The following is a 144179-nucleotide window of genomic DNA, read 5'->3' on the forward strand; positions in this document are numbered from 1 at the left end:
TTCTGACTTCTCTTGACTCCAACATGGCAGATATATTGTATGGCATGTTTTTGTGTCGGAGCGCCGTACTCAGATTATTGCATGGTGTGCTTTTTCGGTAAAGCTTTTTTGAGATCTGACACAGCGGTTGCATTAAGGATAAGTTTATCTAAAGTTCCATGCATAACACCTTTATTTTCATCAACATTTATGATGAGTATTTCTGTAAATTGATGTGGCTATCTGCAAAATCACCGGCTGTTTGGAGGCAAAACATTACTGAACATAACGCGCCAATGTAAACTGAGATTTTTGGATATAAATATGAACTTTATCGAACAAAACATACATGTATTGTGTAACATGAAGTCCTACGAGTGTCATCTGATGAAGATCATCAAAGGTTAGTGATTAATTTTATCTCTATTTCTGCTTTTTGTTACTCCTCTCTTTGGCTGGAAAATGGCTGTGTTTTTTTGTGTATAGGCGCTGACCGAACATAATCATACGGTATGCTTTCGCCGTAAAGCCTTTTTGAAATCAGACACTGTGGCTGGATTAACAAGAAGTAAAGCTTTAAAATAATAATACTTGTATGTCTGAGGAATTTTAATTATGAGATTTTTGTTGTTTTGAATTTGGCACCCTGCACTTTCACTGGCTGTTGTCATATCGATCCCGCTAATGGGATTCCAGCCATAAGAAGTTTTAAGTATATTTTAGCAATTACATTTACTTTTGATACTTAAGTATATTTACATGTAACCCCAAATATTTTTTTTACTTTTACTCAAGTAGGATTTTACTGGGTGACTTGGGTACTTTTTCCACCACTGGCATCAACAAAGTGTATTACAATAAAATGAAGGAGCTGCCTGCCATAGAGACTAAGTGTAATCAGAGACTTGAAGCCTGAGTGCTGTGATCAAACATGAAGGGAATATCAAACGAGCAGCAGGTCTCTACACGCCAGACAATATATTTTCTGGTACTATAAGTCTGTATTGTACTGCTCTCACAAAACATGGGACAGGAAAATACTTTTAAACACACACAGAATGAACGAGTTAATCTCTGGCACCTATCCATTAACTGTAATATAAGGGAAATTCAGAGTGAAAAGATGGAAAGCCTTTATCTTTATTTTGGTCACATTCTACCTTCAACAACTGATGGTTGGCCAGTCTTCCAGTCACACTGGTTGAAACGTTTGAACATGTCAAAATGTAGGGATGCTGCTGTTATTGTAGTCTTGTTTTGTACGTTAGAACTATGTTGAGTGTTGCATGAGTTACTCTATGCAGACAAAAAATCTGTTTGAATGGGTCTGATTTGGTATGGGAGGGAGAGGTTGGTGTAGCAGGGCAGGTGGTGATCGTGTGTGTGTGTGTGTGTGTGTGTGTGTGTGTGTGTGTGTGTGTGTGTGTGTGGAGTCCTCCCATTCTGCGTTCTGATTGATGGGAGAAAGTAGAGTATGAGTATGCTTGCACTTAGATGGCCAATAGAGTCAGATAGACCCAAACATACCTTGAAGGAGTGTGTGTACGTGGCCTGTCTGCCATTACAGTGTTGGTACAATAAACTGTCATCTTTGTTGTTATACAGTAATTACTATCTCATTCACAAGTCATATTTTTAAAGTCCCTTTAAACATATGCCAGGATAGTGTCACATTGAATCCTATAGACAGATACAGCTGATCTAGGGACATTTTATCTTTAGCAAAGCAGAGGCTGATTCACACTCACCACTTTGCTACCTCCTCTGTCAGCAAGAAACCAATCTGTGGTTCCTCAATCAATGGAAATAATATGTCAGACATATGAGACGTGTGAGAGAGGCAAAGGTGACAGAGGATTATTCTGAGAGAGTTTGCTGAATGTTCTGTGATCTTGTCAGGGTTAGTAGGCTAAGTAAAGAAATCAGTAAAAGTACTGGTTTTAAACGATTAAGTTGTTACTCCATCTTCTGACACATAAGATGAAAGAGAGGAGAGCTGTGAAGTAAATATCTAACACATGTCCTATACAGCACATCTGATACCTTCACTATCTCCGACACCCTCACTATCTGCCCTTCATATGGAGACAGAGTGATAGAGGTGTTTTGTCTATGGCTCTACATCAGCCTGCTATCAAAGCAAGGTGTGGTTCAATGGATAAGAAGGGGGGAGACTGAGAGATAAAAAGAGAGAGAGTTCATGTTCCTGGCATTAGATATTATACACCAGAGGAATGGAGTGCACTATATAGAGAATATGGTGCCATTTGGGACATATAGTCTGTGCTCGAGGACTCCTACTAACCGCACAAACCGGGCTCCAGAGTGGCGCAGCGGGCTAAGGCACTGCATCTCAGTGCTAGAGGCGTCACTACAGACCCTGGTTTGATTCCAGGCTGTATCTGATAAGGGAATAAAATGTTTAAAGGTGAATGATTAAAGAATCCAACCCTGAAACGTAACTAATTAGTAGTTATGTAGCATGTATAATGAATAATTAAAGTACTAAACGTCAGTCCCATAAGGTCTAGTAGAGACCCGGGAGGAACAGAAATGTGTGTGTGTATTAGTGTGCCTAAGAAAATAGCGAGAACAATTAGACTGTGTTTGACCCGACCTAGCGAGGAACTTTGAGAAACTTATGAGGAGAAAGGGAGTAACTCTCAAGGTTTCTCTAATCTCGGGGGAAAGGAACAGACAGCGCTGGGTAGTGATTAACAGTGGTGAGAACTCCAGAGAGGGATACAACTCACCTACTGTTCGTGTGTATGTATGTGTGTAGGGCATCTACTGTTGGTGTGGAGGTATGTGCGTAAGTGGGGAGTGAGCATAAAATGAATGTCTTTGTGTAATGTACTTCAGAACGTTCTCTGAATAAACTGTACAAACCTTTTGCATAAGCTGAGTCTTTGCCTAATTATTATTAACCCAGTGTCTTACAAACCTTGGGGATTGGTCAAAGCTTATTGATTGTTAATTATTATCATTGGGATACAAAATTCTCATGACAGTATCACAACTGGCTGTAATTGGGAGTTCCATAGGGTGGCGCACAATTGGCCCTGCGTCATCCGGGTTAGGGCTTGGTCAGAGTAGGCCATCATTGTAAATAAGAATTTGTTCTTAACTGACTTGTCTAGTTAAATGAAGGTTAATAAAAATAAATGAATAAAACTGTACAATTTGTGATGTAAATTGAGTATATAGTATGCTTATTGGTCATAGTATGGATATAGTTAGTATGTCAAAATGTCCCGGAGGTCGTACTACATTTGCCAAAATAGGAAGTATACAAGCAGTGGACACTATTTCCGTGCTTTTAGGGCCCATAATGCAATTCTTCCGAAAATAGGCGTGGCTTCACATTGTTTACAGATTTCAAGAAAATGGAGGAAAATATGCAGAGCGGATACAAATTAATTGCTTTAACTAATTATGACAAATGTTATGAAAATGCTGAGCAATGTAATAAAGTAATAACTTTTCAAATAAGTTACCTTACACATTATGTTGGCTGACAATTTGTTAGCTATGCTATCCTTACGAACAACATCATTACAGCAGTATGTACCGGTATGCTAGCTAGGTATTTTAGCTAAAATGTTAGATTAAATGGCGCTGAAGGATAGGGCTGCCGTGCTTCTAGCTCTTAGGAAACTTTGCAATATTTTGTTTTTTTATGTGTTATTTCTTACATTATTAGCCCAGGAAATGTTTTGTGTTATTACATTCAGCCGGGAAGAACTTTTGGATATCAGAGCGGTGGTAACTCACTAGCATTACCAGCATTATGACCAGGAATATGACTTTCCCGAATCGGCTCCTTTGTTTGTACCCCCCAGGGCAATTGAACTGATTCCAGAGGCTGTTCCAAAACACCGCCGGCGGAAAAGAGGTACTCCGAGTGGACTTTTAGTCTGACTCAGGATGCGTGCACACCACCCACTGCTTCCAAGTATATTACTCGCTAATGTTCAGTCTCTGGATAATAAAGTTGACGAGCTCAGGGAGAGGATTTCCTTCCAGAGAGACATCATGGATTGTAACATACTCTGTTTCTGTCACGATTCTCTAAGACAGAACCCAGAAGCAGACCAGGACAAGGTGAGTAAAATGAAGGTGAGTATTTATTGGTAGTCTTGATGTGTAAATTGAATAATCCAGGAGACGGAACGGCAGCGGAGGTGAGTTGATGAGAGTGAATGGGTTGATCCAATGAAGTCACTGAATCCACCGACAGCCAGGCAAGGGAGTTGAATGTTCCGGGAGAATGACTGTAGACAGAGTAAACGGGAGTGAGTAACCGGCAAAGAGTACAGAATAACAAAACAAACTCAGGAAACATGAGTCTGATACGCTGGCACAACATACTGTTCGTTGCTAACGATCCGGCAGGGAATGGATGTCAGGTCAGGGCTTATGAAGAGGTGATGATCAGGACCAGGTGTGCAGATGGTTGATGAGATGCAGGTGCGGGTAATCAAAAGTTATCCCGCCTAGCTTCGTCGCCTGGCAACCAGACAGGGTGCGTTCAGGAACCTCAGACAAAAGACTCCAAAACAAAAAACAGTCAGCTCAGGCAGAAAACAGACTCAGGAAGCGGGATTCCTGACAGTTTCACAGAAACATGGATCTCTCGGGATATACTGTCTGTGTGTACAGCCAGTTGAGACCTCAGTTCATTGCGCAGACAGGAATAAATGTCTCTTCAGGAAGAAGATGGGCGGGTGTAATGACTTCCGCCAAAGTCGGCCCCTCTCCTTGTTCGGGCGGCGTTCGGCGGTCGACCTCACCGGCCTTCTAGCCATCGCCGATCCACCTTTCATTTTCCATTTGTTTTGTCTTGTCTTCCCACACACACCTGGTTTCAATTCCATCATTACATTGTTGTGTATTTAACCCTCTGTTCCCCCCACGCCTTGTCCGGAATTGTTTATTGTAATGCTTGTGCACGTTATGCTGGTGTGTGACAGGTTTTACCCATTGATTTAGTGTACTGTTAACGGTGGTTTTATTTATTGAACTGCGCCATTGTAAATCAGTTTTGCTCTCCTGCGCCTGACTTCTCTGCCACCAGTACGCTCCCCTTACAGAATTCCGGACCCAAACGTATGGAGTCAGCAGGAGCAGGTACCCCAGGTTGGAGGAGCGCGTCCGGGAGCACGCAGCAATGCTCCACCATCTTGGCACCGCCATGGACCGCGTTGTCCAGACAATGGACCGCTGGGAGAGACAGGGAGTTCTCCCAGCGCCTCCACCAGCACAATCGGGGTCGCCACTACACGCCCCTCCTTCTCCTGGTCCCAGTGGGATTCGTCTCTCCCTTCTCCAGGAATACGATGGGCCGGCTGCGAACTGCCAGGGGTTGCTGTTGCAGCTGGACATATACCTGGCAACCGTCCACCCGGCTCCTTCGGGCCGTGAGAGGGTGTCTGCCCTCGTCTCGTGCCTCACCGGGAAAGCCCTGGAGTGGGCCAATGCCGTATGGGGAGAGGGAGACGCGGCGTTGGACCAGTTTGAGGAGTTCACCCGCCACTTCCGGGCAGTCTTCGACCACCCACCCGAGGGTAGATCGGCGGGTGAGCTCCTCTTCCATTTGAGGCAGGTGATGAGGAGCGCCCAGGAGTTCGCCCTGGAGTTTCGGACCATGGCTTCCGGCGCGGGATGGAACGACAGGGCCCTGATCGACCATTATCGCTGCAGTCTGCGCGAGGACCTCTGTAGGGAGTTGGCCTGCAGAGACACCACCCTCACGTTCGACCAGCTGGTGGACCTGTCCATCCGGCTGGATAACCTGCAGGCTACCTGTGGACGTTCAGATCGGGGTCTGGTGGTTCCATCCCCCCGCACCCCCTCTCCGATACCCATGGAGCTGGGAGGGGCGGTGCGCAAGGAGACCAGAGGGGGTTCCAGCTCGTGCATCATCTGTGGCCGCAGAGGTCACACTGCTGGTCGGTGCCGGGTTGGTTCCTCTGGGTATTGAGGCAGCAGGCAGGGCACTTTGGCGTCACCCCAGGTGAGCCAGCACCATTCTCACCCAGAGCCCAATGTTGCACATATGTTTGTGTATGTCACTTTTCCTGAGTTTTCCCCGCAATCCCAGCATAAGGTGCTCGTCGATTCAGGCGCGGCTGGGAATTTTATAGATAGATCGTTCGCCCGTAGTTTAGGGATCCCCATTGTTCCCGTGGCTGTGCCCTTCCCCGTTCATGCCTTAGATAGTAGACCATTAGGGTCAGGGTTGATTAGGTAGGCCACTGCTCCTCTGGGCATGGTGACGCAGGGGGGTCACAAGGAAAGAATTAGTCTCTTCCTTATTGACTCTCCTGTGTTTCCCATGGTGCTAGGCCTACCCTGGTTAGCTTGTCATGACCCCACTGTTTTGTGGCCACAGAGGGCTGTCACGGGGTGGTCGCAAGAGAGCTCGGGGAGGTGTTTAGGGGTTTTCGTTGGTGCTACTACGGTGGAAAGTCCAGATCGGCATTCCCCCTGAATATGCCGATTTGGCTCTCGCCCTCTCCAAAAAGAAGGTGACTCAATTACCACCTCATCAACGGGGCGATTGTGCAATAAATCTCCCGGTAGACGCTGCACTTCCCAGGAGCCACGTGTATCCCCTCTCACAGGCAGAGACGGAGGCTATGGAAACATATGTCTCCGAATCCCTGCGTCAGGGATACATTCGGTCCTCCACTTCACCCGCCTCCTCGAGTTTCTTTTTTGTAAAGAAGGAGGGAGGTCTGCGTCCGTGTATTGACTATCGGGGTCTGAACCAGATCACTGTGAGGTATAGTTACCCGCTACCGCTCATAGCCACAGTGATTGAGTCAATGCACGGGGCGCGCTTCTTCACCAAACTAGATCTCAGGAGCGCTTACAACCTGGTGCGTATCCGGGAGGGAGACGAGTGGAAGACGGCTTTCAGTACCACCTCAGGGCACTGTGAGTACCTCGTCATGCCGTACGGGTTGATGAATGCGCCATCAGTCTTCCAAGCCTTTGTAGATAAGATTTTCAGGGACCTGCATGGGCAGGGTGTAGTGGTGTATATTGATGACATTCTGATTTACTCCGCTACAAACGCTGAGCAGGTGTTCCTGGTGCGCAGGGTGCTTGGTCGCCTCTTGGAGCATGACCTGTACGTCAAGGCTGAGAAAAAGCTGAGAAATGCCTGTTCTTCCAGCAGTCCGTCTCCTTCCTAGGGTATCGCATTTCCACCTCAGGGGTGGAGATGGAGAGTGACCGCATTTCAGCCGTGCGTAATTGGCCGACTCCCATCACGGTAAAGGAGGTGCAGCGGTTCTTAGGGTTTGCCAACTACTACCGGAGGTTTATCCGGGGTTTTGGTCAGGTAACGGCTCCCATTACCTCACTGCTGAAGGGGGGCCCGGTTCGTTTGCAGTGGTCAGCTGAGGCGGAAAGGGCTTTTAGTCACCTGAGGGCTCTGTTTACCTCAGCACCCGTGCTGGCCCATCCGGATCCCTCTTTGGCGTTCATAGTGGAGGTGGACGCGTCCGAGGCTGGGATAGGAGCTGTGCTTTCTCAGCGCTCGGGCACGCCACCGAAACTACGCCCCTGTGCCTTCTTCTCGAAGAAGCTCAGTCCGGCGGAGCGAAACTATGATGTGGGGGACCGGGAGCTGTTGGCTGTCATCAAAGCCTTGAAGGCGTGGAGACATTGGCTTGAGGGGGCTAAACACCCTTTCTCATCTGGACTGACCACCGCAATCTGGAGTACATCCGGACGGCGAGGAGACTGAACCCTTGCCAGGCAAGGTGGGCCATGTTTTTCACCCATTTTGTGTTCACCCTTTCCTACAGACCAGGCTCCCAGAACGTGAAAGCAGATGCATTGTCCCGGCTGTATGACACAGAGGAGCGGCCCATGGATCCCACTCCCATACTCCCCGCCTCCTGCCTGGTGGCGCCGGTAGTGTGAGAGCTGGACACGGACATTGAGCAGGGGTTACGTGCAGAGCCCGATCCCGTCCTGTGTCCCGCTGGGCATCTGTATGTCCCGTCTGCTGTTGGTGACCGGTTGATCTATTGGGCCCACACGTCACCCTCCTCTGGTCATCCTGGGATCGGTCGGACAGTGCGCTGTTTGAGCGGGAGGTACTGGTGGCCTACCTTTGGCTAAGGACGTGAGGGTTTATGTTTCCTCCTGCTCGATGTGCGCCCAGTGTAAGGCTCCTAGCCACCTGCCCAGAGGGAAGCTACATCCCTTACTCGTTCCACAACGGCCTTGGTCGCACCTGTCGGTGGATTTTCTTACCGATCTTCCCCCCTCACAGGGTAACTCCTGGTCGTTGTGGATCGGTTCTCTAAGTCCTGTCGTCTCCTCCCTCTGCCCGGTCTCCCTATGGCCCTACAGACTGCGGAGGCCTTGTTTACGCACGTCTTTCGGCACTACGCGGTGCCTGAGGATATAGTGTCTGATCGAGGTCCCCAGTTCACGTTGTCGTGTCTTTGGCTATGCCGGATTAAGTGATATGACATGCTAACTTATAAAATGATTTCTCTGTAATTAATATTACCTGATTAAGCTAATCATGTAAATGTAATTAACTAGAAAGTCGGGGCACCACGGAAGAACGTTTATAGAGCTGTTATCTTCCGAATAAACTCTTAAAATACTTAGTAATATTTTACCTCGATAGCAGTCAATATTAATCCTTGTCTTATTTTCAGTCTCATAATGAAAGTTGTAAATTCTTGGCTATCTTCATGAACCCTGGCTAACAAGTTGAATCAGCAATACAAAATTGGGTTTAATTATTTATTTACTAAATACCTAACTAATCACACAGAATTACAAATACACAGAATACAATGATGTCATACAGAAAACGTCCTGGTGGACGGAACCTGTATGAAAGCTAGTTACACAAAGGAAAGGGGGTTGGGCTTGAATGAAAGAGCGGGAAGATTTAGGAACACAGAAACAGCAACTATGCTATCGTAAATACATTATCTTATGCATTCTAAATTACCGCCCATTTGGAAAAGGAAAATGCAATAAATATTTACTCTGAGCTGCGCTTCGGTAGATTGGTCGTAGATGCTGGCCGGGTTGGCCAACAGATCTCCCTGTTTTCGGAAGAATGTCAATGGTGGTCCATTGGATACGTGGTGGTATCTTCGTCTGGTTGTTAGACTGGATCCGTCGTCCGTCCTTTCCTAACCCACGTTAGCAGCGGCCGCTGCTAACTCAATGGCTAGGAAGTAGCACTTCTGTAGTGAATAAGCTTAAAGTTCATACCAGTTCATACCAGAGCTCACGCCGAGGTTGCCTTAGTTCTGTACTTGACATGTGTGTCCTTCTAACGTAGAGGCTGCAGGCCTCCCGTACTGGAACAACCTGGTTATCTTTTCATCAAAGGATTATATAGTGGGGAGGGGGAGGGAGGTGTTTCATCGTTTATAACCCCTGTCTCTTCACAGGGTTGGGTTACTGATCGAGCAGGGCACTTTCCTTATGAAAACCCAAATCTCTCATTCGGAAGCAAAAATTACATTTCATCTCCTAACAAACATTTTCAATATCAAACATTTCAATTGCATAACAATTCCATGTGACTCTGATAACTAGAGGGTGTATACTTTCTCAGATACAGTTTATGTCGTCCTGTCATCAGTCATAATGTCTCAGATGACAACCGAACTGACATACATACTCATTACGTTCCCAAGCACATTTCCAACTGGTTTTATTAACAAAATATGTGGTACCTTTCTCCATTTGTTTGATGTTCCCAGACTCTCTATATTTAACGGAACAGCAGTCCTTCAGTAGGGTCAGTAAGAGAGGGGAAGGGGGAAAGGTATTTATGGGGGGGGTCATAAACCTTACCCACAGGCCAACGTCATGACAACGTCTAGGGTCTGGAAGGCGTTCATGGAACGTCTGGGGGTCTCAATCAACCTTACTTCAGGGTTTCACCCCGAGAGTAATGGGCAGGTTGAGAGAGTAAACCAGGATGTGGGCAGGTTTCTGTGGTCCTATTGCCAGGACCAGCCGGGGGAGTGGGCGGCGTTCGTGCCCTGGGCCAAGATGGCACAGAATTCGCTTCGCCACTCCTCCACTAACCTCTCTCCCTTCCAGTGCGTACTGGGGTACCAGCCGGTTCTGGCGCCTTGGCATCAGAGTCAGACCGAGGCTCCTGCGGTGGATGACTGGTTCAGGCGTGCGGAAGGAACAGCCGTGTATATTCCTCCTCAAGCCGATACCACGACGGCCCTCAAAGAACTTCACTGGACTTTATGCAACCTGGAAACCACATATTTTGAGGCAGCATTTATTGTAGTTGGGGATTTTAACAAAGCAAATTTGAGGAAAACGTTACTGAAGTTCCATCAACACATTGACTGTAGTACATGCGCTGCTAAAACACTTGACCACTGCTATTCCAACTACTGGGATGCCCACAAAACCCTTCCCCGCCAACCCTTTGGCAAATCAAATCACTACTCCATTTTGCTCCTCCCTTCCTATAGGCAGAAACTCAAACAGGAAGTACCCGCACTAAGGACTATTCAACGCTGGTTTGACCAATCAGAATCCATGCATCAAGACTGTTTCGATCACACAGACTGGGATATGTTCCGGGTAGCCTGCGAGAACAGCATAGACAAATACACTGATACGGTGACTGAGTTTATCAGGAAGTGCATAGGAGATGTTGTACCCTCTATGACTATTAAAACCTACCCTGACCAGAAACGATGGATAGATGGCAGCATCACATTTAACCATGGCAAGGTGACTGGGAATATGGCCGAATTCAAATAGTGTAGTTATTCCCTCTGTAAGGCAATCAAACAGGCAAAACGTCAGTATAGATTCAAAGTGGAGTCGCAATTCAACAGCTCAGACATGAGATGTATGTGGCAGGGTCTACAGACAATCACAGACTACAAAGGGAAACCAGCCATGTCCGGACAAGCTAAACACCTTCTTCGCCTGCTTTGAGGAGAACACAGTGCTACCGACGCGGCCCACTACCAAGGACTGTGGGCTCTCCTTCTCCGTGGCTGACGTGAGTAAGACATTTAAGCGTGTTAACCCTTGCAAGGCTGCCCGCCCAGACAGCATCCCTAGCCGTGACCAGCTGGCTGGAGTGTTTCCTTACCTGACACCCTAGACCAACTTAAATTTGTTTACCGCCCCAATAGATCCACAGACGATGCAATCACCATCGCACTGCACACTGCCCTATCCCATCTGGACAAGAGGAAAACCTATGTTAGAATGCTGTTAATTGACTATAGATCAGCATTCAACACCATAGTACCCTCCAAAGTCATCATTGAGCTCAAAGCCCTGGGTCTGAACCTTGCCCTTTACAACTGGGTCTTGGACTTCCTGATGGGTCGACCCCAGGTGGTGAAGGTAAGAAACAACAACTCCACTTCGCTGATCCTCAACACTGGGGGCCCACAAGGAAGCATGCTCAGCCCCCTCCTGTACTCCCTGTTCACCCACGACTGTGTGGCCACACACGCCTCCAATGCAGTCATCAAGTTTGCAGATGACACAACAGTAGTACGCCTGATTACCAACAATGATGAGACGGCCTACAGGGAGGAAGTGAGGGCCCTGGGAGTGTAGCACCAGGAAAATAACCTCTCACCCAGCACATTAGAGGCTGATACCCTATATACATGGACTTGAAATAACTGGCCACTTTAATAATTGGATCACTAGTCACTTTAAAAATGTTCACATATTTTGCATATACTGTATTCTATCCTATTCTACTGTATCTTAGTCTATGCCGCACTGACATTGCTCATCCAAATATTTATATATTATTAATTCCACTCCTTTACTTTAGATTGTGTGTATTGTTAGATACTACTTGTTAGATATTACTGCACTGTTGGAGCTAGAAACACAAGCATTTCGCTACACCCGCAATAACATCTGCTAAACACGTGTATGAGACAAATACAATTTGATATGAGCTACCTAATGTTAGTTGGCTATTTATACATCAAACTTGCCCGTATATTAACTATATGCTATCTAACTAACTACCCAACATTTATTGACTTGATTATTCCCATCGTGCTTAGCTAAGTGGTATAGTCATCGTGCGTTCTCAATGGACATTCGGGTGCTTTCGTAAATTCGCTCTGGTTATCTACTCCGATTTCAGAGCACTCTTGCCTGAGTGAACCAGAGCGCAGAATAACTGATGAATTTACCAACGCTCAACACCAGTTGAATATGGCCGGTTTAGCGTAATTAAATTGTTGCCAGTAGCACATTTACAGTCACCAAAGCTCTGGATAACCAGATCTGCCAGGGCAAATAAAATGGTCAGAGTGAGGTATTCTCTCATTTGTGTCTGGAAGTAGTTAGCAAGCTAGCTAACGTTAACCAGTTAACTTGGGTGCTTGACTGCTGTTGTGAGGTCAGAACGCTCGGATCAACCCTAAGCCTCGGCCACTGTGTCTGAGAGCTAAACGCTCTGAATTTACTAATTTACAATCTGACAACACTCTGAATTTACAAACGCCCACAGGGCAATCTGAGTGCACTTTGGCACTCCAGATTGAATTTACTAATGCACCCTACTCCTCGGCCAGAGCGTCCAGTGTGCGCTCTGAATGCTCCGAGAGCGCTGAATTTACAAACGGACAATCTGACAATGCTCTGAATTTATAAACTCTCAGAGCACACTCTGGCACTCCAGATTGAATTTAAGAACACACCCGAAGTCATAAAAGTTCTAGCTACTAAAAGTTATGCTAATAAGCAAGGAAGAGGTTACAGTCAACTTCTGATAGACAGGCCAAGCGCTAGTTCGCGCCACTGAAAGGATACCATTCGTTTACAGTATACTAAAATGATCTAATAGTATGTAGTACATACTCATTAAGTATACAGTATGTTATTATGGGTATTCGAACACAGATATTGTGTCCATTCACTACTCTGGGAGAAGAACATACTTCTAGACTGACACAACAGTCTCCATCTGGGATTTCCGATCTTGGTGCGTCGAGGCCTGGGAGGTTTACCGTTGTTGGGAGCCGCTCCTGTCCCGGGGGGAGAAATACAAGGATTGTTTTTGTTCAGTTGGAGTGTTGTGTTGTGTTGAGTTGTGTTCAGACTCAGAGTGACGACGGCCCACGCCGGTTCCCGTCAACTTGGATCTTCCAGTCAGATCCATATGCTGCCAGTAGATAAACAATGGAGCATACTATCTCTCTCTGTGTGTGTGTGTGTGTGTGTGTGTCTGTGCAGTGTATACAGTATGTATAGACCCTCTATTGTTGCCATGGCTCTAGTGGCCATGGTTCCACTTTACTTCTGCTCCTGAGGAGAACGGACCGTCTAATGTTGAGCATCTGGAGGGCCTGGCTCAGACCTGAGTCATTATAGAACAGGCCCAGCCTCTCACACACACACACAAATGAAAGTCTTGTGAAACATATAGCTCCCTCTTTCACAACTTGTCTTGTTTGTACATTCAGTGATTCCTCCTCGGTTCCTCTGCTGACGCATATTTTGTGAATCCCACCAGTCGTGTGACTTCCTCCTCTGATTCAGGGGCCTAATTTGGGTGAGGTTATCGGAGGCCCCTTGGGACACACCCGGCCCTCACATGTGGCTACAATCACTCTCCTTTACTGAAAGAATGTCACTACTGTATTGTACTACATTGATGACTCACTGCGACCCCATATTATAGAGAAATGCATAAGTGTGACTGGGTATGAATCAGTGTTCACTGGAAACCAAACTCGTGATATATGGATAATTTACTAGACCCCTGATGACTGACACATTAAACAGGTTGAAAATGTGACATTTAACATAGATGACTTGCGCCAGACATTGCGTTTTCCTTGATGGCCAAAAAGCTCAATTTTAGTCTCATCTGACCAGAGTACCATCTTCCACGTTTGGGGAATCTCCCACATGCCTTTTGGCGAACACCAAACGTGTTTGCTTATTTTTTTCTCTAAGCAATGGCTTTTTTTTGGCCATTCTTCCATAAAGCCCAGCTCTGTGGAGTGTACGGCTTAAAGTGGTCCTATGGACAGATACTCCAATCTCCGCTGTGGAGCTTTGCAGCTCCTTCAGGGTTATCTTTGGTCTATTTGTTGCCTCTCTGATTAATGCCCTCCTTGCTTGGTCTGTGAGTTTTGGTGGGTGACCCTCTCTTGGCAGGTTTGTTGTGGTGCCATATTCTTTCAATTTTTTTTATAATGAATTTAATTGTGCTCTGTGGGATGTTCAAAGTTTCGGATATTTTTTTATAACCCAACCCTGATCTGTATTTCTCCACAACTTTATCCCGGACCTGTTTGGAGAGCTCCTTGGTCTTCATGGTGCTGCTTGCTTGGTGGTGCCCCTTGCTTAGTGGTTTTGCAGACTCTAGGGCCTTTCAGAACAGGTGTATATATACTGAGATCATGTGACAGATCATGTGACACTTAGATTGCACACAGGTGGACTTTATTTAACTAATTATGTGACTTCTGAAGGTAATTAGTTGCACCAGATCTTATTTAGGGGCTTCATAGCAAAGGGGGTGAATACATATGCACACATCACTTTTCCATTTATATTTAATTTTGCATTTTTTGAAACAAGTTATTTTTGTCATTTCACTTCACCAATTTGGACTATTTTGTGTATGTCCATTACATGAAATCCAAATAATAAAATAATTTAAATTACAGGTTGTAATGCAACAAAATAGGAAAAACGCCAAGGGGAATGAATACTTTTGCAAGGCACTGTATCTAGTAGTGTACTGTTTATTTAGAAAAGTGGGTTGGGACATTCCTTGTGTGTTGAAATTGCAGTTTCAACATAAAAGTTTTCGTGGCACTGCCTCTAACTTGTGTTAGCATGTGTGAATGCACTCTATCAGGGATGACTCTCTCCCCTCGATTGTGTCTTAAACAATACTTATTGGTTACACTAGGCGGCAACTACGGAAACATCTCTCTCTCTCTCTCTCTCTCTCTCTCTCTCTCTCTCTCTCTCTGTGTCTCTCTCTCTCTCTGTGTCTCTCTCTGTCTCTCTCTCTCTCTCTGTCTCTCTGTCTCTGTCTCTCTCTGTCTCTCTGTCTCTGTCTCTGTCATATCCTTTGTCACCTCCAATATACCGTCTTCACTGACAGACCTCTGCTCCACCCATCTCAAGCTGGGGACAGATTTTTGGATCAGTGATGTTTTGGGGTGACGAAGCTACCTAGGAACTACTATAGAGAAGAGATGAAAAGTAAACCATTTAGAGAGTGGACATATTGTAAAGGTGTGTTCATTTTGCCTGGCTACCCAGACTCCTTGCTCTGACCAAACGCTACACCATGCCAACGGACGTTAGTTTAGCGAACGACAGAGCAGCGGAATCATTTTGTGTGAGTTGTCAGGCTAGTGTTAATTGTCCTTCCTTTGTCATTTCTGCCATAATGCTACTGTTTTTACGGCAGCTGTGCTAACCTTGGTACAGGTGAGTCTTTTCAAACCACCCTTTGTCAAGTTTTTCTAGTGTACACCAGGGGGTAGCGAGGTGGTCACTGTGCCAAAGGGAAACAAGTGGATGACCCTGTGGTGATGTCACAAAGTAAAAAAAGCTAAATCACAGGGACAAAATAGAAAGAAAGAGCTAAATGGCAGTTGCTTTTGAAAATAACTGTTTTAGGTTTATTCAAGAGAGAGAGAGAGATAGAAAATAAGGATTAGGCTAGGAGTCAGGGCGATAGGGCAGAGAGAGAGAGAGAGAGAGAAAATAAGGATTAGGCTAGGAGTCAGGGGGATAGGGCAGAGAGAGAGAGATAGAAAATAAGGATTAGGCTAGGAGTCAGGGGGATAGGGCAGAGAGAGTGATAGAAAATAAGGATTAGGCTAGGAGTCAGGGGGATTGGGCAGAGAGAGAGAGATAGAAAATAAGGATTAGGCTAGGAGTCAGGGGGATAGGGCAGAGAGAGAGAGATAGAAAATAAGGATTAGGCTAGGAGTCAGGGGAATAGGGCAGAGAGAGAGAGTGTGTGAAGGAGGGGGTGGGAGGAGTGGTTTGTTCATACTTAGTGGCTGTACAGTATATATAACTCAGTGGTTTAGCATGACAGTGCAGTGAATGAGAAGAGCGTGAGCAAGAAAGGGAGACAGACTTTCTCTCTGTGTATGAATTACCGAGAAAGCAGCAGAAAATAATATAATCTTTTACAGGACTCGGTTTTTCTATTGGATTACAAACAAGAAGAGAGATTTTCACAGAACACACATACAAGGTAAAATGTATTACCTCTTTCACTCTCTCTGAGCCAGATCAGACAGGTGCAGGATTCACATGTTATCAATTTTTTTAACAAACATTTTGGAAGTAGTTTTGATGGTAAACAACTAAATAAATAAAGCTAGTTAGATTTCCTTGGCTATGCTAGTTTTGTTATAATGTGATTGTAATAAGCATTTACTGTGACTAGTTTCAGTTATGTTCAGGCTTCCTAATCAGATTCTTAGGAAAGTTTGTTTTCAGAGTTTGACTAGTTGCCTAGTTAAATAAAGGTTTAATAAAAAAACAATTAAAAAAACGATGATTTAACCCACATATAATACTACGAAATTAGACTTGATATGTGGAACAAGTGACATAAGAATGTCTGAAAGTGTAGTGTACATCTTATGTATTCTAGATACTAAGATTATTGCTCATTTTGTCTTTGGACTGTGTCTCCTGGTTTGTGTGACACCTGTAAAATAAATGGTTGCTTTGTTTAGTGTATCCTTGAATTGAGAATAAAAGTAAACAGAACTCAAGGACTCCATGACACACTCTTAGAACTCTCTAGAAATACCTCACTCCATTGAAATGCTTTTAGACTGATACTGACTGTGAGTGATTGAGTTATCTAGTGGGTTGTGAAGCAATGTTTCAAAGTTCAGCTGATCCTATTTGTCTGTATGTGAAGAGAGGCGAGAGAGTTGGTGTGTGTGTGTCTATGCGTGTGTTTGCTTGCGTGCAGGTGTTTGTTTGTCTGGCTGTCTCAGCACAGGTGAATGATACTGCCCAGGTGAGATGAAATCAGGGTGTGTTGTGCTTGTTCAGTGTTCTACCCTCATGACTCCATACAATATGAGGCAGACAGGCAGCCAGCAATGGACTCTGGAAGTTGTTGAGCAGCTGGTTCTAGGGCACTGCATCCCTCTGATTTGCAGTCGTTATGGGTTATAATAACTGTGGAATGTCTATAAGTTGGTTGTGTGTGCGATGAGGCTATGGTGGCTTGCATATGCCTGTTTTACTGTGCTGGAGGGATCAACAGCAAGGCTACAGCTTACAACAGTACTGTGCCATTCTGAATGTCTGAGGTGCTACTGTGGAACCAAAACAGCACTGTGCCATTCTGTATGTCTGAAGCGCTACCGTGGAACAAAATGGGACCGAGACTGGACCCAGCAGGCCATATCATATTCACAGGGATTATAATTTTTTAAAATTTAACCTTTATTTAACTAGGCAAGTTAGTTAAGAACAAATTCTTATTTGGGTTAACTGCCTTGTTCAGGGGCAGAGCAACAGATTTTTACCTTGTCAGCTCGGGGATTCGATCTAGCAACCTTTCGATTACTGGCCCAACACGCTAACCACTAGGCTACCGGCCACCCCACATACACTAGACAAAGCTGTCGTCTACAAAGGAAAGTTTGATTACAGGTAAGCTCTCAGAGGACATACATGTACTTGGCTTGATCAATGATGGCCGGTATTTGCTATATTTGCACCATAGAGGAAGTTTTCCTTTAAGCTATTTGTGGTTTTTGCTTTTTGCCTATCATTGACTCACAGAGTTGGCAGGGGTGTACTTAAATAAAAATAGTTTAAAGTACTACTTAAGTAATTTTTGGGGTATCTGTACTATACTTTACTATTTATATTTTGACATTTTTTTTTACTTTATATTTGTAACGTTTACTACATTCCTAAAGAAAATAATGTACTTTTTACTCCATACATTTTCTCTGACACCCAAAAGCAGTTGTTACATTTTGAATATTTAACAGGACAGAAAGTTGTCAAATTCACACACTTATCAAGAGAACATCCCTGGTCATCTCTACTGCCTCTCATCTGGCGGACTCACTAAACACATATGCTTCGTTTGTAAATGATGTCTGAGTGTTGCAGTGTGCCCCTGGCTATCTGTAAATGAAAAAAAACAAGGAAATTGTGCCGTCTGGTTTGCTTAATTTAAGGAATTTAAAATTATTCATACATTTACTTTTTGATACTTAAGTATAATTTAGCAATTACATTTAGTTTTGATACTTAAGTATATTTAAAACCAAATACTTTTAGACTTTTACTCAAGTAGTATTTTACTGGCTGACTTTCGTTACTTGAGTCATTTTCTATTAAGGTATCTTTACTTTTACTCAAGTCTGACAATTGGGTACTTTTTCCACCACTCAGGGTTGGTCATTGTCATTCCGAAGCATATTGTATGTACAGTATATTGTAAGTCCTGTATGTGACATGACACAATTTGCCCTTAATAAGGTAATTCTGGTCACATGTCCATTTACAGTACATAGAGTTGACCTGTGATTTGGTGATGGTGTTGATAGTGTTAATGATGATGGTTTTGATGGTGTGGATGGTGTTTGGTAATGGTGTTGATGGTGGTGTTAATGGTAGTTGGTGACGGTGTTTGGTCATGGTGTTGATGGTGGTGTTAATGGTAGTTGGTGACGGTGTTTGGTCATGGTGTTGATGGTGGTGTTAATGGTAGTTGGTGATGGTGTTTGGTCATGGTGTTGATGGTGGTGTTAATGGTAGTTGGTGACGGTGTTTGGTCATGGTGTTGATGGTGGTGTTAATGGTAGTTGGTGACGGTGTTTGGTCATGGTGTTGATGGTGGTGTTAATGGTAGTTGGTGATGGTGTTTGGTCATGGTGTTGATGGTGGTGTTAATGGTAGTTGGTGATGGTGTTTGGTCATGGTGTTGATGGTGGTGTTAATGGTAGTTGGTGACGGTGTTTGGTCATGGTGTTGATGGTGGTGTTAATGGTAGTTGGTGACGGTGTTTGGTCATGGTGTTGATGGTGGTGTTAATGGTAGTTGGTGACGGTGTTTGGTCATGGTGTTGATGGTGGTGTTAATGGTAGTTGGTGACGGTGTTTGGTCATGGTGTTGATGGTGGTGTTAATGGTAGTTGGTGACGGTGTTTGGTCATGGTGTTGATGGTGGTGTTAATGGTAGTTGGTGATGGTGCTTGGTCATGGTGGTGGTTGGTAATGGTGTTAATGGCATTTGGTGATGGTGTTAATGATAGTTGGTGATGGTGTTTGGGGATGGTGTTGATGGTGGTGTTAATGGTATTTGGTGATGGTGTTGATGGTGGTGTTAATGGTAGTTGGTGATGGTGCTTGGTCATGGTGGTGGTTGGTAATGGTGTTAATGGTATTTGGTAATGGTGTTGATGGTGGTTAGTCATGATGGTGTTGGTGTTGGTGATGGTGGTTGTTGATGGTGGTGATGATATTTGGTGCTGATGGTGGTTAGTGGTTGGTGCTGATGGTGGTTGGTAATGGTGTTTGTAATGGTAGTGTTGATGACACACACACACACACACACACACACACACACACACACACACACACACACACACACACACACACACACACACATACACTGCTGGGTTAAGGTGTGGTCAAGATTCCATGTCGGAGTGGCACTGACTAAAATACAATAAAATAGAATACAGTATAAACATATGAAATGAGTAAAGCAGTATATTCATAAGCATTATTAAAGTGACCAGGGATTCTATGTCTATGTACAGTGCCTTTGGAAAGTATTCAGACTCCTTGACTTTTTTCACATTTTGTTACGTTAGAGCATTATTCTAAAATTGGTTAATTAAATAAAAATCCTTAGCAATCTACACACAATACCCCATAATGACATAGTAAAAACATATCTATATTTTTTTTGATATGTTTTGCAAATGTATTGAAAATACAAAACAGAAATACCTTATTAACATAAGTATTCAGACCCTTTGTTAATAAACTCGAAATTGAGCTCTTTAGCTGACTAAAGAGGACAGCCAGCTGGATGTGTAACAACCACACTCTATCCTTGATTGATTTTAGAGCTGTAATTTAATGTATTTTTCACAACAATTTGTTGACTGTTTCCATTGATCATCATTGAGATGTTTCTACAACTTGATTGGAGTCTACCTGTGCGAAATTCAGTTGATTGGACATGATTTGGAAAGGCACTGAACAGACTATATATGGTCCCACGGTTGACAGTGCATGTCAGAGCAAAAACCAAGCCATGAGGTCGAAGGAATTGTCTGTGGACAATTCTGTTTTGTTAGCGCGTTTTGTTCAATAATCCACTGTCTCAAACAACATCCGGTGAAATTGCTGAGCGTGAAACTCAACAAAACAGAAATTCTCATAATAAACATACATAAAATATAGAAATGTTATACACCAGCTTAAATAAACTTTTTGTTAATCCAGGTTTTCACCTGCCATATGAGTTCTGTTATACTCACAGACATTATTTTAACAGTTTTGGAAACGTTAGAGTGTTTTCTATCCAAATCTACAAATCTATGCATATCCTAGCTTCTGGGCCTGAGTAGCAGGCAGTTTACTATGGGCACGCTTTTCATCCAAAATTCCAAATGCTGCCCCCTACCCTAGTGAAGTATTAAAAGTAAATAGAATTGATAAAATGTACTTAAATATCACAAGTAAAAGTATAAACCATTTGAAATTCCTTATATTAAGCAAACCAGAAGGTATGATTATTATATATTTTTTTATTGACGGATAGCCAGGGGCACACTGCAACACTCAGACATAATTTCCAAATGAAGCATGTGTGTTTAGTGAGTCCGCCAGATGAGAGGAGGTAGGGATGACCAGAGATGTTCTCTTGATAAGTGTGTGAATTGTATCATTTTCCTGTCAAAATGTAATGAGTACTTTTGGGTGTTAGAGAAGTAAAAGTTGGCAAAAATATAAATAGTAAAGTACAGATACCCCAAAAACTACTTAAGTAGTATTTGAAAGTATTTTTACTTAAGTACTTTACACCACTGCTCATTAGTTAAACCGGTGAAGACAGTTGTGCCTGGATTCATGTTGGCTCTAATATCCCTGTTTGTGAGCATTTCTCCTTTGCCAAGATAATCCATCCACCTGACAGGTGTGGCATATCAAGAAGCTGATTAAACAACATGATCAATCTCCAGGTGCACCTTGTGCTGCGGACAACAAAAGGCCACTCTAAAATGTGCAGTTATGTCACAAAACACAATGCCACAGATGTTTGACGTTTTGAGGGAGTGTGCAATTGGCATGCTGACTGCAGGAATGTCCACCAGAGCTGTTGCCAGAGAATTGAATGTTCATTTCTCTACCATAAGCCACCTCCAATGTCATTTTAAAGAATTTGGCAGTATGTCCAACCGGACTAATAACCACAGACCACGTGTAACCGCGCCAGCCCAGGATCTCCACATCTGGATTCTTTACCTATGGGATCGTCTGAGACCAGCCAGCCGGACAGCTGATGAGACTGAGGAGTATTTCTGTCTGTAATAAAATCCTTTTGTGGGAAAAAACGAATTCTGATTGGCTGGGACTGGCTCCCAAGTGGCTGGGCCTAACTCCCAAGTGGGTGGGCCTATGCCCTCCAAGGCCCACCCATGGCTGCACCCCTGCCCAGTCATGTGAAATCCATAGATTAGGACCTAATGAATTTATTTCAATTGACTGATTTCCTTCTGTGAACTGTAACTCAGTAAAATCTTGAAATTGTTGCATGTGGCGTTTTATATTTTTGTTCAGTATATATAATTATATAATTATAACTCATTTTTCAAACACTCCACAAATTTCTTGTTAACTTCTATGGGCTACGTGGGACGCTAGCGTCCCACCTGCGGGACACAGCCAGTGAAATATCAGGGCGGCAAATTCAAAACAACAAAATGTCATAATTCAACTTTCTCAAACATACAACTATTTTACACCATTTTAAAGATACGCTTCTCCTTGATGTAACCACATTGTCCAATTTCAAAATGGCTTTACAGCGAAAGCAAAACATTAGATTAAGTTAGGAGAGTACATAGACAAAAATAATCACACAGCCATTTTCCAAGCAAGGACATGTGTCAATAAAACCCAAAACACAGCTAAATTATGCACTAACCTTTGACGATCTTCATCAGATGACACTCCTAGGACATTATGTTACAAAATACATGTATGTTTTGTTTGATAAAGTTCATCCAAAAACAGCATTTTACTTTGGCGCGTGATGTTCAGAAAAAGTATTCCCACCAAAACTTCTGGTGAATGTGCACATCAATTTACAAAAATAATCATCATAAATGTTGACAAAATATATAACAATTATTTAAAGAATTATAGATAGACTACTCCTGGATGCAACCGCTGTGTCAGATTTTAAAATAGCTTTACGGAGAAAGCACATTTTACATTATTCTGAGTACATAGCTTGCCATCACAGCAAGCTATACAGACACCCGCCAAGTTCGGGGTCACCTAAACTCAGAATTAGTATTATAAATATTCTCTTACCTTTGCTGATCTTCGTCAGAATGCACTCCCAGGACTGCTACTTCCACAAGAAATGTTGTTTTTGTTCAAAATAATCCATATTTATGTCCAAATACCTCCGTTTTGTTCGTGCATACAGAGCACTATCCAAAGGCATAACGCGCGAGCGCGGTACCAGAGACGAAAAGTCAAAATGTTCCATTACCGTACTTAGAAGCATGTCAAACGCAGTTTAAAATCAATCTTTATGGTATTTTTAACGTAAAATTACGATAATATTCCAACCGGACAATAGCATATTCATTCAAGAAGAAAACGAAGGAGGGGCGCGCTCACGGGACCGAGCAAATCCAATCCCTTTGTCCCCAGGCAGTCCACTGATTGACTGAGCTCCTATTATCTGCCCAGTGACAGGAGAATGCTGAAAGAACTTTCTGAAGGCTGTTGACAGCCAATGGAAGCCTTAGGAAGTGCAACATGACCCCACAGAAACTGTAGAACTACAATTCACAGATTTTCCACTTCCTGGTTGGATTTTTCTCAGGTTTTTACCTACCGTATAAGTTCTGTTATACTCACAGACACCATTCAAACAGTTTTAGACACTTCAGAGTGTTGTCTATCCAAATCTACTAATAATATGTCTATTCTAGTGTCTGGGCCAGAGTAGTAACCAGTTTAATTTGGGTACGTTTTTCATCCGGCCGTGAAAATACTGCCCCCTACACCTCAACAGGTTTTAACAAACTATAGTTTTGGCAAGTCGGTTAGGACATCTACTTTGTGTATGACACAAGTAATTTTTCCAACAATTGTTTACAGACAAATTATTTCACTTATAATTCACTGTATCACAATTCCAGTGGGTCAGAAGTTTACATACACTAAGTTGACTGTGCCTTTAAACAGCTTGGAAAATTCCAGAAAATTATGTTATGGCTTTAGAAGCATCTGATAGGCTAATTGACATCATTTGAGTCAATTGGAGGTGTACCTGTGGATGTATTTCAAGGCCTACCTTCAAACTCAGTGCCTCTTTGCTTGACATCATGGGAAAATCAAAAGAAATCAGCCAAGACCTCAGAAAGCAATTGTAGACCTCCACAAGTCTGGTTCATCCTTGGGAGCAATTTCCAAACGCCTGAAGGTACCATGTTCATCTGTACAAACAATAGTACGCAAGTATAAACACCATGTCACCACGCAGCCGCCATACCGCTCAGGAAGGAGACGTGTTCTGTCTCCTAGAGATGAACGTACTTTGGTGTGAAAAGTGCAAGTCAATTCCAGAACAACAGCAAAAATATGTTGTGAAGATGCTGGAGGAAACCAGTACAAAAGTATCTATATCCACAGTAAAACGAGTCCTATATCAACATAACCTGAAAGGCCGCTCAGCAAGGAAGAAGCCACTGCTCCAAAACCGCCATAAAAAAGCCAGACTACGGTTTGCAACTGCACATGGGGACAAAGATCGTGCTTTTTTGATAAATGTCCTCTGGTCTGATAAAACAAAAATAGAACTGTTTGGCCATAATGACCATCGTTATGTTTGGAGGAAAAAGGGGGAGGCTTGCAAGCCGAAGAACATCATCCCAACCGTAAATCACGGGGGTGGCAGCATCATGTTGTGGGGGTGCTTTGCTGCAGGAGGGACTGGTGCACTTCACAAAATAGATTGCTACATGAGGAAGGAAAATTATTTTGATATATTGAAGCAACATCTCAAGACATCAGTCAGGAAGTTAAAGCTTGGTCACAAATGGGTCTTCCAAATGGACAATGACCCTATATATACTTCCAAAGTTGTGGCAAAATGGCTTAAGGACAACAAAGTCAAGGTATTGGAGTGGCCATCACAAAGCCCTGACCTCAATCCCATAGAAAATGTGTGGGCCTAACTGAAAAAGCGTGTGCGAGCAAGGAGGCCTACAAACCTGACTCAGTTACACCAGCTCTGTCAGGAGGAATGGGCCAAAGTTCACCCAACTTATTGTGGGAAGCTTGTGGAAGGCTACCGAAAAAGTTTGACCCAAGTTAAACAATTTAAAGGCAATGCTACCAAATACTAATTGAGTGTATGTGAACGTTTGACCCACTGGGAATGTGATGAAAGAAATAAAAGCTGAAATAAATAATTCTCTCTACTATTATTCTGACATTTCACATTCTTAAAATAAAGTGGTGATCCTAATTGACCTAAGACAGGGAATTTTTACAAGAATATTCCATTCTTGTAAAAAGTCAGGAATTGTGACAACTGAGTTTAAATGTATTTGGCTAAGGTTGTATGCAAACTTCCAACTTCAACTGTATATATAGTACATGTGCTCTGTAGGACAGGACAGAGAGAGGCATGGTCTGTAGGACAGGATAGAGAGAGGTGTGGTTTGTAGGACAGTCTAGAAAGAGACATGGTCTGTAGGACAGGATGGAGGCGTGGTTTGTAGAACATGATAGAGAGAGGCCTGGTCTGTAGGACAGGATAGAGAGAGATGCGCGGTTTGTAGGACAGGATAGAGAGAGAGGCGTGGTCTGTAGAACAGGATAGAGAGAGAGGCGTGGCCTGTATGACAGGATAGAGAGAGAGGCGCGGTTTGTAGGACATGATAGAGAGAGGCCTGGTCTGTAGGACAGGATAGAGAGAGAGGCGTGGTGTGTAGGACAGGATAGAGAGAGAGGCGTGGCCTGTAGGACAGGATAGAGAGAGAGGCGCGGTTTGTAGGACATGATAGAGAGAGGCCTGGTCTGTAGGACAGGATAGAGATAGAGGCGTGGTTTGTAGGACAGGATAGAGAGAGGCATGGTCTGTAGGACAGCATAGGGAGAGGCGTGGTCTGTAGGACAGGATAGAGAGAGGCTTGGTTTGTAGGACAGGATAAAGGCGTGGTTTATAGAGGCGTGGTTTATAGGACAGGATAGAGAGAGAGGTGTGGTTTGTAGGACAGGATAGAGAGAGAGGCGTGGTTTGTTGGACAGGATAGAGAGAGGCGTGGTTTATAGGACAGGATGGAGAGAGGCGTGGTCTGTAGGACAGGATAGAGAGAGAGGCATGGTTTGTAGGACAGGATACAGAGAGGCGTGGTCTTCATAGGACAGGATAGAGAGAGAGAGAGAGAGAGAGAGAGAGAGAGGCATGCTCTTTGGGACATTTCCTGAAGCGTGACAGATTAGCTGTGACAGACAGCAGGAAGTCTGTTTCCATGATGACGTGATAGCCTTATACTCTCATGTTGATGATAATAATGTCACAACCCCCGTTTTTGACTGAGCGGTGGTGGAATGTCCCTTTTTTAATAAACAGTGAAGTATTGCATTGAGTGCTATTTTAGTGTGGCCGCATCGATCAACGTATTGTGCAAAGAGACCCCAGAGAGCCATATTTATCGCACTCACAGTCTTTGTCCCAAATGGAACCCTATTCTCTACACAGTGCACTACTTTTGACCAGGGCTGCACCCTATTCCCTATAAAGTGCACTACTTTTGACCAGATGGTACCTGGTCAAAAGTAGTGCACTTTATAGGGAAAAGGGTGTCATTTGGGTCATTGACACAATCTAGTAATGTCTCAGACCTGAAACCATTGAAATACAGTAACAGTATTGGGCAGTTCAATCTTTGCAGCTTTACCTTTCTCTTCATCATAGTGAAGTATAGATTTGCACTGTTCAAATTAAAATACAGTAGAACATTCTGTGAATGCTATAGAGTTCTTTGAAGAGTAGTGTAAGGCTTTGTGGAGAGGTCCCTTAAAATCTTGACCTAACCTGTTAGATGTAAACACCTCAACAATTTATAGCTATTTTTTACCAGAAAGGTGAGATTTTCATCTCTTTTGGAGTATGTAGCATTCCTAGTTATTGTTGATGGGCCTCTCATTACCTTTGGGTATGTCTATTTAGGCGAAAATCTATATTTTGCCATCATCATCCAAGGTATGTCAAAGCTACATAATATACAAAGTGTTATGTTCCATACTTGTTGATTATAAACGCTTATTACATAAAAAGATGCTATGTTACTATTCTTACTAGTTATGTTGAAATAATCTAAACCCAAATAACAGGCCTTATTTAAAAAGTTGTGAAACAAGAGGTATTCTGTTTTCTTGAGACCTCTCATAGGAAGCGGTTTAAAGAAATACAGTACTTTAGTCATCAGTTGCTTACACTAGGTTCACCCTTTAAATCAAATCAAATGTAGGTTTGTATGTTATTACAGTTAGTTGATGCTTTTGATACACTGTATGACCCTGTTGAAGGTTGTGAGTGGATTGTTTCATAAAGGAACCAGATGAACGTTGGTGTTATCACGGGTTGATAATTCAGTCAGAGTCCACTGTGAAGGGAAACCTTGCAGAGTAGGCATGCAGCTCAGGCCTCCTCCTCCTTCTCCTCATCCTCCTCCTTCTCCAGATTCTTCTCCAGCTCCTCCTCCTTCCATCTTCCTAAGAACTCTCTCCAGCTGTTAAATGACCCACTGAGTGTGACTTTTGGGCTTGCTGTTAGATTTAGAATATATTCTCCTACTGTTAGACCTACATATCTCACTTGTTGATCTCTAAGCAGGACTAGGCCTGTCATCTTATTCCAAAATAATCTATTAGGATTTTGACAAATGTCTGACCTGACACTCTATCAGTGTCTACATAACAACTTCTGACCTGCTCACAGCATCCTAACACATGTTCTTCTTTGTCCCTTCTGTCAGGGTAGAAATGAAGCTTCTAGCGGCCATAGCAGTGGTGCTCCTCCTAGTGGTGGCGGAGAGTATGGCGGCCAGAGGCGCATCCAGGAGGACCAAGAGGGAGCTGATGAGCCCGCTGCACATGGGGGGAATCAGGGACCCGTTTGGGTCGTACTGCGAGCGGAGAGGGGGCTGCTGCCCGGGCCGGGACGACCAGTGTACGGTGCCCTACCTGGACACCATCTGTTACTGTGACCTGTTCTGTAACCGAACCATCTCAGACTGCTGCCCTGACTTCTGGGGCCACTGTCTGGGCATCTCACCCCCTTTCATTGGTAAGTGAGAGGGTGTGTGTGGGGAGGAGGGTGTGAGGCGGCGGGGGGGGTCATATGGTGAGTGCGTGTGTATGGGCCTGCCACTTAGGATTCAAACAGAAAGGCCCAATACAGTGGCAGACCTGTACAGTAGCCAAAGTATATAGGTAGGTCCCACACTGAGTGGCTTGTATGGGACTACTGAATGAATGGCAACTATCAACTGCTAATCCTACGCACAGGCAAAGTTATGTGTTCAACTGTCACAGTACATTAGGTAGGAGGTCCCATTAGCCTGTGAAACCTTAGCACACTGTGGTAAAATAAAATGTTATTTGTCATATGCTTCACAAACAACAGGTGTAGACTAACAGGGAAGTGCTTACGGACGCTTCCCAAAAAGGCAGAAAGAAAAAAAGAGAAATAATATAAAAATAATAACTCAAAGAATAAATACACAATGAGTAACGATAACTTGGCTATATACACAGTACCGAGTCGATGTGCAGGGGTACGAGGTAATTAAGGTAGATGTGTACATATAGGTAGGGATAAAGTGACTAGTTAACAGGATAGACAATAGACAGTAGCAGCAATGTATGTGATGAGTCAAAAGAGATTAGTGCAACAAGGGTTCACTTTCATTGCTTTCACAGTATAAACATGCTTCACATACACTATAACTCTGCTAGTCGTTGTGGAGGTGTAAAATGTTCTGCTGGCAGCAGGGCCCAACCTGAGAAGAGACCAGGGACAGTAGTCTTCTTATTAGTCTGAGACAGAGGGAGGGGGAGGTCGGAGGGAGGGATGAGTGGACGTCAGGAGAAAGAATGCACACCATGCAGAGAGAGGGAGAGATAGGCGACGGGAACGGGACAGGAGGTAGAGAGAGGTCGAGGTAGGTATGTGCTCGCTAGATGACAGGGAGGTTGCATTTCCCAAAAGAGGGACATAAACACACCTTAGCCTATGGGAAACGGGGGAAAGAGAAAGGAATGACACCTTAATTTCTCACTCTCTCTACCTCACTTGCTCTTTCCCATCTCCCAGCTCACCTTATCAGAGAGCAGCTCAGACAAACTGTAGGATAAATTCCAAAACCCTTTCATTCAAATCAAGACAAATCATTCTTGGAAACAGTAAATGCATCCCTTCCTCCAAACAGTTTCCGGCATGTCAGCTCAAGTTAAGGGTTAGGGTTAGGTTTAGGTTTAGGTTCACCTCTCCTAGTTCCCACTCCACAGAACCATTAGCTCAAGGATTAGGGTTAGGTTTAGGTTCACCTCTCCTAGGTCCAACTCCACAGAACCATTAGCTCAAGTTAAGGGTTAGGTTTAGGTTCACTTCTCCTAGTTCCCACTCCACAGAACCATTATGGAGTAGTGATGGAGTTAAGAAGAGTCTATCGATACATTCGTGAGTTAATATACTGTAAGAAACATAATTAAAAAATCCCCATCAAAATCCATTCAGTTTAAGTTAGAGATATCTTTTTTTTGCATGGGCTGCGTCTCAATCCACCACATCTGCCGATGTCGGCCCACCGTATCTGTAGCTACGGCTGTGTTTGTCAGACTATGAGACATCCCAAAAATCGTTCTTCTCACGAAAACATCTGCAGTGTCATGGGACTCGTCTGAAGTCGGTAACGCTGATGTGCCAACTGTCTGTACTGTAGCGTCTGAAACCGTGTAGGCTACAAACCAATGTTTGGCTCTATGTGCCATGGGACTCGTCTGAAGGTAACCCACACAAATCAATGGAAGTATAGAGGTTGTTTTGTGCCAACAAAAAAAAGGGTTAAATGTGTCCAAAAAAAATATACAATATTTTCTGAGCTTTCTTATGTCTCCTAGATATAGGACAGACACTTCAAAACCTTTTGTTAACTCTCTCACTACACACCTCACAGCCAGGGGGTTACTGTTAACTCTCTCACTACACACCTCACAGCCAGGGTGTTACTGTTAACTCTCTCACTACACACCTCACAGCCAGGGGGTTACTGTTAACTCTCTCACTACACACCTCACAGCCAGGGTGTTACTGTTAACTCTCTCACTACACACCTCACAGCCAGGGTGTTACTGTTAACTCTTTCACTACACACCTCACAGCCAGGGGGTTACTGTTAACTCTCTCACTACACACCTCACAGCCAGGGTGTTACTGTTAACTCTCTCACTACACACCTCACAGCCAGGGTGTTACTGTTAACTTTATCACTACACACCTCACAGCCAGGGGGTTACTGTTAACTCTCTCACTACACACCTCACAGCCAGGGGGTTACTGTTAACTCTCTCACTACACACCTCACAGCCAGGGGGTTACTGTTAACTCTCTCACTACACACCTCACAGCCAGGGGGTTACTGTTAACTCTCTCACTACACACCTCACAGCCAGGGTGTTACTGTTAACTCTCTCACTACACACCTCACAGCCAGGGGGTTACTGTTAACTCTCTCACTACACACCTCACAGCCAGGGTGTTACTGTTAACTCTTTCACTACACACCTCACAGCCAGGGTGTTACTGTTAACTCTCTCACTACACACCTCACAGCCAGGGGGTTACTGTTAACTCTCTCACTACACACCTCACAGCCAGGGTGTTACTGTTAACTCTCTCACTACACACCTCACAGCCAGGGTGTTACTGTTAACTCTCTCACTACACACCTCACAGCCAGGGTGTTACTGTTAACTCTTTCACTACACACCTCACAGCCAGGGGGTTACTGTTAACTCTCTCACTACACACCTCACAGACAGGGGGTTACTGTTAACTCTCTCACTACACACCTCACAGCCAGGGTGTTACTGTTAACTCTTTCACTACACACCTCACAGCCAGGGGGTTACTGTTAACTCTCTCACTACACACCTCACAGCCAGGGTGTTACTGTTAACTCTCTCACTACACACCTCACAGCCAGGGGGTTACTGTTAACTCTCTCACTACACACCTCACAGCCAGGGGGTTACTGTTAACTCTCTCACTACACACCTCACAGCCAGGGTGTTACTGTTAACTCTCTCACTACACACCTCACAGCCAGGGTGTTACTGTTAACTCTCTCACTACACACCTCACAGCCAGGGTGTTACTGTTAACTCTCTCACTACACACCTCACAGCCAGGGTGTTAATGTTAACTCTCTCACTACACACCTCACAGCCAGGGTGTTACTGTTAACTCTCTCACTACACACCTCACAGCCAGGGTGTTACTGTTAACTCTCTCACTACACACCTCACAGCCAGGGTGTTACTTTTAACTCTCTACACCTCACAGCCAGGGGGTTACTGTTAACTCTCTCACTACACCTCACAGCTAGGGTGTTACTGTTAACTCTCTCACTACACACCTCACAGCCAGGGTGTTACTGTTAACTCTCTTACTACACACTCTGTGTGTGGGTGTGTGTTTGTGGACACGAGGGTGCCTACATGGCTGGTAGCTTGGGTGCTTTCCCTCTCCCGCTGGCGTTTGAGCACGCCCGTGTGTGCCCCTCATGCCTTCGTGCCTTTGTGTGTCTGGTGTCTGGAGTGTGTAGTGTAAATGATCCATGGTATCACCATCTCTAAACAATTCCATATGTTAGCCCCCCCCCCCCCCCCCCCAACGGCTTAGACTTTTAGAGGTAATGAGACAGACAGACAGACAGACAGACAGACAGACAGACAGACAGACAGACAGACAGACAGACAGACAGACAGACAGACAGACAGACAGACAGACAGACAGACAGACAGACAGACAGACAGACAGACAGACAGACAGACAGAGAGGAGCTGCTGGAGTGTTACTGTGTTACTACCATAAAACACACAGCAGTCTCCTGCAGGGCACGGCCCAACACAGCGTTAGCATCTGACCTTCCTCCTACACAAGGGGAGTGTTACTGTGTTACTACCATAAAACACACAGCAGTCTCCTGCAGGGCACGGCCCAACACAGCATCAGCATCTGACCTTCCTCCTACACAAGGGGAGTGTTACTGTGTTACTACCATAAATCACACAGCAGTCTCCTGCAGGGCACGGCCCAACACAGCATCAGCATCTGACCTTCCTCCTACACAAGGGGAGTGTTAGAGGGAAGAGGTCAACAGAGATGGTGTAGACATCTGTCCCAGTCAGTCCAGGACTTCAACTGAACATTTGAATGACCCTGTAAACCTTTGAAAATGACAAAAGACATTGGAAAGGAAATAGTGCTGAAAAAACTTAGAAAAAAGGACCATGAGGATAATACATGGATTATACGTTTTTGATTCAAACTCCATGGAATGTCTAATCCTATACTGATGAGGTCTCGATGGGATTTAAATTGACCCCACCTCCGGAGGCCACACGGGTGTGTGTGGTTTTGTCTTTGCCCAGTGAGGGGTGGGATGTGTGAGGTAGAGTGGCGCCCCTGTACCCTGGAACCCCCTGGAGGTGGCAGGGTTTTCATTAAGTGTGTGTGTGTGTAATTAAGCTTGTTAAGGCATGATGAGGACCTGTTAGCCCTGGGAAACAGAGGACAGAAGCCAACAGGACATTCCAACACAAGATTACTGCAGCTCAGGGTTCCCCAGACCCCACACACTACTACACACCTCACAGCCAGGGTGTTACTGTTAACTCTCTCACTACACACCTCACAGCCAGGGTGTTACTGTTAACTCTCTCACTACACACCTCACAGCCAGGGTGTTACTGTTAACTCTCTCACTACACACCTCACAGCTAGGGTGTTACTGTTAACTCTCTCACTACACACCTCACAGCCAGGGTGTTACTGTTAACTCTCTTACTACACACCTCACAGCTAGGGTGTTACTGTTAACTCTCTCACTACACACCTCACAGCCAGGGTGTTACTGTTAACTCTCTCACTACACACTCTGTGTGTGGGTGTGTGTTTGTGGACACGTGGGTGCCTACATGGCTGGTAGCTTGGGTGCTTTCCCTCTCCCGCTGGCGTTTGAGCACGCCCGTGTGTGCCCCTCATGCCTTCGTGCCTTTGTGTGTCTGGAGTGTAGAGTGTGTGTCTGTGTCTGGAGTGTGGAGTGTGTCTGTAGTGTAGAGTGTGTGGAGTGTGTGTTTGTAGTGTGGAGTGTGTGTGTGTGTAGTGTAGAGTGTGTCTGTATTGTAAAGTGTGTGTGTGTGTGTAGTGTAGAGTGTGTCTGTATTGTAAAGTGTGTGTCTGTAGTGTAGAGTGTGTCTGTATTGTAAAGTGTGTGTCTGTAGTGTAGAGTGTGTGTGTAGTGTAGAGTGTGTGGAGTGTGTGTTTGTAGTGTGGAGTGTGTGTGTGTGGTGTAGAGTGTGTCTATATTGTAAAGTGTGTGTCTGTAGTGTAGAGTGTGTGTGTAGTGTAGAGTGTGTGGAGTGTGTGTTTGTAGTGTGGAGTGTGTGTGTGTAGCGTAGAGTGTGTGTGGAGTGTGTGTTTGCAGTGTGGAGTGTGTGTGTGTGTAGTGTAGAGTGTGTAGTGTAGAGTGTGTGGAGTATGTATTGTAGAGTGTGTTATGTAGAGTGTGTGTGTAGTGTAGAGTGTGTGTAGTGTAGAGTGTGTTTGTAGTGTAGAGTGTGTGTGTGTAGTGTAGTGTGTGTGTAGTGTAGAGTGTGTGTGTGTGTATACATGGGAGTGTTGTGAGAAGATATAGTGGAGGAATCTGTATGAGTCAGCCTCTCAGATCTTCCGCCACAACTGGACCAAAAAGTTATCATTAATGTGATCCTATCGGCTGTCTGCGTCTTTTTGAATTTCCTCCCTTTGTTTCCTTCCAGGCACTTGTGAAAGAAACAGCCACAAATTCCTCTCAGGACAAACATACAAAGAGAACTGCAACTTATGGTACGTGTCTCTAACCTCTTCCTCTCTTTTCTCCCTGTACAGTGTATTCAGAAAGTATTCAGACCCCTTGACTTTTTCCACATTCTGTTAGGTTACAGCCTTATTCTAAAATGGATGCCATTTTTTTAAATCCTCAGAAATCTACATACAATACCCCATAATGACGAAGCAAAAACAGTTATTTTGTGAAATTTTACCAAATGTATGAAAAATAAAAAACAGAAATACCTTGTTACATAAGTATTCAGACCCTTTGCTATGAGACTCGAAATTGAGCTCAGGTGCATCCTGTTTCCAGTGATCATCCTTGAGATGTTTCTACAACTTGATTGGAGTCCACCTGTGGTAAATTAAATTGATTGGACATGATTTGTAAAGGCACACACCTGTCTATATAAGGTCCCACAGTTGATAGTGCATGTCAGAGCAAAAACCAAGCCATGAGGTTAAAGTAATTGTCCGTAGAGCTCCGAGACAGGATTATGTCAAAGCACAGATCTGGGGAAGGGTACCAAAAAAAAATCGGCAGCATTGAATGTCCCCAAGAACACGGTGGACTCCATCATTCTTAAATGGAAGAAGTTTGGAACCACCAAGACTCTTCCTAGAGCTGGCCGCCCTGACAAACTGAGCAATCAGGGGAGAAGGGCCTTGGTCAGGGAGGTGACCAAGAACTCGATGGTCACTCTGACAGAGCTGTAGAGTTCCTCTGTGGAGATGGGAGAAACTTCCAGAAGGACAACCATCTCTGCAGCACTCCACCAATCAGGCCTTTATGGTACAGTGACCAGACGGAAGCCACTCCTCAGTAAAAGGCACATGACAGCCCGCTTGGAGTTTGCCAAAAGGCATCTAAAGACTCTCAGACCACGAGAAACAAGATTCTCTGGTCTGATGAAACCAAGAATGCCAAGCGTCACGTCTAGAGGAAACCTGGCACCATCCCTACGGGGAAGCATGGTGGTAGCAGCATCATGCTGTGGGGATGTTTTTCAGCAGCAGTCAGGATGGATGAAAAGATGAACGGATCAAAGTACAGAGAGATTCTTGATGAAAACCAGCTGCAGAGCGCTCAAGACCTCAGACTGGGGCGATGGTTCACCTTCCAACAGGACAACGATCCTAAGCACACAGCCAAGACAATGCACGAGTGGCTTTGGGACAAGTCTCTGAATGTCTTACAGTGGCCCAGCCAGACCCCGGACTTGAACCCGGTCGAACATCCCTGGAGAGACCTGAAAAAAGCTGTGCAGCAACGCTCCCCATCCAACCTGACAGAGCTTGAGAGGATCTGCAGAGAAGAATGGGAGAAACTCCCCAAATACATTTATGGCAAGCTTGTAGCGACATACCCAAGAAGACTCAATGCTGTAATCGCTGCTAATGGTGCTTCAACAAAGTACTGGGTAAAGGGTCTGAATACTTATGTGATATTTAAGTTTTTTATTTGTTATAAATTAGCAACAATTTCTAAAAACCTGTTTTTGCTTTGTCATTATGGAGAATTGTGTGTAGAATAAGGAAATAAAAAATAAAAAACATTTCAGAATAAGTCTGTAATATAACAAAATGTGGAAAAAGTCAAGGGGTCTGAGTCCTTTCCTAAGGCACTGTATATCTCTGTCTTTACCTCTCCCCTCTCACTCCCTTTCTTTACATCTCTCTGTCCAAACAGTGATCACTCCTTCAAACACTTTGATTTGATGACGTGACCTTTCTGGTTGTACCACAGACAGACGCACATTATCCATGGAGAGTTTTGGGACCCCTGTCCATTCATTTGGTTTAATGTAGCTATCGCCTTCATGAAATGAAAGAGTCTTGCATCTTATCAAACAAGCAGCGGAGGAAAAGCAACAGCTAGATATGGTTGCATATCACCCTGCAAAACAACACTGAGCATTTGGCAACGTTAGGAAACATTGCGCAACGTTGGGTAACAGTGGGCCTTTTGGGGCTAGAGACAGGGGTAGGATGGGCTACCTCTACAAGGGCTAGATGGGAACAACACATTCTTCAAATCCCCAGTGTCTGGCAACTCTCCTCCTCTTCTCCTCCCTTCCTCCATCTGTTCCTCTCCTTCTGCTCTCCCAGTGTTGGGGAGTAGTGAACTACATGTAGTAGTTCAGAAGCTTGGTGATTAGTTATACAGATAATAATGCCAGTTTAACTACAGTAACACCCCAGCTAGGATTTAGCTCATTAATACAGGCTAAACTACAGTAACATCCCAGCTAGGATTTAGTTAACCAGTACAGGCTAAACTACAGTAACATCCCAGTTATGGTTTAGTTAACCAGTACAGGCTAAACTACAGTAACATCCCAGTTAGGGTTTAGTTAACTAATACAGGCTAAACTACAGTAACATCCCAGTTAGGGTTTAGTTAACTAATACAGGCTAAACTACAGTAACATCCAAGTTATGGTTTAGTTAACTAATACAGGCTAAACTACAGTAACATCCCAGTTATGGTTTAGTTAACTAATACAGGCTAAACTACAGTAACATCCCAGTTATGGTTTAGTTAACTAATACAGGCTAAACTACAGTAACATCCCAGTTATGGTTTAGTTAACTAATACAGGCTAAACTACAGTAACATCCCAGTTATGGTTTAGTTAACTAATACAGGATAAACTACAGTAACATCCCAGTTATGGTTTAGTTAACTAATACAGGCTAAACTACAGTAACATCCCAGTTATGGTTTAGTTAACTAATACAGGCTAAACTACAGTAACATCCCAGTTATGGTTTAGTTAACTAATACAGGCTAAACTACAGTAACATCCCAGTTATGGTTTAGTTAACTAATACAGGCTAAACTACAGTAACATCCCAGTTATGGTTTAGTTAACTAATACAGGCTAAACTACAGTAACATCCCAGCTAGGATTTAGTTAACCAATATACTGCACAGGCCAAGCCGAGTATGTTCATTCAGACTGGGGCTTATGTGTTTGATAGGCATTAGAGACCCAATGCTGTATAAACCTTACAGAAGATAATCACCGTTCAGCTGTGCATTACTCTAACCTAATGCTATAGCAGCACTGGTTATGCCCTGTTTATCAAAAGTGTTGGAAAAACGTCAATAATCAACTGACTGGTTTTCTTGATGCCTATAGTATTCTCTCTGGTATGCAATGTGGTTTTCACTCAGGTTATGGATGTGTCACAGGAACCTTAAAGGGCCTCAATGATGTCATTATTGCCCTTGATTCTAAGCAATATTGTGTTGCTATTTTTATAGACTTGGCCAAAGATTTTGATATGGTAGACCATTCCATTCTAAGGAGTATCGGTGTCTCTGAGGGGTCTTTGGCCTGGTTTGCTAACTACCGTTCTCAAAGAGTGCAGTGTATAAAGTCAGAAAATCTGCTGTCTCAGCCACTGCCTGTCACCAAGGGAGTACCCCAAGGCTTGATCCTAGGCCCCACGCTCTTCTCAATTTATATCAACAACATAGCTCAGGCAGTACGAAGCTCTCTCATCCGATTATATGCAGATGATACAGTCTTATACTCAGCTGGCCCCTCCCTAGATTTTGTGCTAAATGCTATACAACAAAGCTTTCTTAGTGTCCAACAAGCTTTCTCTACCCTTAACCTTGTTCTGAACACCTCCAAAACAAAGGTCATGTGGTTTGGTAAGAAGAATGTCCCTCTTCCCACAGGTGTTACTATGAATCAATCAATCAATCAATCAAATGTATTTATAAAGCCCTTCTTACATCAGCTGATGTCACAAAGTGCTGTACAGAAACCCAGCCTAAAACCCCAAACAGCAAGCAATGCAGGTGTAGAAGCATGGTGGCTAGGAAAAACTCCCTAGAAAGGCCAGAACCTAGGAAGAAACCTAGAGAGGAACCAGGCTATGAGGGGTGGCCAGTCCTCTTCTGGCTGTGCCGGGTAGAGATTATAACAGAACATGGCCAAGATGTTCAAATGTTCATAGATGACCAGCAGGGTCAAATAATAATAATCACAGTGGTTGTCGAGGGTGCAACAGGTCAGCACCTCAGGAGTAAATGTCAGTTGGCTTTTCATAGCCGATCATTCAGAGTATCTCTTCCGCTCCTGCTACTACCTCTGAGGGTTTAGAGTTTGAGGTAGTCACCTCATACAAGTACTTGGGAGTATGGCTAGACGGTGCACTGTCCTTCTCTCAGCACATATCAAAGCTGCAGGCTAAAGTTAAATCTAGACTTGGTTTCCTCTATCGAAATCTCTCCTCTTTCACCCCAGCTGCCAAACTAACCCTGATTCAGATGACCATCCTACCCATGCTAGATTACGGAGACATAATATATAGATCGGCAGGTAAGGGTGCTCTCGAGCGGCTAGACGTTCTTTACCATTCGGTCATCAGATTTGCCACCAATGCTCCTTATAGGACACATCACTGCACTCTATACTCACCTGTAAACTGGGCATCTCTGTATACCTGTCGCAAGACCCACTGGTTGATACTTATTTATAAAACCCTCATAGGCCTCACTCCCCCCTATCTGAGATATCTACTGCAGCCCTCATCCTCCACATACAACACCCGTTCTGCCAGTTACATTCTGTTAAAGGTCCCCAAAGCACACACATCCCTGGGTCGCTCCTCTTTTCAGTTCGCTGCAGCTAGCGACTGGAACGAGCTGCAACAAACACTCAACCTGGAATAAAACTAATAGAACAGGAGAACGCATATTATGAGGAAGTCTAATCTCAATCTCTTCATTCAAAGACTCCATCATGGACACTCTTACTGACAGTTGTGACTGCTTTGTGTGATGTATTGTTGTCTCTACCTTCTTGACCTTTGTGCTGTTGACTGTGCCCAATAATGTTTGTACCATGTTTTGTGCTGCTACCATGTTGTTGTTATGTTGTGTTGCTACCATGCTGTGTTGTCATGTGTTGCTGCCTTGTTATGTTGGAAGTGGTCTGAATGGAAAGTACAATGTTTCTCCCTGACACCATTTTTTTGGGTTTCACTATTTTTTTGGGTTTCAGATTTTGGGTTTCAGATTTTGGGTTTCAGATTTTGTTCTTAACTTTTGTCTTTGGTCTCTCTTTATGTAGTGTTGTGTTGTCTCTCTTGTTGTGATGTGTGTTTTGTCCTATATTTATATTGTATTTATTCATTTTAATCCCAGGCACCTTCTCCGCAGGAGGCCTTTTGCCTTTTGGTAGGCCGTCATTGTAAATAAGAATTTGTTCTTATCTGAAGGTTAAAAAAAAAGTACAATTATGACTTATTCAGGGTTTTGTGCTTGTTTCTAGAAAATATATTTCTATATGCCAGAGCAGAAATATAGTTTACCTATACCTATACCAGAATGAGATATTCCACTAGGTTATATCTAGAGCATAGACCTAGTGACCTAGTGGAATATCTCATTCTAGTCTTTTTGGTTCTGTTTTAGTACCCCTATACTAGTACTATACTACTACTACTATACTCTGTTCTATTGATAGCAGAATACCTGTAGGTTGGTCTGTAATACAGATTAAGACTGAAGACAATTTGGCTCTTGAATAGCAGCATGACATACAGTTGAAAGTTTATTTGGCCCAGGCCCCATATAGTGTGTGTGTGTGTGGTGTGTTTGTGTGTGTGTGTGTGGGTGTGTGTGTGTGTGTGTGTGTGTGTGTGTGTATGTGTGTGTGTGTGTGTGTGTGTGCGTGTGCGTGCGTGTGTTGGTGTTTTGTGTTGGTGTCTGTGCCAAGCTCTCCAACAGTGTCTCCACACCACCCACTGAGTAAGATGCTGAAATAAAAGATAATTGGGACAGAAATTCCTCTAACTGCCCAAGTGTGCAGGAACTTTGATCTACAAAATCATGTCTAGTACACGAATACACCTGATAACCTCTTTCTAACACCAGAATATGTAGAAAGACAATGCCAGGCTATCTCATAGACCCCTAACTCTTTGATTTGACTTATACATTGACTTCTTCTCACCTGTAGCTTTTCAATTGGACTAAATAATTGCATTGAGCGACCTTCACTATTAGCGTTGGGCTTTTTGTGTTACGAGATGGACTATTCAAGTCCTGATCACTTTTGTATGTATGGTATGGATGGTTTTCCTGTGGGGGATGTACAGTAGCTGAAAATAACAGAGGAAGTAGTGGGTTGGGAGTGAAGGCTCGAGGACAGTTTCCATGATGAGGGGAGGTAGAATTCCTCAGCTATCTGCCAGAACGGTTTCTCACATCCCCGCCATGGACTGTTTCTCAGAGAGGGTGTGTGCTTCTGTGCTTAGTCTGTGTGTGTGTGTGTGTGTGTGTGTGTGTGTGTGTGTGTGTGTGTGTGTGTGTGTGTGTGTGTGTGTGTGTGTGTGTGTGTGTGTGTGTGTGTGTGTGTGTGTGTGTGTGTGTGTGTGTGTGTGTGTGTGTGTGCGTATGCATGCGTGTGTACTGGCGATGCAAAGGCGAGTGTCTGGTTGGCGTCTGCCACCATTCATGTATCAATATTATATTTATTTTCACACTCATGCAAAGTATCCTGTAGCTCTTTCTCTAATCCAGTCTATTCCTACTGACCCCTGATCTGGTCCCTCCTGTAGGCTAAATAGCACACCTGGGCTCAAATACTATTACACATCTTTCAAAGACTTTGAGTGTTTGCTTTAGCCTGCCTGGAGTGGTAGATGGGTGTGGTGGAGACCTATGGGTCAGATAGGAGCAGAGTTAGTAAAGGGGAGACTGTAGACGTCCAGTCTAACCTAATGTGTCTCCCACTCTCTTCCTCTCCTTTGAGAGAGACATTTGGAAGTTAAATAAACACAGCCATGGTAAAAATAGACCCTGCTTTCAGTACAGCATGGTGCAGCATTTAAAGGAAGAGTTTTCTTTCTTTTTTACAAATAAATATACATTTTGGGGGAAAGTGTATGAGATGTTATAGAAGGGTCCTGATGTCTTTTTGTGATTTCACTTATTTTTGAGAAACTTACCCCAAACAGCAAATCACTTCTTCATCCTCGTTATGTATAATGAGGGCCCTGAAAAAACATGAACAAAGGCTCCACAAACACCCAGATACGTCATTTTAAATGACAAAGCTCCCAGTATAGTAATGCAGGGCTTTAGATGTTGTACACCTAAATTGTGTCATTCCGAACTTTATCCGCAACGTTATATTCCATTTAGTTGTGGCTCGAGCCACTGTTCTACAGTTAACTGCCAAAATAAAGGAAACATTTGAGTAAATGAGGAAGTGATTTGCTGTTTGGGGTAAGTTTCTGTAAAACAAAGGAAATCCCCAAAAAGGTGTCTGGACCCTTCTATATCATGCCATTTACATCAAAAATAGAGATTTGTTTGTAAAAATGTAAACTTCTCCTTTTAAGTATAAACTCCCCTTTAACTGTTAAGTTCAAACAAATGGTCCCACGCAATAAACACCAATCATGTACTCGCACGCAAGCATGAAATCACACGCACACTCCACTACTCTCCCCTCATTTCCCATGCTTGCATATTGTCCTTAACACTCCTACCAGTGGTGGTCGGTGCCGTTTAAGATGAGGGAGACAATAAAGAAATGTATGACCTTATTTCTATTACAGCAAATTAGATGACTGTCATTCATATTCAATTCACCCAGCTCAATGTAACATCGATAGGTTTAGGCTACTACATGATACTCATGTTTTCCCTATCATGAGGTTGCTACAACCTAGCCTATGAATGAAGGTTTACAATGTAGGTGCACAGGTCGAGAGACATTTTTGTAATCTAGGTGACAGACATTGACTCATTCAATACCACCTTGGACACTCTTGCCTGCATCTAGCTGATCTAGGGTGTAATCATTATTCCAACAGTTGCAAACGAGAGTTTCTTTTGGATTTATTCAGATATGCATATCCCTGTTTTGTTCCGTTTGCTTCCGTTTATTAAACGTTTTTCATCAGAATCGGTGGAATGAATACACCCCTGATCTCATGCAAACACAGTTCACTTTCAAAGCAGACACATACAAACTGCATGATCCCTTTGATTGTTGTATAACTTCTTCTCGCATCTACGCTCACTCCTCCTCTCAGAATTTCCCTTCACTTGTTGACTTCAATGCACAACACATCTGATGTGTAAAGGAAGATGATGCAAAACCTTCATATCATGACCACTAACCGCTACACACAGCCTACATCGTTGTCACCATATTAGCTAACGATGTTAGTAACGTTATAGTGAACATAGCTACTAGAAGTAACGCATTAGTAAACCGGCTACAATCATGCAGTATTTTGTATAGTCAGCAAGTAGTTTAGCAGTTACACCGGCGGGCCTCGTGGCAATAAATTAATAAAACCAAAAGCTTATGTTGACATGGAAGAGTTCCAGTGTTGGACAGCCATAGCCAGCTAGCTAACATAACATCCCTCTCTGAGGCTAAACTAGCTAGCTGCATTCACTAGCTAAGTGAGTGAAAGTGAGAAGAAAAAAAAAATATATAGCTTGTGTTCGCTCTCTCTCTCTTTCTCTCTCGCTTCTTCATTTTTGAAAAAATGAATTTGTTCAAAACTGTTCAACTATTGTCTTTCTCTCTCTTTGAGTCAACTACTCTCCACATTTTATGCACTACAGTTCTAACACGCATTCATTTTCATCAAGCCCGTCTTAAACATTTGGCTGTAAATTCTCATCCACATCAAAGTGAATGTCCTCATTGTTCATCCACCACAGAAAAACCTTCTGGCATGGCGAATCCAAGCTTGACAATGGTCTGCATTGATGTCGTCGCATGCCTCATCCATGGTCAGAAGGAGGGTGACACGCTCATGGGGATGGCGATCGTACACCTTCCACCTCCATGCTGAATAGGTATAGGGTCACAAATCGGGGATGGGTCCGAAACCATGCCTGAACCACCTCTGCATGGTGGAACCTGACATTGTCCCACACAATTACATACTATAGGTGACCCCTTCACTTTGACATGTCTGCTCAATTTCATTGAGAACACAATGAGGTGTGCAGCGTTGTAGGATCCAAGTAATGGCCTACATCCTACCATACCATACTATTCAGAGATAACTGTGCACATGAAGATGTTTCCCCCCGTTGTCCAGGCGCTTGGATGGTCGCCCGTTGGCCGGTGAGGTTCTACCCATGGTGCCGAGTTTTGGCCTGATTGAAGCCTGTTTCATCAACGAAGATATACTTGTGATGGTTCACAGCAACATCAAGCACCATCACCCTCTAAAAATATATTTTGGTTAGTTATTTTTGCAGTATAGTTCCAATATGATATTGTGAAGTAGCATGTGCATTAATAGTAACAGTAATACAGTATATAGTGCTGTAACTGAACATACTCGGCCTGCAATTGTTTCACCCAGTCACCCGTTCCATGATCTCGCCATCACGGTTGACAACTCCCTTGTGTCCTCCTCCCAGAGTGCTAAGAACCTTGGCGTGATCCTGGACAACACCCTGTCGTTCTCCACTAACATCAAGGCGGTGACCCGATCCTGTAGGTTCATGCTCTACAACATTCGCAGAGTACGACCCTGCCTCACACAGGAAGCGGCGCAGGTCCTAATCCAGGCACTTGTCATCTCCCGTCTGGATTACTGCAACTCGCTGTTGGCTGGGCTCCCTGCCTGTGCCATTAAATCCCTACAACTCATCCAGAACGCCGCAGCCCGTCTGGTGTTCAACCTTCCCAAGTTCTCTCACGTCACCCCGCTCCTCCGCTCTCTCCACTGGCTTCCAGTTGAAGCTCGCATCCGCTACAAGACCATGGTGATTGCCTACGGAGCTGTGAAGGGAACGGCACCTCCATACCTTCAGGCTCTGATCAGGCCCTACACCCAAACAAGGGCACTGCGTTCATCCACCACTGGCCTGCTGGCCCCCCTACCTCTGAGGAAGCACAGTTCCCGCTCAGCCCAGTCAAAACTGTTAGCTGCTCTGGCACCCCAATGGTGGAACAAGCTCCCTCACGACGCCAGGACAGCGGAGTCAATCACCACCTTCCGGAGACACCTGAAACCCCACCTCTTTAAGGAATACCTAGGATAGGATAAAGTAATCCTTCTAACCCCCCCCCCCCCCCCCCCCCCCCCCCCCCTTAAAATATTTAGATGCACTATTGTAAAGTGGTTGTTCCACTGGATATCATAAGGTGAATGCACCATTTTGTAAGTCGCTCTGGATAAGAGCGTCTGCTAAATGACTTAAATGTAAATGTAAATTGTTTCTCTCAAAAGGCACCAGGTAAATGTGTTTCATAGATACCTGGATGCCTCTTCAAAAGTTGGGCGATTGTTGGCAGGCTGATGGATGCCACATTGGCAAAGGTGTCATCGTTCTCCTCAATGGCCTGCTTTATTTCAGACAGACGTATGTCATTCCTGGCCCTCACCATTTCCACCACTCCCCACTCCTGCTGATCGGTCAGCACACGGCCACCACCATGGGGTCTTCTGAGGGTAGAACACAGTATACTGTCAATAGATCATAGTGTAACATGTTTTGTGAATTTACATGCATTACAAAATGTAATTTACTGTAGATGTAATGGTAAAGCATAGTCCATATCCTGCAGACTTAACGGTTTTCTTGGCGAAATGTTCTCATGATCGGGATTTTCAGATTGTGGTGAACTAATCTGGCTGCCTCTGCCATGGTAAGGCCTCTGTTAACCACATGGTCACCGATGATGGCCCGGACTTCATTAGACACAACAGTTCCCTGCTGTCTGCCTCCCTCTCTCTGATGTCCACCTCTAACGGGGCCCATGCCCACCTCTTTGACCTCTTTGATGGGGGCCATGCCCACCTCTCTGACGGGCCCCTTGTCCACGAGCTCTTTGATTTCTTTTTCTCCCTTGGTGTCTATCCTGCTCCATGTTGAAAGAAATTACAAGTGTTCACCCCAATTGTGGTTACCACTATGTGAAATCCATTAGCAATAACCAGTAGTCATTATGTATGGTTATCATGTACCATACATGTCATTTAGATGTTTATAATTTACAGTAGTCATTATGTATGGTTATCATGTATCATACATGTCATTTAGATGTTTATAATTTACAGTAGTCATTATGTATGGTTATCATGTACCATACATGTCATTTAGATGTTTATAATTTACAGTAGTCATTATGTATGGTTATCATGTATCATACATATCATTTAGATGTTTATAATTTACAGTAGTCATTATGTATGGTATCATGTATCATACATGTCATTTAGATGTTTATAATTTACAGTAGTCATTATGTATGGTTATCTTGTATCATACATGTCATTTAGATGTTTATAATTTACAGTAGTCATTATGTATGGTTATCATGTATCATACATGTCATTTAGATGTTTATAATTTACAGTAGTCATTATGTATGGTTATCTTGTATCATACATGTCATTTAGATGTTTATAATTTACAGTAGTCATTATGTATGGTTATCATGTATCATACATGTCATTTAGATGTTTATAATTTACAGTAGTCATTATGTATGGTTATCATGTATCATACATGTCATTTAGATGTTTATAATTTACAGTAGTCATTATGTATGGTTATCATGTATCATACATGTCATTTAGATGTTTATAATTTACAGTAGTCATTATGTATGGTTATCTTGTATCATACATGTCATTTAGATGTTTATAATTTACAGTAGTCATTATGTATGGTTATCATGTACCATACATGTCATTTAGATGTTTATAATTTACAGTAGTCATTATGTATGGTTATCTTGTACCATACATGTCATTTAGATGTTTATAATTTACAGTAGTCATTATGTATGGTTATCATGTATCATACATGTCATTTAGATGTTTATAATTTACAGTAGTCATTATGTATGGTTATCATGTATCATACATGTCATTTAGATGTTTATAATTTACAGTAGTCATTATGTATGGTTATCTTGTATCATACATGTCATTTAGATGTTTATAATTTACAGTAGTCATTATGTATGGTTATCATGTATCATACATGTCATTTAGATGTTTATAATTTACAGTAGTCATTATGTATGGTTATCTTGTACCATACATGTCATTTAGATGTTTATAATTTACAGTAGTCATTATGTATGGTTATCATGTATCATACATGTCATTTAGATGTTTATAATTTACAGTAGTCATTATGTATGGTTATCTTGTACCATACATGTCATTTAGATGTTTATAATTTACAGTAGTCATTATGTATGGTTATCATGTATCATACATGTCATTTAGATGTTTATAATTTACAGTAGTCATTATGTATGGTTATCATGTATCATACATGTCATTTAGATGTTTATAATTTACAGTAGTCATTATGTATGGTTATCATGTATCATACATGTCATTTAGATGTTTATAATTTACAGTAGTCATTATGTATGGTTATCATGTATCATACATGTCATTTAGATGTTTATAATTTACAGTAGTCATTATGTATGGTTATCTTGTACCATACATGTCATTTAGATGTTTATAATTTACAGTAGTCATTATGTATGGTTATCTTGTATCATACATGTCATTTAGATGTTTATAATTTACAAACACATATTTTATTTATGTAGTTCTCTATATCCATATATAGTAGACAAACCAGTTTAAAACCTATAAGTTTACCAAACGGTTTAGTAAGTAAATGTTAAGCGCAGTTGGATTATTTGATTGTCAAATAAATGAGAAGAGATGTCATGACTTCCGCTGAAGTCGGTCCCTCTCCTTGTTCGGGCGGCGTTCGGCAGTCGGTACCTCTCCTTGTTCGGGCGGCGTTCGGCAGTCGGTCCCTCTCCTTGTTCGGGCGGCGTTCGGCGGTCGACATCACCGGCCTTCTAGCCATCGCCGATCCACTTTTCATTTTCCATTTGTTTTGTCTTTGTCTTACGCACCTGGTTTCAATCCCCCAATTACTTGTTCATTATTTAACCCTCTGTTCCCACATGTTTGTTCGTGAGTGATTGTATGTAAGACGGTCCGTTATGTGGGCTCGTTTTATTGAATTATATTTGTCTATTTTGAGTAAATTACGTTTATTTACTCATATCTGCTGTCCTGCGCCTGACTCCTCTACACAAGCTACACACAGACCACATTACAAGAGAATTATATGAAAAGTATTGTGAGCATTGCATTGTGAAAGGCAATGACTTTATGTGGAAGGTATTTATAGATGAAACAATGATCAGGTTTGGTGAAAATGTTACTGAGGGATTTTAATTGTTGAAAATGTGCTTAAAGTAAAAAAAAAAAAACATTTTTTCATGATCTGTTTTCTGGTTTGTACTAAGATATTTTACCACATACTTGTGAAAATAGTACCAAAGTGATTAAAAAAACAGTAACACACAGGGTTTTGGGTGGAGGACAGTACTTCTGTTCCTAGATAACCAAACACTCTCCTTGTCCTTCTCCCTCAGTGTGCCCCCCTCTCCCCTCTCTGCTCTGGTCATCCCCAACTGTCCTTATCTCTTCCTCCTCCCCATTGTGATCTCCTTACAACAGTAGGCTACTATATCATAGCAGTCATGGCCAACACCACACTACTAACATGCAGTTCAACATCTGCTTGAGTAATCTGCGAAAGCTTTGTCCGTGTGTAACAGTATAGCTTCCGTCCCACTTCTCGCCCCGAACCAGGGACCCTCTGCACACATCAATAACTGCCTCCCACGAAGCATAGTTACCCATCGCTCCACAAAAGCCACGGCTCTTGCAGAGCAAGGGGAACAACTACTTCAAGGTCTCAGAGCGAGTGACGTCACCAATTGAAATGCTGTTAGCGCGCACCCCGCTAACTAGCTAGCCATTTCACATCGGTTACACGTGCATCCATTTGTTTTTCAATGTGTAAGTGTGTGTGTGAAGTGTCTGTGGCACAGGTGGCTAGTGGCACCTTAACTGGGTGAATGGAATGAATGGAATGGTAAAACCATGTGTTTGATACCGCTCTATTTCAGCCTCCTGCGGTCTGTGAATATCTGCATGTGTGTTTGTTAATGTTTATTTATCTATCACCATGTGTGTGAGAAGCGTTTGTGTCTGATAAGTCCAGGCTTTAGTGGTCATGATAGGATCTGCTGCGGAGTCTTCGAGTAATTAAGCAGTTGGCCGTGATAACAACTCCTGATAACTCTTTGCCTAATCGAGGCCATGTCTGTTGCTGACACCTCACGCTTTCAGTAGCTATCTCATTTATTTGGCTCTGGGGACGTCTTCCTATTGATCTGGCTGGGGACGTCTTCCTATTGATCTGGCTGGAGTTGTCTTCTTATTGACCTGGCTGGGGTCATCTTCTTATTGATCTGGCTGGGGTCGTCTTCCTATTGATCTGGCTGGGGTCATCTTCTTATTGATCTGGCTGGGGTCGTCTTCCTATTGATCTGGCTGGGGTCATCTTCTTATTGATCTGGCTGGGGACGTCTTCCTATTGATCTGGCTGGGGTCGTCTTCCTATTGATCTGGCTGGGGTCGTCTTCCTATCGATCTGGCTGGGGTCGTCTTCCTATTGATCTGGCTGGGGTCGTCTTCCTATTGATCTGGCTGGGGTCATCTTCCCTTTGATCTGGCTGGGGTCATCTTGCCTTTGATCTGGCTGGGGTTGTCTTCCTATCGATCTGGCTGGGGTCGTCTTCCTATCGATCTGGCTGGGGTCGTCTTCCTATCGATCTGGCTGGGGTCGTCTACCCTTTGATCTGGCTGGGGTCGTCTTCCTAATGATCTGGCTGGGGTAGTCTTCCTATCGATCTGGCTGGGGTCGTCTTCCTTTCGATCTGGCTGGGGTCGTCTTCCTATCGATCTGGCTGGGGTCGTCTTCCTATCGATCTGGCTGGGGTCGTCTTCCTTTCGATCTGGCTGGGGTCATCTTCTTATTGACCTGGCTGGGGACGTCTTCCTATCGATCTGGCTGGGGTCGTCTTCCTATCGATCTGGCTGGGGTCGTCTTCCTATCGATCTGGCTGGGGTCGTCTTCCTATCGATCTGGCTGGGGTCGTCTTCCTATCGATCTGGCTGTGGTCGTCTTCCTATCGATCTGGCTGGGGTCGTCTTCCTATCGATCTGGCTGGGGTCGTCTTCCTATCGATCTGGCTGGGGTCGTCTTCCTATCGATCTGGCTGGGGTCGTCTACCCTTTGATCTGGCTGGGGTCGTCTTCCTAATGATCTGGCTGGGGTAGTCTTCCTATCGATCTGGCTGGGGTCGTCTTCCTTTCGATCTGGCTGGGGTCGTCTTCCTATCGATCTGGCTGGGGTCGTCTTCTTATTGACCTGGCTGGGGACGTCTTCCTATCGATCTGGCTGGGGTCGTCTTCCTATCGATCTGGCTGGGGTCGTCTTCCTATCGATCTGGCTGGGGTCGTCTTCCTATCGATCTGGCTGGGGTCGTCTTCCTATCGATCTGGCTGGGGTCGTCTTCCTATCGATCTGGCTGGGGTCGTCTTCCTATCGATCTGGCTGGGGACGTCTTCTTATCGACCTGGCTGGGGTCGTCTTCCTATTGATCTGGCTGGGGTCGTCTTCCTATTGATCTGGCTGGGGTCGTCTTCCTATTGATCTGGCTGGGGTCGTCTTCCTATTGATCTGGCTGGGGTCGTCTTCCTATTGATCTGGCTGGGGACGTCTTCCTATCAATCTGGCTGTGGTCGTCTTCCTATCGATCTGGCTGGGGTCGTCTTCCTATCGATCTGGCTGGGGTCGTCTTCCTATCGATCTGGCTGGGGTCGTCTTCCTATCGATCTGGCTGGGGTCGTCTACCCTTTGATCTGGCTGGGGTCGTCTTCCTATTGATCTGGCTGGGGACGTCTTCCTATCAATCTGGCTGGGGTCGTCCCATCGCTCTGCGTGTTTTGGTGGTTTTAGGGAGTCCTTAAAACAGGACCACAGATACAGCAGACTCTAGTCTGACGTTTATAGGTAGAGCTGTGTGAGAGAGACCAGTCATTAGGGTTCATAATGTATAAGGTTGAGGATAAGAAGTTAAGTCATCATCGTCCTTTAGATAGCAATGTATGTGACCCACCTGTGTGATTATGTCACTCATTATGAATGCATAGATTGCTATAATGAATGTTTACAGCAAGTCTTCTATTGAACTATGGCTGGCAGGCCCTAAACATATTATACACAGTTGGCTTAAAGAGGTGTTCCCATGGCAATGTATAGCTACATCACACACTCTTCCATACAGTATGTTGTACAGTAGGCCTATCAGACCTGTGGCCCAAATGGCACCCTATTCCCTACATAGTGCACTACTTTTGACCAGAACTCTATGGACCTATATTGAACTATATAGGGAATAGTGTGCCATTTGGGGCACAGCGTATTACTGTACTGTACTCTGTGTGTCCCTGGCTGCTAGTTCTTTCCGGGGGTCTTGGCACACACATACATCCCCACAGCACAACACAGACAGTAAGAATCCGCTATATCAGTGGATCTCAAACATTTTAATGTCGTCATGTTTTAATATCCACTTAACGAGTCCATTCAGACTGGTTAGTATTCACTCCCCCCTGGTTCCTCCTGACTAAAAATGGATATGTTTCAGTGCTCTATAGCCTTAAAAGGTCTCTTGTTCCTCCCCTTCATTCCCTCTCTCTCACTCCTTCCGCCCCCCTCTCTCTCTCCTTCTGCCCCCCCCCTCTCTCTCTTCTTCTGCCCTCCCATCTCTCTCTCTCCTTCTGCCCCGCTCTCTCTCTCCTTCTGCCCCCCCCTCTCTCTCTCTCCTTCTGCCCCCCCCCTCTCTCTCTTCTTCTGCCCTCCCATCTCTCTCTCTCCTTCTGCCCCGCTCTCTCTCTCCTTCTGCCCCCCCCTCTCTCTCTCTCCTTCTGCCCCCCTCTCTCTCTCCTTCTGCCCCCCCCTCTCTCTCTTCTTCTGCCCTCCCATCTCTCTCTCTCCTTCTGCCCCCCTCTCTCCCTCCTTCTGCCCCGCTCTCTCTCTCTTTCTGCCCCCCCCCCCTCTCTCCTTCTGCCCCGCTCTCTCTCTCTTTCTTTTCCCTTTCTCTTTGCCAAGTCTCTTGTTCCACTTGTTCAGTCTCTCCCGGGGAATTAGAGTATACAGTATAGCTTCTTATTTATTTGTTATTCTTCAAACGTTCTCTGTTGGCTTCCTTGTCCCTTTTGTAATTTAGAAACATTTCTTCACAACAGTGGACAACAATCAGTAAATTACATTGATCACTTGAACTTCAGTGTGTGCAGTACATTAATACACTTCCAATTATTATAATTATTAGTGTCACCATTAGTCATGAATCTAAAGCAATGTTCTCAGTTCTGACCTCTGTCCATTCTAACGTTGTATCTCCTGTACCCTCCCTCTGCTGACTTCTTCATTTATCTGCCCCCTCTTTATCTGCCCCCTCTTTATCTGCCCCTTTCTCTTTTTACTTCTCACTCTCTCTGTGTTTCTCTCTGTCTCTCTCTGTGTCTCTCTCTGTCTCTTTCTCTGTGTCTCTCTCTGTCTCTCTCTCTCTCTCTCTCTCTCTCTCTCTCTCTCTGTGTCTCTCTCTCTGTGTCTTTCTCTCTGTGTCTCTCTCTCTGTGTCTCTCTGTCTCTCTGTGTCTCTCTTTGTCTCTCTGTGTGTCTCTCTCTGTGTCTCTTTGTGTGTCTCTCTGTGTCTCTCTGTCTCTGTCTCTCTGTCTCTCTCTGTCTCTGTGTCTGTCTCTGTGTCTCTCTCTCTCTGTCTCTCTGTGTCTCTCTGTGTCTCTCTCCGTGTCTCTCTCTGTCTCGCTCTCACTCTGTCTGTTTCTCTCGCTGTCTCTGTCACACTCTTTCTTCTTTCTATCTATTCCATTCCCATCTTTCCTCTCTCTCCCCCTCAACTCCTCTACCTCTCTGCTCTCTCTCCCCCCCTCCTTTCCCCTCCTCTACTGCTCTGCTCTCTCTCCCCCTCCTCTCCCCTCCTCTACTGCTCTGCTCTCTCTCCCCCTCCTCTCCCCTCCTCTACTGCTCTGCTCTCTCTCCCCCTCCTCTCCCCTCCTCTACTGCTCTGCTCTCTCTCCCCCTCAACTCCTCTACCTCTCTGCTCTCTCTCCCCCCCTCCTTTCCCCTCCTCTACTGCTCTGCTCTCTCTCCCCCTCCTCTCCCCTCCTCTACTGCTCTGCTCTCTCTCCCCCTCCTCTCCCCTCCTCTACTGCTCTGCTCTCTCTCCCCCTCCTCTCCCCTCCTCTACCGCTCTGCTCTTTCTCTCCCTCCTCTCCCTTCCTCTACCTCTCTGCTCTCTCTCCCCCTCCCCTCCTCTACCTCTCTGCTTTCTTTCCCCCTCCCTCCTCTAACTCTCTGCTCTTCTCCCCCTCTTTCCTCTACCTCCTACAGTACGTGTGGAACAACTGGGCGTTGGGAGTGTGAGCAGCATGCCTGTCTGATAGAGAATGACATGATCCAGGCTGTCAACAGAGGAAATTATGGGTAAGAGCACTTAAACACACACGCATGCACACACACACAAACATACGCATGCACACTAGTAATGCACGGGTTGACTCATAACCTGCGGGCGTGTTTATGGTCATGAAATATTGTGTGGATCAAGGGCGGGTGGTTGGGGGCGGGTTGAATAAAGAAGTAACTCTTGTGCAATTTATATCTATTGTCTACGTTGATGTTTTTATTTCATTATCTGGCATTAATGCGTAAGCCTAAACATCAGGGCCTAACTGTACGCGTGTCAAATAGCCCACACGCCAATCGCCAAATGCTTTTGGGAACAGGCAGAAAAACTTACAAAGGACAATGTCAGAGTTGAATTCAATAAGGGAGAAGCTGCTAATTCGACTCTTGAACATGAATATAAGGAAGGCCAGAAAAGTACATTTTATACATTTGGAAGATGCTCTTCTCCAGAGAGACTTACTAGAGCATTTAGGGTTAAGTGCCTTGCTCAAAGACACATCGACAGATTGTTCACCTAGTCGGCTCGGGGATTCGAACCAGCGACCTTTCAGTTACTGGCCCAATGCTCCTAACCGCTCGGCTACCTGCCACCCGTGAGTGGTAGTAGAGGATGATAGCAGTGCCGGTTGTGTTATATGTGATCAAAATCAAACGTTAATGGTCACATACACATGATTAGTTAATGCAAGTGTAGTGAAATGCTTGTGCTTCTAGTTCCAACTGTACAGTAATATCTAGCAAATGATGATTGTGAAGAGCCGTACAAGACGGGGACTTCAAATAGGCCTATGGCACATGAAGGGAACTGTAGCCTACAGTTCAGATGGGTTAAACGGAAACTGAAATCTGGACACTGACTGTAGGTCTATAACCTCTCACACAACCTTAATATTAACTCTTGCAGTAAAATGATACATCTTGAGAGAATGTGAATGTGCAGTTAGATACCATCTGTAGAGGTGCTGTCTTTATCAGCATCATAAAAGCTGATAGTATTTCAACCACATAAAATATGTATCCAAGCAGAACTGAAATCTATCAGAAACATGTTGGGTCGTTTTCACAGCTTTCTATTTCTTTACAACCGGTCAAACTGATGTCATTTGGACATTTTGCACAGGAAATCTTTCCCTTAGTATTATTTGTTGTTGCTATATTCTCTCCCCGGTCGCTAAACTTCTTTGCTCCCTGAAAGAAGCAGAGATGACAGAGAAAACTTTGCTGATGTCAACTAGATTGAAGCATTAATTTGATCAATTTATTACATTATTCTAGTGAGCAAGGGTTTATTTCGGTCTTTTAAGGCAGCATACTGTATAATGACAGAAGAGAAGCTGCATGGATCTAATTATAGACAAGTTGACTAACAAACAGCCTCTCAAAAAATCGTTCTGCTGTCTGACTGTAGACTACTGTGCATTTTCTATATTAGGGTTGGGTGTGGGCCTCAGATTGTCACTTCATCACATATATCACAGTCTTCCCTGTGGCTCAGTTGGTAGAGCATGGTGTTTGCAACGCCAGCATGGTGTGTGCAATGCCAGGGTTGTGGGTTCGATTCCCACAGGGGCCAGAACAAAGAAAATATATTTAAAACAAAAAATGCATGAAATGTATGCATTCACTACTGTAAGTTGCTCTGGATAAGAGCGTCTGCTAAATGACTAAAACGTAATGTAAAAAATATAGTCGGGTGGTTGCGGATGGGTTATTAGCAATTGCGGGTGGGTGCAGGTAAACAAACAGCTGACCCGTTCACCACTTCCTCAATACTGCCCCTCAAGTCTGCGCAAGGAACTATACGTGGCGTTCCCAATTTCATGGGGCGTTCTTGTTTGTAATACGTAAAAGGACACTGCAATACCCCGTTGGCTCTGTTTACGTAAACTGTGTGGCTGCCTTAATGCACACACTCACTGTTTGGACTTTCCTCTCCTCTGTGTCCCTAGCTGGCGGGCAGCAAACTACAGCCAGTTCTATGGCATGTCTCTGGATGAAGGCCTGAGGTATCGCCTGGGGACACAGAGGCCCTCCAGGACTATCATGAGCATGAACGAGATGCAGGTGAGAAGACCTGTCTGCTTGGTAGGGAAAGGGTTGGGCTGGGTGATTCATCTCGAATGGCACACTATTTCCTATATAGTGCACTACTTTTACCGGAACCCATACATGGGATGCAGATATGCTGACCTTGAGAGTGAGGGACAGTCCAGTCTGCTTTTTAAATTGTGTGTGCATCAAGGGGGACCCATGACATAACATTTTATATAAAGATTCTGCTGGCCTGGCCTGTATCATTACCAGCTATGGCTACCAGGTGAAGCCTGTTATTGGTCTGTTGATAATTCTTTGTCTGTCTGGATCTTGGAATCCTACTCTCTGCTATGTGCCATCTTTAGCTTTGTTTACATCTAACCAGACAGATTATGTAAGAGCCAATCAGAGACAGGTTAAGGAGAGAGGGGATGGGGGATAGGATAGGGGTAGAGGATGAGGTAGAGGATAGAGGTGGAGGGGGATAGGAGTGGAGGGGATAGGATAGGGGTAGAGGAAGAGGTAGAGGATAGAGGTGGAGGGGGATAGGAGTGGAGGGGATAGGATAGGGGTAGAGGAAGAGGTAGAGGATAGAGGTGGAGGGGGATAGGAGTGGAGGGGATAGGATAGGGGTAGAGGATGAGGTAGAGGATAGAGGTGGAGGGGGATAGGAGTGGAGGGGATAGGATAGGGGTAGAGGAAGAGGTAGAGGATAGAGGTGGAGGGGGATAGGAGTGGAGGGGATAGGATAGGGGTAGAGGATGAGGTAGAGGATAGAGGTGGAGGGGAGGATGGGGTGGAGGGTAGGGGAGCATGGGGTCTAGCCATCTCCATTTCAGACAACATGACTGACTGGCCTTCCTCTCTCCCCCCTACCCTTCCCAGCCACCATCCCCACCTCTCCCCCTACATCCTCCAGACCTAACTCCCCCACTCCTCCTCCCTTCAACTTGCTTCTCTCCAATCCCCCACTCCCCCAGCCCGACATGCCCCTACCTGTACCAGGAGCCAGATCTAAGCAGGAGAGCTTATTCATAGATCTCTCTGTCTGTTGTCTGTCTCCCAGCTCAGTCCCCACACGTCTAACAGTCATACTGGGTAATGGATTGGCCCAGTCCCCTCCTAAACCCTGGGGGTTGGAGCCACACACACACATAGATATTAGCAGGAGGAATGTGAGGAGGACGTATCAGCCGCTGCGCTCTGTCTAAACAAAGATAGAGTTACATGCTAATGCTACACAACGGCAGGGTTAAGCATGCCTCCCACTTCCAGACCTGGCCTGTCTACGTCCCAAATTACACCTTATTCCCTATATACTGTAGTGCTCTGGTGAAAAGTATTGCACTATGTAGGGAATAGGGTTCAATTTGGGATGCAACCCTTTTGGTTAGATGACTCATGACACATATAGCAGAACCTCTTGGACTGGTGAGGAATATGTGAGGCAGCATAGACATTCCCCGTCATGACTTAATGTGATAAGCATTATGATAAGCTTGCTATACCAGGTATTTGTCTGAGGTATTATCATAGTGATTTAATTCTGGAGTTGGAGGCTTCTCCAGTGAGTCCATATTAGGCGTTTAAAGCTGGATCAGGCTCCCCTTTCAATCTCAGGTGTTTGTAGATGAATCACATAGTTGCATATTATTTCCAGTGAGAGCAGTTATTTTTCCTTCCCCGCTTTCAATGTCTTTGTTACCCTGAGGCTGTCTATTAGTGTAGCTTCCCTCAGTCAGTTCAATCAGTTCTATGGTCTGGAGACAGATCAAAGTTTCTGTTTCCATTCTAACTCATTAGGATAAATGGTACTAATCGTCTGTGAATAAGTCCTCTACAATAGAATAACTTAACAGACATCTCACTGTATTAAATTCATGAATGTTCTATTGTGGATAAATAATCAACGTTGCACATTCCGTATAAAAGTATCATTAGGAACTTGTTGTTGTTGGTTTGTCAGTCTCCTCTTGCTGTTGGTTTGTCAGTCTACTCTTGCTGTTGGTTTGTCAGTCTCCTCTTGCTGTTGGTTTGTCAGTCTCCTCTTGCTGTTGGTTTGTCAGTCTCCTCTTGCTGTTGGTTTGTCAGTCACCTCTTGCTGTTGGTTTGTCAGTCACCTCTTGCTGTTGGTTTGTCAGTCACCTCTTGCTGTTGGTTTGTCAGTCTCCTCTTGCTGTTGGTTTGTCAGTCTCCTCTTGCTGTTGGTTTGTCAGTCACCTCTTGCTGTTGGTTTGTCAGTCTCCTCTTGCTGTTTGTTTGTCAGTCTCCTCTTGCTGTTGGTTTGTCAGTCTCCTCTTGCTGTTGGTTTGTCAGTCACCTCTTGCTGTTGGTTTGTCAGTCACCTCTTGCTGTTGGTTTGTCAGTCTCCTCTTGCTGTTGGTTTGTCAGTCTCCTCTTGCTGTTTGTTTGTCAGTCACCTCTTGCTGTTGGTTTGTCAGTCTCCTCTTGCTGTTGGTTTGTCAGTCTACTCTTGCTGTTGGTTTGTCAGTCTCCTCTTGCTGTTGGTTTGTCAGTCTCCTCTTGCTGTTGGTTTGTCAGTCACCTCTTGCTGTTGGTTTGTCAGTCTACTCTTGCTGTTGGTTTGTCAGTCTACTCTTGCTGTTGGTTTGTCAGTCTCCTCTTGCTGTTGGTTTGTCAGTCACCTCTTGCTGTTGGTTTGTCAGTCTCCTCTTGCTGTTGGTTTGTCAGTCTCCTCTTGCTGTTGGTTTGTCAGTCTCCTCTTGCTGTTGGTTTGTCAGTCTCCTCTTGCTGTTTGTTTGTCAGTCTACTCTTGCTGTTGGTTTGTCAGTCTCCTCTTGCTGTTGGTTTGTCAGTCTCCTCTTGCTGTTGGTTTGTCAGTCTCCTCTTGCTGTTGGTTTGTCAGTCTCCTCTTGCTGTTGGTTTGTCAGTCTCCTCTTGCTGTTGGTTTGTCAGTCTCCTCTTGCTGTTGGTTTGTCAGTCTCCTCTTGCTGTTGGTTTGTCAGTCTCCTCTTGCTGTTGGTTTGTCAGTCTCCTCTTGCTGTTGGTTTGTCAGTCTCCTCTTGCTGTTGGTTTGTCAGTCTCCTCTTGCTGTTGGTTTGTCAGCCACCTCTTGCTGTTGGTTTGTCAGTCTCCTCTTGCTGTTGGTTTGTCAGTCTCCTCTTGCTGTTGGTTTGTCAGTCACCTCTTGCTGTTGGTTTGTCAGTCTACTCTTGCTGTTGGTTTGTCAGTCTCCTCTTGCTGTTGGTTTGTCAGTCTCCTCTTGCTGTTTGTTTGTCAGTCTACTCTTGCTGTTGGTTTGTCAGTCACCTCTTGCTGTTTGTTTGTCAGTCTACTCTTGCTGTTGGTTTGTCAGTCACCTCTTGCTGTTGGTTTGTCAGTCACCTCTTGCTGTTGGTTTGTCAGTCTCCTCTTGCTGTTGGTTTGTCAGTCACCTCTTGCTGTTGGTTTGTCAGTCTCCTCTTGCTGTTGGTTTGTCAGTCTACTCTTGCTGTTGGTTTGTCAGTCTCCTCTTGCTGTTGGTTTGTCAGTCTACTCTTGCTGTTGGTTTGTCAGTCTCCTCTTGCTGTTGGTTTGTCAGTCTCCTCTTGCTGTTGGTTTGTCAGTCTCCTCTTGCTGTTGGTTTGTCAGTCACCTCTTGCTGTTTGTTTGTCAGTCTACTCTTGCTGTTGGTTTGTCAGTCTCCTCTTGCTGTTGGTTTGTCAGCCACCTCTTGCTGTTGGTTTGTCAGTCTCCTCTTGCTGTTGGTTTGTCAGTCTACTCTTGCTGTTGGTTTGTCAGCCACCTCTTGCTGTTGGTTTGTCAGTCTACTCTTGCTGTTGGTTTGTCAGTCTCCTCTTGCTGTTGGTTTGTCAGCCACCTCTTGCTGTTGGTTTGTCAGTCTCCTCTTGCTGTTGGTTTGTCAGTCTCCTCTTGCTGTTGGTTTGTCAGTCTCCTCTTGCTGTTGGTTTGTCAGTCTCCTCTTGCTGTTGGTTTGTCAGTCACCTCTTGCTGTTGGTTTGTCAGTCTCCTCTTGCTGTTGGTTTGTCAGTCTACTCTTGCTGTTGGTTTGTCAGTCTCCTCTTGCTGTTGGTTTGTCAGTCTACTCTTGCTGTTGGTTTGTCAGTCTCCTCTTCCTGTCTGGCCGTTGGAACACCTACTGTTTTTGGGAGTAATAATAAATTGTATTTGTATACTTCCAAATAAAATATCAAGGTGGTCAAGTACATTAAAACAGGATTGAAATTGTACAGTAGCTAATTCCTGTTGTCCTCCTTCTCTCTATCCCCCTGCTCAGCTGAATATGGACCCTCAGAATGATCGTCTGCCTCAGTACTTCAACGCAGCAGAGAAGTGGCCTGGAAAGATCCACGAACCTCTGGACCAGGGCAATTGCGCTGCCTCCTGGGCCTTCTCCACTGCAGGTGAGACACTACATGGTAGAAAAATACAATCAAAATACTGGTAAAATACAGGTATTTTGATAAAGTACTGGCATTTTGTTAAAATACTGGTAAATGTGGGTTACATTTTTTTCGCAATATTGCAAATACTGGGAAAATTGTAAAATGCTTTCAAAATGACATTTAAGTACCAGAACGTCCCCTTATCATTTACATACCAGAATGTCCACTTATCATGTAAGTACCAGGATGTCCCTTTATCATTTACGTACCAGAACGTCCCCTTATCATTTCTTTATCTCTTAGAACATTTCCCAGAATTTCACTCTTTCCCTCCATCTCTCTTTCTCTCCATCTGTCTTTCTCTCCATCTGTCTTTTCCTCCATCTCTCTTTCTCTCCATCTCTCTTTCCTTCCATCTCTTTCTCTCCATCTCTCTTTCTCTCCATCTCTCTTTCCCTCCACCTCTCTTTCTCTCCATCTCTCTTTCCCTTGCTCAGCGGTGGCATCGGATCGGATCTCCATCCAGTCGATGGGTCACATGACCCCTCAACTGTCGCCACAGAACCTAATTTCCTGTGATACACGCAACCAAGGGGGCTGTGCTGGAGGACGTATCGACGGAGCCTGGTGGTACATGAGACGCATAGGGTAGGACATATTTTATTGCGACACCAGGCACAATATTAGGAGCTTTTTAAGTGATCAAATGAAGAGTGAATTTCTGGTTCTTTAGCTGTGAATTGATGATTCTCTTTACTCTCGCTCTCTCTCTCCACTCTCCATCTCTCTCTCTCTTTCTGCCTTTCTCTCAGTGTGGTGACAGAAGAGTGCTACCCGTTCTCTGCCCCCCAGCAGACACCAGCAGAGGTGGGCCGCTGTATGATGCAGAGTCGCTCTGTGGGCCGTGGGAAGAGACAGGCTACTGCACGCTGCCCCAGCACACACACCTACCACAATGACATCTACCAGTCTACACCTCCCTACAGGCTCTCATCAAACGTATGTACACACACATACACACTCACACACTCACACACTCACACACACACACACACACACACACAGACACACACACACACACACACACACACACACACACACACACACACACACACACACACACACACACACACACACACACACACACACACACACACACACACACATAACACACACACACACATACAGTTTTTTATCACTTTGTTACTATTTTCCCAAGTAGGTGGTGAATTTGAAAAACTCTTAGTACAAAACTCCAAACTGGTAACAATTGTAACGCAGCCAGTCTTACATTCAAAACCTTTCACTGTGCATTCATTTTGTTTGTAGACATTCTTCACCACACAATCATTGATCCAAAATATAACTTTGCTGTGAAATATAATGAGTACATTGATTTAATCACCAAAACCCAACATAATGATGTGCTCTCAATTTACTAATTTTAACAACCAGTCAATCCAATATCTACATTTTTTATATACATGTTTCAAAATGTAGTATGCTACAGTACTGAAAATTACAGTACATTACACTGTTTTCACATTAGGCAATGCACTTGCACTACCCCCATTAAAATGTACTGATCATAAAATGTACATAATTTATATCCTATGTCTGATCAAAGGTGTGATAACTGAAGACATCTTTTACAATGTAATCAAATGAAAGAAATGAAAGAAACATAACGTTTAGCCGGCACTAGTTTGCATCAAGCCGGTCTTGAGCATTTGGCCATAGGTTCTCATCGAAGTCGCAGTAAATATCCTCATTGTTCGTCCACCTGGGGAAAAACCTTTTGACATGGTGAATCCCAGCCTAACATACAGTACCAGTCAAAAGTTTGGGCACACCTACTCATTCAAGGGTTTTTCTTTATTTTTACTATTTTCTACATTGTAGAATAATACTGAAGACATCAACACCGTGAAATAACACATATGGACTCATGTAGTAACCGAAAAAGTGTTAAACAAATCAAAATATATTTTATATTTGAGATTCTTCAAAGTAGCCACCCTTTACCTTGATGACAGCTTTGCATCAAGGCAAAGAGGGCACGACAAAGCCTATTCCCCCTCAGGAGAAAAAATACTGCCTGGCAAGTTCGATGTATTAGTAGCCAACTAACGTTAGCTAACATACCAGTACATACTGCTGTAATGCTATGCGGTTCGTAAGGATAGCATAGCTAACAAACTTTTGCCAACATAATGTGTAACGTAACTTATTTGAAAAGGTATTACTTTATTACATTTTTCAACATTATTCTTAACATTTGTCATAATTAGTTAAAGCAATGAATTTGTATCCGCTCTCGTCGGACTTTGGCTGCATATTTTCTGGCATTTTCATCAAATCTGAAAAGTTATGAAGCCACGCCCATTTTCTGAAGAATTGCATTATGGGGCCTAAAAGCATGGAAATATTGTCCACTGCTTGCATACATCGAATTTTGACGAATTTAGTACGTCATCCGGGAACTTTTGGCATACTAACTATATCCATACTATAAACTTGGTCCTGGGGCCCCCCCTGGGTGCACATTTTGGTTTATGTCCTAGCACTACACCGCTGATTCAAATGACCAACTAGTCATCAAGCTAGGGAGGAAACAAAACGTGTACCCAGGGGCGGTCCCAGGACAGAGTTTGGGAAACCCTGATCTAAGACACAAGAGGGGGTAGCAGTAGAGAATGTTATAACTCCTTCTCTGAAGTAAGCTACAGTAGATCAACTTGAAAGTCTGTAGCTATTACATTAAGTCTGTGTCCCAAATGGCACCCTATTCCCTACAAATTACACTACTTTTGACCAGAGCCCTATGGGCCCTAGTCAAAGTAGTGCACTATATAGGGAATAGGGGACCATTTGGGACTCCGCCTAACTATTTCCAGAGGCCATGAGCAGTAAGAGAATCCACATGCATCCACTTGTTTTATATCCTAATCAAAGGATACCCACTGAGTTACAGCGTAGGCTTTATTACCTCTTATTATCAAGCATTCTAAATGATGCTTAATGTTGGAAATCATTACAGCGTGTTTATCTTCCTCTATAACCTCTCAAGTCACCAAGCCATGTATTTAGAGATGTAGAGCTGTTCTACAACATGGTCAAACTATTTATGTTGCTATCCCCTCCACTTTGTCTCTTTCCTTTATTTAATTACAGATCTGTCCATCTATTTCCTTTCATCTCATTACTGTTCTGTACATCTCTTTCCTTTCATCTAATCACAGTTCTGTCCATCTCTTTCCTTTCATCTCATTACTGTTCTGTACATCTCTTTCCTTTCATCTAATCACAGTTCTGTCCATCTCTTTCCTTTCATCTAATCACAGTTCTGTACATCTCTTTCCTTTCATCTAATCACAGTTCTGTCCATCTCTTTCCTTTCATCTAATCACAGTTCTGTCCATCTCTTTCCTTTCATCTCATTACTGTTCTGTCCATCTCTTTCCTTTCATCTAATCACAGTTCTGTCCATCTCTTTCCTTTCATCTAATCACAGTTCTGTCCATCTCTTTCCTTTCATCTAATCACAGTTCTGTCCATCTCTTTCCTTTCATCTAATCACAGTTCTGTCCATCTCTTTCCTTTCATCTAATCACAGTTCTGTCCATCTCTTTCCTTTCATCTAATCACAGTTCTGTCCATCTCTTTCCTTTCATCTAATCACAGTTCTGTCCATCTCTTTCCTTTCATCTAATCACAGTTCTGTCCATCTCTTTCCTTTCATCTAATCACAGTTCTGTCCATCTCTTTCCTTTCATCTAATCACAGTTCTGTCCATCTCTTTCCTTTCATCTAATCACAGTTCTGTCCATCTCTTTCCTTTCATCTAATCACAGTTCTGTCCATCTCTTTCCTTTCATCTAATCACAGTTCTGTCCATCTCTTTCCTTTCATCTAATCACAGTTCTGTCCATCTCTTTCCTTTCATCTAATCACAGTTCTGTCCATCTCTTTCCTTTCATCTAATCACAGTTCTGTACATTTTGTTTCTTCACAGGAGAAGGAGATCATGAAGGAGATTATGGATAACGGCCCAGTGCAAGGTAGGATGATTTAGATGATGACTGTTTGTGTGTGTGTGTTTGTGTGTGTGTGATGTTTGTGTAGGTGTGTTATTGCCATCAGCAGCTGTAAAAGAATGAGCTTCTGGAACCATATGTGTTTCCTGTAGAGTTCAGAGCAATCTCTTGGTTTTAGGAATGAATTCAGAAGGGCAACAAAGCCTTGGGTTTTGCTTAAAGAGCAGGATTGGGTATGAGAGATCCTTTGCCTGTGATTGGGCGGAGGCTTGGAGTCAGGCTATTATCACCAGGTTGGATATAGAACGTGTTTGATTTTATAATATAGTGGAATTTAATTAAGCAATAATGCCCGAGGAGGTATGGTATGGCCATTAAACCACGGCTAAGGGCTATGCACAACGCAACGCGGAGTGACTGGATATTCGCCTTGGTATATCCATGGCCTTCCCTGTGGCTCAGTTGGTAGAGCATGGTGTTTGCAACGCCAGGGTTGTGGGTTCGATTCCCACGGGGGACCAGTACGGGGGGAAAAAAATGTATGAAATGTATGCATTCAGTACTGTAAGTCGCTCTGGATAAGAGCGTCTGCTAAATGACTAAAATGTAAATGTAAATACCACAAACCCAGAGCTGTCTTATGGCTATTATAAACTGTCTACCAACTTAATTAGAGCAGTACAAAGCAATGTTTTGTCATATACTGTCAGCCAGCCAGTCAGCATTCAGGTCTCAAACCACCCAGTTTGTAATATTATATATAGTATGATATATTAAATGTATTATATTTAGTATTGCACTGTGGTCAGTGTTGGGGAGTAGTGAACTACATGTAGTTCAACTAGCAAAGGCCAGCATTCCGTAGTAGCCTCTTTACTGTCGATGTTGAGACTGGTGTTTTGAGGGTACTATTTAGGGTACAGTTGAGGACTTGTGAGGCGTCTGTTTCTCAAACTAGACACACTAATGTACTTGTCCTCTTGCTCAGTTGTGCACCGGGACCTCCCACTCCTCTTTCTTTTCTGGTTAGAGCCAGTTTGCGCTGTTCTGTGAAGGGAGTAGCACACAGTGTTGTACGAGATCTTCAGTTTCTTGGCAATTTCTTGCATGGAATAGACTTCCTTTCTCAGAACAAGAATATACAGACGAGTTTCAGAAAAAAGTTATTTGTTTCTGGCCATTTTGAGCCTGTAATCAAACCCACAAATGCTGATGCTTCTAGATACTCAACTAGTCTAAAGAAGGCCAGTTTTATTGCTTATATAATCAGACAACAGTTTTCAGCTGTGCTAACATAATTTGAAAAGGGTTTTCTAATGATAAATTAGCCTTTTAAAATTATAAACTTGGATTAGCTAACACAACGTGCCATTGGGACACAGGAGTGATGGTTGCTGTTAATAGGCCTCTGTACGCCTATGTAGATATTCCATAAAGAAATCTGCAGTTTCCAGCTACAATAGTAATTTACAACATTAACAATGTCTACACTGTATTTCTGATCAATTTGATGTTATTTTAATGGACAAAAAATGAGCTTTTCTTTAAAAAACAAGGACATTTCTAAGTGACGGCAAACTTTTGAACGGTAGTGTACGTTTGGATATTTCACGTCTTAATAATTACATTTCAAGGTACAACTTTATAACAAACTAAAACTGTTTAGGAAATTGTACAACTACTGCTGTAATCCTGTAAAGAGCCCGTCTGACGCTTTTGTGTCAGCAAATCCAATAAAATACATATCATATATAAAATAAAATAACTGGGATTGAGAGATGTTTGGGCTATAACTGGTCCTCATGCCTCATCATGCCATTCTTGGACTGGTACTCAGGAGCAAGAGTATATTTGTATAGGGTATGTATACATGTAAGCTACAGTGTATCACAACCGGCCATGATTGGGAGTCCCATAGGTCGGCGCACAATTGGCACAGCATCATCTGGGTTTGACCGGGGTAGGCCGTCATTGGAAATAAGAATTTGTTCTTAACTGACTTGCCTAGTTTAAATAAAGGTTAAAAAGTAATGCTAGAGACCTAAAAACCATTGTCAGCGCCCAGAGCCTTTAGCTTAGAGGGTGATTGATTTACCTATATTTCTATGATTCTATGGATTTACCTATGACTCTAAGGATTTACCTATGAGACTAATGATTTACCTATGATTCTAATGATTTATCTATGACTCTAAGGATTTACCTATGACTCTAATGATTTACCTATGAGACTAATGATTTACCTATGACTAATGATTTACCTATGACTCTAAGGATTTACCTATGAGACTAATAATTTACCTATGAGACTAATGATTTACCTATGACTCTAATGATTTACCTATGAGACTAATGATTTATCTATGACTCTAATGATTTACCTATGAGACTAATGATTTACCTATGAGACTAATGATTTACCTATGACTAAGGATTTACCTATGAGACTAATGATTTACCTATGAGACTAATGATTTACCTATGAGACTAATGATTTACCTATGAGACTAATGATTTACCTATGAGACTAATGATTTACCTATGAGACTAATGATTTACCTATGACTCTAAGGATTTACCTATGAGACTAATGATTTACCTATGACTAATGATTTACCTATGACTCTAATGATTTACCTATGACTGTCATGCCCTGACCTTAGAGACGTTTATTTTCTTCTAGTTTGGTTAGGTTAGGGTGTGATGTGGGGTGGGCAATCTAGTTTTTCTAGAGTGTTTTTTCCAATCAGAGGCAGCTGTCCTTCGTTGTCTCTGATTGGGAACCATACTTAGGCAGCCCTTTTTCCCTCCTTGAGTTGTGGGATCTTGTTTATGTGTAGGTGCAGGTTATGCACGCCATGACTTCACGTTTAGTTTGTTCTGTATTGTTTTGGTGAGTTTCCTTTATTAAGCATGTGAAACTCTACGCACGCTGCGCCTTGGTCTCGTCATTCTTACGACGAGCATGACAATGACTCTAATGATTTGCCTATGATTCTAATGATTTGCCTATGATTCTAATGATTTGCCTATGATTCAAATGATTTATCTATGACTAATGATTTACCTATGATTCTAATAATTTACCTATGACTCTAATGATTTACCTATGACTCTAATGATTTGCCTATGACTCTAATGATTTGCCTATGATTCAAATGATTTATCTATGACTCTAATGATTTACCTATGATTCTAATAATTTACCTATGATTCTAATGATTTACCTATGACTCTAATGATTTACCTATGATTCTAATGATTTACCTATGATTCTAATAATTTACCTATGACACTAATGATTTACCTATGGCTCTAATGATTTACCTATGATTCTAATGATTTACCTATGATTCTAATAATTTACCTATGACTCTAATGATTTACCTATGACTCTAATGATTTACCTATGATTCTAATAATTTACCTATGATTCTAATGATTTACCTATGGCTCTAATGATTTACCTATGATTCTAATGATTTACCTATGATTCTAATAATTTACCTATGACTCTAATGATTTACCTATGGCTCTAATGATTTACCTATGATTCAAATGATTTACTTATGACTTGCCAAGAATGTTGACAATGTCCTAAGATCTTGACCATTCCTCACACAATAATTTTTTTTACCAAATGTGTCACCTGGAAAACACCTGTCTAAAGAAAGGTTAACGTCAGCAAGTATCTGCTCTTATGTCAGGGCTAGTATTAAAAAACAAAAACAAATCTGAACTACCTCTCCCTTTCTAGAATGAAAAGCAGTTCTAAAGACGGGCTTCACGTTGTCTTCTAAACACGGGCTTCACGTTGTCTTCTAAACACGGGCTTCACGTTGTCTTCTAAACACGGGCTTCACGTTGTCTTCTAAACATGGGCTTCACGTTGTCTTCCAAACACGGGCTTCACGTTGTCTTCTAAACACGGGCTTCACGTTGTCTTCTAAACACGGGCTTCACGTTGTCTTCTAAACACGGGCTTCACGTTGTCTTCTAAACACGGGCTTCACGTTGTCTTCTAAACACGGGCTTCACGTTGTCTTCTAAACACGGGCTTCACGTTGTCTTCTAAACACGGGCTTCACGTTGTCTTCTAAACACGGGCTTCACGTTGTCTTCTAAACACGGGCTTCACGTTGTCTTCTAAACACGGGCTTCACGTTGTCTTCTAAACACGGGCTTCACGTTGTCTTCTAAACACGGGCTTCACGCTGTCTTCTAAACACGGGCTTCACGCTGTCTTCTAAACACGGGCTTCACGTTGTCTTCTAAACACGGGCTTCACGTTGTCTTCTAAACACGGGCTTCACGTTGTCTTCTAAACACCGGCTTCACGTTGTCTTCTAAACACGGGCTTCACGTTGTCTTCTAAACACGGGCTTCACGTTGTCTTCTAAACACGGGCTTCACGTTGTCTTCTAAACACGGGCTTCACCCTGTCTTCTAAACACGGACTTCACGTTGTCTTCTAAACACGGCTTCACGTTGTCTTCTAAACACGGGCATCACGTTGTCTTCGAAACACGGGCTTCACGTTGTCTTCGAAACACGGGCTTCACATTGTCTTCCAAACACGGGCTTCACATTGTCTTCTAAACACGGGCTACACAGTTGTCTTTACAATGGCAAAGTTTCCTCAGATGTTGGGATGGAGAGAGCTCAGAAAAGAAAGGGAGACCAAAAGGAGGACAGAAATAGAGAATGAGAAATAGAGAAATGTAAAGATTGTGTATTTGTGTTAGTACACTCACTGTATATTTCAACATTTCGCTCCCTGCTTATACATGACCACCAATTCTGTTATGGATTTTAGCGATTTTATTACCTTTCTGATAAGCGATTGTATCACCATCATGTTTTTTTTTTTATACCAACGGTTATTTTACCATCTACTGTTGCCCTGGATGTCTGCCTGGTTGAGGGCCTCTCTTTGGCCTCCTCCTGTTACTGCTGCAATGCTCCCCACCTGCCCTGGTCTCTCTCTCCCAATGTGGTACAGGTGCCTCCGGCACACTCTCTCTCTCCCTCTCTCTCCCAGTCTGGTACAGGTGCCCAGCCCCTCACTCTCTCTCTTTCTCTTTCTCTCCTCGGAGATTTGCTGGCTTACATCATAGGCACACACCACAGATGTTTTACTGATCTGCTGTTGGACTATTTGAATAGTCATTCTTGCTATGTTTGTAATATTATTTAGCAAGCTTTTATATTAAGTCGTAGCTCATTTAATATTATTGTTAAGCGTTCTGTTGGCTACATATCTTAGATTGTTCTGTTAACTTTGCATGTGCTTAGCACTGTGTTTTCTCTCATGTTAGGGACAGACGTTCCGCTAGCGGAACGCCTCACCAATATCCAATAGTATAGCGTGGCGCGAAATACAAACACCTAAAAAATGCTATAACTTCAATTTCTCAAACATATGACTATTTTACACCATTTTAAAGATAAGACTCTCGTTAATCTAACCACACTGTCCGATTTCAAAAAGGCTTTACAGCGAAAGCAAAACATTACATTATGTCAGGAGAGTACCCTCACAAAAATAATCACACAGCCGTTTTCAAAGCAAGCATATATGTCACAAAAACCAAAACCACAGCTAAATGGAGCACTAACCATTGATGATCTTCATCAGATGACACTCCTAGGACATATATTATACAATACATGCATGTTTTGTCCAATCAAGTTCATATTTATATCAAAAACCAGCTTTTTACATTAGCATGTGATGCTCAGAACTAGCATACCCACCGCAAACTTCCGGTGAATTTACTAAATTACTCACGATTAACGTTCACAAAATACATAACAATTATTTTAAGAATTATAGATACAGAACTCCTTTATGCAATCGCGGTGTCCGATTTTAAAATAGCTTTTCGGTGAAAGCACATTTTTTCAATATTCTGAGTACATAGCCCGGCCATCACGGCTAGCTATTTTGACACCCACCAAGTTTGGCACTCACCAAACTCAGATTTACTATAAGAAAAATTGGATTACGTTTGCTGTTCTTCATCAGAATGCACTCCCAGGACTTCTACTTCAACAACAAATGTTGTTTTGGTTCGAAATAATCCATAGTTATATTCAAATAGCTCCGTTTTGTTCATACATTCAGGTAACTATGCGAAGGGTGACGCGCCAGCGCGTTTCGTGACAAAAAATTAAAAATATTCCATTACCGTACTTTGAAGCATGTCAAACGCTGTTTAAAATACATTTTTACGCGATTTTTCTCATAAAATAGCAATAATATTCCAACCGGGAGATGTTGTATTCGTTCAAACACTGAAAGTAAAACATGGAGTCGTCTCGTGCACGCGCGCTCCAGTGTCATTGTTCTCAGAAGGTTCACTCACAAAAACCCCTGCTGTTTTTCGCCCAGAGACTGGAGAGCTCTCATTCCACTTTCTGGCGCCTTCCTAGAGCCAATGGAAACCTTAGAAAATGTCACGTTACAGCAGAGATGCTGTCTTTTTGATAGAGATGCCCTAGTAGGAGAACAAATTGTCAGACACTTCCTGTATAGAATCTTCTCAGGTTTTGGCCTGCCATATGAGTTCTGTTATACTCACAGACACCATTCAAACAGTTTTAGAAACTTTAGAGTGTTTATATCCAAATCTAGTAATTATATGCATATTCTAGTTTCCGGGCAGGAGTAGTAACCAGATTAAATCGGGTACGTTTTTTATCCGGCCGTGAAAATACTGCCCCCTATCCCTAACAGGTTTTAATCGATAGGGCAATAAACGAACATGCTGCTGTTGCTCATTTTGCTGTTGTCTACCCTTGGCTTTTACATTGTTGGCGATACTTTTAGAGCCCGTTGATCTATGAAGGAGGAAAAAAACTCAGCAAAAAAAGAAACGCCCTCTCACTGTCAACTGTGTTTATTTTCAGCAAACTTAACATGTGTAAATATTTGTATGAACATAAGATTCAACAACTGAGACATAAACTGAACAAGTTCCACAGAAATGTGACCAACAGAAATGGAATATTGTGTCCCTGAACAAAGGGGGGGTCAAAATCAAAAGTAACAGTCAGTATCTGGTGTGGCCTCCAGCTGCATTAAGTACTGCAGTGCATCTCCTCCTCATGGACTGCACCAGATTTGCCAGTTCTTGCTGTGAGATGTTACCCCACTCTTCCACCAAGGCACCTGCAAGTTCCCAGACATTTCTGGGGGGAATGGCCCTAGCCCTCACCCTCTGATCCAACAGGTCCCAGACGTGCTCAATGGGATTGAGATCTGGGCTCTTCGCTGGCCATGGCAGAACACTGACATTCCTGTCTTGCAGGAAATCAGGCACAGAACGGGCAGTATGGCTGTTGGCATTGTCATGCTGGAGGGTCATGTCAGGATGAGCCTGCAGGAAGGGTACCACATGAGGGAGGAGAATGTCTTCCCTGTAACGCACAGCGTTGAGATTGTCTGCAATGACAACAAGCTCAGTCCGATGATGCTGTGACACACCGCCCCAGACCATGACGGACCCTCCACCTCCAAATCGATCCCTCCACCTCCAGAGTACAGGCCTCGGTGTAAGGCTCATTCCTTCGAAGATAAACGCGAATCTGACCATCACCCCTGGTGAGACAAAACCGCGACTCGTAAGTGAAGATCACTTTTTGCCAGTCCTGTCTGGTCCAGCAACGATGGGTTTGTGCCCATTGGTGACGTTGTTGCCGGTGAGGTCTGGTGAGGACCTACCTTACAATAGGCCTACAAGCCCTCAGTCCAGCCTCTCTCAGCCTATTGCGGACAGTCTGAGCATTGATGGAGGGATTGTGCATTCCTGCTGTAACTCGGGCAGTTGTTGTTGCCATCCTGTACCTGTCCCGCAAGTGTGATATTCGGATGTACCGATGCTTTGCAGGTGTTGTTACACGTGGTCTGCCACTGCGAGGACAATCGGCTGTCCGTCCTGTCTCCCTGTAGCGCTGTCTTAGGCGTCTCACTGTATGGACATTGCAATTTATTGCCTTGGCCATATCTGCAGTCCTCATGCCTCCTTGCAGCATGCCTAAGGCACATTCACGCAGATGAGCAGGGAACATGGGCATCTTTCTTTTGGTGTTTTTCCAAGTCAGTAGAAAGGCCTCTTTAGTGTCCTAAGTTTTCATAACTGTGACCTTAATTGCCTACTGTCTGTAAGATGTTAGTGTCTTAACGACCGTTCCACAGGTGCATGTTCATTAATTGTTTATGGTTCATTGAACAAGCATGGGAAACCGTGTTTAAACCCTTTACAATTAAGTTATTTGGATTTTTACGAATTATCTTTGAAAGACAGGGTCCTGAAAAGGGGACGTTTCTTTTTTTGCTGAGTTTATGACTGTTTCTCCCTTGTGCCTTGGGAGAAACCACACGGTTGCTCTGTAAATTCACGTGAGAACTTTGCACATTTCTCCCAAACAACATGGGAGAAATCGGACTCTTCAGGACCGTTCTCTTGGTACTTAACCATGTCTCTGGACTTTACACATCTCCTGAAATATGTGGCGTTAAAGACTCTGGTGACTGTGGATTGTCCTTCAAGTGCTGTCTGTAAATCCAGATGTTGTAACCCCCGATATAGACTTGCCATTATTTTGCTGCTTCAACTGTTTGGAAATGTGCAATAAAACCAAGGTCCTGTCATTTTTACCCCAGCCCAATTAAGTAGTCAGAGCGGCCTGAAGTTTCTGCATATGAATGTAAGAAGTCTTCTGCTGAAGCTTGATTTTGTGAATATATGGATAAAAACTGCCGACCCTGACATATTTATGCTTTTTGAAACCTGGCTCGTGAAATAGATTACAGACAAAAATATTGGCATAAATGGTTACATTGTTTTTTGTGCAAATGGTAAATCTAAGGGTGGTGGTGTTGCTGTATACTTAAAAGACAAATTCTCGGTTTTATGTATTTTTGTCTTTGAACTTAAACCTCATCTTTAAATGTTGTTGTATCTTGTTGTTTATAGACCTCAATCTGCTAATGCTGGCTCCTTGGGTTGTATTTTCGAATTGTCATCACAGCATGACAACTCTGAGTTTGTCCTGATGGGTGATCTGAATCATCTAGCTCTGATCAACTCTAAATTCTATTCAATACCTATAATCTCACTCAGATTGTCAACAGTGTAACTAGGTTGAATATAAAGTATCTTCTGAAATCCTCTTTGATTGATTCGATCTTAACCAATACTCCACATTGTTTGAATGCTTCTGGTATTTTTGTAAATGACATAAGTGATCACTATGCTATTGCCTGTGTGAGAGATGGTAAAATTCCTATGCGATCTCCACGTGTCATTACGAAAAGAAACTGGAAGCAGTTTGATAGTAAAGGTTTTTTACATTATGTATTTAGCATCAAATGGAATAGAATTGAATTCATCCCTGATGTTGAATTAGCCTTTTCTTACTTCCACAACACATTCTAGGCAGAGAGAACCCTTGGTTTACTGATGAACTTACTAAAATCATAAAGGAACAAAATATGCTATGTGGGCTAAAGCAAGAGGGTCTGGTTCGGCGGATGATTGGATGGCTTTTAAATCTGGGTGTGGCTATGACCCGAAAACTGAAAGCAGACCACTACCTTAAATCTACTTTGGAACATTTAAATAATCCCTCCAAATTTTGGCTAGTGAAAGCTTTGGAGTGCCAAAAAGATACACAGCTTCCCAAACAATTGTTGGTAGACACACAGATTGTAGCTGAGAGAACCTCTATTCTGAAAGCCTTAAATGATAATTTTCTAGATGCAGGCAGTTTATTTGAAAAGGTTAAAGGTATAAATGAGCCCCCTGTGAATTTACCTGAATTTATCCTTCGCCAGGTTCTCCTTCTCATCCTTCTCTGTTTCAGAAGTGCGCAAAGCCCTGAAAGAAATTGATAGAAAGGAAATCTGCTGGTCCTGATGATCTAGACCTCCGCCTCCTACACCTAGCTGCAGACATCATTGCTCCCCCTTAACATGTATTTTTAACCTCACACTTGACGTTAAGGAGATCCCTGAAGTTATGGAAATCTGCTTTTGTACTGCCTCTCCTGGAAGGTGGAGATCCTTCGCTACTTGACAACTATCGACCCATATCAAAATTGTCTATACTGTCGAAAGGTACTGGAGTCCTTAGTTAGTAGGCAGCTAAAGGCCTACCTCCAAGAAAACAACATCTTAAATGGAATGCAATCAGGTTTTAGGTCTGGCTATGCCACTGTTTCAGCAACATTGAAGGTTTTAAATGACATCCACTGTGCTCTTGACAAGAAGTTACATTGTGTGTCTGTCTTTGTTGATTTGTCAAAGGCATTTGACCATGCTGTGTTGGTGCAGAGGTTAAAATGTTGTGGAATTATTGGTCATGCTCTAGATTGGTTTATAAGTTACCTTTCAAATCGTACACAATGTGTAATGGCAGATGGTTGTAAATCTGAGTCCATAGAGTGGTGCTCAGGTGTTCCGCAAGGTTTGATTTTGGGCCCAATGTTGTTCATTTTGTATATCAACAACATTGGGGATCTTATTTAAACAGCGAATGTTCATTTTTATGCAGATGATACTGTTCTTTCTTCAAGTGGTAACAGTTTCTTTATCTTTTGAAAATGCCCAAGAGCTTTTAACACCATACAACAGAATCTGTATTATTTGAAGCTGGTTCTGAATTCAGGTAAAACAAAATGCAGGTAAATGCAGGTATTTTCAAATGCCAGGCATGTTACTAATCATGTCATTGCTATATTGGATGGACATACTATAGAGCAAGTCAAAGTGTACAAATATTTGGGAGTGTGGGTGGATGACGAGCTGAGCTTCACTGTTCATATGGAGAGCTCAAGCTGAGAATAGGTTTTTACTACCGGCATAAGGCTTGTTTTTCTCTGGAGGCCAGGAAGGAGCTGGTACGATGTACATTACTGGCGGCTTGAGATTTTAGTGATGTTATATATATGCAGGCCTCAACCACCACCCCGAGAGCACTTAATTCAGTATCTCATGTGGCCCTCAGGTTGTGATCTCTACAGCGCCGTTGGCTGGTCGTCATTGACCTTGCATAGGCTTAAACACTGGTATACACTGATTTATAAGGCCATACTGGGTAAAATGCCACTATCTCTGTTCTTCTTTAATCATGTCAGTAAATAAATATCATTTACGGTCCCATTCTCATTTGCTTTTAACAGTCCCAAGAATTAGAACAGGTCATGGTAGAAATAGTTTTAGTTACTCAGCGCCGTGGTCCTGGAATTCTCTCCTGAACATTTTAAAATTGTATGATCTAATCACGTTGGTGGAGTTTAAACACTTGGTCGATGTAACTATCATAGAACAGTGTAATAGTCTTTAGGACAGCTGTTTTAGTTATGACATTTGTGTTTCTTTACGTAATATATAATTGTACTGTATGTGTGTTTATAGTTTTGTTCAATGTTGTGTATGTAAGTTGTTTTGTCTCAATGAGAAAAACCTTTATAAATAAAGGTTAAATCAAATCAAAAATATATTTGTATGTGTGTGTACGTGTGGTTGTGCAGAGATAGTCTGTGAGCCTGTGCCAGCCTTGTTGTATTGTTCCAAACAGCAGGACTGAAACATTGGCCTCGCGTCAAGTTTTCCTCTTTTCTTCTCCCTTGAATTTCTGTCGTTACCTTTGCCAGAGAGCAGCGTGTGTCCTTGTTTGTCAGTAGGAGACAAAGAGAACGGTAGCCCAATAAGAACAGGTAGTCCTTCCAAATGTGGAAATTACTCAGTGAGCGTTCCAGATTGTTTATCCCAGTTGGGTTTCTAATGAGAAAGTCACAGGGAGTTCAGGGTTTATAATGCACTGGTTCAAAGTGGCCCAACACCAAAGCTGCACTCTGATTTTTGGGTGTGTTCTTCTCAGGGGGAAATGGGAAACTGTGCTCGGAAGAAGTAAAGAAATTAGGAAATTGAATTAGCTTTTGAGTTTGTTTTTTCCTTGTGGTGTATTAATTTCAGTTTAGTGCAAGAAGGAAATGATATGGTTGAGCTCCCTTTGCGATCAGTCAAGCATAGAAACTCTTTGCCTGATGTACAAGGTTGGAGTCTAAATTGGTTACCTTCAAACTACAGCTATGCTTTATGGACCCTATTCAGACATGAGATAAGTAGACTTAACATGGACTTAAGTAAAACATGTTTTACTTAAGTACATGTTGAGTCTTCTTATCTCAAGTCTGAATTAGGCCCTACCTGACTAGGATTAATGGTCAAGTTGATTCTATGTTTTTCAACAATATTGAGGCATGACACTGCCTTTGGTTGGTCCTTTTATAACCATCTGCAAAGCTATAGATTGGTTTGGCTGTAAAAAGTGTGTGTTTCTGTGTGTCCAGTTAATCTATAATCAGTTTTTGTTCTTGTGTATCCAGTCCATCGATAATGTGTTTTTGTTCTTGTGTATCCAGTCCATTGATAATGTGTTTTTTTCCTGTGTATCCAGTCCATTGATAATGTTTTTTTTCCTGTGTATCCTGCAGCCATCCTGGAGGTCCATGAGGACTTCTTCGTCTATAAGAGTGGAATCTACAAACACACAGATGTCAGCTTCACCAAACCACCACAGTACCGCAAACACAACACACACTCCGTCAGAATCACAGGGTAAGGCTGTCAATCATCTCCCATCTGATAGAGCTTTGTAATGTCTTTTATCCATTGTACAGTATGGAAGAGGCAGCACTTATAGGAAAATGAATGTATTACTTTTGATCTCATGGATTCAGTGTTAACCTTTCTAAATTCTGGAATAAATCAATGCATTCATATTTTATTATATTTTAACATTTTTAGATGATCAATATCTAAGTCTAGCATTTGTTTACGTATACCAAATGATCAAATAAAAAAAACATCAACCAGTAAACATTCCCAGACCTGCATACTACCACAGGTGTGTTGTGTTCAGTGTGAGTAAGATATTCCCTCTCTGTCGGTCTGTCGGTCGCTCTGAGACTCTGAGACACACCTTGGCTCAGACCGCGGGGACCACGAAAATGTAGGCTGGCAGACACTACATACCTGGATTACTTAGCTAACAACCCCTGTCCTGCCCTATCTCCCCACCCCAATTCTTCTGGCTCCCCATCCCCACCCCCAATCCTTCTATTTCCTCACCCCCACCCTAATTCTTCTGGCTCCCCACCCCCAATCTTTCTATCTCCCCACCCCCACCCCAAATCTTCTGTCTCCCTAGGAGAATGAGGTTGTCCCTAGACGCTGATGAAAGGTCAGTTTAGATGTTTAGAGGTCAATAGATGTGAGGGTAGGTTTTGGGGAGGGTAAGCTGATCCTAGATCTGTGCCAAAGGGCAATTTCTACGAGGAGCGCCCACTTCCTCACAGTGTTCTCTCCATCTTCATTCATCACTTTTCCCTCTTCCCAGCTCCTGCTGCCTCGCCCCCATCTCTGACTCCCAACCCCCTTCCCTCTCTGTCTCCCAACCCCCAACACTCCTTCCCTCTCTGACTCCCAACCCCCAACACCCCGTCCCTCTCTGACTCCCAACCCCAAACACCCCGTCCCTCTCTGACTCCCAACCCCCAACACCCCGTCCCTCTCTGACTCCCAACCCCCAACACCCCGTCCCTCTCTGACTCCCAACACCAAACACCCCGTCCCTCTCTGACTCCCAACCCCCAACACCCCGTCCCTCTCTGACTCCCAACACCCCATCCCTCTCTAACTCCCAACCCTCAACCCCCAACACCCTATCCCTCTCTAACTCCCAACCCTCAACCCCCAACACCCCATCCCTCTCTAACTCCCAACCCTCAACCTCCAACACCCCATCCCTCTCTAACTCCCAACCCTCAACCCCCAACACCCCATCCCTCTCTAACTCCCAACCCTCATACTCCAACACCCTATCCCTCTCTAACTCCCAACCCTCAACCCCCAACACCCCATCCCTCTCTAACTCCCAACCCTCATACTCCAACACCCCATCCCTCTCTAACTCCCAACCCTCAACCCCCAACACCCCATCCCTCTCTAACTCCCAACCCTCAACCCCCAACACCCCATCCCTCTCTAACTCCCAACCCTCAACCCCCAACACCCCATCCCTCTCTAACTCCCAACCCTCAACCCCCAACACCCCATCCCTCTCTAACTCCCAACCCTCAACCCCCAACACCCCATCCCTCTCTAACTCCCAACCCTCAACCCCCAACACCCCATCCCTCTCTAACTCCCAACCCTCAACCCCCAACACCCCATCCCTCTCTAACTCCCAACCCTCAACCTCCAACACCCCATCCCTCTCTAACTCCCAACCCTCAACCCCCAACACCCCATCCCTCTCTAACTCCCAACCCTCATACTCCAACACCCCATCCCTCTCTAACTCCCAACCCTCAACCCCCAACACCCCATCCCTCTCTAACTCCCAACCCTCATACTCCAACACCCCATCCCTCTCTAACTCCCAACCCTCAACCTCCAACACCCCATCCCTCTCTAACTCCCAACCCTCAACCCCCAACACCCCATCCCTCTCTAACTCCCAACCCTCATACTCCAACACCCCATCCCTCTCTAACTCCCAACCCTCAACCCCCAACACCCCATCCCTCTCTAACTCCCAACCCTCAACCCCCAACACCCCATCCCTCTCTAACTCCCAACCCTCATACTCCAACACCCCATCCCTCTCTAACTCCCAACCCTCAACCCCCAACACCCCATCCCTCTCTAAATCCCACCTCCAACACCCCATCCCTCTCTAACTCCCAACCCTCAACCCCCAACACCCCATCCCTCTCTAACTCCCAACCCTCAACCCCCAACACCCCATCCCTCTCTAACTCCCAACCCTCATACTCCAACACCCCATCCCTCTCTAACTCCCAACACCCTGTCCCGGCCAAATTCTCTATTGTTTAGTCTACTCTGAGCCATCAGGCATTTGTTGAGTACTGTCTGACTGGGCTGTCTATTCTAGACATGAACACATGTGTGACTAGGATTAGGAATGATAAGGTTTATGAACACACCTTCCCCTTGTAAAGGCAACAGGTAGCCTAGCGGTTAGAGCATTGGGCCAGTAACCCGGAAGGTCAGTGGTTTGAATACCTGAGCCTACAAAGTAAAACATCTGTCAGTGTGCCCTTGAGCAAGGCACTTAACCCTATTTATAATGCTAAAGCCACCTAATAAAAACTGGAGTTGGAGGGTTTGCTGTCGTTGGCTTGAACAACTCTAAGCATAGCTGCTGAGAGCTGTCATTGAGGCAGTTTATCTGCTCCTTATCTGATCGGCCATTAATCAAGAGAAACAGAGCAATGGGGGATCCACTTCCGGCCCTGTTCTTCTGGTTCAGTTTGGGTCTCATATGATAATGTGTCATTTAACTTTTCATAATGTGTGTGTTTGTCTGTGAGTATAAGGTCAAGTGGAACTTTGTTTTAGGATTTTTACAAATTAATAAAAAATGAAAAGCTGAAATGTCAATTGAGTCAATAAGTATTTAACCCCTTTGTTATGGGAAGTCTAAATAAGTTCAGGAGTAAAAATGTACTTAACAAGTCACATAATAAGTTACATGGACTCACTCTGTGTGCAATAATAGTGTTTAACATGATTTTTTTAATGGCTTCTTCATCTCTGTACCCCACACATACAATTATATGTAAGGTCCCTCAGTTGAGTAGTGAATTTCAAACACATATTCAACCACAAACCCCAGGGAGGTTTTCCAATGCCTCGCAAAGATGGGAACCTTGGATATCCCTTTGAGCATGATCAAGTTATTAATTACACTTTGGATGGTGTATCAATAGACCCAGACACTACAAAGATAGAGGCATCCTTCCAAACTTAGTTGCAGGAGTGGAAGGGATTTCACCGAGGCGAATCGTGACTTTTAAACAGTTAGAGTTTAATGGCTGTGATAGGATAAAACTGAGGATGGATCAACAACATTGTAGTTACTCCACAATACTAACCTAAATGACAGAGTAAAAAGAACGAAGCCTTTATAGAATCAAAATATTCCAAAACATGCATCCTGTTTGCAATAAGGCACTAAAGTAAAACTGCAAAAAATGTGGCAAAGAAATTAACTTAATGTCCTGAATACAACACAACACAACACTGAGTGGAGGCTGCATCATGTTATGGGTATGCTTGTCTTCGGGAAGGACTAGGGTGTTTTTTAGGATAAAAAGAAACAGAATAGAACTAAGCAGAGGCAGAATCCTTGAGGAAAACCTGGTTCAGTCTGGTTCTGTCTGCTTTCCAACAGACACAGGGAGACAAATTCACCATTCAGCAGGACAATAACCTAAAACAGAAGGCCACATATACACTGGAGTTACTTACCAAGATAACATTGTATGTTCCTAAGTGGCCTAGTTACAGTTTAAACTTAAATCGGCTTGAAAATCTTTGGAAAGACCTGAAAATGGCTATCTAGTAATGATTTGACAGAGCTTGAAGAATTTGTTTTAATAATAACGTGCAAATATTGTACAATCGAGGTGTGCAAAAGCTCTTAGTGACTTACCCATTCTAACATGTATTGACTGAGGGGTGTGAATACTAATGTAAATTATTTTCAATACATTTGAAAAAGATTTTAAAAAACATGTTTTCACTTTATCATTAATTGTTAGTGGTGGGTCATGGGTTGCGACGTAAATGTATAATTATTGCATTAATTACTGGAATTTATTTGGCCAAGTGCAACTGCGCTCTCGGTTCAGTGCGCTCTCTGCTTAGCAGCGGTCTCTGCTTACAGCTTAGCAGCGGTCTCTGCTCAGTTTGGCAGCTGCGCTAGTGGCAGAGGTAAAGGTAGAGGGAGATGCCCGTGTGCTTCGCGCTTTACTGGATCTTTTTTCTGAAGTTTTGTTGATGATCACTCCACGACCCACACGCTGCAGCGCTGTCGTTCAAGGCACTGCCTTGTTATTCCCACTCGCCATCATGAAATGGATTCATGCTAGCCACAAGTTCTGACTGAGCTCAATTGTCATGAAACGCAAATACAGTGATTACTTTTTGTCTCTTTCATACAAACTTTGAGAAATAACAAGGAGCGCCCACAATGTGTTTTGTGTGGGGAAGTGCTTAGTAATGAGTCTCTCAAAACGAACAAATTAATAAAACGACACGTCCTGACCAAACATCCAGGCACAACATGACGGTAAACACAGGGAGTTCTTTCAGAACAGGGCAGAATGCTTCAGGAAACAGTGCTTCGAAAGTGGAAAAATAAGTCAACTAGAAGGCATTGTTGTCATTTTATAACAGGTGATGATATGCAGAAATAAGGGAGTACTATATCTCATAGTAGTAAATGTGAAAGAGAAACTCAAACAATCCCCTGGCCTTGTAACGTTACAGAGCTAATAGCTAACGTTAGCCAAAGCAAGGTAACTAGCTACTGATAGTGCAACCCTAAGAAACACTACAGATGAAGATGAAAAATGATCAGGCCTACTGTACATCTTATTGTAGAAAGTATTGTTAAAAACAAGTCTAGGTTGGAACTGTATTTTATTCTGAATTGGAATAAACTGATTGAAGCAAGATGTTTTTGAGTCAAACACTCACACAGTTCTGGGTTGCTCATCTGCAGCAGGAAGCAGTCTCCTGCCTGACTGAGAAAGCAGTAGATGTTCTGATCCAGTTTGGCACCAGATACCTATGCATGCTTGTTGTTAACTTCAACCAGTCACACACCTCTCCTTAGGACTGTGTGTATGTGTGTGTTTTCTAGTCTACATCTGTGTGGTGTGATCAATCAGTTTATTCCAGTTCAGAATACAAAAATATGTATTTTAAATGTATTTCAACCTAGACTTTCTATCAATAATCATTTATACAGTAAGATGTACAGTAGGCCTGAATTCATCTGTACTGTTACTTAGGGTTGCACGATCAAAAAGCCGGGGGTGTGTGTGTGTGTGTGTGTTCTGTTATACATCTGTGTGATGTGATCAATCTGTTTATTCCAGTTCAGAATGAAATAATTTATTGTATTTTAAAAGCAACAGTTCCAACCTAGACAGGTACGTAGGAGTGTTTTTAATGGGGGAAAATAAACATGAAAAGATATTTATGGGTATTTCATTGTTATTTGTTTTTGTCTATATTGCATTTTTTTTAGGCATAAAGGCAATGAAATGTTCCGATATTTACGTATAGTTGCATATTTTCCAAAGCTTGGGTCCCAGGAAAACACAGAATTTCTCATTTGGGTCCCAGGCTGAAAAAGTTTAGGAACCCCTGGTCTAGGGTCTTGGTATATTGATGCCAATAGCATAAGGCTGAGTCCCAAATAGTACCATATTCCCTTTATAGGGTTCGGCGCAAAAGTAGTGCACTATATAGGGAATATAGTGCCATTTGGGACGCACATTGAATCTGGTCTGTCCTGGCATACTGCTGGTGTCTGGTCTGTCCTGGCATACTGCTGGTGTCTGGTCTGTCCTGGCACACTGCTGGTGTCTGGTCTGTCCTGGCACACTGCTGGTGTCTGGACTGTCCTGGCACACTGCTGGTGTCTGGACTGTCCTGGCATTTACATTTTAGTCATTTGGCAGACGCTCTTCTCCAGAGCAACTTACAGTAGTGAATGCATACATTTCATATTTTTTTTCTGTACTGGCCCCCCGTGGGAATCGAACCCACAACCCTGGCGTTGCACACACCATGCTGGCGTTGCAAACACCATGCTCTACCAACTGAGCCACAGGGAAGCACACTGCTGGTGTCTGGACTGTCCTGGCACACTGCTGGTGTCTGGACTGTCCTGGCACATTGCTGGTTTCTGGCCTGTCCTGGCACATTGCTGGTGTCTGGGCTGTCCTGGCACACTGCTGGTGTCTGGTCTGTCCTGGCACGCTGCTGGTGTCTGGCCTGTGCTGTCTGGTCTGCTGCTGTCTGGTCTGTCCTGGCACGTTGCTGGTGTCTGGTCTGTCCTGGCACGTTGCTGGTGTCTGGTCTGTCCTGGCACGTTGCTGGTGTCTAGCCTGTCCTGTCTGGTCTGTCCTGGCACGTTGCTGGTGTCTGGTCTGTCCTGTCTGGTCTGTCCTGGCACGTTGCTGGTGTCTGGTCTGTCCTGGCATGCTGCTGGTGTCTGGTCTGTTCTGGCACGTTGCTGGTGTCTGGCCTGTCCTGTCACGTTGCTGGTGTCTGGTCTGTCCTGGCACGTTGCTGGTGTCTGGTCTGTCCTGGCACGTTGCTGGTGTCTGGTCTGTCCTGGCACGTTGCTGGTGTCTAGCCTGTCCTGTCTGGTCTGTCCTGGCACGTTGCTGGTGTCTGGTCTGTCCTGTCTGGTCTCTCCTGGCACGTTGCTGGTGTCTGGTCTGTCCTGGCATGCTGCTGGTGTCTGGTCTGTTCTGGCACGTTGCTGGTGTCTGGCCTGTCCTGTCTGGTCTGTCCTGGCACGTTGCTGGTGTCTGGTCTGTCCTGGCATGCTGCTGGTGTCTGGTCTGTCCTGGCACGTTGCTGGTGTCTGGTCTGTCCTGGCATGCTGCTGGTGTCTGGTCGGTCCTGGCACGTTGCTGGTGTCTGGTCTGTCCTGGCACATTGTTGGTGTCTGGTCTGTCCTGGCACATTGCTGGTGTCTGGTCTGAGCAGCATGCTCCACTGATGATGATGACGGTTGAAGCTAGTCTCCCCCCTCCTCCGCTGACACTGCGGTTCTTTCGCTGGTTTGGGCTGCGAACGTGAGGCTCGGGGGGCACCGAGGGTATGGATTTAGGGATGGGCTGGGAGAAAGAAAGGAGGGCCAGGGTGCGTAGAGCCTGACCATCACACCAATCACTGTTTTTACAGCCGAAATCCTGCTGCAGTGCATTCTATTAAGCCAAGGGCCTGGGAAAGTTTGTGTTTAGCGAATAAAGGTCCACTCTGGTGGAAAAGGTATTGTCTGGGTCGTTGATCCCAACCGTACGGGACAGAGAGAGGATCAGGCCCATGGAGGAGGTCAGGGATAGGGGAGGGGAGGACTGGTATGTCCCTCATTGTCCTGGAGGAACAATGCTAACTGAGGGAGATAAGGGCTCCGTTGTGGTCCGTTTCTGTATGGCTCTCTGGCTTTGCCTGTATACACACACACACACACACACATAAGCACCCACACCCACAAGTAGGCGCATGCACGTGCACACACACACAAGCACACACACAGCCCCAAATCCTTGACCCTCAGTGTGTACAGTGTGTACAGCTGTTTGTATTTGCCTATTCAGAGCATGATGACCCTTGAACTCTTGTCCGAACCAGACTCGACTAATAAAGAAACTTGCTGATTGAAGGTTGGCATTATTTGCCAATGTTTTGGAAACGACTGAAAATATCACATCTCTTTCCCAGCATTCCTTTTCTCTTATAAAAGGACAAAGTCGCCCTTGGAGGCTTCTAGGGGCCCTAGGGGCTGGTGTTCACAAAACAGGATGGAGCGAGGAAGGGGGGAGGGAAGGTCGGTCTGAGACGCAGGGATGCTGGGCCGCCACCGACTGGGGGTAACTGCCAGATAGGACCAGAAGCTAAGGATGATGGGAATGTATGGGCCTTGGACTTCTTGAGATCAAAGCATGCTGGTTAGGGAAGGAGCGAGAGAGACAGGGAGAAAGGGAGAGAGTAAGAGATTCCTCTGCATGGGTAAGGTTTATTTATGAGAGCCTCGCTCGACCTTCAGCAATGTTGTTGTCTGTGAGATGACAGGAGTCGGGCGGTGACCACTTCCTCCCTGGCCGTCCCTCTCCTTCCTGTTTCCTGTGCTGCGAGGGGGAAGTGGCAGAGGGGGGGAATTCCATGTGCTGCTGAGGAATCTGAATGATGTGGGATGCAGGGGAAATGTGTGTGTGTGTGTGTGTACATGTGTATGTGTGTGGGTAATATAACTGCTCTGGTGTTCCTTAGCCATGGTCATAAATAACCTCTTGTTTTCAGGATACTATTTAAGAGATGAAAGATGTTTTGTACCCAGTACATCAGCTCTACTTAGCTCTTCCTAGAATTCACCGTCAGTTGTGTCAAAACACTCTCAGGTTTAACATTCCTATGCGGTGGGATATATTTAAAAAGATATTTGTAAAAATACACAACATTTTAACTATATATGTAAAGAAAAAAAATTGCATGATTGAAAATCAGAGCATGGGTCGTTCCTTGAAATGAGTGCCTTTTGCGTCCCTTTCATATTTAAGTAGAAATTGTGCACATATATGACATTTTATATTGAATGAGTGCCCTTTAATATAGACCATATGGGAAATTGATGTTCCTCTCTGCATCCCCTGTGTCTTCTACACTCTTAGAAACAAAGTGCTATCTAGAACCTAAAAGGGTTCATAGGCTGTCCCATTTCCACAGAGGGTTCCACATTGTAACCCAAAAGGGTTTTACCTGGAACCAAAAATAGTTCTACCAGGAACCAAGAATGGTTCTCCTATGGAACAGCCAAAGAACCTTTTGGAACCCTTTTTTTCTAAGAGTGTAGAAAGATTTGAACCCACTTTAACCCCAACATTTCTCCAAGTTTTCACCATCATTGTGAAGCCCTACTTATTTCGATGCTTTGTTAATTTCTAAAGATTCATATTTATTTAATCTGATTATTGATTCATTTTAAGGTAAAACAAATAATAACCTGTCCCCTCATTTTAAGATCAACCACTTTACGTGAACTGAACTCTAATTTTTATAATGTTAAACTATTCCTTTTTAAATCATTTTTTTCAAAAGAAACATTGAACATCTAATAGTAAAATAATATTGTTAATGCAGGTGAGCTGGTTCTACTCTTTCTGACAATTTTCAGGTATTTTGTGGTGGAAAACTGATAGGCTAGAAATGTTTCACAATTTAATATTTTTTTTGTGAAGCTTGTATTCAATTTCCCCTCCCTGTTCACACAATAAACTTCAATTCCCCCTGTCACAAGGGGATTTATGGCGGATTTAAGATGCATTCGTCAACACTTTTACGGTCAACCCTGTTACGGTCAACCCTGTTACGGTCAACCCTGTTACTTTATTTTGCTATTAATGGGCACTTTCTATAGTCATTTTTTATTTAACCTCTTGAGACGGAAAAGCTGGTTTTTAATTAAGTTAAACATGTGCTCTATATGACAGAATGTTCAAATTTGCTGAAATTCAAAATAAATAAAAAACCCAACTAAATTACACTATTCAAAGGGCACCTAATTGGTGGAACAACCTGCATGCATATTATGAAATCAAATATAATATTTTTTCGTTCCCTTGTGTGTTTGTGTTCTCACACATCTTCATTGTCCGATTGTTCTTAGTTCCAGTTTGTGCCCTTCAGTGGAAAACAATCATGTCCGTAATCCATCTCGGTGTGTTCTGTTCCAGGTGGGGAGAGGAGAGGAACTATGATGGGACAACAAAGAAGTTCTGGGTAAGTAAGGATTCCTATCTCATCACATATTCTCTCTCTTTTCTATTATGTATCAACTATATCTACAGTACATTCTAACCCATGCCACTCTTCCTAATAATGCTTGACTTTTCCAGATTGCTGCCAACTCGTGGGGGAAAAACTGGGGGGAGAACGGCTACTTCCGTATCGCTCGCGGTGAGAACGAGTGTGAGATTGAGGCATTCGTGATCGGCGCGTGGGGTAGGGTCACTATGGAAGACATGCAGAGCCACCATCACCGCCGACGCAAGTAGAGACATACACTCCAGGAACCCAGCACCCTCTTCCCCTACCCTGCGGGAGCAACTCAACTAGTCCCAGAGTGCCTACCCTTCAGCCCATACCCTCTTCCCCTCCCTACCCTGGGGGAGCAACCCAACCAGCCCATGAGGCCCTGCTCTTACTCCCTTACCCCCACGCTAAAATGTGGGGGAACAACTCAACCAGTTCCCACTCTGACCTTTGGGGGAACCAATAACAACTACCCCAAGAACTCCAACTCTTAACCCCTTACCCCCTTGCACCCACCTCCCCTTACAGCAGCCTAGGGGTTTTGAAACCCCAACCTCCCCCCAACCCAACTCAAGGTTGATGGCACCAAAACAAGCTCCAGGCCTGCAGGCTGAGAGAGGCTTCTCCATACAGCCTCCTCTGGCTTCAGGACACAGCAATAAGCACCTCAGGACTCATTATTCCAAAGACCATCCTTCCCAGACTCCTCGGCTTCGGCCTGGCATAGACTGTCTACTTCCTACTTCTGTTCAAGTCTTCACTTCCACTGCTATAATGATGAAAGAACTGTCTTGATCTGAACTCTCTCACTCTCCTCTTTCTCATTGTGTAGCTCTCCATTTGGCTGCCATGACAGGTGGCTATCCATTTGGCTGCCATGACAGGTGGCTATCCATTTGGCTGCCATGACAGGTGGCTATCCATTTGGCTGCCATGACAGGTGGCTATCCATTTGGCTGCCATGACAGGTGGCTATCCATTTGGCTGCCATGACAGGTGGCTATCCATTTGGCTGCCATGACAGGTGGCTATGTATCTCTGGTCTTGGTTAACCCTCTCTCTGTGTTTCTCTGTTGTTGTGTATTTTGAAAGCCAACCCCTTAGGGACAGATTGGGATGGAGAGAACCAGAGAGATAGAGGGGTAAATGATACAGGCACCAGACTGGGCAGTTCCCACAACAAGAGATGAGAGAAACTAACGATCTACTACAGTTTAGTTTAACGTTATCACTAACTCTTAGTCTAGCTACTTACATCGCTGATTAATGTATTCCTATTACTGTCAGCAGATCTAGTGCAGTTGCAGTAGCCATGCATATCTTCACATGTTCCAAAAATGCCGAATTTTACACTGGAAAGGGTGTTGGGCTAGAAGCTTGGTGGTAGGTGGGGTTGAGGGTTTAGTGAGCTGTCCGTTTGACCAATAATTCATTTCCCCTCATTTACCAAAAATCGCTGTTTTATTTTTATGTTAATTGCATTGAATGCACAGTACAGTATTGAGTTTCAGCAAGCTCTGGAAGTGAAACTCAATGCCAAATTTCTCTTGAGTTTTCAGTACCACATAATCTATCTGTTTATGGAAGAGATGGTGTCAATCTTCCAATGATAACAAATCAACCATCAAATCAACAGCTCTTGGCTGAAACCAACTGCTTGAACACAACTTTTCATTAGAAATAATACTAGTGGATCAGCCGTTTATAAATCTCCCTTATTACTATTTATACAGTATGTATAAAAGCAGAGATGAAGCATGTATAATATGTGTAGATGTGATTTGTAGCAAGCGAGGAGCTTAAAAAACAGCCTTTGAAAAACACATACCGTTTATTAAATCAACTGGTTGATAAAATCATATCTTGGAAAAATATGAGATCGATTGAAATAACAGTGTTGTCCTTTTGGTTTGAAGAAGGTGAAATGGTCACCACCAGATGATGCCAGAGAGAGAAGAGAAAGAGAGACACTTGAATCCCTCATTTTTTTCTGATCGGGGTGGAGCCACTTTGGGCTACTTATTGGCCCGTCTCACTTTTTCTGGTTGGGTGGGTGGGACGAGCAAGAGTGGACACTAAGTAGACCAGAGCCAGCTCTTCCCTCTCTCACTTGAGCATGCCAGACATTATGGAGAAGCTGTGAGCTCACACAGGAAAGCATGTTCATGACACATTTTTTTCAATGGTAAACAGCTTGAGGAAACCATCTTAGTTATCCACTATCTTTGATGATGCTTCAACATGACAACCTTATGGGTTATCAAATGCCTTAATGAAATAAGTGCTGTTTTTTTGAGGGCCTCTGGTTGAAAGATTAGACCCATTGTGTATTATAGTCTTAATTTCTTTCATTCGGTGTATTTACATTTTAGTCATTTAGAAGACACTCTTATCCAGAGCAACTTACAGGAGCAATTAGGGTTAGGTGCCTTGCTCAAGGGCACACTGGCAGGTTTGTCACTTTCGTCGTTTCGGGGATTTGAACCAGCAACCTTTCGGGTTACTGCCCAATGCTCTTAAGCACTAGGCTACCTGTACACAGTGTTATGGTTTTGCTGAAAATATTCTTATTGTTGCTGTTGTGTATTAGTTGCTTTGAGAGGTGTTTGTCTCACACACAAACTCCCCCCTCCCCTGACCAGTTGCTTTAAAGCAGGGGTGTCAAACCCATTCCATAAGAGGCCATACTGTCTGCTGGTTTTTGTTTTATTTCAATAAAGACCTAGACGACCAGGTGATGGGAGTTCCTTACTAATTAGTAAACTTAATGAATCACTCAAGTACAAGGGAGGAGCGAAAACCTGCAGACAATCAGCCCTCTGTGGAATGAGTTTGGCACATGTGCTTTAAAGGGTGCTCAGGAGGTGCATATTATTCTTCTGCAAGGTGAACACGCACAAATCAAAAGGTGAGGAGGAGGTCGCACTCAGCTGCCAAAGTCTGTTCAATGCTGTTTCATTGTAGTATTTTTGTCAGTTTGATGGTATAAGCCTAATATCTTAGACACCACATGCCACTAACACTTCAGTATTTAGCAATAGGCATGTGTAGGCATACAACAGACTCATTGTGACATTTCAAAGGTTGTGCGTCTCCCCAAAAATGTTAAGTAGGTAGCTCAAGACTCAACTGAAGCCAGTGAACACACAGATTCTGATATACTGATTTAACTTGATATAACTGCCTTATGTAATGTTGCCTAGGTGCTCTTTTTATACAGTCTCTCTAATTTTGGCAATTTTGTTCAAATTTGAAATATATTTTTGTCATTCGTTTTCAATGTATCAGTTTCCAGAGGCGCCAACTGTCCTTTCAGAGACCACATCATATACAGTCTCACTCCACAATAAACTGCTTGGCTTCCCAGAAGTGATGTATTTTCAACTGTGCCACCTTTCCAATATGGCTTCCAGTTGTCACATTGTTACTGTAACTCAGCCAAGGCTCCTATAAGCCTACACAATTTCATACATTTCAAGTAGGCCTTTAGTTTTAAACCCTCATTACAACCATCACCTCTGAGAAAAGGACAGAGACGCAAGAAAACAGACGTGTGGATGGACAAGCAATGTTCAATGTGGAGGAAGGTTAGGCTATAGGAGGTAGGGCAGACATAGCCGCATGCTGTGTGAACCATGCGGTCTACAGAATATTTACTTTCACTTCAAACAAGCGAGAGAGGATGAGTATGATCAAATGGTGGGATGGTGAGGTGCATCATGGGTTCACGAGGCATGACAGTGCAGAAAGAATGGAGAACAGAAGGGAGGTGGGGGTTGAGGGGGGGGGGGACTGGGGAGGGAGTCAACAGAGCTGAAAATGGATACGATGACATTGTGTTGTTTAGAAAAGAGTACACCAGAAGACTTTACCACTATTTAGGGCTTTGTTAAGCCAGTATCGCTGAAGCGTTATAGAATGCGCAATTTTCTGCAATAGGTATTGAATAGAGCCCTTAGTTGTGTTTTTCACTTGCCTTTTAATCCTTTATAGGTTCTAACCCCTGAGGCTTCAATAGTCACATGATGGACGGACTCATGCCAAACATAGCCACATTTCACAGGAAAAAGACCAAGTCCATATTATGGCAAGAACAGCTCAAATAAACAAAGAGAAACGACAGTCCATCATTACTTTAATAAATGAAGGTCAGTCAATATGGAAAATGTCAATAACTTTGAAAGTTTCTTCAAGTGCAGTCGCAAAAACCATCAATCACTATGATGAAACTGATGAGGACCGCCACAGGAAAGGAAGACCCAGAGTTAGCTCTGCTGCAGGGGATAAGATCATTAGAGTTACCAGTCTCAGAAATTGCACCCCAAATAAAATGCTTCACGGAGTTCAAGTAACAGATACATCTCAACATCAACTGTTCAGAGGAGACTGTGTGAATCAGGCCTTCATGGTCGAATTGCTGCAAAGAAACCACTACTAAAGGACACCAATAAGAAGAAGAGACTTGCTTGGGGCATGAAACACAAGCAATGGACATTAGACTGGTGGAAATTGGAGTCCAAATTTGAGATTTTTGGTTCCAACCGCAGTGTCTTTGTGAGACGCAGAGTGGGTGAACGGAGGATCTCTGCATGTGTGGTTCCCACTGAAGCATGGAGGTGGGGGTGCTTTGCTGGTGACACTGTAATTTATTTAGAATTCAAGGCACACTTAACCAGCATGGCTTCCACAGCATTCCGCAGCGATACACCATCCCATCTGTTTTGGGCTTAGTGGGACTATCATTTGTTTTTCAACAGGACAATGACCCAACACACCTCCAGGCTGTGTAAGGGGTATTTGACAAAGAAGGAGAGGGATGGAGTGCTGCATCAGATGACCTGGGCTCCACAATCCCCCGACCTCAACCCAATTGAGATGGTTTGGGATGAGTCGGACCACATAGTGAAGGAAAAGCAGCCAACAAGTGCTCAGCATATGTGAGAACTCCTTCGAGACTGTTGGAAAAGCATTCCAGGTGAATCTGGTTGAGAGAATGCCAAGAGTGTGCAAAGCTTTCATCAAGGCAAACGGTGTCTACTGTCAATAATCTCAAATATAAAATATATTTGGATTTGTTTAACACTTTTTTTGGTTACTACATGATTCCATATGTGTTATTTCATGGTTTGATGTCTTCACTATTATTCTACAATGTAGAAAATAGTCAAAATAAAGAAAAACCCTTGAATGAGTAGGTGTGTCCAAACTTTTAACTGATACTGTATATTTGTTTATTTTTTTCTCATATGTAGCTAGTGAACTGACTGTTATTGGTGTTATGAAGACCTTCACGCTGAGATGGCTGTTAAGCCAAACAACTGATATGCTATCCATGATGCATTGAAATTAATTTAATAAAAGTAAGCTTTATGTAACATATATTTCAGTGCGGACACATTACATTTTTGCTTATTTAGATTTACTGTTTTTGGCAATTAATAAATCTGTCCAGAACAGTACACCATGTGGACCAAGGGGGTCAAGTAAGGATGCCAAAGGTACCACATAAGGAAATGTGGACAGAGGCATGCATTTGGTGACAACATGTTTACATTTCTCCCATTGTTCCTGGTTCAGGAAAAGCCCAATCACCCATTACCTCAACGCCTGCTGTTTCTTTAACCTTCCAGATTATGACAATTGCCAAATATCTCAATCGAGGTGTAAACTGTGACTGTGGACATAGGCATTGCAACAAACACATCGCCACCCCACCCCAGTGGTCCAGGAATTATCCATCACATTCTGTCCAATTCTTCTCTCATTGTCTATAGGGTGTTCTAGAATCCTCCATCGGTTCCTTCTGTAGTTATGTGAAACCTGGAGTATTCTTGAAGATGTCAACAACTGTAAAAGACAATAGGAGTTTCCACAGGACGAGGGTTGGGGTTCGGGGGAAGCCTTTTCTCACAAAAAAAGTAAGTTGTGAAATAAAGGAGACTGGTTTCCCTTAGCGTGTGGGATTCTTATCTCCTATAAGTGTTGACATCATGCCAGTTAATGTAGCGCTAGGGAATTGTTTTCCACTTGGTTGTGCAGTAGTTTCTTCATTTACAGACTATACATAACAATGCAAAAACATGTCCTGGAGGTCTCATGTATTAGCTTGTGACTGGGGCCACCTTGGGTCCACTTCTTAGCTCTTCGCCTCGGGGAAAGTAAAACATGATTAATTGTGGTAGATATTGAACAGGGAAAATCTGCACAATACCAGTCAATCTTACAGAAGCTGTATGACAAATCTTTACCTTTTGCAAGATGTGGCCCTCTCACCTTCATGCAGTTGCTTTGGCTTTGGGATTTGCCAGGCAACAGAAGCATCCCAGGCAACGGAAACAACTTGTCTAGCAGTATGTGCAAAGAAGCCCTGCTAATAAAAGCTGGTTTAGGGCCGCCATCTTGTGGTAAAACTTTGAGTGCAAGACAGCCATCACTAACACAACCCATAACTAAAACCCCTTCTCAGAAAGGGATGTAAATAAGGAAAATACACCTAAAAAGGTGGACTGTGCACTAAGTATCAACATAGAGACAACAGAACATTTAGAGAGGAACTTTATTGGAAAATATGAGAACTTGCCTAGTGAGCATGGCTCCACCTGCCCATATTCCTAACCAAAACTAAATTAGGCTACATTTGCATGTACAAAATGCCTGTTCTCATCTCGCATATATGCTTGAAAAGGGCACTAAGGAGATATCATAACCATTGCAGTGCCAGCCATTTTGAAACATATTTTCCTGTTTACTGTACATAGATAAAGAAGCTAGTGGAATTGTCTTTCTAAATCAAGTTGTTATCCTTCTTTTCATGTGAATGTCAGAAAGCTATTGTATATGTTTCTATCAAATCTTTATTTATCCAGGAAATCCATTGGAAGCATCAGGGGATGGAGACCCATGTAGGCACGAAGGCTTTCTGTTATATGTTAAGGTCATTCATTCAGTGTTAAAAAAAATGTTTAAACAGTTTGTGCGATTTGCTGTGTCTTTCTCTCTAGCGTGTAGGGCCGCCTCCTCTCCTACATTCATGCATTCTGTAGGCACACATGTAAAATATCCCTGGAACACACAGAGCACACACAGGTTAATAGACAATGGACATTGGAAACCAGCTGTAGACACCCAAAAACCCACAAGCCTCCCTTCAGCACCTACACTATCTATCAGGTCTGAAGGTTCAGCACTATGATGGAGCAAGGCCCCCCTAACCCATTGGAAGGCTAGGGAAAATCATCACCATATTGCTTTCATCAGACTCTTCAGATCTGCTAACGCTGGGGGACTAAGGGCTTGTGAGTTGTTTTTGGACCGGGCAATAGAAATATTGGGCATGTTGGTATGGAGCCAGTTTTGAGTACTGTGATTAACCCCGTATGTCAGTTCTTACCTGCAAAGAACGTCATGAGCAGTGCTACCCAGCCCAATATGTAGGACCAAGAGAAACGCCAGTCACCGAAACGCTTGCCCAGGAAGTTCACTGTTACACCCGTGTAGATGGCCATTGCCAGAAGAACAAATAAGGCTGGGAGAAGGCAGGGGAATATAAAAGGTAAATATGCTGTACTAAACATCTGTGTGTGTGTGTGCGTGCGTGCGTGTGTGTATGTGTGCATGTGTGAGACTCACTGGAGACGAAAAACATGATCCCTGCAGCGAAGGAGCGGTTGAACCTCTCGAAGGCGGAGAAGTGGGCGAAGGAGAGGATGCCTGCGATGATGCCCGCAAAGCACGACATCCCTGACAGGATCATAAAGGCCCGGGTGGCATTCCAATATGCTAGAAGGGGACAGACAGAGTAGTGAGCAGGATGACAACAACAGAGCCCCAGCATCCTTCCTTCAAGGCAGTTTGACAACTAAACCTAGTACCATTCTCAGCCTGTAGGTGGCGCCATATTTCTCATGTGCAACATTACTCTAAAATACATTCCAGTAACAGGTTTGTGACAACAGGTTTGTAACATAAAACAAAGCAGCCATTGATGAGATGTCTCTGACAAATTACTTTAACTAGACTAGGAGGAAGCCTCTATTAACTACTGAGATGCTGCTGGTAGCCTATTCTCTTGGGCCATGTACAGGAGTGGTAAACATAGTTTTAATTACAATTGCTCTCTTAGGCTGTGTCCCAAATGGTACCCTATTCCCTATATAGTGCACTACTTTAGACCAGAGCCCTATGGGCATAGGGAAAAGGGTGCCATTTGGGAGGTTTTGCTTGACGTGTGTTCTCACCGATGCTGTCCGTCTGCATGTAACACTTGCCCGACATGCAGTACCTCCACAGGCCCTGGTGGGCGAAGCTGCCCGACAGACGGTACTGCATCCAGTAGTCTGTTGCTGTGGAGACCACCAGCAGGATGTTCCCCACCATGGCACAGAACAGGCCCCCTCCCATGAAGCTGTACATCCTAAGAGATGCTGCTGTGGCCACTGTGTGGTACCTGATACTGCATGGGAAGACGAGGGAGGGTGGGTAAACACACCTGGATGATATAATGTTTTGTATGACACACACACAGTTTGCTCTGGCCACTTCGTAGCTCCTCATACTAGAGAGGAAGATGAAGTTAGACACACACACCTGTACCTATCTGGTATGATCTTCGTATGTAGAACACACTCAGTTTTAATAATAATGATTCCATACAGTATAGAATGTAATAGAAACAGGAATAAGTTCAGTACGATTCTTGACACCGGAAATAACTGTTACATGGACAACAATATTTGAACGTCAAAGTACAAATTGCTGAATCACAGTAGTCTCAAAATACTGGTAATTTGGGATCATATATATTAGAGTTTATAATTATTATCAGTTGAGCTCACTCATAAGCACTACTTCATATGATGCTATGGCACAGACAATAAGTCAGATACAATCTAAGCTTTATGCGACACCTGTTAACATATATGAACATTTGCTCCATATAGCATAAACAAACACGCATGCAGTTTTTACATTGTCATAGAATGCACGTTTACAACTAGTATCCTTAAACAGCTCTTTTGCCAAGTAAGTTCTGCCAAGCACTGAATTGAATTTGATCAGTGTTTATTCAACCACTATTGTCTTCTTTTCAGACTTCAGTTTACTGAGTAACTGTGTCTTTGGAACAACTATACATTTTTATCAAGGTAACATTATATAGATATACTGTATTTAGGATGCCGCTTACCTTGTTTCTTCAGTAAAAACACCCTCTTAACCGTTTACCTTTCTGGGGAGAAAGGGTGAGAGGGCTAGAGAGAAAGCTATGTTGCAAGCCTAGGAGGAGAGATAGGAGAGTGGAAGAGAACTCCACTGGGCTATCCCCTCTGTTGATGGAAGCAGAATCCTTAAACAGTCAGTCCCCATGTAACGGATGCAATTGAACAAGCCATCGCTAGTGGCACGGGATCATGTGACCCCCACAGCCCTTTCAGTGTAGGCGGCTGGGTGGGGGTCAGGGGGTTAGGGTAGGGGCTTTGGCTGGTTTGTATTTGGTATGTTCTAGAATTGTGGATGTGCATAGGTATGCAGTACTGTTGGAGTCAATGCAACATGCTGAAGCCAACATTCTTTCTTTCAATGGATGTGTGGCTGTGGCGGCATGGATAGACAGTTAGACACACATACAGTATAGGGAGGGATGGCCCCTCTGTCTATCTGGTTGTCCTCTCTCTAATATACAGAATACATCTGTAATATGTTGCTCACCTGCTTCCTCATAATACTGTTTTTAAATACACTGTAAGTTGAATACTCTGTGATCATAGTTTTCCATGACTGTATTTATACAGTGTATTTTGTAGACACACACACACACACACACACACACACACACACACACACAAACTGCCATCTAAAGACAGCTACAGACAGTCTGTGAGGTCTGATTAAGGGATAGGCCATCTTCCAGTGACAGAACTGTCATACCCTTCATCAAAAGCCAACATCACGGTGTCATTTAACAGAATCAGTGGATTAAAACATAGCAATTATGACTGCCATTTAATTTCCCAATATATCAGTATTAGTATTTATGTCCAGAGGAAGCAGACGCCAAACATGCAGATAAGGTTCTGTTTATGACTGCTTCATTATGCAAGGAGGTGAGTGGTGGGGATAATTTAAAGTAAAAGCGCTGGTTGACAATTTCAGGACATGTTTTGACGGTGTGAAAAGTGGTGTGAATTTTTTTTTAAAGGCTGTGCATATGGAGGTACATATGCTATCAGCTTGGCATTTTACTTAAAATTAGGCTACAACAGCTTTTTCAAACTGGAACTCCAAATCACGCTTGGTCTATATGGTAAGCTACAGACACCATAGTCTTCTTGTTTGCTAGCGCTCCTCCAGGGGAACTTGTTGTGTCAGCAGCTATGGGAAGAGATTAACACAATAATAAATGTTTATATTATAACAGTTATATATTGATTATATTGACATATACAACTTAAAAATATTGATTTGAATAAGTTTGGAACACAAAGATAACTTTGCCAGTCAAATCAACAGGTAAGATAGTCATCGGGACCAGGTACAGCCCCCTTGTGGAGTGAAATAGCTATTATATTAGTGCTTTGTCATCAGGTCTGGTGCATTTAGGTTGCCTTTGCACGGTATATATCATTGCTGTCAACCTGCAATTGTACATTTTTGTTTGAGGATGGCTTACCCCCTGTTGCCAAGTGTAGTGTATATATTAAATGTTGTGCATTGGAATATTTCACTAGCCTACCATAGACGACAACGCTAAGGCAGCGGCGTTATCGTCTCTGTGCAAAGACATGTACATCGGTCTGCGCTTGGTTCAAATTATCCGTCATCATGAGGCAATGTTTCTGGAAAGGAAGTGGTGACCTATATTGACCCGGAATTGGACGCCAAATCCGAGCGATTCTATCGTAGGAGTAAACATGGAGGACAACGGCGGTGAAGATCCTGTTAATAACAACAATAATACAACGGTATCTTCGGAGGGATCTATTATTAAGGTTACAGTCAAAACCCCGAAAGATAAGGAAGAAATCGCCATCTCGGAAGATGCCTCGGTCACTCAGGTTCGTTCATTTTGTTAATCCGCAGCTTGCTAGCGAGTGGCCACAAACGTTAGCTGCTATGCTACATCATCATCATCATGATGCCCCTGCCCACTTGCATTGGTTAGCCTGTGACAGACTGTGTGTGTATAGTTAAACATGTTGTTAGTGTAGTTAGCTAACATTTCAGAATTGGACGGTGTAGCGATATTTATAGCTATTTACTTAACAAACTATTCACTAACTTTGTTATGATACGACTCTCAAACACTCTAGTCCTCCATATTGTTAGGTGCTTAGTTGTTTTATGTAGCCTAGCTAGCTAACCGGCTTTCCAACTCAACAAATGACAGCTGATTCCCTGCACAGTCAAGGCAATGTGTCGTGTGACAGTTAGTCATAAAAAAACACTATATTTTAATTAAGTAGTTAGCAAACTAGGTACATTGTTAGCTAACGTTGGATAAATGTTGTTAGCTAAATGCTAGCTATCTAGTTTCTTAGCTGTTTCTCCAGAAACAACTTTGTGCTGTCCTTGGTACTCTATAAACAGTCTTCTTCTTCAGAATGTAACGGCACCTCATTGTTCTGAATATCAGTTACTGGACTTTAGATTTCTGTCCATGTGAATCACCTCTCCCATACACAAGTCCCCCTGTTACATTCAAGCTGATGTGTTATGAATCTGTCAGCTGTCTCTTTTCTTCCTGTCCTGTCACTCCAGTCCTGATTGATATCCTGAACAGCTAAATGGCCTACAGCTTATTTTACTCCTGTTTAATGTGCTTCTCATATGTGTAGTATTCTTGTTGCTCACTGGAGGCACAACACTAAGAGTGATTTGGTATTTGTGATCAGGTAGTATGATTCCTGTAATAGGATAAACAATGAGCTTTTACCCAGAGATAAGCAGTGAGGATTTACACAGAGATAAGCAATGGGAATTTACCCAGAAACAAGGCTTTAGAATTAAAATCAGTTAATTGAGATTTGTTTGACTACGTCTCTTTGTTTCCCTTTCTTCCCTCATCTGCCGCCCTCTTTCTCTTGCTGTCCATCCCTCCTCTCTCTCTCTATATATATATATATATCTTTCTCCTTTCCCAGTTTAAGGAGGAGATCTCGCGGAGGTTCAAAGCCAAGCAGGATCAGTTGGTTCTGATCTTTGCAGGGAAGATCCTGAAGGACGGGGACTCACTCAACCAGCACGGCATCAAGGACGGCCTGACAGTACACCTGGTCATAAAGACGGCACACAAGTAAGATGATGCAAAATGGATATTGTGTTTTAGTTGGATACTGTCGTCTTCTTCTGACATTTGGCAGAAGGGGAACATTGGAATTGGAAAAGCAATTGCTTGGTCAACTTTTGAATAGGTGAATAGGCTATATCTAGTGTCTCCACTTGCATCGCCGAATAGCTTTCGGTGACGCAACTGGTTAGTATGCATTAAAGTGGGCGGTCACGTGTTTTTGCAGAATAGGATTACTAGTTTGAGCCGACAGATCTATAACTGACATTTCTATGTGAATTTGGTCGGGTCGCCAAATTCATATTGCATATTGTAGTTTTAATGTGAATATGGAAAAATAACTGATCAGTGCATTGTCCCTCCAGGGCAGGAGATGGCGCTAGTTCCTCCACCTCCTGCACCTCCCAGGTGGGCAGCAGTAGTGGCAGCTCCTCGGGCCCCAGTTCTGCAGCCCACTCCTCCACAGTAGGGTCCACTGGAGGCCCGGCCTCGGCACCCCCACAGACCCCCAACATACTGAGTGAGTTTACAAAGCTAAATAAGTACACACTTCTAATCTTATCTATCCACCCCCTCACACACACCCAACAGTTTATACTGAAAAAGACATCCGACAACAATTTCCAAAGGTCGTTACTATCACCATCACGCCCTCTGACCATGCCCCTTTCCCTCCCTCCTAGCCGGGTTTGGTGACCTGTCCAGTCTGAGCAGCATGGGCATGGGCTCAGCTAACTTCATGGAGCTGCAGCAGCAGATGCAGAGCCAGCTGATGTCCAACCCAGAGATGCTGTCTCAGATCATGGAGAACCCCCTGGTGCAGAACATGATGTCCAACCCAGACCTGATGAGGCAGATGATTGTGGCCAACCCTCAGATGCAGCAGCTGATGGAGCGCAACCCCGAGATCTCCCACATGCTCAACAACCCTGAGCTTATGAGACAGGTGAGGGACCTTACAGTGAAATGCTTACATACGAGCCCCTAACCACCAATGCAGTTTAAAAAAATACGGATAAGAAATAAAAGTAACAATTAAACAGCAGCATTAAAATAACAATAGCAAGACTATATACAGGGGGGTGCCAGTACAAAGTCAATGTGCAGGGGCACTGGTTAGTTGAGGTAATATGTACATGTAGGTAGAGTTATTAAAGTGACTATGCATAGATGATAACAACAGAGACTAGCAGCGGTGTGAAAGAGGGGGGGGGGGGGGGGCAATGCAAGTAGTCTGGGTAGCCATTTGATTAGATGTTCAGGAGTCATGGCTTGGGGCTAGAAGCTGTTTAGAAGCCTCTTGGACCTAGACTTGATGCTCCGGTACCACTTGCAGTGCGGTAGCAGAGAGAACAGTCTGACTAGAGTGGCTGGAGTCTTTAGGGTCTTTTTTTAGGGTCTTTCTCTGACACTGCCTGGTATAGAGGTCCTGGATGGCAGGAAGCTTGACCCCAGTGATGCACTGGGCCGTTCGCACTATCCTCTGTAGTGCCTTGAGGTCGGAGGTCGAGCAGTGTCCATACCAGGCAGTGATGTGTACCAGTCAGGATGCTCTCGATGGTGCAGCTGTAGAACCTTTTGAGGATCTGAGGACCCATGCCAAATCTTTTCAGTCTCCTGAGGGGGAACAGGTTTTGTCGGGCCCGCTTCACGACTGTCTTGGTGTGTTTGGACCATGTTAGTTTGTTGGTGATGTGGACACCAAGGAACTTGAAGCTCTCAACCTGCTCCACTGCAGCCCCGTCGATGAGAATGGGGGTGTGCTCGGTCCTCTTTTTCCTATAATCCACAATCATCTCCTTTGTCTTGATCACGTTGCGGGAGAGGTTGTTGTCCTGGCACCACACGGCCAGGTCTCTGACCTCCCTATAGGCTGTTTCATCATTGTCGGTGATCAGGCCTACCACTGTTGTGTCATCGGCAAACTTAATGATGGTGTTGGAGTCGTGCCTGGCCGTGCAGTCATGAGTAAACAGGGAGTACAGGAGGGGACTGAGCACGTACCCCTGAGGGGCCCCTGTGTTGAGGATCAGCGTGGTGGATATGTTGTTACCTACCCTCACCACCTGGGTGCGGCCCGTCAGGAAGTCCAGGATCCAGTTGCAGAGGGAGGTGTTTAGTCCCATGGTCCTTAGCTTATTGATGAGCTTTCAGGGCAGTATGGTGTTGAACGCTGAGCTATATTCAATGTATAGAATTCTCACATAGGTGTTCCTTTTGTCCAGGTGGGAAAAGGGCAGTGTGGAGTGCAATAGAGATTAGAGGTTGACCAACTAATCGGCATGGCAGATTGTTATGAAAACTTGAAATCGGCCCTAATCAATCGGTAATCGACCCTTTTGGACGACGATTGCATTGCAATCCATGTACTGTGTTACTGACGGGTTGGGATTGGCTGGAGTGTACTGTGTTACTGACGGGTTGGGATTGGCTGGAGTGTACTGTGTTACTGACGGGTTGGGATTGGCTGGAGTGTACTGTGTTACTGACGGGTTGGGATTGGCTGGAGGTGTACTGTGTTACTGACGGGTTGGGATTGGCTGGAGTGTACTGTGTTACTGACGGGTTGGGATTGGCTGGAGTGTACTGTGTAACAGACAGGTTGGGATTGGCTGGAGTGTACTGTGTTGCTGACGGGTTGGGATTGGCTGGAGTGTACTGTGTTGCTGACGGGTTGGGATTGGCTGGAGTGTACTGTGTTGCTGACGGGTTGGGATTGGCTGGAGTGTACTGTGTTGCTGACGGGTTGGGATTGGCTGGAGTGTACTGTGTAACAGACGGGTTGGGATTGGCTGGAGTGTACTGTGTTGCTGACGGGTTGGGATTGGCTGGAGTGTACTGTGTTGCTGACGGGTTGGGATTGGCTGGAGTGTACTGTGTAACAGACGGGTTGGGATTGGCTGGAGTGTACTGTGTAACAGACAGGTTGGGATTGGCTGGAGTGTACTGTGTTGCTGACGGGTTGGGATTGGCTGGAGTGTACTGGTGTTGCTGACGGGTTGGGATTGGCTGGAGTGTACTGTGTTGCTGACGGGTTGGGATTGGCTGGAGTGTACTGTGTTGCTGACGGGTTGGGATTGGCTGGAGTGTACTGTGTTGCTGACGGGTTGGGATTGGCTGGAGTGTACAGGATCACTGACGGGTTGGGATTGGCTGGAGTGTACTGTGTTGCTGACGGGTTGGGATTGGCTGGAGTGTACTGTGTAACAGACAGGTTGGGATTGGCTGGAGTGTACTGTGTTACTGACGGGTTGGGATTGGCTGGAGTGTACTGTGTTGCTGACGGGTTGGGATTGGCTGGAGTGTACTGTGTTGCTGACGGGTTGGGATTGGCTGGAGTGTACTGTGTAACAGACGGGTTGGGATTGGCTGGAGTGTACTGTGTAACAGACAGGTTGGGATTGGCTGGAGTGTACTGTGTTGCTGACGGGTTGGGATTGGCTGGAGTGTACTGGTGTTGCTGACGGGTTGGGATTGGCTGGAGTGTACTGTGTTGCTGACGGGTTGGGATTGGCTGGAGTGTACTGTGTTGCTGACGGGTTGGGATTGGCTGGAGTGTACAGGATCACTGACAGGTTGGGATTGGCTGGAGTGTACTGTGTTGCTGACGGGTTGGGATTGGCTGGAGTGTACTGTGTAACAGACAGGTTGGGATTGGCTGGAGTGTACTGTGTTACTGACGGGTTGGGATTGGCTGGAGTGAACTGTGTTACTGACGGGTTGGGATTAGCTGGAGTGTACAGGATCACTGACGGGTTGGGATTGGCTGGAGTGTACAGGATCACTGACGGGTTGGGATTGGCTGGAGTGTACTGTGTAACAGACGGGTTGGGATTGGCTGGAGTGTACAGGATCACTGACGGGTTGGGATTAGCTGGAGTGTACTGTGTTGCTGACGGGTTGGGATTGGCTGGAGTGTACTGTGTTGATGACGGGTTGGGATTGGCTGGAGTGTACTGTGTTGCTGACGGGTTGGGATTGGCTGGAGTGTACTGTGTTACTGACGGGTTGGGATTGGCTGGAGTGTACTGTGTAACAGACAGGTTGGGATTAGCTGGAGTGTACTGTGTTGCTGACGGGTTGGGATTGGCTGGAGTGTACTGTGTTACTGACAGGTTGGGATTAGCTGGAGTGTACTGTGTTGCTGACGGGTTGGGATTGGCTGGAGTGTACTGTGTTACTGACAGGTTGGGATCGGCTGGAATGTACTGTGTTGCTGACGGGTTGGGATTGGCTGGAGTGTACTGTGTTACTGACAGGTTGGGATTAGCTGGAGTGTACTGTGTTGCTGACGGGTTGGGATTGGCTGGAGTGTACTGTGTTACTGACAGGTTGGGATCGGCTGGAGTGTACTGTGTTGCTGACGGGTTGGGATTGGCTGGAGTGTACTGTGTTACTGACGGGTTGGGATTGGCTGGAGTGTACTGTGTTACTGACAGGTTGGGATTGGCTGGAGTGTACTGTGTTGCTGACGGGTTGGGATTGGCTGGAGTGTACTGTGTTACTGACGGGTTGGGATTGGCTGGAGTGTACTGTGTTACTGACAGGTTGGGATTAGCTGGAGTGTACTGTGTTGCTGACGGGTTGGGATTGGCTGGAGTGTACTGTGTTACTGACAGGTTGGGATCGGCTGGAGTGTACTGTGTTGCTGACGGGTTGGGATTGGCTGGAGTGTACTGTGTTACTGACGGGTTGGGATTGGCTGGAGTGTACTGTGTTACTGACAGGTTGGGATTGGCTGGAGTGTACTGTGTTGCTGACGGGTTGGGATTGGCTGGAGTGTACTGTGTTACTGACAGGTTGGGATTAGCTGGAGTGTACTGTGTTGCTGACGGGTTGGGATTGGCTGGAGTGTACTGTGTTACTGACAGGTTGGGATCGGCTGGAATGTACACAGAAGTTAGATTAGGCTAATAATGTAGAAACTGCTGTTTTTTTTATTTATTTTTTAACTGTGGGAAGTCGACTGCTTTTTGTGAGGCATCTTTTACATTTAGCTGCATTCTAAATTATTTAAAGAAATAGGTTTCTCAGACACAGATTAAGTTTAGTTCTGGACTAAAAAGAAAGCTCAATTGAGAAAATGTTAAATGATTTTTGTCCAGAGTAAGGCTTAGCCTTATCTGTCTCTGGGAATGATGTTTGGGTCTTCCTTAACCCTCTTGAGTCCCTGTACCCCAGAACCCAGCCTAGCTGAACAATTCCTGTCAACCCCTTCCTGTTCCCTTCTCCTCAGACCATGGAGCTGGCCAGGAACCCTGCTATGATGCAGGAGATGATGCGTAACCAGGACCGGGCGCTTAGCAACCTGGAGAGCATCCCGGGGGGCTACAACGCCCTGCGAAGGATGTACACAGACATCCAGGAACCCATGTTCAGCGCCGCACGAGACCAGGTACCCACTGATGACATTTAATTCAAATGAATTGACATCACGACTAAGTTAAAATTCAAATCAGGGTTTCACCCATTTTTTTAAAGGTTTTTCAGCCTCAGATACAAACTCTAAGCTATCCCATGGAGAGTGCTAAACATAAACTCCATTGGTATATAACAAGTTGATAATGACTTATTTCTCTCCTCTCTCCCAGTTTGGAAACAACCCTTTCTCCGCCCTGGGGGGCAACTCTGATGGGGGGGTGCAGCCGTCGAGGACAGAGAACCGGGAACCACTGCCCAACCCATGGGGCCCCCCCAGCTCCACCAACCCCTCTGAGGGTGGAGGGGGCACGGGCACCACAGGCTCTTCTACCACTGGCAGCACCAACCCCAGTGTCTCCAACCCTCTGGGTGTCAACTCTGCCAGTCTGGGAAATGGTACGGTAATACATAGACTGACTTCCTGTTGAAGTGACAGCATTCAGTTGATTTACTACAGCTTCACATACTGTAATATCACATGTGGACGTGAATTCCTAAATACATACTTATCAATTCATGACACCCATACATACAGTGCATTCAGAAAGTACTCGGACCCCTTGAGTTTTTCCACATTTTGTTACGTAACAGCCTTATTCTAAAATTGATTAAATATATTTTTTTTTCCTCAATACCCCATAATGACAAATACCCCACAGTGACAAAGAAAAAAAACAAGTGTAGACATTTTTGAAAATGTATTAAAATTAAAAACGGAAATATCACATTTACGTAAGTATTCAGACACTTTACTTTGTTATAGCACCTTTGGCAGCCATTACAGCCTCAAGTCTTCTTCAAGCTTGGCGCACCTGTATTTGGGGAGTTTCTCCCATTCTTCTCTGCAGATCCTCTCAAGCTCTGTCAGGTTGGATGGGGAGCGTCGCTGCACAGCTATTTTCAGGTCTCCAGAGATGTTCAATCCGGTTCATGTCCAGGCTCTGGCTGTGCCACTCAAGGACATTCAGAGACTGAAGCCACTCCTGCGTTGTCTTGGCAGTGTGCTTAGGGTCGTTGTCCTGTTGGAAGGTGAAACTTCATCCCAGTCTGAGATCTTCAGCGCTATGGAGCAGGTTTTCATCAAGGATCTCTCTCTACTTTGCTCAGTTATCTTTCGCTTGATCCTGACTAGTCTCCCAGTCCCTGCCTCTGGAAAAAAAATCCCCACAGCATGATGCTGCCACCACCATGCTTCGCCGTAGGGATGGTGCCAGGTTTCCTCTAGACGTGACGTTTGACATTCAAGCCAAAGAGTTCAATCTTGGTTTTATTCGACCAGAGAATCTTGTTTCTCATGGTCTGAGAGTCCTTTAGTTGCCTTTTAGCAAACGCCAAGCGGGCTGTTATGTGCCTTTTACTGAGTGGCTTTCGTCTGGCCACTCTACCATATAGGTCTGATTGGTGGAGTGTTGCAGTGATGGTTGTCCTTCTGGAAGGTTCTCCCATCTCCACAGAGGAACTCTGAGGCTCTGTCAGAGTAACCATCGGGTTCTTGGCCACCTCCCTGACCAAGGCCCTTCTCCCCTGATTGCTCAGTTTGTCAGGGCGGCCAGCTCTAGGAAGAGTCTTGGTGGTTCCAAACTTCTTCCATTTAAGAATGATGGACGCCAATGTGTTCTTGGGGACCTTCAATGCTGCAGAAATTGGTAGTGTGCCTTTCCAAATCATGTCCAATCAATTTAACTTACCACAGACTCCAAGTTGTAGAAACATCTCAAGGATGGTCAATGGAAACAGGATGTACATGAGCTCAATTTTGAGTCTCATAGCAAAGGGTCTGAATACTTATTTAAACAAGGTATTTCTGTTTTTTATTTTTAATACATTTGCTAAAATGTCTAAACCTGTTTTCGCTTTGTCATTATGGGGTATTGTGTGTAGATTGATGATTTGTTTTTATTTAATCAATTTTAGAATAAGGCTGTATCCTAACAGATTGTGGGAAAAGTCAAGGGGTCATAATACTTTCCGAATGCTCTGTATGTCAAGTTGGGGTTTGTAAGCACACACACACACACACACAACGGCACCTACCCACCCTCCATCAACGTGTGTGTGTGTGTGTGTGTGTGTGTGTGTGTGTGTGTGTGTGCGTGTGTGCGTGCGTCCCAGGCATGTTCAGCAGTCCAGGCATGCAGAGTCTGATGCAGCAGATTTCAGAGAACCCCCAGCTGATGCAGAACATGCTGTCTGCTCCCTACATGCGCAGTATGATGCAGTCTCTGGCCCAGAACCCAGACATGGCCTCCCAGGTCTGTAGCAACAGAGTAGTGGGGGTTATCATGGTTCATAAAGTCACTTTAAGTGTGTCATATGGCACCCTATTCCCTTTCTAGTGCACTACTACCCATAGGGGCCATGGTTAAAAGTAGTGCACTATAAAGGGAATAGGGTGACATTTGGGACACAAATAATCTGAACGCAGGGGGATCCATAGGAATCGATGGGATTGAGTTGTCTGTAATTCATTGGCAGCTGTACAGAACAGGTCCAGCTGGCAGTGCTGTACTTCGAGGTATCTAGAACAGGTCCAGCTGGCAGTGCTGTACTTCGAGGTATCTAGAACAGGTCCAGCTGGCTGGCAGTGCTTTACCTCGAGGTATCTAGAACAGGTCCAGCTGGCAGTGCTGTACCTCGAGGTATCTAGAACAGGTCCAGCTGGCTGGCAGTGCTTTACTTCGAGGTATCTAGAACAGGTCCAGCTGGCTGGCAGTGCTGTACCTCGAGGTATCTAAAACATGTCCAGCTGGCTGGCAGTGCTGTACTTCGAGGTATCTAGAACAGGTCCAGCTGGCTGGCAGTGCTTTACCTCGAGGTATCTAGAACAGGTCCAGCTGGCAGTGCTGTACCTCGAGGTATCTAGAACAGGTCCAGCTGGCTGGCAGTGCTTTACTTCGAGGTATCTAGAACAGGTCCAGCTGGCAGTGCTGTACCTCGAGGTATCTAGAACAGGTCCAGCTGGCTGGCAGTGCTGTACCTCGAGGTATCTAGAACAGGTCCAGCTGGCTGGCAGTGCTTTACCTCGAGGTATCTAGAACAGGTCCAGCTGGCTGGCAGTGCTTTACCTCGAGGTATCTAGAACAGGTCCAGCTGGCTGGCAGTGCTTTACCTCGAGGTATCTAGAACAGGTCCAGCTGGCTGGCAGTGCTTTACCTCGAGGTATCTAGAACAGGTCCAGCTGGCTGGCAGTGCTGTACCTCGAGGTATCTAGAACAGGTCCAGCTGGCTGGCAGTGCTGTACCTCGAGGTATCTAGAACAGGTCCAGCTGGCTGGCAGTGCTGTACCTCGAGGTATCTAGAACAGGTCCAGCTGGCTGGCAGTGCTTTACCTCGAGGTATCTAGAACAGGTCCAGCTGGCTGGCAGTGCTTTACCTCGAGGTATCTAGAACAGGTCCAGCTGGCTGGCAGTGCTTTACCTCGAGGTATCTAGAACAGGTCCAGCTGGCTGGCAGTGCTGTACCTCGAGGTATCTAGAACAGGTCCAGCTGGCTGGCAGTGCTGTACCTCGAGGTATCTAGAACAGGTCCAGCTGGCTGGCAGTGCTGTACCTCGAGGTATCTAGAACAGGTCCAGCTGGCTGGCAGTGCTGTACCTCGAGGTATCTAGAACAGGTCCAGCTGGCTGGCAGTGCTGTACCTCGAGGTATCTAGAACAGGTCCAGCTGGCTGGCAGTGCTGTACCTCGAGGTATCTAGAACAGGTCCAGCTGGCTGGCAGTGCTGTACCTCGAGGTATCTAGAACAGGTCCAGCTGGCTGGCAGTGCTGTACCTCGAGGTATCTAGAACAGGTCCAGCTGGCTGGCAGTGCTGTACCTCGAGGTATCTAGAACAGGTCCAGCTGGCTGGCAGTGCTTTACCTCGGGGTATCTAGAACAGGTCCAGCTGGCAGTGCTGTACCTCGGGGTATCTAGAACAGGTAAAGCACTGCCAGCTGGACCTGTTCTAGATACCCCGAGGTACAGCACTGCCAGCTGGACCTATCTCCATATAGATAGACCGATGTGAGGAAGAGGGTGAGCAACCTCCCCACTGGGGAAGCAGCAGGTTGCAGCTGGTGAACGACAGGACCCTGATCTTCTCTCACCTTCTGTCTCTCCCGCAGGTGTTGATGAATAATCCCCTGTTTGCTGGAAACCCCCAACTGCAGGAACAGTTCAGGAGCCAGCTGCCTGTCTTCCTGCAGCAGGTATACACACACACACACACACACACACACACGTATATCAAACAGAGAGCTGAAACTGTCCCAAGGACTTGATTGAATTGATTGAGTCTGAACTGGATGATTTGTTTCAGAATGTTAATTGATTAATTGTTAGTTTGATTGTGACTGATATTGTTTAGATGCAGAACCCAGAGGCACTCTCTGTCATGACCAACCCCCGAGCCATGCAGGCTCTCCTCCAGATACAACAGGGCCTACAGACGCTGCAGACAGAAGCACCGGGACTCATGCCCAGGTACACACACACTGACACCCACTGATGCTCACACTGACATACACACACACACACACACACACCACAGGAGGTCGGTGGCACCTTAATTGGGGAGGATGGGCTCGCGGTAATGGCTGGAGCGGAATGGTATCAAATACAACAAACGCTCTGTTCCAGCCATTATTGGGAGCCGTCCTCCCCTCAGCAGCCTCCGCTGACAAAGAGACACACTGACACACACTTTGGGTAGTAGATTAAATCCTCTGTTAGGCAATATGTTCTCTGGGTCTATACTAACCGCTTTGTGTCTCCCAGTTTGGCACCGGGTGGGCTGCCAGGTGGTCTACCAGGGGGGCTAGTAGGTGGATTACCAGGTGGAATTCCCACAACCCCCCTGTCTGTAGGAGGGGGTGTGGCTTCAGAGAACCCTGCCTCATCGCCGAGCGCCGGGACAAACCCTGCCCAGCAGCTGATGATGCAGCAGATGCTCCAAATGTTCGCAGGAGGGAATGCCTCGGTACGTACCACACACATCCTGTCTTCCCTCATTCTGTTTTACTGTTTGATTGATTGGTTGACTGATTTGATTGAGTGATTGTGACTGGTCCCCCCTACAGAGCCAGACCCCAGAGGTGCAGTTCCAGCAGCAGCTGGAGCAGCTGGGTGCTATGGGCTTCATCAACCGAGAGGCCAACCTGCAGGCCCTCATCGCTACAGGAGGAGATGTCAACGCTGCCATCGAGAGACTGCTGGGCTCTCAGCCCTCATAAAGACACACTTGCACACACACACAGTTACGTATATAAGCATACGTCGATACAGACACACGAATACACACTATCCAGCTCTGGGTAGCAAGGGATAAACACACACACATACTGTCTACAGAGAACCAACAAGTGAAATGAACAGTCCCAAACCGACACAGATGAGACCCGGTCAGGATATGTACCATTCTAAACATCCACCGCAGCCGCCTGTCAGATCATGCCCCCCCCCCACCCCCATATCCCCTGTTCTTAGCCTCATCCACAGAGCTCTGACCAGCAGAACCAGACTGACCAGACCATCTCCTCTCTTAAACAGAGATGCTTTACCCTACAAGATTCACTCATCCATCTTCCTCTCTAATAAATCTGAGGGGTTTATTCAATGAGATGAGAGTTCAGAGTGTGGCAGATTGAAATGCATTCACTGCATTGCATAGAGCTGTTATGACACATTTGTTTCCTGTCTATATGTTGCATTTCTGTCTACAGTGATGTGAACAATCCACCATTTTGACCAAACCCCTGATGTGCAGGGGATATGGAGAGGGGAGGAAGAGAGAAATACAAAATAGTTTTGTCAATCTCACACGGATATCAGGCCCCAATCCCTTCCCCCTCTTTCCACTACTTTAACCGTCCAAAACTCTTTCTATTTATTGCTAGTGCTGAAAAGAAAAGATCCACCACACTTCCCTAAAATTGCAAAATTGTCATTCCAGATAGGATATATCCATCTCCTCTCAGCCGTGAGTTGTTCCCTCAAGGCTCGACTGCTGTGCCTTCTTGTCTTCAACAAACCCCTTTAACAACAACCACTCCCATCAAATGGATGGATTTGATCAAACCCTGGCTAGTCAAATCAAATGAGTCTGCCGGTGCTGGTGTAGATTGACTTCACACAGGCGGTGCCACATGATTGAGAAATGTCATGATAATCGTTAATGAAGGAAGACAGGTGTGGTTCTGAGGAAGACACCGAAAGACGAGACAGACAGATTTCCTTTTCATTTTAAGCTGATTCATTATGTATTTTAATTTGATGTGTAAGTCATACCTACCTATAGATAATCTGTTTTGTCTCATCATTAAACAAAACTCTTCCTGGAAAATGTATGAATAAAATATTATGAAAAAAGGCTTTACATTTTTGGTATGGTGTGGCACCATAAGTTGTTGTAAATTAGGTTCTTGCTTTTTGCTTTTATTTTAGCATTGTAGTTGTGGTAACCTTGGCAATGGCTTCCATAACTGTGATTTGTCTGTTGGCCTCAGCTGAAAATCCATACCCAATTCAACATGTTTGAACTGACTTAACAGTACTGTACTACAAAATAAAACTAAGTTGGTCAATAAGAACCCTATTTCAAATTGTGACCATCCTGACTTGTAGTATGAAGAACAGAATTATACTGCACGTTCCATTCAGCAGTCCACTCCACTTATAAATAACTTATTCTGGAAGTAGTGAAACAGTTTAATTTAAGTTGATTAATGAATAATGCATTTACCTGGTAGCCTGGAGGCTCCTCGATGTTATACTGTCATCTACTGTAGTATCCAACTGTCAAATGAGGATTTGTCACGTTGCATTGGACGAGGGTGCATTGGAACTGTCATTTAGTTTAGTGCACCTCTGTAGTCAGGGCCGTGCACAGACCTTTCAGTGGGCAGGTGCACAGACCTTTCAGTGGGCAGGTGCTCAGACCTTTCAGTGGGCAGGTGCACAGACCTTTCAGTGGGCAGGTGCTCAGACCTTTCAGTGGGCAGGTGCACAGACCTTTCAGTGGGCAGGTGCACAGACCTTTCAGTGGGCAGGTGCTCAGACCTTTCAGTGGGCAGGTGCACAGACCTTTCAGTGGGCAGGTGCACAGACCTTTCAGTGGGCAGGTGCTCAGACCTTTCAGTGGGCAGGTGCACAGACCTTTCAGTGGGCAGGTGCTCAGACCTTTCAGTGGGCAGGTGCACAAAATGAAAAATGGGCACTCCCCTCCCCGCATGATAATTATTTTCAAAATATCTCGAAATTCATAACATACCAAATGCCTCTAGTGAAAATTAAATTAAAAAAATACAAATAGCATAGGCCTATTTATTTCTGCAACACAATCATCACAAATTGTAAGCAAGCTATTTACTTTGACTCCAAAAGACATGACTGACCTCGGGAAAAGAGTGTGGGCTGTCAGCTGATCATTGTTGATTGATTTCCATTCTCTTTTACTAATTGTGAATTAACTGTCTTTTTGCATCTCTTTGCTGTGGATATCAGCCAACCAGACGGAATATTGATGATGTAGGCTAAATCAAGTGTTAAACAAATGTCATGTTGCTGTGGCAGTACTGTTGATATTTACTAGGTAGCTAGCAACACACTCGACCTGTGACCGCAACGCTCAAGACATGCAAGTTTGGATACCGGGCGCGTGTGAGCTCCATATAGGATGGCAAGCAGGAGAAACCAGAGCCATATACACAACATGGCCAAAAGTAGTTGACCACTACATGGTCAAATTAGTGGATTTGGCTATTTCAGCCACACCTGTTGCTGAGAGGTGGGAAAAAAATTGACCACACAGCCATGTAATCTCCATAGACAAACATTGGCAGTAGAATGGCCTTACTGAAGAGCTCAGGGACTTTCAACGTGGCACCTTTTTATAGGATGCCACCTTCCCAACAAGTCAGTTCAATTACTTTTTGTCCTGCTAGAGCTGCCCCGGTCAACTGTAAATGCTGTTATTTTGAAGTGGAAACCTCTAAGAACAATGACGGCAAAGTGGTAGGCCACACAAGCTCAGAACGGGACCGTCGAGTGCTGTCCTGGGTTGCAACACTCACGACAGAGTTCCAAACTGCCTCTGGAAGCATCGTTTAAATATCAGTATAATATTTTAGCTAGGCAAGAAAGTTTAAAAATAGGCCAATAATTATTTAGGTCACAAGGGTCACCACTTTTGTGAAGGGGGAGCACACAGGCCGCCTTTCAAACCGTGGGGAAAGTACCAGATATAATCGTCAGGTTAAAAATATGAGTTAATGATTCAGCAATCGGGGCAGAGAGCTGCAGCAAAAATGGATCAACCATATCAGTGCCAGTGGATATGGATACACATTATTGCAAATGCTGATCAATAAAATGTCTGTCTAGTAAATTGTTGAAATATAAACAAAAGATTCACTTGAAGTTGACAGGTTAACTGTGGAGTCAGCTGGAGGCTGGCAGAGAGAAAAGCAGTCGATTGACTGACCAGGGTCAACTACACCACCGTTTCTCTCAAATAAAAAGCCTGCCGAGATAAAAATGATGATTAAAAGCATAACTTATCCCATTCATCTCAGTTATGATGCCAGAGTCAGACAGAACTTGCTGAGCCAGGGAAGATGAGGAATTTGTAAGCTTCAGTGTATTTACTGTTTCCCAACATTTAGAAGGATCACCAGCACAGTCAGAGATGGAGCTTAAAAAGTAGCTTGATTTAGCTTTTATAATGGAGATAGTACATCTGTTCCTCAATTGTCTGAAAGATTGCCAGTCCACTACGGAGTCAGTTTTCCTTGCTTTGTCCCAGGCCTGATTTCTCATCTGAATGAGCTCAGATAACTTTGAAGAAAACCAAGGCTTCAATCTATCTCTGTCTGTTAATTGTTTAAAAGGGCCGTGCTTATCTGCCAGAGGAATAAATATGGATTAGACATTTTTTGTAGCCAACTCAGGGTCAGAAATACAAGAGACCGTGGCTAAATCAGAGCAGACTATGTCATGTAAAAACCCTTGAGCAGAAAACATTTTAAAATTTATTTTCTTAAACGAAGATAAGTGTTTTGGTGTTTCGTAACTCTAATGCCTCAAACTCAACTCTGGACCTCGAAACCAGTTCCACTGGACTTTTTTATTGTTCCCCTCTAATCAGGTTAGACCTGGGACACCAGGTGTGTGCAATTCATTATCAGGTAGAACAGAAAACCAGCAGGCTCCGGACCTCGTAGGGTAAGAGTTGAGTACACCAGCTCTAATACATACTATGGGACAATGATCACTGAGATCATATGCAAATACTCCACTAGACCAATATTTGTTTTTTTGAATAATTAAATAAATTAATGAAGAGAGAACAGGGTTTTCAGATCACTTGAGTCAGATTCAAATGAATGCATATACTTTTAAATTGATCTGAGGCCGGAGATAGCCAATCCAGAGTCAAATCCCCTAAAATGACCAACTTCGAGGACAGAAAAGTTGTTAAACACTCCGATATGGCACCAATAGCATCCACCATGGCAGTAGGGGGGCAGTAAATCCCAGCAACAAATAAATGTATATTCTGATTTATGGACACATCTACAACCAGGAGCTGAAATTTCTTAGGAACAGAAATATTTAAAGATTGAGATGCCATGAAATTAGATTTTACATATGGCCACTCCTCCCCCTTTCTGTAATCTGTCACATCTAAATACATTACAATAATTTACTTCAATGTCTTTGTCAGAGTCAGAACCATCTAACCATGTTTCCAAGAGAACCAGAATGTCAGGATATGAGTCCTGTACCCAAATGTCAATTGTGTCCATTTTTTAAATCATACTTCGCACATTTAGGTGCATTAGTCCAAGCCCCCTATGAGATTTAAAGTCAGAGGGGCTATTCAGATCATTCCCATAAGAGCTACAGGCAAATGGTCATCTGCAGCTATTTGTTGAGTGAGCTGAGACTTTGCCATGGTCCCTGGCCTTGGCAACCAATGGACCATGTGTGGAGTGGCAAACTTGACAACTTGCGGGCAGTGGGTTCCGAACAACATGAGGCAGGTTTCCATTGACCCAGGTTTATTCGATAAAAACAATATTGTGACATGTGTAAAGGTCAATAGGAGAAATGTTCTAAAGATCGACAATATTTTCATCCGTTCGACAGGGGTATATTTTTCTTCTAACTAACTTTCTTTTTACGACAAATGATGATGGAAACTGTTTTTCGAATAAATTATGATTGACTTTTTAGATTTTTTGGTTGTTGACATTTTGAAGGTAAGCCTACGTGGGTCATGTGATGTCACCCGCGTAACCATAAAGCTTGACTCCACAATTAATTCTAAATGCCTACCTCTTGCAAAATACATTTTTTCAACTATAAAAATATTTTTTCTTTGCAGTACAGGGATTGTCCTGACTTTCAAGAATGGCAGAATTGCTTCACCTTCCCTTTCTGGTTGGTTGGTAAGTTTCATCATCCAATTATTTCAGATCTACAGGAATGCAAGTTTCACCACCACACGGACCGTGGCGATACTTTGGCACAGTAGAAATAGAATATGTTAAATATTAGTCAATTCTTGCATTCTATCGATGCTGGCTTTCGTGGGCTACCTGAGACATGAAAGTGATAGGTGGGAGGGCATACAGGCTGTCGCCAATTTATTAACGAGAAAATCCTAAATGTATAATAGAAACACTTCAACCACTTAAATGTACATTATTTTTTGGGGTGTGACATCATTACATCCAGCTGTTTATGGTAAAAAATGGTGTTTGACCAGATACAATGATATTTTACATTAAACAAATTCACAACAGACTTTCAGCACACTTATATGAAGCACAGCACTTACACAAATGACTGATGATTGGCTGAGAGAAATTTATGATGAAAAGATTGGGGGGGGGGGTCTGTTTTGTCATACTTCAGTACAGCTTTTGACATTATCAATCATTGTCTGCTGCTGGAAAAACGTATGTGTTATGGCTTTACAACCCCTGCTATATTGTGTATGAAGAGTTACCTGTCTAACAGAACACAAAGAGTGTTCTTCTTTCAACATACTTCAGGTAGAATCAGGAATTCCCCAGGGCAGCTGTCTAGGCCCCTTACTTTTTTCAATATTTACTAACAACATGCTACTGGCTTTGTGTAAAGCCAGTGTGTTTGTGTATGCGGATGACTCAACACTATACACGTCAGCTACTACAGCGACTGAAATGACTCCAACACTTAACAAAGAGCTGCAGTTAGTTTCAGAATGGGTGGCAAGGAATAAGTTAGTCCTAAATATTTCAAAAACTAAAAGCATTGTATTTGGGACAAATCATTCACTAAACCCTAAACCTAAACTAAATCTTGTAATAAATCATGTGGAAATTGAGCAAATTGAGGTGACTAAATTGCTTTGAGTAACCCTGGATTGTAAACTGTCATAGTCAAAACATACTGATACAGTAGCTAAGATGGGGACAAGTCTGTCCACAATAAAGCGCTGCTCTACCTTCAACAAGGCAGGTCCTACAGGCTCTAGTTTTGTCGCACCTGGACTACTGTTCAGTCGCGTGGTCAGGTGCCACAAAGAGGGACTTCCAATTGTACAGAACAGGACAGCACAGCTGTCCCTTGGATGTACACATAGAGCAAACATTAATAATATGCATGTCAATCTCTCCTGGCTCAAAGTGGGGGAGAGATTGACTTCATCACTACTTGTATTTGTTAGAGGTATTGACATGTTGAAAGCACCTAGCTGTCTGTTTAAACAACAAGTACACAGCTCAGACACCCATGCATACCCCACAAGACATGCCATCAGATGTCTCTTCACAGTCCCCAAGTCTAGAACAGACTATGGGAGTAGTCTACATAGTACTACATAGATCAATGACTATTCCTTATCAGGTAACTGATGCAAGCAGTTAAATCAGATTTTTTTTTAACTGATAAAAATACACCTTATGGAACAGCGGGGACTGTGAAGCAACACAAACATAAGCACAGATACATGCATACACACACATGATAACATACACACTATACACACACGTACACATGGTTTACTGTTGTAGATATGTGCTAGTGGAGTAGGGGCCAGAGGGCACACACTTAATGTGTTGTGAAATCTGTTATGAATGTATTGTAATGTTTTTTAAATGGTATAACTACCTTTATTTTGCCGGACCCCAGGAAGAGTAGCTAATGGGGATCCACAATAAATACAAATACAAGATACAGTAGTTAAATGGAAACGCACCCTAGCAGGCAAATGTCATCTATTTTCTATGCAAACTTTCTAAATGTCAACAGCAACAAAAATTACTAGACAAGTTAATGGAAACACAGTTAATGACAAAAAATGTATACATTTTGGGGGAAATTATACCACCACCCAAAAGGACACTTTAGAGAGTGGAAATGCAAAGGGGCAGAGCCCTATCTGTGCACGTGCATGTCTGTAGTAACAACATGAGTTAAGAGTTGCCCTCAGGATCAGCTGATCTAGGACCCAATTACCCTCCACAAATCATAACCTGAGGAGGAAACCAAAAATGATCTTAGATCAGTGTCTAAGGACAAGTTTCTCCTATTCACCATAGCACTGCTTCACCTGCCATACACTGAAGATGCACCTGTCAGACGAGATAGACAGACTAGATATGGAGGGAGGGTGGAGTCTATTCTCTTGTGATAACTGTACATGCTAGTGGTTCTACCTGTTACACCTGCCCTGACATCAACTTTCCTCCCTCCCCCTCTGCCTCTCCCATGTGTCAGCTGAGCCACAGGAGGAATCGGCAGTAGCAGGGATCGTCTCTCTGTCTGTCCATAGACAAACTGCCCCCATCTACAGATAAGGAAAGAGGAGTGTCAGTGTTAGCCTAGCCCTAACCTGTTCTCTCTCTTTCTCCTTCATTTTCACCTCTGTTACACTGTCTCACTACGTTGGCGCCTTGGGAGACAAGAGAGAGGCTTGTCTCTGCTGTTCTCGCTCTTTTTCTCTAGTTCTCCCTCTCCTGGGACCTAATGCTGTAGCGCCCCTATACCGGGCGGAGGAGGAACCCACCAGGGCTCAACAACGGCACAGTATGGGTGACGAAAGCTACAACTTTGTCTTCAAAGGTGAGTCTTGTTTGTCAAAGAAGCTGATTCTATATGTAAACAAATCCCCCGGGATGTTCTTTGGGTGGTGGACCATTCTTGAAACCATTCTTGAAACACACGGGGAAGTGTGTGAAAAACCCTGCAGCATTCCAGTTCTTGACACAAACTGGTGCACCTGGCACCTACTTCCATACCCTGTTCAAAGGCACTTAAATATGTTGTCTTACCCATTCACCCTCTGAATGGCACACATACACAATCCATGCTTATAAATCCTTCTTTAACCTTTCTCCCCCCCTTCATCTACACTGATTGAAGTGGATTTAACAAGTAACATCAATAAGGGATCATAGCTTTCACCTGGATTCGCCTGGTCAGTCTACGTCATGGAATGAGCAGGTGTTATTAATGTTTTATAAACTCAGTGTAGATGGTACTGTTGTACCTGAAACATCTAACATTGCACCCAAGAAACGTAGTAATGATATAAGTAACTGACAAAATAAAGGAAACAGCAACAAGATTCTACAAGTTCCTGGAACTCTATTGGATGGATACGACACCATTCTGACAAGAAATTCCATCATTTGGTGTTTTGTTGATGAAGATAGAAAACGGTGTCTCAGGCAGCGCTCCAGAATCTCCCATACGTGTTCATTTGGGTTGAGATCTGGTGACTGAGACGGCCATGGCATATGACTTACATTGTTTCGTGCTCATTAAACCATTAAGTGAACATTCGTGCCCGGTGGATGGGGGCATTGTCATCCTATGGGGGCATAGCCATGGTAGCCAAAATAATGGCTAAAATAATGGCCTGCCCAGCATTTTTATATATGACCCTAAGCATGATGGGATGTTAATTGCTTAATTAACACAGGAACCACACTTGTATGGCAGCAGTTGCTTTCAATATACTTTGTATCCCTCATTTACTCAAGTGTTTCTATGATATCTGTCATCTAGTGGTTCTGATTGGTGAGTCTGGTGTTGGGAAAAGCAACCTGCTGTCTCGCTTCACCAAGAATGAGTTTAACCACGACAGCCGCACCACCATCGGAGTGGAGTTCAGCACCCGCACTGTTCAGCTGGATAACTTGGCCATCAAGGCTCAAATCTGGGACACGGCAGGGCTGGAGAGATACAGAGCTAACACATCCGCGTGGGTACACACATCAGGACACACACGTGCACTCAACACACACATACGTGCACACACCAGAACGCATGCACGGACATACACACACTCCTTGTACACAACACATACATTAGAGCGCTACAGAGCCAATCACCTCAGTGTGGATAAATACACACACATACAATGCATTCGGAAAGTATTCAGATCACTTGACTTTTTCCACATTTTGATATGTTACAGCCTTATTCTAGAATTTATAAAATCATTTTTTTCTTAATTAATCTACACAGAATACCTCATAATGACAAAGCGAAAACAGGTTTTTAGGTTTTTGCAAATGTATAAAAAAAACACACACAAAAACAGAAATAACTTATTTACATAAGTATTCAGCCCCTTGCTATGAGACTCGAAATTGAGCTCAGGTGCGTACTGTTTCCAATGATCATCCATGAGATGTTTCTACAAGTTTATTGCAGTCCACCTGTGGTAAATTCAATTGATTGTACATGATTTGGAAAGGAACACACTAGTCTATATAAGGTCTCACAGTTGACAGTGCATGTCAGAGCAAAAACCAAACCATGAGGTCGAAGGAATTGTCCGTAGAGCTCAGAGACATGATTATGTCGAGGCACAGATCTGGGGAAGGGTACCAAAAAAATTCTGCAGCATTGAAGGTCCCCAAGAACACAGTGGCCTCCATCATTCTTAAATGGAAGAAGTTTGGAACCACCAAGACTCTTCCTAGAGCTGGCTGGCCGGACAAACTGAGCAATTAGGGGAGAAGGGTCTTGGAAAGGGAGGTGGCCAAGAACCCGATGGTTACTCTGACAGAGCTCCAGAGTTCCTCTGTGGAGATGGGAGAACCTTCCAGAAGGACAACCATCACTGCAACACTCCACCAATCAGACCTATATGGTAGAGTGGCCAGACGAAAGCCACTCAGTAAAAGGCACATAACAGCCCGCTTGGCGTTTGCTAAAAGGCAACTAAAGGACTCTCAGACCATGTGAAAGAAGATTATCTGGTCGGATGAAACCAAGATTGAACTCTTTGGCCTGAATGCCAAGCGTCACGTCTGGAGGAAACCTGGCACCATCCCTACAGTGAATCATGGTGGTGGCAGCATCATGCTGTAGGGATGCTTTTCGATGGCAGGGAATGGGAGACAAGTCAGGATCGATGAAAGATGAACAGAGCAAAGTACAGAGAGATCCTTGATGAAAACCTGCTCCAGAGTGCTCAAGACCTCAGACTGGGGTGAAGTTTCACCTTCCAACAGGACAATGACGCTAAACACACAGCCAAGACAACGCAGGAGTGGCTTCAGGACAAGTCTCTGAATGTCCTTGAGTGACCCAGCCGGAGCCCAGACTTGACCCTGATCTAACATCGCTGGAGAGACCTGAAAATAGCTGTGCAGCGACGCTCCCCATCCAACCTGACAGAGCTTGAGAGGATCTGCAGAGAAAAATGGGAGAAACTCCCTAAATACAGATGTGCCAAGCTTTTAGCGTCATACCCAAGAAGACTTGAGGCTGTAATCGCTGCCAAGGTGCTTCAACAAAGTACTGAGTAAAGGGTCTGAATACTTATGTAAATGTGATATTTCACTCTTTTTTATATCAATTAGCTAAAATGTATTATGGGGTATTGTGTGTAGATTGATGAGGGGAAAAAAACTATTTAATACATTTTAGAATAAGGCTGTAATGTAACAAAATGTGAAAAAACTAGAGTCTGAATACTTTGCGAATGCACTGTTTATGCAAACACAACCCCCCCACCAAGTGAACATCTGACTTCACTTTAGATGTCTCTCTCTCTCTGCTTCTCTCTCTCTCTGGTTCTCCCTCTGTCGATCTCTCTCTTTCTCTCTCTCTCTTTCTTGGTCTCTCTTTCTGTTTCTCTCTGTCGATCTCTCTCTCTGTTTCTCTTTCTCTCGATTTCTCTCTCTCACTCTGTTTCTCTCTCTTGCTCTCTCTTTCTGTTTCTCTTTCTTGCTCTCTCTCTCTGTTTCTCTCTCTTCCTCTCTCCAGGTACTACAGAGGGGCGGTGGGGGCTCTGCTGGTGTATGACATCACCAAGCACCTAACCTATGAGAGTGTGGAGCGTTGGCTGAAGGAGCTGTACGACCACGCCGACCCCCACATGGTGGTCATGCTGGTGGGCAACAAGAGTGATCTAGGTACCCTGAGGACCGTGCCCACCGAGGAGGCCAAGGACTTCACAGGTGATAATTTACTTACCAGTTAGTTAAAAGTTACTAGTTACTTACTAGTTATTTACCAGTTATGAGTTACTAGTTAGTTACTAGTTATGTACCAGTTACTTACCAGTTACCTGTAACTTAGTTACACAAGTGTGCAATATGAGGTCAATGATAGAAGGTGGAAGAATATTGCTAAATGTTTCATATTGCTTTTCCATAGAATAGCATATCAATGTCTGATGGTAATGTAAAAGAAATGACCAACTTTGCATCAATGAAAAGGAATTCTAGGGTTGGTTCTTAGCATGATTGAGTATGATGTACGTAAGAATAAAGTCAACAAGGTATTCCTTCTCATGCAGAAAAGAATGGCCTCTTGTTTATGGAGACGTCAGCTCTGGATTCTACCAACGTTGAAGCTGCTTTCCAGGAAGTTCTCACAGGTTCTTATTATGTTGCTCTTGTGCTTCATACCTTTATCTAGAAAACGTTAGACAACACCATGTCATGTGGATCTCTACTATTGTACTTTGTGCACTTTTCTGCCATGCACCTTTTCTGTGACGTGTGTGTGTAAGACCAGCATCACTTTTTGACGTGATGATATCTGTTACCCCCAGCGATCCACAAGAAGGTGGCCGGTCGAGAGGTGCCCCGCGTGTCCATCACTGCCGTGACCCTGTCCAGTACTATTGGACCAGCTAGCGACGCCCAGGAGAAACACAGTACCTGCTGCAAGAACCTCTGACCAGTTCTGACAGGTTCTGACCAGGTTTGACCTGTTCTAACTGATTATCTTCAGTTCTACACATAATCTTCCTACTCTGCCCTCATTCAGGTTAAAGGGAATAGTGTATAGGACTGTCCAAACCAAAGACCAGGCAAGTCAAATCAAGTCACATTTAATTTACAGTGCATTTCACAATTCTCAACAAGACAGATTTAAGAGACATAGCACATTTATGTACAGTTGATCAATATTGACACTATTGGTGCTACCGTCATTCTCCCTGCTTGGCTAAATGTTGCTGACCATAACATATTTAGGTGGATTTTTTTATTCTTCTGTATGCTCGTTTTTAAACTTTAGCAGTTATTATACAGCAAATAAATCTTGATTTGGTATATATTCAAAAGGAGGAACTACATTATTTTGGTATATACATCATGTTAGGTTGACCACATAAAAAAAATCGCAAATGCGGGACAGCGGTATGATTTGCGCGATATTCGAGTGACAATGTAGCCTACACACACACATACACAAATCCCTCTCCCGCTGCACCAACAGAGCTAATTGAATAGCACGTAGCATAGTCTTTTGCCTCGTGCAAAATTTGGTGATGCTGAAATGAGAGACCACTTGTGTGGCTATTTTATGAAAATCTTCAAATATTTGGCCAAGAAAATGTTTCTTGTTGGTCTCAGGGAATGTAAAACAGTTAGGATGGGAGACTTAAAACGGGATTGAGTGAAGTAGCAGAAAATATCTTGAATGAGCAACTAATGAGCATCACAAATTTGAAGAAATTAGCTCAGCCTATATCTTTCAGTCTAATACATCTTTTTACTTAGTTTTGTAGCTCTTCGTTAGAAGCACACGTATTGTAAGTAGTAACTGTCCTCTCCAAATTAACTAGAATTTAGCCTGAAAATATTTGACAAATGTGATTGGTTGACGATATGACATTGGCCTAAATCTCGTTTTGCGCTGCGCAGAATATCAGATCTCAACAACGATTGGAGAAGTGTTTAACATCACCAGTAGGCTTAGGCTACCATATACTTATGATATATATATTGTGTATATATATATATATATATATATATATACACACAGTCATAAACGCAACGTGACTGCAAAAGAGAGGTTGGAATCAATTCGCATCAAATGAATAGGACGTCTGAGTGAAATACGGGACAAATCTACTTTTAGTAAATTAGTGGGGTTTTAATTTGTTGATAAAATGCGGGACATGATTGTTTGCGGGAAGTGGGACAAAAGGCCAAAATGTGGGACTGTTCCGCACAATCCGGGACATGTGGTCAACAATCATGCGAATGTGTGGTTTGTCACCAAGATGAAAAATCGGTATGAGGTTTTGCGTTGACAAAATGGGAACACTTGTAAAGGTTAAGTTAATGACGAGTATGTTTGGCTCGGAGACTTGGTGAAGACCAAGTAGAAAGATTCATGAATTTGAAATATTGAAGTTTGATATTGCAGTAACTATGCACTGTATGTAACATTTTGTAATAGACATGTATTTTACAACCAACTTGTCATGACTCTTTTTAATTGAAGATTTCTTACATGCTAACTAGACCAGGTGCCGCCTGCGTCCTCACACGTGTGGATTTTGTCCACCCACACCAAACCCGATCAGGACATGCAGGTTGAAATATCAAAACGAACTCTGAACCAACTATATTCATTTGGGGGACAGGTCAAAAAGTATTAAACATTTATGGAAATTTAGCCAGCTAGCTTACTGTTGCAGGCTAATTTGTCCTGGGATATAAACATTGGGTTGTTATTTTACCTGAAATGCACAAGGTCCACTACTGACAATGAATCCACAGATAAAAGGGTAAACCGAGTTTGTTTCTAGTAATCTCTCCTCCTTCAGGCTTCTTCTTCTGATTTTATATGGCGCTTGGCAACCAACTTTAAGGTGCCTTACCATAAACCGACTGGACTGGAGTGTGGACCTCAGTTCATCTTTCAATCACCCACGTGGGTATATGCTCCTCAAAACCAATGAGGAGATGGAAGAGGCAGGACTTGCAGCGCGTCGAGTGTCACAAATAGAACCAAGTTCTATTTTAGCGCCTGGCTACGCAGACACTCGTTGACGCGAGCGAGCAGTGTGTGTGCAATGATTGAATAACATGTATGTGTACATTTATTTGCGACGCAGGCTGTGTGGTCTGCATGTTAGAGATTGCTGAGTACTCTGTCATTCACTCTCACTATTATCCTCCAGAGGGCAGTGCTGTTTAAAATCCATCTACGGTGGTGCGAGGACTCAACAAAGTGGTGTCTCCATAGGTCTACATTTGATTTGTAATTCCTCATCACACATATTTCCTTCAGTATTTTATGAATAAATAAATATCATAAACACAGATAAATGTTTGAGCGGTCTTATTATGGGACTTTGACCTAAATGAATGGCATCATCTACATTTCGATTGAGTCAGTCTGAGCGTGGTGTCCAGGTAAGTGTTTGTGTTGGTCAAGGCCCATGTCATACTCTCATAACACCAACATACTGTGTTGTTCTCTGTCAAACACACCTGTGCAATGGTACCTGGTTAGAGAGGACAGCAGTGTCAATGGAGGGAGCGATTCATTCTCACAAACAGTACCAGTCAAAAGTTTGGACACACCTACTCATTCAAGGTTTTTTCTTTATTTTACTATTTTCTACATTGTAGAATAATAGTGAAGACATAAAAGCTATGAAATAACAAATATGGAATCATGTAGTAACCACAAAATTGTTAAACAAATCAAAATATAGTTTATATTTTAGATTCTTCAAAGTAGCCAGCCTTTGCCTTCATGACAGCTTTGCACACGCATGGCATTCTCTCAACCAGCTTCACCTGGAATGCTATTCCAACAGTCTTGAAGGAGTTCTCACATATGCTGAGCATTTGTTGGCTGCTTTTCCTTCACTTTGCAGTCCAATTCAACACAAACCATCGGGTGATTGTGGAGGCCAGGTCATCTGATGCAGCACTGCATCATTCTCCTTCTTGGTCAAATAGCCCTTACACAGCCTGGAGGTGTGTATGGTCATTGTCCTGTTGAAAAACAAATGATAGTCCAACTAAGCGCAAACCAGATGGGATGGTGTATCGCTGCATAATGCTGTGGTAGCCATGCTGGTTATGTGTGCCTTGAATTCTAAATAAATCACTGACAGTGTCATCAGCAAAGCACCCCCACACATCACACCCCCTCCTTCAAACTTCACAGTGGGAACCACACGTGGAGATCATAAGTTCACCTACTCTGCGACTCACAAAGACACAGCGGTTGGAACTAAAAATCTCACATTTGGACTCACCAGAACAAAGGACAGATTTCCACTAGTCTAATGTCCACTGCTTGTGTTTCTTGGCCCAAGCAAGTCTCTTCTTATTATTGGTGTCCTTTAGTAGTGCTTTCTTTGCAGCAATTTGACCATGAAGGCCTGATTCACAGTCTCCTCTGAACAATTGATTTTGAGATGTGTCTGTTACTTAAACTCTGTGAAGCATTTATTTGTGCTGAAATCTGTTTTGCAGTTATCTCTAATGAACTTGTCCTCTGCAGCAGAGGTAACTCTGGGTCTTCCTTTCCTGTGGCGGTCCTCATGATAGCCAGTTTCATCATAGCGCTTGATGGTTTTTGTGACTGCATTTGAAGAAAAGTTCTTGACATTTTCCGGATTGACTGGCCTTCCTGTACGATGGCACCAGAGGGGAGGGCTGCCGTCTTATCGGCTCTTAACCAACCATGCTATTTTGTTTGTTTTTTCGTGTTGTTCGTAACTTGTTTTGTACATAATGTTGCTGCTACCATCTCTTATGACCGAAAAGAGCTTCTGGACATCTGAACTGCAGTTGCTCAACTCAAACTGGATAAAGAGTTTTTCTTCAATGAGTGGGACGGGAGGGATATACTACCACAGACACCCGACCAGGCCCAGATCCCCGTGATTCGCTGGAGAAGGAAACAGATATTTAGTGGAAAAGTATCAGGGTGCCTTGCAAGGATCAGACGACGAGTGGCTAATCTGCCCTTGCCTTCCAACCTGCTAATCACTGGAAAATGAATGGGACGAACTGAAAGCACATATATAGTGTTAGTGGGGGGAAAAAGTATTTGATCCCCTGCTGATTTTATACGTTTGCCCACTTACAAAGAAATGATCAGTCTATAATTTTAATGGTAGGTTTATATGAACAGTGAGAGACAGAATAACAACAACAAAATCCAGAAAAACGCATGTGAAAAATGTTATACAATTATTTCCATTTTAATGAGGGAAATAAGTATTTGACCCCTCTGCAAAACATGACTTAGTACTTGGTGGCAAAACCCTTGTTGGCAATCACAGAGGTCAGATGTTTCTTGTAGTTGGCCACCAGGTTTGCACACATCTCAGGAGGGATTTTGTCCCACTCCTCTTTGCAGATCTTCTCCAAGTCATTTAGGTTTCGAGGCTGACGTTTGGCAACTCGAACCTTCAGCTCCCTCCACAGATTCTCTATGGGATTAAGGTCTGGAGACTGGCTAGGCCACTCCAGGACCTTAATCTGCTTCTTCTTGAGCTACTCCTTTGTTGCCTTGGCCGTGTGTTTTGGGTCATTGTCATGCTGGAATACCCATCCACAACCCATTTTCAATGCCCTGGCTGAGGGAAGGAGATTCTCAACCAAGTAATGACAGTACATGGCCCCGTCAAATGATGTGGTGAAGTTGTCCTGTCACCTTAGCAGAAAAACACCCCCAAAGCATAATGTTTCCACCTCCATGTTTGACGGTGGAGATGGTGTTCTTGGGGTCATAGGCAGCATTCCTCCTCCTCCAAACACGGCGAGTTGAGTTGATGCCAAAGAGCTCCATATTGGTCTCATCTGACCACAACACTTTCACCAGTTGTCCTCTGAATCATTCAGATGTTCATTGGCAAACTTCAGACGGGCATGTATATGTATTCTTGAGCAGGGGGACCTTGCGGGCGCTGCAGAATTTCAGTCCTTCACGGCGTAGTTTGTTACCAATTGTTTTCTTGGTGACAATGGTCCCAGCTGCCTTGAGATCATTGACAAGATCCTCCCGTGTAGTTCTGGGCTGATTCCTCACCATTCTCATGATCATTGCAACCCCACGAGGTGAGATCTTGCATGGAGCCCCAGGCCGAGGGATATTGACAGTTCTTTTGTGTTTCTTCTATTTGCGAATAATCGCACCAAATGTTGTCACCTTCTCACCAAGCTGCTTGGCGATGGTCTTGTAGCCCATTCCAGCCTTGTGTAGGTCTACAATCTTGTCCCTGACATCCTTGGAGAGCTCTTTGGTCTTGGCCATGGTGGAGAGTTTGGAATCTGATTGATTGATTGCTTCTGTGGACATGTGTCTTTTTTACAGGTAACAAGCTGCGGTTAGGAGCACTCCCTTTAAGAGTGTGCTCCTAATCTCAGCTCGTTACCTGTATAAAAGACACCTGGGAGCCAGAAATCTTTCTGATTGAGAGGGGTTCAAATACTTATTTCCCTCATTAAAATGCAAATCAATTTATAACATTTTTTACATGTGTTTTTCAGGATATTTTTGTTGTTATTCTGTCTCTCACTGTTCAAATAAACCTACCATTAAAATTATAGACTGATCCTTTCTTTATCAGTGGGCAAATATACAAAATCAGCAGGGGATCAAATACTTTTTTCCCCCACTGTATCCTACCAACGGGACATTAAAAACTGTAATATATTATGTTTCACAGAGTCGTGGCTGAACGACGAAATTAAGAACATACAGCAGGTGGGTTGAACACTCCATCGGAAGGACAGAACAGCAGCCTCTGGTAAGGCACGGGGCGGGGTCCTATGCACGGGGTGGGGGCCTATGCTCGCCTGAGGTAGAGTATCTCATGATAAGCTGTAGACCACACTATTTAACTAGAGAGTTTATCTGTATTTTTCGTAGCTGTCTACATACCCCACAGACCGACGCTGGCACTAAAACCGCCATAAGCAAACAGGAAAACGGTCATCCAGAGGCGGTGCTCCTAGCGGCTGGGGACTTTAATGCAGGGAAAATTAAATCAGTTTTACCTAATTTCAATCAGCATGTTCAATGTGCAACCAGAGGAAGAAAATAATTCTAGACCACCTTTACAACACACAGAAATTCCTGCTTACAAGAAAAAATTAAAGCAGGAAGCACCAGTGACTCGGTCTATAATAAAGTGGTCAGTTGAAGCAGATGCATACGCTAAACTACAGGACTGCTTTGCTAGCACAGACTGGAATATGTTCCGGGATTCTTCCGATGGCATTGAGGAGTACACCACATCAGTCACTGGCTTTATCAATAAGTACGTTGAGGACGTCGTCCCCACAGTGGCTGTACGTACATACCCCAACCAGAAGCCATGGATTACAGGCAACATTTGCACTGAGCTAAAGGGTAGAGCTGCCGCTTTCAAGGTGCGGTACTCTAACCCGGAAGCTTATAAGAAATCCCGCTCTGACGAACCATCAAACAGGCAAAGGGTCAATACAGGACTAAGATCGAATCGTACTACACCAGCTCTGATGCTCGTCGGATGTGGCAGGGCTTGCAAACTATTACAGTGTACAAAGGGACGCACAGCTGAGAGCTGCCCAGTGACACAAGCCTACCAGACAAGCTAAATAACTTCTATGCTTGCTTCGAGGCAAGTAATACTGAAACATGCATGAGAGCATCAGCCGTTCCGGGTGACTGTGTGATCACGCTCTCCGCAGCCGATGTGAGTAAGACCTTCAAACAGGGGGCAGACGGATTACCAGGACGTGTACTCCGACCATGTGCTGACCAACTGGCAAGTGTCTTCACTGACATTTTCAACCTCTCTCTGTCTGAGTCTATAATACAAACATGTTTCAAGCAGATCACCATAGTCCCTGTGCCCAAGAACACTAAGGTAACCTGGCTAAATGACTACTGACCCTTAGCACTCACATCTGTAGCCATGAAATGCTTTGAAAGGCTGGTCATGGCTCACATCAACACCATTATCCCAGAAACCCTAGACCCACTCCAATTTGGAGTGGGTCAGCCCCCTCCTGTACTCCCTGTTCACTCATGACCGCATGGCCAGGCACGACTCCAACACCATCATGAGGTTTGCCGATGACACAACAGTGGTAGGCCTGATCACCGACAATGATAAGACAGCCTATAGGGAGGAGGTCAGAGACCTGACCATGTGGTGCAAGGACAACAATCTCTCCCTCAACGTGATCAAGACAAAGGAGATGATTGTGGACTACAGGAAATGGAGGACTGAGCATGCGCCCATTCTCTTCGACGGGGCTGTAGTAGAACAGGTTTAGAGCTTCAAGTTCCTTGGCGTCCACATCACCAACAAACTAACATGGTCCAAGCACATCAAGACAGTCGTGAAGAGGGCACGACAAAACCATTTTGCACCTCAGGAGACTGAAAAGATTTGGCATGGGTCCTCAGATCCTCAGATCCTCAAAAGGTTCTACAGCTGCACCATCGAGAGCATCCTGACTGGTCGCATCACTGCCTGGTATGGCAACTGCTCGACCTCCGACCGTAAGGCACTACAGAGGGTTGTGCGAATGGCCCTGTACATCACCGGGGCCAAGCTTCCTGCCATTCAGGACCTCTATACCAGGTGGTGTCAGAGGAAGGCCCTAAAAATTGTCAAAGACTCCAGCCACCCTAGTCATAGACTGTTTTCTTTGCTACCCATCTGTAAATAGCCCATCCAACTACCCTCATCCCCATACTGTATTTTTTTTATTTATCTTGTTCCTTTGCACCCCAGTATCTCTACTTGCACATTCATCTTCTGCATGTTGTCACGCCCTGGCCATAGACAGGTTTTTGTTCTCTATTTGGGTTAGGCCAGGGTGTGACTAGGGTGGGCATTCTATGTTCCGTTTTCTATGTTTTGTGTATTTCTTTGTTTTGGCCGGGTATGGCTCTCAATCGGGGACAGCTGTCTATCGTTGTCTCTGATTGGGAGCCATACTTAGGTAGCCTTTTCACACAGGGTTTTTGTGGGTAGTTGATTTCTGTTTAGTGTTTTTCACCTGACAGAGCTGTTGCGTTTTTGTTCCACTTTGTTTTTGATTCAGTGTTCAGTAATAAATACCATCATGAACATGTACCACACTGCACCTTGGTCCTCTCCTTGCAACAACCGTTACACACATCTACCATCCCAGTGTTTAATTGCTATATTGTAATTACTTCGCCACCATGGCCTATTTATTGCCTTACCTCCCTTATCCTACCTCATTTGCACATACTGTATATAGACTTTTTCTACTGTATTATTGACTGTATTATTGACTGTATGTTTGTTTATTCCTGTAATGGTCGTCGTACGTAGTGGACCAAGGCGCAGCGGGTTGAGTGCTCATAGTGACTTTATTTAACACTGAACAAACAAAACAAGAAAATGATCAAACGAACAGGATTGCAGGCTAAACACACAGCTATGCAACAACAACTTCCCACAAAGGGATAGGTGAAACAGGGCTACCTAAGTATGACTCTCAATCAGCAACAACGATGTACAGCTAGCTGTTCCTGATTGAGAGCCATACCAGGCCAACACAAAGAAATACACAACATAGACAGATCCTGGAAATACAAAACATAGAACATAACCAAAAACCCCGGAATACTCTAAACCAACACCCCTCTACATAAACACATATAACAACAAACCCCGAACCACATAAAACAAACACCCCCCTGCCACGTCCTGACCAAACTACAATAACAAATAACCCCTTAACTGGTCAGGACGTGACAATTCCATGTGTAACTCTGTGTTGTTGTATGTGTCAAACTGCTTTTCTTTATCTTGGCCATGTCGCAGTTGCAAATGAGAACTTGTTCTCAACTAGCCTACCTGGTTAAATAAAGGTGAAATAAAAAAGAATAAATAAAAAAAATTGTCCTGCTATTATTATTTACTGCTACTCTAATTATTTGTTATTCTTATCTCTTAATTTTTTTTATTTTCTTAAAACTGCATTGTTGGTTAAGGGCTTATAAGTAAGCATTTCACTGTAAGGTGAACACCTGTTGTATTCGGCCCATGTGACTAATACAATTTTATTTTATTTGATAAAGTAATGATGGACTGTCGTTTCTCTTTGCTTATTTGAGCTGTTTTTGACATAATATGGACTTGGTCTTTTACCAAATAGGGCTATTTTCTGTATACCACCCCTACCTTGTCACAACACAACTGATTGGCTCAAACACATTAAGAAGGAAAGACATTCCACAAATAAAATTAACAAGGCACGCCTGTTAATTGAAATGCATTCCAGGTGATTAACTCACAAAGCTGATTGAGAGTTTGGCAAGAGTGTGCAAAGCTGTCATCAAGGCAAAGGGTGGCTACTTTGAAGAATCTCAACTTTAAAATATATTTTGATTTGTTTAACACTTTTTTGGTTACTACATGATTCCATATGTGTTATTTCATAGTTTTGATGTCTTCACTATTATTCTACAATGTTGAAAATAGTAAAAATAAAGAAAAACCCTAGAATGAGTAGGTGTGTCCAAACCTTTGAATGGTACTGTATGTAGAAAATAGACTTCATAAACCTGGTTTTGAATCAAGCATTTTGAGTGTGTGCACATGTATACAACTGTGTCTGTAGCTCATCTGTGGACCATGTTTTAAATTAGTATTTTTGTGTAGCTCGGCCAAGAGAGTATAAATCTCCAGTATTGGTGTGTGTGTGTGTGTGTGTGTGTGTGTGTGTGTGTGTGTGTGTGTGTGTGTGTGTGTGTGTGTGTGTGTGTGTGTGTGTGTGTGTGTGTGTGTGTGTGTGTGTGTGTGTGTGTGTGTGTGTGTGTGTGTTTTTGCTATAATGAAATGATCACAATGGTTTCATAAAAAATATTTTATGAATGCTCACTGAACTTTCTGCACAGGACAGTAAATGTTTAATAATTTCCTGTGAATTATGATTTATTATAGAGAGGCGAAAAACATATGGTTTGATAACTGGGGCAGGTTAAGCTGGCTGTTCAGGTTGGTCTTGAAGTCCATAAATCTTGATTTGCGTCATACTGTATAAAAGGTGAGGGTTGTGTTAAAAAAAATATCAAGACCTCTTGCACGGTGGATTGGGATGGGAAAGCTCTCTGGCAAAGTGAGATTCGTTACTCTACTCTGTGCCTTCAACCGAATTCCCCAAACGCTTCCCAGATTTTCTCGACTGACCGCATTTTGACCCCTCACTATCGAAGTTAAGTTTGAGAGTGGCCTGAGTGAATGCGGAGAAAAGTGGGGATTTAAAACGTCCATGGTGGCCATTACGCCACTTGATATGCAGCCAATAAAACCATGTGTAAACCTTGGGATGCATCCATGGCTAATGGTTGACCTTCAAAAACAGCAAGACTGGTCGTATATCTCCCCGTTTGAATTTTCACGTGAGTAGTTGCTGTCGGTCCACTCTGCTCGATTGGCGTGATCCCTGTGGGGATTTACGATCGTCGCACCACACCTATGTTTTATCACGACCGCTATGACTCCTGCGTTCATCCTGATCCTTGACCACAGAGAGCATGGAACCCCCCCCCCCCGACCAAACCTCAGTGGGGAATCTATCCAATCCACTGATGCCATGTATAATGTGGATCTCTCTCTGTAATCTGGTGGAGACCCTTCTGGTATCTACAGTATCCCCAGACAGAATTCAGCCATAAGCTATCTCTCCAGCCCCTCTAGCAGTGTATACTATAAGGTTAACTGTGAAGTGATGTGTGCATTAGCTGTGTTTATGGTTCATCTGGTGTTAGGGTTCAGCCTAGGGACAGACCATTGTGGCTCCTGAGGTTTGACAGGGAGTTTGTGCTACCCTGCTGAGCTCTAACTCTGAATCTCCATTTCACAGGCAAAGATACTTACTCATGGTTCAAACCACAGGGAGCTTCATTATATTCTGTCCTCCCCTCCATACACTCCTACATGTGTATGGAGAGCTGCCTGGTTGTGCTGGCTTTAATCAGACATGTACGGTGCCATCAGAAACTATAAACACCCTTTGACTTAGAAGTTAATGTTTTAAGTTAAAGTTTTATCCTAATTTCAATGTTTATAACACTGGTTGAAATGAGATGAAAACAGTAATGGTTGATGACTTTTTTCAAATACTGTGTATTTTCCACGCTGATTCCACATCACAGTACGTTGACAAATGACGTTGCAACAACGTTGATTCCACCAGTTTGTGCCCACTGGAAAGGAGGTCTACAGATTTTCCAGTGTGTATGACTCTGTTCTTCCTAAAATAGTTTGTCTTGTTCTGCCAGATGCTGTCTCTGCACATTTACCCTACACACAGGAGAGGAAACACACACACACACACACACACACACACACACACACACACACACACACACACACACACACACACACACACACACACACACACACACACACACACACACACACACACACACATAAAGGTAGAACAAAAAAGCTTTAGGAAGAACAGAGTCACAGACACACTCATCACACAGAGACTCACACAGGCGTACTTACACAGTCTGTCAGTCACCCGCAGTGGGATGGGGACCTTGAGGAAAAGCAGGAGTGAATGGAAACCATCTAGAAGTTCCTTCATCCCATCTCACACATCACAAGAGGCACAGGAGACTGGATACCATGAGTTGCTGTTGAGATGTACAGGAGATTGGATACCATGAGCTGCTGTTGAGATGTACAGGAGATTGGATACCATGAGCTGCTGTTGAGATGTACAGGAGATTAGATACCATGAGCTGCTGTTGAGATGTACAGGAGATTAGATACCATGAGCTGCTGTTGAGATGTACAGGAGATTGGATACCATGAGCTGCTGTTGAGATGTACAGGAGACTGGATACCATGAGCTGCTGTTGAGATGTACAGGAGACTGGATACCATGAGCTGCTGTTGAGATGTACAGGAGATTGGATACCATGAGCTGCTGTTGAGATGTACAGTAGATTAGATACCATGAGCTGCTGTTGAGATGTACAGGAGACTGGATACCATGAGCTGCTGCTGAGATGTACAGGAGACTGGATACCATGAGCTGCTGTTGAGATGTACAGGAGACTGGATACCATGAGCTGCTGTTGAGATGTACAGGAGATTGGATACCATGAGCTGCTGTTGAGATGTACAGGAGATTGGATACCATGAGCTGCTGTTGAGATGTACAGGATACTGGATACCATGAGCTGCTGTTGAGATGTACAGGAGATTGGATACCATGAGCTGCTGTTGAGATGTACAGGAGACTGGATACCATGAGCTGCTGTTGAGATGTACAGGAGACTGGATACCGTTAGCTGCTGCTCAGATGTACAGGAGACTGGATACCATGAGCTGCTGCTCAGATGTACAGGAGACTGGATACCATGAGCTGCTGTTGAGATGTACAGGACTGGATACCATGAGCTGCTGTTGAGATGTACAGGAGATTGGATACCATGAGCTGCTGTTGAGATGTACAGGAGATTGGATACCATGAGCTGCTGTTGAGATGTACAGGAGATTAGATACCATGAGCTGCTGTTGAGATGTACAGGAGATGAGATACCATGAGCTGCTGTTGAGATGTACAGGAGACTGGATACCATGAGCTGCTGTTGAGATGTACAGGAGACTGGATACCATGAGCTGCTGTTGAGATGTACAGGAGATTGGATACCATGAGCTGCTGTTGAGATGTACAGTAGATTAGATACCATGAGCTGCTGTTGAGATGTACAGGAGACTGGATACCATGAGCTGCTGTTGAGATGTACAGGAGACTGGATACCATGAGCTGCTGTTGAGATGTACAGGAGATTAGATACCATGAGCTGCTGTTGAGATGTACAGGAGACTGGATACCATGAGCTGCTGCTCAGATGTACAGGAGACTGGATACCATGAGCTGCTGCTCAGATGTCCAGGAGACTGGATACCATGAGCTGCTGCTCAGATGTACAGGAGACTGGATACCATGAGCTGCTGCTGAGATGTAGACATTACTATACATCTTCCACTATATACAATATGCCTACATTCTACTGACAGCTACATGTGTAAGAAACATCAAATGTTATCACTCTGTGTTGGACAGTGTAATTTACAACATACATTATATAGCCTACTGTGTGTGTTAGCTGTGTCTACTGTGTGTATTCTCATTTAACAGTCATCTGATGCAGAATCCCATTCCAAGTTCCCATTCCAAGTTCCCATTCCAAGTTCCCCCGCAGAAGATTTACCATTGGGATGTCTCCAATGTCTGCGTTTGTTGGAAAACCTGTTGCACATTTCTTAGACTAATGTCATCACATAAACACATTATCTAATGATCTGCAGATCACCATGGTGATGTTGTTGTGGTGACCAATCAGGTGGGCTGAATGATTGTTGAAGTAGCATTTCAATCCTCTCAAACAGGAGATCTAGAGTGAGTCTGGAGTACTGTAGGAAGTACACTATATATACAAAAGTATGTGGACACCCCATCAAATTAGTGGATTAAGCTATTTCAGCCACACCCGTTGCTGACAGGAGTATATAATCGAGCATACAGCCATGCAATCTCCATAGACAAACACTTGTAGTAGAATGGCCTTACTGAAGAGCTCCGTGACTTTCAACATGGCACCGTCATAGGATGCCACCTTTTCAACAAGTCAGTTCATGACATTTCTGCCCTGCTAGAGCTGCCCCGGTGAACTGTAAGTGCTGTTATTGTGAAGTGGAAATGTCTAGGAGCAACAATGGCTCAGCTGTGAAATGGTAGGCCACACAATATCACAGAACGATCCGGCTGAGTGCTGAAGTGCGTAGCGAGTAAAAATAGTCTGTCCTCTGTTGCAGCACTCACCCCCGAGTTCCAAACTGCCTTTGAAAGCAACATCATCACAATAACTGTTCATAGGTAGCGGTGTAAAGCTCGCTGTCATTTGATTCTGGAGCAGTAGAAACGCGTTCTCTGGAGTGATGAATCACGCTTCACCATCTGGCAGTCCAACGGACAAATCTGGATTTTGTGGATGCCAGTTGGCATTGTGACTACACAATGCCAACTGTAAAGTTTGGTGGAGAAGGAATAATTGTCTGGGGCTGTTTTTCATGGTTCAGGCTAGGTCCATTAGTTCCAGTGAAGAGAAATATTAAGGCTACAGTATACAATGACATCCTATTTTTTTATTTAACCTTGATTTAACCAGGTAAGACCCATTTAGGTAAAAACTATTTTGCAAGGGCAACCTGGAAAGAAGGAATGCAAAACAGGGAAATAGCAGCGTGCACATAAAATATTACTACAAAATACACACAAAATACAAAGTGTTACAAGTTACAGATACATCTGAAGACTAGAAACAACTGCAGCTATCACAAACAGTGTTGTGATCAGAGTCTTTAAAACTCCCCTAACTTTAGTATCTTTCAAAGCATGTTCCAGGATGAAGGGGCATTATGGGAAAAAGATTGCTTCCCCATCTCAGTTCTAGCCTTAGGAACAGACAAGGACAGCAGCGACTATGAACGAAGACTGTATTGAGTGACTGATCTGGTCAGGAAGGGGTCAGTAAGGAACAGAGATACAATCAATGCCCTATCAATGCTTTGTACACAAAAGTGTACCAGTGCTTTAGCCTCCTGGTGGAAAGAGAGGTCCATTGCACCAGAGCATACAGATCACAGTGATGGGTGAGTGATCTAGTATTGGTAATACATCTTAAAGCAAGTGACTCTACTCTGCAAGTGACTCTATCGGTCTACTTTTAGAGAAGAGAACACCACAGATGAATCTTTGCTTCCAACATTATGGCAACAGTTTGGGGAAGGTCCTTTCCTGTTTCAGCATGACAATGCCCCATGCACAAAGCGAGGTCCATACAGAAATGGTTTGTCAAGATCGGTGTGGAAGAACTTGACTGGCCTGCACAGAGCCCTGACCTCAACTCCATCCAACACCTTTTGGGATGAAATGCGAGCCAGGCCTAATCACCAAACATCAGTGCCCGACCTCACTAATGCTCGAGGCTGAATGGAAGCAAGTTCCCGCAGCAATGTTCCAACATCTAGCGGAAAGCCGAAGAGTGGAGAGTATAGCAGCAAAGGGGGACCAACTTCATATTAATGCCCATGATTTTGGAATGAGATGTTCGACAAGCAGGTGTCCACATACTGTTGGTCATGTAGTGTAGCTACTTAAATGTTTGGAATAGTGGTTCCCAAACTTTTTATAGTCCCGTACCCCTTCACACATTCAACCTCCAGCTGCGTACCCCCTCTAGCACCAGGGTCAGCGCACTCTCAAATGTAGTTTTTGCCATCATTGTAAGCCTGCCACACACACATTATATGATACATTTACTAAACATAAGAATGAGTAGGAGTTTGTCACAACCCGGCTCGTGGGAAGTGACAAAGAACTCTTATAGGACCAGGGCACAAATAATAATCAATAATTACATATAACATTTTATTTGTTCATCAAAAATGGTGAATAACTCACCACAGGTTAATGAGAAGGGTGTGCTTGAAAGGATGCCCATAACTCTGCAATGTTGGGTTGTATTGGACAGTCTCAGTCTTAAATCATTTTCCACACACAGTCTGTGCCTGTATTTAGTTGTCATGCTAGTGAGGGCCGAGAATCCTCTCACATAGGTACGTGGTTGCAAATGGCATCAATGTCTTAACAGCGCGATTTGCCAAGGCAGGATACTCTGAGCGCAGCCCAATCCAGAAATCTGGCAGTGGATTCTGATGAAATTATATTTTCACAGAACTGCTTGTTGCAATTTTGATGAGGCTCTCTTGTTCAGATATCGGTAAGTGGACTGGAGGCAGGGCATGAAAGGGATAATGAAACCAGTTGTTTGTGTAATCCGTTTCGGGAAAGTACCTGCGTAATTGCACACCCAACTCACTCAGGTGCTTCGCTATATTTGACATTGTCCGTAAGCTTGAGTTCATTTGCACACAAAAAATCATCCAATGATGGAAAGACCTGTGTGTTGTCCTTGTTAATGCAGACAGAGAAGAGCTCCAGCTTCTTAATCATAGCCTCAATGTTGTCCCGCACATTGAATATAGTTGCGGAGAGTCCCTGTAATCTTAGATTCAGATCATTGAGGCGAGAAAAAACATCACCCACATAGGCCAGTCAGAAAATTGGGCTACCGAGTGACGAAGCCGTCTAAGGCACTGCATCTCAGTGCTAGAGGCGTCACTACAGACCCTGGTTCAATCCCGGGCTGTATCACAACCGGCTGTTATCGGGGGTCCCATAGGGTTGCACACAATTGGCCCAGCGTCATCTGGGTTAGGGGAGGGTTTGGCCGGGGTAGACCGTCATTGTAAAATAAGAATTTGTTCTTAACTGACTTGCCTAGTTAAATAAAAGGTTAAAAAGAGACAGGAACATTATTACAGAGCTGGATGTATCTTCCCATATTCACACAAGGGGCAATTGAGGTCAACACCTCTCTCTGTCTAGCAATTCGCAACAGGCCAGACAGAAACTATGGGAACAGCACATAGTTCCCCTTCCATTTATCATACCTCAGTTGCCATGGCAGCCAGAGTGTTTATTGCTGTATCTGTGACACTAAATGGTCTCTGGTGTAAAGGGATGGATCTAGTATCTCGAGGCGAGAGCCCCCAACCCATAGAATAATGAACCTAGTATCTCGAGGGGATAGCCCCCAACCCATAGAATAATGAACCTAGTATCTCGAGAGGATAGCCCCCAACCCATAGAATAATGAACCTAGTATCTCGAGGCGAGAGCCCCCAACCCATAGAATAATGAACCTAGTATCTCGAGGGGATAGCCCCCAACCCATAGAATAATGAACCTAGTATCTCGAGGGGATAGCCCCAAACCCATAGAATAATGAACCTAGTATCTCGAGGCGAGAGCCCCCAACCCATAGAATAATGAACCTAGTATCTCGAGGGGATAGCCCCCAACCCATAGAATAATGAACCTAGTATCTCGAGGGGATAGCCCCCAACCCATAGAATAATGAACCTAGTATCTCGAGGCGAGAGCCCCCAACCCATAGAATAATGAACCTAGTATCTCGAGGGGATAGCCCCCAACCCATAGAATAATGAACCTAGTATCTTGAGGTGATAGCCCCCAACCCATAGAATAATGAACCTAGTATCTCGAGGGGATAGCCCCCAACCCATAGAATAATGAACCTAGTATCTCGAGGGGATAGCCCCCAACCCATAGAATAATGAACCTAGTATCTCGAGGGGATAGCCCCCAACCCATAGAATAATGAACCTAGTATCTCGAGGGGATAACCCCCAACCCATAGAATAATGAACCTAGTATCTTGAGGTGATAGCCCCCAACCCATGAAGTGATGGACCTAGTATCTTGAGGTGATAGCCCCCAACCCATGAAGTGATGGACCCAGTATCTTGAGGTGATATCCCCCAGCCCATAAACACAAGGCAGATAGTAATGTGAAATAGGTTTTTAACGTCTGGATGGTTTGGCCCTTGCCTGGCTACCCAAACTCCTTGCTCCGGCCTAACGCTACGCCCACGATTTCTAGAACGGAAACAGATGCTAACCGTTCTGATTGGTCCCAGAAACCGATTGGTTGAGCCAGAGACAGAACACACGTGGGTAAAGTGGCTTTGATACTCTGATTGGTAAGAGATGATCCAATCGCTGATGACTTTGTTGTGTACAACACCCCTCATTTTGACGTCACCACAGACGACTTCAACGATGGCAGTCTCAGACTGAAGTATGGTATGTAGCAAACATAAAGCAGCGAAATAATTCATTTTGAGTCGTCAGGCAAGTTTGGACCAGGCATGTCATTAACCTTATTGCTAGCCTTAACCCAGCAGTGCAACCTAGAGCTCAAAGCAGATCTAGTATGTACCAACTTTCACACCAGCCTGCTAATGGTGAATTTAATTTCTATCTCAGTTCTGCTCTTAGGCAGAGGAGCCAAGAGAAACACCTCTGGATTCTGACTAAGACTAGCCTGGACCCAGTCTCTATGTGCTTTACCCAACATACATGTAGCCCTTTTTATTTATTTTTTATTTAACTAGGCAAGTAAGTTAAGAACAAATTCTTATTTACAATGACGGCCTACCCCGGCCAAACCAGGATGATGCTGGGCCAATTTTGCGCCGCCCTATGGGACTCCCAATTACAGCCGGTTGTGATATAGCCTGGAATCGAACCAGGGTGTCTGTAGTGACGCCTCTAGCACTGAAACGCAGTGCCTTAGACTGCTTCGTCACTCGGTAGCCCATGCCATGCCCAAGGAGCTGGCTAAAGTACCGACAGGTCTGAGACCAGCTCCAGGCTACAGTAAGACTGCTACCCTCAAACTTTCCCAACCCAAGTCTGAAACAAAGCTTAGTCCTGAGACTAGATAATGGGGAAACCTTTTGAATTCACCCTCGAGGGAGAAAAAAATGAATAATACCACCAAGCCTTAAAGCATTCTGTTCTTTTCCGAGAACAGAAAGTGTCTGGTCTGGCATAACAGTAAGTGACAAAAGAGCGTTACATTTAGTTTATGAGCAGATATTTCCATCTGTGTACTTTTCTTCTTCTCTCTCTCTGCCGTTGTTCCATGGAGCTGGACAGAAACACGCCAAATAACTCAGGTCAGTGGGAGATACTCTGGGAGGATGCTGGATGTTGATCTGTTACTGTTACTAAGGGCTTCCTTATATTTGTGTGAATTATTTATCATGCGATGCTAAGTAGATTCATTTCTTAATTAAAAGGATGTTTAAACCAAAACACTGCATTGTATTATGTGGCAGATCCAAGACACCATTCCATTTAAATGCCACTAATTCTGATGAATCTGCCCCTGGTGCCATAGATTGTGAGAAAACATGTTATTGTCCTCCTCTCAAAAACTGGAGGGGAGATTGGAGCAGACAGGCCAAAACTAATTTGTATTCTTTAACTGTGAGTGCACAGTGCCTTTTTAAAGTATTCACACCCCTTCACTTTTTCCAAATTTTCTTGTGTTACAGCCTGAATTTAAAATGGATTACATTTAGATTTTTTTGTCACTTGCCTACACACAATAGCCCCTAATGTCAAAGTGGAATTTAGTTTTTTCAAAAAAATGTTAGTCAATAAGTATTCAACACCTTTGTTATGGCAAGCCTAAATAAGTTCAGAAGTAAACAATTACTTAATAAGTCACATAAGTTGCATGGACTCACTTTGTGTGCAATAATAGTGTTTAACATGATTTTTGAATGAATACCTCATCTCTGTACCCCACACATACAATTATCTGTAACGTCCCTCAGTCAAGCAGTGAATTTCAAACTGTTACGATCGTCAAAAGGAGTGGACCAAAACGCAACGTGTTGAGTGCTCATATTTATTACTATAATGAAACACTTAAACATAGAAACGAAACGAAAGCAAACAGTTCCGTCAGGCAACAGACAACTAAACGGAAAACAACTACCCACAAAAACCCAGGTGGGAAAAGGCTGCCTAAGTATGATTCCTAATCAGAGACAACGATAGACAGCTGCCTCTGATTAGGAACCATACCCGGCCCAACACAAAGAAATACAAAACATAGAATGCCCACTCCACACCCTGACCTAACAAAATAGAGAAATAAACTGTCTCTCTCAGGTCAGGGCATGACAATACCCCCCCCCCCCCTCAGGTTTGCGGACTCCCAGCCGCAAACCTGAACCTATAGGGGAGGGGCCGGGCATCTATACTTGGCAGCGGCTCTGGTTCGGGGCGTAACCCCCACACCGCCCGCTGATCCCCCCGCTTCTGTGTCGCCGGAGGAACCAGACCGTGGATCATCGCCGGAGACTCTGAACTGCCGACCGCCGCTGAAGACTCCGGGCCGCCGCTGAAGACTCCGGGCTGCGGACCGCCGCTAAAGACTCCGGGCTGCAGACCGTCGCTGCAGGCTCCATACCATGTATCTTCACTACACGTTCTGCGCCATGGATCATCACTGGAGGCTTTGTGCCATGGATCATCCCTACAGGCTCCAGGCCATGGATCATCACTGGAGGCTTCGTGCCATGGATCATCCCTACAGGCTCCGGGCCATGGATCATCACTGGAGGCTCCGGGCCATGGATCATCACTGGAGGCTTTGTGCCATGGATCATCCCTACAGGCTCCGGGCCATGGATCATCACTGGAGGCTTCGTGCCATGGATTATCACTACAGGCTCCGGGCCATGGATTATCACTGGAGGCTTCGGACCATTGATCATCACTGGAGGCTTCCTACGTGGAGCTTGAACCGGTCTCACCGGATTGGGGAGACGCACAGGAGACTGGGTGCGCAGAGCAGGCACAGGGTATACTGGGCCGTGGAGGCGCACTGGAGGTCTGGAGCTTAGGGCTGGCACATCCCATCCTGGCTGGATGGTTATTTTAGCCCAGCAAGGGCGGAGCGCTGGTACAGGATGAACTGGGCTGTGCTGGTGAACGGGGGGTACCGTGCGTAGAGCTGGCGCAGGATAACCTGGGCCGAAGAGACGCACCGGAGACCAGGAACGCTGAGCAGGCACACTCCTTCCTGGCTGAGTGCCAACTCTAGCACGGCAACGGTGAGGAGCTTGCACCGAGCGCACCGGGCTGTGAGTGCGCACTGGCGACACAGTGCGCATCACCGCATAACACGGTGCTTGCTCGGTCACTCGCTCCCCAAGGTAAGCACGGTGAGTTGGCTCAGATCTCAACCCCGACTTCGCCAATCTCCCCGTGTGCCCCCCCCCCCACAATTTTTTTGCTGCTGCCTCTCGGGCTTCCGTTGTTTCCTTGCCTGTTCCTCCCAGTATCGCCGTTCCGCTTTCGCTGCCTTTATCTCCTCCTGCGGGCGACGATACTCCCCAGGCCTTGTCCAGGGTCCTGCCCCATCCAGGATTTCCTCCCAGGTCCAGTCAATCGGCCCACGCTGCTTGGTCCTTTGGTGGTGGGTAGTTGTTACGATCGTCAAAAGGAGTGGACCAAAACGCAGCGTGTTGAGTGCTCATATTTATTACTATAATGAAACACTTAAACAAAGAAACGAAACGAAAGCAAACAGTTCCGTCAGGCAACAGACAACTAAACGGAAAACAACTACCCACAAAAACCCAGGTGGGAAAAGGCTGCCTAAGTATGATTCCTAATCAGAGACAACGATAGACAGCTGCCTCTGATTAGGAACCATACTCGGCCCAACACAAAGAAATACAAAACATAGAATGCCCACCCCACACCCTGACCTAACAAAATAGAGAAATAAACCGTCTCTCTCAGGTCAGGACGTGACACAAACACAGACTCAACCACAAAGACCAGGGAGGTTTTCCAATGCCTCGCAAAGAAGGGCACCTATTAGTAGATGGGTAATAATTAAAAAAGCAGACACTGAATATCCCTTTGAGCATGGTGAAGTTATTAATTACACTTTGGATGGTGTATTACATGGTGTATCAATACACTACAAAGATACAGGCACCCTTCCTAATTTCACCATGAGGACAATGGTGACATTAAAACAGTTACAGAGTTGAATGGCTGTGATAGGAGAACACTGAGGACGGATCAACAACATTGCAGTTACTCCACAATACTAACCTAATTGACAGAGTGAAAAGAAGGAAGCCTGTACAGAATAAAAATATTCCAAAACATGCATCTTGTTTGCATCAAGGCATTAAGTAGTACTGCAAAAAAAAATTGCAAAGCTATTCCCTTTCTGTCCTGAATACAAAGTGTTATGTTTGGGGCAAATCTAACACAACACATTACTGAGTACCACGCTCCATATTTTCAAGCATAGTGGTGGCTGCATCATGTTAAGGGTATGCTTGTAATCATTAAGGACTAGAGAGTTTACAAGATAAAAAAGAAGTGGAATGGAGCTAAGCACAGGCAAACTTCTAGTGGAAAACCTGGTTCAGTCTGCTTTCCACCAGAGACTGGGAGATGTTCACCTTTTCGGAGGACAATAACCTAAAACACAAGGCCAAATCCACACTGGAGTTGCTTACCAAGAAGACAGTGAATGTTCCTGAGTGGCCGAGTTATAGTTTTAACTTAAATCTACTTGAAAATCTATGGTAAGACCTGAAAACGGTTGTCTAGCAATGATCAACAACGAATTTGACAGAACTTGAAGAATTGTAAAAAGAATGGGCAAAAGTTGCACAATCCAGGTGTGGAAAGCTCTTACAAGGAACCAAAACTGGCTGCGCGCATGCGCCATCGTGCTCCATCGTGCATAAATGCATTTTGTCCCCCCACACCAAACGTGATCACGACACGCAGGTTAAAATATCATAACAAACTCTGAACCAATAACATTCATTTGGGGACAGGTCGAAAAGCATTAAACATTTATGCCACTTTAGCTAGCTAGCTTTCACTTGCTAGCTAATTTGTCCTTTTTAGCTGGCTTGCTGTTGCTAGCTAATTTGTCCTGGGATATAAACATTGAGTTGTTATTTTACCTGAAATGCACAAGGTCCTCTACTCTGCCAATTAATCCACACATAAAACAGTCAACCGAATCGTTTCTAGTCATCTCTCCTCCTTCCAGGCTTTTTCTCCTCTTGACTTTATATTGCGATTGGCAACTTTCTAAAATTAGGTGCATTACCACCACTGACCTTATTCATCTTTCAGTCACCCACGTGGGTATAGCCAATGAGGAGATGGGAGAGGCAGGACTTGCTGCGCGATCTGCGTCAGAATTAGAACTGACTCCTATTTTAGCTCTTGGCAACGCAGACGCTCGTTGGCGTGCGCGAGCAGTGTGGGTGCAATAATTGAATAACATGTATGTCTAAATTGATTTTGCAATGCAAGCAGTGTAGTCAGCCTGTTAGAAACTTACCCAGAAAAATTCACAGCTGTAATCGTGAGTGGTGCTTCTACAAAATATTGACTCAGGGGTGTGAATACTTATGTAAATGAGATATTCCTGTATTTTATTTTCAATACATTTGCAAACATTTCTAAAAACATGTTTTCACTTTGTCATTATCGGGTATTGTGTGTAGATGGGTGAGAGAAAAACAAATCTATTTAATCCATTTTGAATTTATTCAGGCTGTATACCACAACATACTGTGGAATAAGTCAAGGGGTATGAACACTTTCTGATGAGAAGAGTGTATTTAAGAGCCATGCTTGTGAGTGTGTGGACATGTTTAACTATACTTGTGGTTTACTACCACGAGAGTAGTAAACCAACAAAAATTGTATCAATTGGGGACATTTTGTTTTGTCCCCACAAGGTGAAATGTTATTTCTAGGGGCTTTACGGTTAAGGTTAGAATTAGTGTTAGGGTTAGAATTAGTGTTAGGGTTAGAATTAGGGTTAGGAGCTAGGGTTCGTTTTAGGGTTAGGAGGTAGTGTTAGGTTTAGGGTTAGGGAAAATAGGATTTTGAATTGGATGAATTGTGTCCCCACATGTTTAGTTCTACAAGACTGTGTGTGTGTGTTTCTGTGTGTGTGTTTCTGTGTGTTTCTGTGTGTTTCTGTGTGTGTGTTTCTGTGTGTGTGTGTGTGTGTGTTTCTGTGTGTGTTTGTGTGTGCGTGTGTGTGTGTGTGTGTGTGTGTGTGTGTGTGTGTGTGTGTGTGTGTGTGTGTGTGTGTGTGTGTGTGTGTGTGTGTGTGTGTGTGTGTGTGTGTGTGTGTGTGTGTGTGTGTGTGTATGAGAGCCTATGCATGTGCACATGTGATGATGATGGTGATGATGATAACACCTAGTGTGATGTTATGTGTGTGGGACATACAGTGCATTCGGAAAGAATTCAGACCACTTGACTTTTTCTACATTTTGTGACGTTACAGCCTCGTTCTAAAATTGATTAAATTGTTTTTTCCACTCATCAATCTACACACAATACATCATACTGAAAAAGAAAAACAAGTTTTTATACATTTTTGCTAATTTATAAAAAGAAAACAACTGAAATATCACATTTACATAACCATTCAGACCCTTTACAGAGTACATTGTTGAAGCACATTTGACAGTGAATACAGCCACAAGTCTTCTTGGGTATGATGCTACAAGCTTGGCATACCTGTATTTGGCAGTTTCTCCCATTCTTCTCTGCAGATCCTCTCAAGCTCTGTCAGGTCTCTCCAGAGATGTTCAATCAAGTTCAAGTCTGGACTCTGGCTGGGCCACTCAAAGACATTCAGAGACTTGTCCCTAAGCCACTCCTGCGTTGTCTTGGCTGTGTGCTTATGGTTGTTGTCCTGTTGGAAGGTGAACCTTCACCCCAGTCTGAGGTCCTGAGCGCTCTGGAGCAGGTTTTCATCAAGGATCTCTCTGTACTTTGCTCCGTTCATCTTCCCCTCGATCCTGACTAGTCTCCCAGTCCCTGCCACTGAAAAACATCCCCACAGCATGATGCTGCCACCACCATGCTTCACCGTAGGGATGGTGCCAAGTTTCCTCCAGAAGTGACACTTGGCATTCAGGCCAAAGAGTTCAATCTTGGTTTTACTGCATTTTACTGAGGAGTGGCTTCCGCCTGGCCGCTCTACCATAAAGGCCTGATTGGTGGAGTGCTACAGAGAAGGTTGTCCTTCTGG

The 144179-nt window shown here is 44.0% G+C and overlaps 4 protein-coding genes across 6 annotated transcripts; 3 read left to right on the forward strand and 1 right to left on the reverse strand.

The window, feature by feature from the left end:
- The first annotated feature begins 16039 nt into the window (after positions 1-16039).
- LOC106570498 (tubulointerstitial nephritis antigen-like) lies at positions 16040-88034 on the forward strand. Of its 2 annotated transcripts, none has more exons than XM_045694901.2 (12): positions 16040-16237; positions 27275-27585; positions 33345-33411; positions 51733-51825; positions 53760-53874; positions 58082-58208; positions 58688-58838; positions 59003-59189; positions 62206-62251; positions 74732-74855; positions 84587-84632; positions 84749-88034. In XM_045694901.2, the coding sequence occupies exons 2-12, from the start codon at positions 27282-27284 to the stop codon at positions 84905-84907; spliced, it is 1419 nt and encodes a 472-aa protein (XP_045550857.1). In that variant the 5' UTR covers positions 16040-16237; positions 27275-27281; the 3' UTR covers positions 84908-88034. The 2 variants fall into 2 exon arrangements, with proteins under 2 accessions (XP_045550857.1, XP_013998379.2); XM_014142904.3 differs by having other exon boundaries at positions 27280-27585.
- Positions 88035-91202: 3168 nt separating this feature from the next.
- On the reverse strand, positions 91203-94466 carry LOC106570500 (lens fiber membrane intrinsic protein). The gene is made up of 5 exons (XM_014142906.3): positions 93850-94466; positions 92903-93117; positions 92295-92444; positions 92056-92190; positions 91203-91727 (listed from the first exon to the last, which is right to left on the reverse strand). Exons 2-5 carry the CDS (start codon positions 93075-93077, stop codon positions 91663-91665), a joined length of 525 nt encoding a protein of 174 aa, XP_013998381.1. The 5' UTR covers positions 93078-93117; positions 93850-94466; the 3' UTR covers positions 91203-91662.
- Positions 94467-95459: 993 nt separating this feature from the next.
- On the forward strand, positions 95460-108939 carry LOC106570499 (ubiquilin-4). Its single transcript, XM_014142905.3, has 11 exons — positions 95460-95716; positions 96803-96954; positions 97314-97468; positions 97632-97894; positions 102185-102343; positions 102540-102765; positions 104482-104621; positions 106472-106555; positions 106714-106829; positions 107124-107325; positions 107426-108939. Exons 1-11 carry the CDS (start codon positions 95573-95575, stop codon positions 107576-107578), a joined length of 1794 nt encoding a protein of 597 aa, XP_013998380.1. The 5' UTR covers positions 95460-95572; the 3' UTR covers positions 107579-108939.
- Positions 108940-115097: 6158 nt separating this feature from the next.
- Positions 115098-121926, forward strand: LOC106570501 (ras-related protein Rab-25-like). 2 transcript variants are annotated; one of them, XM_045694902.2, is made up of 6 exons: positions 115098-115457; positions 116406-116601; positions 118620-118813; positions 119155-119235; positions 119413-119564; positions 121423-121926. In XM_045694902.2, exons 1-5 carry the CDS (start codon positions 115424-115426, stop codon positions 119538-119540), a joined length of 633 nt encoding a protein of 210 aa, XP_045550858.1. In that variant the 5' UTR covers positions 115098-115423; the 3' UTR covers positions 119541-119564; positions 121423-121926. The 2 variants fall into 2 exon arrangements, with proteins under 2 accessions (XP_045550858.1, XP_013998382.1); XM_014142907.3 differs by lacking the exon at positions 121423-121926 and having other exon boundaries at positions 115100-115457; positions 119413-121071.
- Positions 121927-144179: the final 22253 nt, after the last annotated feature.

Source organism: Salmo salar, chromosome 14, assembly GCF_965601325.2.
Source record: "Salmo salar chromosome 14, fSalSal1, whole genome shotgun sequence".
In the NCBI taxonomy this organism is placed as follows: Eukaryota; Metazoa; Chordata; class Actinopteri; order Salmoniformes; family Salmonidae; genus Salmo; species Salmo salar.

Coding starts and splice junctions, on each gene's coding strand:
- LOC106570500 (XM_014142906.3), bottom strand. CDS start 93,077: ATGTACAGCTTCATGGGAGGGGGCCTGTTCTGTGCCATGGTGGGGAAC. Junction 92,191..92,294: donor GATCATGTTTTTCGTCTCCA/GTGAGTCTCACA, acceptor GCCTTCTCCCAG/CCTTATTTGTTCTTCTGGCA. Junction 91,728..92,055: donor GCTCATGACGTTCTTTGCAG/GTAAGAACTGAC, acceptor TGTGTGTTCCAG/GGATATTTTACATGTGTGCC.
- LOC106570498 (XM_045694901.2), top strand. CDS start 27,282: ATGAAGCTTCTAGCGGCCATAGCAGTGGTGCTCCTCCTAGTGGTGGCG. Junction 58,209..58,687: donor CTGGGCCTTCTCCACTGCAG/GTGAGACACTAC, acceptor TCCCTTGCTCAG/CGGTGGCATCGGATCGGATC. Junction 58,839..59,002: donor TGGTACATGAGACGCATAGG/GTAGGACATATT, acceptor CCTTTCTCTCAG/TGTGGTGACAGAAGAGTGCT.
- LOC106570499 (XM_014142905.3), top strand. CDS start 95,573: ATGGAGGACAACGGCGGTGAAGATCCTGTTAATAACAACAATAATACA. Junction 102,766..104,481: donor CTCTGCCAGTCTGGGAAATG/GTACGGTAATAC, acceptor CGTGCGTCCCAG/GCATGTTCAGCAGTCCAGGC. Junction 104,622..106,471: donor ACCCAGACATGGCCTCCCAG/GTCTGTAGCAAC, acceptor TCTCTCCCGCAG/GTGTTGATGAATAATCCCCT.
- LOC106570501 (XM_045694902.2), top strand. CDS start 115,424: ATGGGTGACGAAAGCTACAACTTTGTCTTCAAAG. Junction 116,602..118,619: donor TACAGAGCTAACACATCCGC/GTGGGTACACAC, acceptor TCCTCTCTCCAG/GTACTACAGAGGGGCGGTGG. Junction 119,236..119,412: donor TTTCCAGGAAGTTCTCACAG/GTTCTTATTATG, acceptor TGTTACCCCCAG/CGATCCACAAGAAGGTGGCC.